General features: G+C 39.7%; 8 protein-coding genes, 1 long non-coding RNA gene and 1 pseudogene across 12 annotated transcripts; 6 read left to right on the forward strand and 4 right to left on the reverse strand.

Annotated features, from left to right (window-relative positions):
• Positions 1-6,246: 6,246 nt before the first annotated feature.
• Positions 6,247-11,746, reverse strand: LOC141594113 (uncharacterized). Its single transcript, XM_074414305.1, has 2 exons — positions 8,678-11,746; positions 6,247-6,856 (listed from the first exon to the last, which is right to left on the reverse strand). Exon 1 carries the CDS (start codon positions 9,703-9,705, stop codon positions 8,734-8,736), a length of 972 nt encoding a protein of 323 aa, XP_074270406.1. The 5' UTR covers positions 9,706-11,746; the 3' UTR covers positions 6,247-6,856; positions 8,678-8,733.
• Positions 11,747-25,699: 13,953 nt separating this feature from the next.
• Positions 25,700-26,525, reverse strand: LOC141596380 (uncharacterized). Of its 2 annotated transcripts, none has more exons than XR_012522459.1 (3): positions 26,427-26,524; positions 25,932-26,116; positions 25,700-25,828 (listed from the first exon to the last, which is right to left on the reverse strand). It is a non-coding gene; the product is annotated as an uncharacterized LOC141596380 (long non-coding RNA). The 2 variants fall into 2 exon arrangements; XR_012522460.1 differs by having other exon boundaries at positions 25,705-25,828; positions 26,459-26,525.
• Positions 26,526-47,738: 21,213 nt separating this feature from the next.
• Positions 47,739-49,399, reverse strand: LOC141596382 (phytolongin Phyl1.1-like). Its single transcript, XM_074416512.1, has one exon. It carries the CDS (start codon positions 48,757-48,759, stop codon positions 47,890-47,892), a length of 870 nt encoding a protein of 289 aa, XP_074272613.1. The 5' UTR covers positions 48,760-49,399; the 3' UTR covers positions 47,739-47,889.
• Positions 49,400-50,158: 759 nt separating this feature from the next.
• On the reverse strand, positions 50,159-55,653 carry LOC141596383 (glycerophosphodiester phosphodiesterase GDPD4). The gene is made up of 9 exons (XM_074416513.1): positions 55,296-55,653; positions 53,994-54,080; positions 53,482-53,579; positions 53,060-53,120; positions 52,896-52,976; positions 52,614-52,706; positions 51,969-52,058; positions 51,324-51,451; positions 50,159-50,881 (listed from the first exon to the last, which is right to left on the reverse strand). Exons 1-9 carry the CDS (start codon positions 55,482-55,484, stop codon positions 50,713-50,715), a joined length of 996 nt encoding a protein of 331 aa, XP_074272614.1. The 5' UTR covers positions 55,485-55,653; the 3' UTR covers positions 50,159-50,712.
• Positions 55,654-55,838: 185 nt separating this feature from the next.
• On the forward strand, positions 55,839-55,990 carry LOC141597684 (U1 spliceosomal RNA; annotated as a pseudogene).
• Positions 55,991-59,953: 3,963 nt separating this feature from the next.
• Positions 59,954-67,061, forward strand: LOC141596385 (uncharacterized). Its single transcript, XM_074416518.1, has 7 exons — positions 59,954-60,139; positions 60,251-60,379; positions 65,136-65,425; positions 65,516-65,602; positions 66,026-66,068; positions 66,467-66,511; positions 66,627-67,061. The coding sequence occupies exons 1-7, from the start codon at positions 59,969-59,971 to the stop codon at positions 66,702-66,704; spliced, it is 843 nt and encodes a 280-aa protein (XP_074272619.1). The 5' UTR covers positions 59,954-59,968; the 3' UTR covers positions 66,705-67,061.
• A 1,401-nt stretch (positions 67,062-68,462) lies between these two features.
• LOC141596384 (uncharacterized) lies at positions 68,463-98,000 on the forward strand. 3 transcript variants are annotated; one of them, XM_074416516.1, is made up of 7 exons: positions 68,463-68,676; positions 68,783-68,911; positions 69,295-69,584; positions 70,009-70,095; positions 97,419-97,461; positions 97,564-97,608; positions 97,740-98,000. In XM_074416516.1, the coding sequence occupies exons 1-7, from the start codon at positions 68,506-68,508 to the stop codon at positions 97,815-97,817; spliced, it is 843 nt and encodes a 280-aa protein (XP_074272617.1). In that variant the 5' UTR covers positions 68,463-68,505; the 3' UTR covers positions 97,818-98,000. The 3 variants fall into 3 exon arrangements, with proteins under 3 accessions (XP_074272617.1, XP_074272618.1, XP_074272615.1); XM_074416517.1 differs by lacking the exons at positions 97,419-97,461; positions 97,564-97,608; positions 97,740-98,000 and adding exons at positions 70,221-70,263; positions 70,363-70,407; positions 71,735-72,052; XM_074416514.1 differs by lacking the exon at positions 70,009-70,095 and adding an exon at positions 97,233-97,319 and having other exon boundaries at positions 68,471-68,676; positions 97,740-97,993.
• On the forward strand, positions 95,751-96,714 carry LOC141597463 (uncharacterized). Its single transcript, XM_074417929.1, has 3 exons — positions 95,751-95,970; positions 96,073-96,201; positions 96,421-96,714. The coding sequence occupies exons 1-3, from the start codon at positions 95,800-95,802 to the stop codon at positions 96,712-96,714; spliced, it is 594 nt and encodes a 197-aa protein (XP_074274030.1). The 5' UTR covers positions 95,751-95,799.
• Positions 98,001-133,887: 35,887 nt separating the features above from the next.
• Positions 133,888-136,784, forward strand: LOC141596392 (uncharacterized). Its single transcript, XM_074416525.1, has 8 exons — positions 133,888-134,004; positions 134,419-134,602; positions 134,684-134,812; positions 135,784-136,079; positions 136,162-136,242; positions 136,336-136,378; positions 136,475-136,519; positions 136,604-136,784. The coding sequence occupies exons 2-8, from the start codon at positions 134,441-134,443 to the stop codon at positions 136,679-136,681; spliced, it is 834 nt and encodes a 277-aa protein (XP_074272626.1). The 5' UTR covers positions 133,888-134,004; positions 134,419-134,440; the 3' UTR covers positions 136,682-136,784.
• A 1,513-nt stretch (positions 136,785-138,297) lies between these two features.
• LOC141596391 (uncharacterized) lies at positions 138,298-141,208 on the forward strand. Its single transcript, XM_074416524.1, has 9 exons — positions 138,298-138,355; positions 138,753-138,936; positions 139,030-139,158; positions 139,618-139,913; positions 140,009-140,089; positions 140,181-140,223; positions 140,315-140,359; positions 140,497-140,594; positions 140,941-141,208. Exons 2-8 carry the CDS (start codon positions 138,775-138,777, stop codon positions 140,572-140,574), a joined length of 834 nt encoding a protein of 277 aa, XP_074272625.1. The 5' UTR covers positions 138,298-138,355; positions 138,753-138,774; the 3' UTR covers positions 140,575-140,594; positions 140,941-141,208.
• Positions 141,209-144,179: the final 2,971 nt, after the last annotated feature.

A 144,179-nucleotide genomic window follows, 5' to 3' on the forward strand; every position in this document is an offset into this window, starting at 1 on the left:
GGTCGTCATCTACGCGCCGTTATGGTCATTTTGACAGTAATTAGAGTTCATTTGGAGTCCGGGTCAAAAACCGTCTTTATTTTCTATAAACCATTTAAAATGCCGAGTCGGAATGTTCTGGAATATTCCGGATATTTCTATTTCATAATTTTAATATTTTCATCTTTTGGCAAAATATATCCCGAAATCTTATTTTAAACAATAAGGAAGTTGAGATCTACCGCAATTCCATAACAGAAACGCGGAAATCTTTCTTCCGCAGGAGGAAACCTCTGGGGAAAGGACGCAAAGCACCTGCTGCTCCTCTTCCAAGAGTCGTAGTGGGCGCGCGCCTCTTTGACTCTTTTCTGCGTATTTTCGGATCTTTTCGAGATTTGTTTCCAAAGTTTCAGTCATACCATAATTCCTCCGTGTGATTAGTATAAATAGGGACCTTCATTCCTCATATTTCTCACGCGAGTGTCCGCCTTTCTCTTCTCCCTTTGCATTCTAAGACCGTGCTCTAAGCTTATTGACGTCTACGTGCTTGATCAATCGACCACGTAAGCTCGGATCCTTCTGAGTACCAGTCTCGTTGCATGGCCGACCAATTTGACCAACTCCACTCATTAATCAAATCAATCTAATTTAAATCCTCTTACGAGAGCGCTTTCATCATACATACGAGTCGAGCAATCACTAATCGTTAACTTAGTTAATCTCGTTTCGTCAAACATGTAAGTCTGAGGGTGTAAATCCCCATATTTCATTATTGTATTTTATTGTTGTATCAATTAATGTGAGGTTTACGTCGAAAATATGCTTAAAACCGATTTATAAAACCCTTTATCAAACCTATTTTCACGGATTAACAAAAGACAGACGTCGAGAAGAAACGCAGCAACTGCTGCGCCCTTTCGAAGAGTCGCAGCATCTGCTGCGCCTCTTCCTGAGGCTGCCGCAGTTTCTGCCTTTCTTCTTCTTCCTTTGTTCTTTGCTGATTCGTCTCTTTTGTTCCGTCTTTTTTTATTTTCTTCATGTATGTTCCATTCATCTAATAATTATAGTACATAGTTCATAATAATCTGCCGTCTTTAAATCCGACTTAAATCCCAAGTAATCAATATTTGCGGGTTTTCATCATTAAAATCAAAACCGGATTTTAGAGATTCGATTTGTTCATATCAAGTCTTTGGAATTCGACTTTTGTATATATTTTCATCTGTTTATCACAATCTTTCTTAATAGTTTAACATAAATAAGCCTAATAAATTTGTACTAGTTTGTTTTAATAACTTGCAATTTATCTCCAATTGGTTTTAGTCCGTTCTAATTCATTCTTTGTCGCTTTTACGACCAATTCGCATGTAAATAACCTGTTAAATCACTTCTACTTGAGTCGAATATCAATAATCGATCATTAAATCACCAACGAACATTAAGCATATGCAGTTCCGGTTTCACAGCCAGAACTCACATCGGGAACAGACGCAGTGACCACTGCGCCTCTTCCAAAGGGCGCAGCATTGCTGCGCCTCTTCCGGGGTGATTTATGTCTCTAAACTTCCGTTCTTGCTTTGACCTAGTTTGTTACTTTACGTATTAATCGACTATTAATCATAATATCACCACTAATCTGTCCGTTTTCTAACCCTAATTATTTTCCTTTTCTTTTCTCAAACTATCTGTCTTAAATGTATTTTCGACGTAAATCATTGAACCATTGTAATTATTGTAATTTTAATTATCGCATTTTATTCATTGTACCTTTATTATCATTTGTTTGCTTTCACATGTAATCAACCTTAAATCCCTACTTCGACCTATTGTATGCTAAATTACATGTTCACCGACTTAGTTAATTCTCACATGTTAGGATTAATCTATTGTTTGTTTGTTTGTTGCATTACATGCATATAATCGACAACATATCGAGTATGAATAATTTCCCTAATCATTAGTAGAGGCCGCTATCTAGGCGGGCGGGATTAGGTGTTCATTAAAAGACCTTCCTAATACGTACCCGCACCCCTTACTCCAAATCTCTGTGAACATCCGTATTCATTGGCATCCACGAGAGTCATTTTAGACATATAATGCTAAGAGTAACGAGTTCTTAGTGTCTATGTCATTACTTTGTGTCTTGACATGACGCGAAGTATTCGAACGGTTTTCAATTTTCCACAATAAATTGGTGGCGACTCCGCAAATGGAAACGCTTATTTCCCAAGCGCCCCCGTGTCCACAGTTTGGCGACTCCACTGGGGAGTAATACACTTACGTGTTGCCAAGGGTGAAACTTGAACAAGGTTAGAGAATAGTTTATATGAGATAGTTCTCGGTTTTCATTACTCGACCTTCTTAGGTCGTTTTACTCGGCCTTCCTAGGCCCAACCTAACCCATTCGACCAATCGTCCCGTCTGGACGATCCAAATTCTTATCTGGGCCTAAGGATGGATAGCGATTGACGTCAACCATACCATGATGCTTACTCATGTTTGTATCAAGGGCTTTCACTACTCGAGGGAATGGACTAGGAACCAACCTTACTCTTGTTTGGCACGGATCTCTCCACAGACCCAGGTTTGATTGCTCGGTCTGGCAACCCACCTTTTTAAGCCAAAACCCTTTAAATGCACTCAGCATACCGTTATAATGCCTGTTTTAATGCTTGTATCATATGTGATCACCATTTTCTAAACAAAACCATGACGAATTTCGTAAAATCAAAAACCTTTTTCAAGATGTAAATATTTTCGAAAAATGGTCCAAAATTAGCGCAAAATGAGTCGAAACCCTGTCCAAATATCGAGTCAAAATTCGGGCCTCAAAACCCATTTCCAAACCTCACTTCAAGTCAACACTCGTACAACTACACTACAGTTGATTAGGACAAACATTTCAAAACTTTGTCATTTCAAACCTCACTTGACACAAGTGGCACACCCCACCTCACAATTCGAGTCTTTTCTTTGAGTAAGTGTGCTAGAGTGGTCAATCGTGTTTTGATTCGTCGTCGATCTCTTATCCAATTTCCAAGATGCCTGAAACTAGTACCACAAGCGCCAGCGGTCAATCCCCAAATGGTAATGATCAAATCCTAGCTGCGCTCGATCGTCTCCAAACAAGCCAAGACCAAGTTTATGATCGCCTCAACACAATCGAGGTCCGAGTTGTTGCTGTAGAAACTAGACTCCCTCCTGCGAAAGATGAAGTTCCTAGTGAATTTGTGCATGATAACCTTCCACGTTATGTTGGACAACCGGAAATCAACCCTCCAGTAGGTCTTACTGAAGCTGAAAAGCGACCCCAATATTTGGAGGATCAACTAATGTACCTCAAAGGAGATGATATCTATTGGGAAAACAATCGCAAGTATGAGGCCGTGAGCGCCAAATTGCCAACCAACTTCAACATGACTGATATCCCAAAGTTCAAGGGACATGAAAACCCTTTGAACCACATTCGTGCTTTCAAAGACTACATGTCTATCAAAGGCATCAAACCTCAGATGTTCTTAAGGATCTTTCCTTCATCTCTCGACATCATTCCTAAGCAATGGTTCTATTCTCTAGAGCACAAGAAGATTGTCACCTGGGATGCCGCAATCGAGTTCGCTAAGCAATACGCGGATAATGCTGAAATCCAAGTCAATATGCGCACTCTATAGGTTCTTACCCAAAATGAGAAATAAGGCTTCACCGACTTCCTAAGTAGGTGGAGGAAGACTAGCACACAACTTGTCGAGCGTCCGGATGAAGCTACCCTTGTGGAAAAATTCGTGGATAACTTAAGACCCATTTATGCAAATCACTTGAGGTACCAAAACATTAAGACCTTCAAGGATTTAACTGTGCTAGGGACAAGAATTGAAGATGACATCCGTAAATGACTCTTGTCCAAAATGGTGGGTCGTGGATATCAAGGCTCAACGAGTCGTTCTTATGGCTCTACTAGCAAGACTGATGAGGTTAACTTTCTCGAATCATCAAAGAAGAATAACCCCTAAAGGAAGTTCACAAACATTAGCGACACGTACTCCAATGCTTTGAAGAGGTTGATGAAACAAGGTAAGCTCCAACCCATAGGGCCTACACCTGATCCATAAAAGAAGTCCAAGTTCTGGGACGAAAATTCATACTGCGAATATCATAGAGGTAAGGGACACGATACAGAGAAGTGTTACAAGCTAAAACATGTCATTCAAGATATGATCGAAGATGGTCGTCTACCCATACCTCCTGGAGGTAAGGCTAACAATCAGAATCCTCTTGGAGTTCTGATGATTACAAATGAAGAATCTACCTTATATTGTTCACACCTCATTTCTCCAATCGAAGATGAGATCTATGCATTAGAAGATGAGGGGAGTTATTCCACCATTTCTCCTACCATCGCCGACTTTGTTGCATGGGCAAAGAGTGTGAGTAGACAAGTCTCAGAACTGGAAGATGTAGTAGCATCCCTCCGCAATCCAAGCACCATACCTAAAGAGAGCATGCCACTAAATCTATCTCAAAATTCTACAATGCAAGAAGTGGTAGCCGTGGTTGATAGCCTAATCGATCAAATAATCCACTTAGAAGCCGAAATCATCAGGTTGAGAGAGCTTGCTACCGTCAACGGAGTATGGCCGATGACGATGAAGATGAATACCTCACTGAGCACTAGCTAGTCAAGATCAGTGAGGACATAGTCATTAATAGTGAATACCAAGATATAGACCACCTTACTCGTTCTGGGCGTCCATATCAACATGTTTCTCAAAATGGTCCCATAGCCAATGGTTCAATTACTAACACCAACGTCGTCACACCAAATGATGGCGAAGATACATCTACTAACCACTTGCTAAAGCAATTACAGAAGACACAGGCTGATCTTTCAGTCTGGCAACTAGTTGCAAGTTCATTCCCTCATCGCCAAGCTTTGCTGCAAGTCTTGGCTATGTTAAACGTGGCACACAACTCTACACCTGATGACGTAGTCAACTTGGTCTTCCAAGATTCAACTAAGCTAAGTAACCCAGTTACTTTCTCGGATGAGGATTTGCCACCTTTCGGTGCTAGTCACAACCTGGCTCTATACATTACTGTCATTTGCCTAAAGAAGAACGTGCCAATGACTTTGGTGGATGACGGCTCTGCAGTCAATGTCATACCATTAAAAACAGAATATAAGTTGAGCATGAAAGAGTCATTGGACTCCTACTAATCAAGGTGTTCGTGCATACGACGGTACACGACATAAAGTGGTAGGACTAGTCAACCTCACCATAGTCACAGGGCCGATTGAGCGAAAGGTTAATTTTCAAATAGTGGATATCGAAGCATCATTCAACATACTTCTGGGAAGGCCTTGGATTCGCGCTTCCAAAGCAGTAACATCCACCCTCCACCAGAAAATCAAGATCCCACTAGATGGCAAAGTAGTGACGATCACTTCGTCACTTATCAAGGCAGTAATATAAAAGATGTCAAGCAACCAAGTAGTTACAGATCCAATATACGAGCTTGGGGGTGACAGGGCAGTCGTATACCTATCAAAAATAACCAACTAAACTAACTATATAGCTAGGGAAGTCGGGTCGATCTCCACAGGGAGGGAAGATATCTGTAAAGAGTCCGTCTATTCGGTCACAATACGGGGGTTTGTAAATTGGTTTCTAAACTAATCAAGCTTTAAAGGAAAGAGAAATAAATGAGAGCAATAAAAGGGCAGAAAACAAAAATAAGATGATCAATAAAGAGGGAACATGTCGGGATTTCGGTTCACTACGGTAGTCTAATGACTCAACTGCGAATAGCCTAGATAACTCATTGTGAGACGGATGTTGAAAGGTCCTTCCGGTCCACTTTCTATCCTAGATTTCCACTAACTTAACTTCCGTCCTCGCCAGGGTAGTCTACTGTTCATAGCAGGTCTATTTAGTCCAATCTTCCGATCCAGAATTAAATTTAACCAGATTAAAGGGTAACTTAGAAGCGTGCACTCAACTAAGTCGGTAAATACAATTAAATTCCCATGGGTACAGGATCTCACGAATAAGTCATATAACCTATTCGCTACATCGTCACAATTCTACCATAGATCCCCTAGTCCCAACATGATTTAAATTAGCTACTCATACTATCAATATTGTCAAGATTAATAATAATGAATGAACTAATAACAAACATATTGGAATAACAATAAAATCGCATAAATAATAATAGGGCAGAAATTAAGAGAATTAAACAAGAGAATTAATGCAAACAAATGAAAGATTAAGATTAAAAGAGAGTAAGAGATTAAAATCACAAGAATTCCGGCGTAAAGAACAACGAGATCCAAGCAAAATAACCCGAAAGAAAAAGTTACAGTGAAAGTTTTGGGAAAAGAGAAAGCAGTGTAATAGAGTGTTTTTCAGTGAAAAGTTGGATAAAAAGATCTAAATGACCTAATTAACTCACGCTTAAATAGAAAATAACTAAGTCCATAAACTAAAAATAAGTAACACGGACTAATTAAGGCCCGTGAAACACTAATCCACTCGATCGAGCAGTTTGAAACAGCTCGATCGAGGACTTCAGCAAGCAATCCACTCGATCGAGTAGAAATATCACTCGATCGAGTAACCTTGAATTCCAGCATTGTCGATCGAGTAGAATAAACAGCTCGATCGACCTCCTCAGCCACTAAAACCACTCGATCGACCAATAAAAGGGTTCGATCGAGTATTCTTCCTTTGAAACAACTCCAACTCGTTGCCGACTGCTTCGTAGACCATTCCTTCACGCATTCCAATGCAATATCTCGCTCTGAAAATCCCGTCTCCTCAAAATGCATGCAAAACATGACGAAAATGGTACGATTCCACTACTTTCTGGTCCATTCCTACAAAACGGACAAAATGAACCAAAGTAGCCAATTCGGGGCATAATGCAATATAAACAGTATAAAAGTACATGGAAATACGTGCTAAAATAGGCTGAAAAGACTATATAAAATGCACGTATCAAATCTCCCCAAACCGAACCTTTACTCGTCCTCGAGTAAACTAAATGCAACTAATGGAATGGAAATGAAAACTCAGAGCTAGCTATAACTTATCTACTTGAACCAATTTAATGCAACAAAAATTAACAATTATAGTTAAGCAGTCAATACGCAAACGAGTTATAAGTTGTTCAGAAATAAAGCCGACCTATCGACTTTGCAAGACCAACAAAATTGGACTCTCACGTGGTCACTCTTCTCTCATGAAGCAAAGGGTGAATAATATATGTAAAAGAGAGAAAGAGAAATAGTCACTCATCTAACTGCGACCTACATAGCATGCATGCAACGAAAATAAAAGACGATTCGAGTACTAATGCACACATTCCAACCAATAATGTCCGTCACAGCCGAGGGCTTACAAATAGTATAGGAAAGTGAGGTTCAGGTGAGAAAAGGCAAAACAAGTTATGGAAATGTGGAGGTAAAAGCGTCAAGCTAGTTCCTAAACAGGACCATATAAGACCGTCCGATTCTCAACTGACTAAGAATATAAACACAAGTGCCCTTCATTTGGCACACAACTCACCATCCATATACACTATCTCCTCAAAAAATATAGAATAAAACGGAGGAGTGAGACCGTCACAAGATAAAGATAAACATATACGGTCTCAATATATAACCAGACAAGATTTTTTTTTTGATTTTGCTTTCTCTGGTTTCTTCCTATATCACGTGAATTCACCATTTTTTCTCATTTTTTTCTTTCTTTTTTCTTTTTCTTTTCTTTCTATCCACGTTTTTCTCATTTTTTTTCTTTCTTTTTCAATTCCTTTTTTTCATTTCATTCACATGCTCCTTTCCTTCATCCTCCACCAACTCCAACAATATACACACGGCCAAACCGCAAACGGAGAAACATACCATAAAAGACAAACTAAACTAGCTTGACTAGGCAGGCTCAGTTTTGGATGTAGCTAATGGGTCAAAAAGGCTAAATTTGGCTTAAGTGGAGCTAAATGGGTGAAAAATGTAAGAAAAGGGAAAAATTTGCAAGCACCTCTCTGCATGTGACACCGACCACAAACCCGAATGTATGCATTTGACAAGAAATCGAATGTCATAAAAGTGCAAAAAAAATGATAAACATGCTATGCAAGGAGTACTACTCTCAATTCCTATATAAACCGGTCATGAATGTCACCAGTTATAAGGCTCTAAAACTCAGAAATTGTAAGTAGGTTGCCAATTTATCAGGTCAAGTCTAAACAGTCAGCCATATTTGAACAAAAACTCGTAGATTATGCGTATGACAAAGCTAATAACCGTCAACAGAAGTGCAAGGCTCAAGTAAAATGACAAGTTAAAGTGCAATATCATCATGGAAATCAACCGTTCCGACTCAACCTATATGCAAAATGAAACGTGAATATTTTTGATTTTTTTGGAATTTTCTAATTTTTTGGATTTTTTGAATTTTTATGAAATAAATAAATACAATGCAAGCTGAAAATAGAAACGTGAATGCAAAACAAATGCAAATGCAGACTCAAAAGGATGCAATACCCTCCCCAAACCAAAACGGACAACGCCCTCGTTGTCCTCCAGCATACACCAGCAGATATATACAGGGGAACGGGAATATACAACCTATAAATGAAAAACAAAAACAAAAATAAAAAGGAGACAAAAATAAAAGAGTAAGATGGGACATACAAAACACGAACTTCCCCAAACCAGCCAGAAAACTGGAGAAGTGAGTAAACCAGTAGCTACTCATCAGCCTCGTCGTCACGCACGTCCTCCACTGTCACCGTGTAGTCCGGATCCTCCTCCTGCTCCCTCCTCCTCCTCTGCTCCTCCTGAGCTCTCGTTGCGGCCGCCGCCGGGTCCTCGTCCTCCTCCTCCTCCTCACTAGCAGACTCCGGATACCCCTCTGCTGGGTACCGGTAGAAGGAAGGGTGTGGCCAACCCTCTGGAATGGGACAGTGTCGCCTCATGTGGTCCTCGTATAGTGGGAACAAAGTGAGAGCTAAGTCCCTTTCCATACGAGCCTGTCTCTCTGCAATCTCAAGCAACAAACCGTCACGGCACCCTAGGTCCATGACCGAGGACGCTTCAAAGGGTGGAGGAGGTACAAAATTAGCCGGTAGGACCGACTGTGTCTGTGTCTGGTCAGGCGCGGGAGTAGAAGTAGGGGTCGGGGTAGGAGTGGCCGTGGAAGGCTGGCCACTCGCAGAAGGTGTGGACCCCTCTTCGGTCTCATGTCTACGCCGCTTCTTAGAAGCGGCTAAGGCAGGAGGTGGTAGGATAGGTAGGTGGTACTCGGGTAAAGGTGGTGGTCGGACGCCCTGTGCAACAGTACGCAAAGGGGTTAGACGAGGGAGGGTGGTGCAAGGAAGGTCCACGGACAAGGAACTATCTATCTTCGAAGTCCGGTAATCTGAAGTCAGCCAGGTCTGAGAGGTCATAGAAGCTAGGCTCAGGTACCTATCTCCATCTATATACTGTAGGTCACGAGGCAAGGCAGGGAAGAGAGAATGGGCAAGAAAGGTGGCTATGCCACCGCAAACGATAGTGCCCGTGGTCTTCTCTCCCTGAGTCTGGAAGTACTGGGCGGTCAAATAGGCAGTGTTGAGGGTAAAGGGACCCTCGCAGTGGATGTTCAGGTAACCGCCCAAAATGGAGAGCTCGATGTTATTGATGTTGTTTGGCTCCCTTCGGCCAAAAATAGTACTTCCCATCAGTCGGAGGAAGTAACGGGCAGGGGGAAGGTGGACCTGAGCGAGCTTTCGCTCAGGAAAGGTATTCTGGGCCAAAGCCCGCCAAAGCAGACGGATGACCTTCTTAGGGGCAGCAATGACACCCCTGAAAGAAAGGCCGAGTCGAGTACCAAAGTCCTCCACTGTTACTTTATTACTTTATAATTACGCTTAATTATCAACGGAGAGAAGTCAGCGAACCAGGAGGAAACGACAACAGACAGAGAACGCAAGAAATTAAAAAGAAATTTATGCAGCTAAATTCTAGGGTTTCGAAATTTGGAGATTCTGGTTGAAGTATTAAACTAATCAACAATTTACTGGTAGTTAAAGGTCAGGAGATTACCTGTCGCGGCGAGGAAACTTCCAGAGACAAGTAAAGAAGGATACAATAAAAGAAGGGTAAATAATCTCTGGTGTTGTACTCCGAATATATATAATATAGGCAAAGTGGGTAACCCGTTCTATTGAACTCGGTTAGTCCAGACCGTAAAATAAACGGATATGAATAACGTAAGTACAACTTTAGAAAATTACAAAGAACCGATTTGTAACCCACAAAACCGCTCACTCACTTTTCGTAGAATCTTAGCCCATAAAATTAGTTTGAGTCCGACTCATATTAGGCCTAACAATCACCTACTCCTACGATTCAGACTAAAGATAACACTTACTATAAACGGACGATCCAAACCAAAAGTTAGCATTTCTTATTTGACCCACAACATTACCAAATTATCCTTATACCCAGTTACACAAAATGTCATCACATACCCCACTACCAACACACGATTAAACTCATAATTACATAGTCCGCCTATTTTTTTCCTCTTTACCCTTACTTTTTCCATATTTTCTAAAATACTCCATTTTTCCTTATGTTACCTTTGGTCTGGATCGTAGAGAGTATAATCTAAATTTTCAAGTTATAGCTTCCGAATTAATATTAATATAATATAATAGTTATTCGTAAAGTTTGTGGTTAATCACACAATCACAACATACGTTTGATTCTTCGTAGTTGCTCTTTCCTGGACAGGTTTTACTCTTTTATGTAATTTTTGTCATAATTTTTCTATACACTGCCCTTCTACTTAAAACGAAAAATAAATTCTCTTTTTCTCTCTTCAAAATTAATAAAATTTTACAAATTAGTCAAGTATAAATCGTTATTCTCACATCGATCGATCAGGTAAGAATTATTACTTTGTTAATCACGCATCAATTTTTTCAATTCAATCAAATAGGTGTAAATTAATCAAGTGTTGAAATAATTAGGGTTTTATGAAATTAGGTGAAAAGTGGTTGGGCGGCGGAGTTAGGTGTAGCCGTGTAGGCAGTGGCAGGGTTTCAGTGGTCGATCATTGATAGGTAAGAATTGTCGTCATATCTTACTATCATCAAAATAACTTATAAACTCCGATAAAAGAGGTAGTAGCTATCGGGTATCGAACACGAGGATGGTGGAGGTTTATATTCAATTTGATCTAGGTCTATTTTAGTCGAACAAAGGAGTAATTTAAACAACTAAAGCAAAGACAAAACTAAGGTGTAGACGATTTATATTAAAGTTAGGGTATTCGGGTTCCCCTAAGTGGGGTAAAGGTAAACAAGGGTAAATAATTGGGTAAGGGTAGAGGCTAACTTAGGTAAAAGGTCCAATAACATGGGCTCCCTAAAGAAAGACACACAACTTTCATCAAGTGTCAATTCTCAGCCTAATCAAGCTATCAAAACACCCTACAACTTTCATTAATAGAACATTTAAGCAAACAATGAAGAAAGATGAGAGTTTTCACTCACACAATTCCACAAACACCTTGTATGCATGAATAAGTAAGCCAACAATTCTACCCTAAAGCCAATTATTAATTACCCAAGTTATACCATTAATTTCCACTTAGGATCCCCCTAAACCTTAGGGGGTCACTACTCACACATCATATTCAAGCAAATGTAAACAATTGGTGAAATACAAGTAAGCATGGTGGAAAACATAATATAAATTATAACTATAACAAAGAGAGAAATAGAAATGTAAATAATTGAAATTAAAACAACAAAAGATGAGAAATTGTACCAACACAATGAAAGGTTGAGTCTTTGATTAAATAAGAGAAGAGATTCTTCAAAATCTTCTATTACAATTCAATACCCAAATGTAAACTATTGAATAACACTAGAACAATACTAATTTACTTAAGGATTAAGATTTAATTAGAGAAAGATTAATGCTTGATTAACAAAGTTTAAATAAATATTAAGTGCTTGAAAATATCTAAAATGACTAACAGAAGAGGGGTATTTATATGATCTCCAAAAACTAGGTTACAATTGAGCACTACAAAGAAAACGCGGCTTAGTGACGGGCATACCGACGGAAAAAAGAGGCTGTCAGAAAACACGGGTTACTGACGGAATTTCCGTCGGTATCATTTCCTGACGGAAATTCGGTCAGTTGTAATTGGCGCGTTGACAAAGTCAATGGCGCTAAAAAACATGTTGTTCATTTGAAGCAATTCTTGAGTCTTCAATAGCTGGGGGAGTGTCCTTGCCGGTTGGCCGGTTGCCGGCCTACCGGTAGGGAACGTCTCCTTCACTCCTTCACTTCATTTTCAAAGCTTTGGGAATGTCCCTGTCGGTTGCCCAGTTGCCGGCCTACCGGCAGGTAACTCCTCTTTCACTTCTCTTCTTCACTTTTTAGCTTCTTCAGGATCTCTCTGCCGGGGGGGCGGCTACTTGTACCTCTACCGGTAGCGAGATATTTGGCATTTTGGGCACAATTCCGTCTTCAAAATTTGGCTAAGGCAAGGGGGTGCTCTCTGCCGGCTGGCCAGTTGCCGGTCTACCGGTAGAGAGCTCTTTCTCAGCATACTCCTCTTCTCTTCCTCCTTGCTTTGACTCAAATATCTTTCTTTCTCGCTTCTTTCATCCAATTCCAACTCATTTCTAAACAAATGAGTAAAATAGTGAAAGTGCGGGGCCAAGGGGCACAAAATAGCGAGATAAGGCTCGTGAACCGCCTCTAAATGAGCCAAAAAGCAAGGAAATAAAGGGGAAAATGGTACGGAATTGGCACGCATCAGTCGTGCATAGAGGTGCTTGAGGGGGTTTGTAGCAGGTTGGAGTGGGTAGTGGGAATTACAGGGAGGCGAGGGAGGTGGGTCTACAAAGTGGTGGCATGGGGCACCGTCGGTCGAGGGAGGGGGTGGTCGGCGGTGAACAAAGGCAAGGTGGGAGAAGGGAAGGGAGGTGACTGATTTTTCTTTGGACGACGAGTGTTCTGGACGGCTTGTCAAGCCGGCGAGTGGGCCAGACTGTGTGTGAGGCCGGTAAGTGGGGCGGTGGAGGGGCGGTAATGAAGGTGGCATAGGTGGTCGTTGAGAGGTGGGGTGATAATTGAAAATTAAAATGAGAACAAAAATGAAAAAAAAAAGGGTTGAAATGTGAGAGGTATAATAGTCATTCTTGTCTATGATAGAGTAAATCATGTCCATGATTGATCATAATCCTTATTCTTTATCACCCATGAAATACAAGGGATCATCTAAAGTATATAACATGTATCTTCAAGCTATACCTATTATTTTCCATTTACGTACCCCTGGCAAAGAAAAGCTTGAATTTAATTCTCTCTATTGCTAAACCTTTATCATGTCAAAATTAAGAAATTTGTTGAATAATTTAAACGTAAAACATCTATGGCTTGATTGTGAATCAAATTGATGGTTTTCTTTCTTTTTTCGGATTTTTGTAGAATTTAGGATTTGTGTTTATGAATTAAACTATTGTTTAATGGCCTCGTTGTTTGACGGCGGCAGGCCGACGACATTGGTGAAGGGCGGCAGAGAAAGGGTGATGCAGGCGGAGGGCGGCGTTGTGGTTAGTGTCGTTTCAATGGTAGCTTGTGGCTCCCGATGGGGGACGATGAGTCGGTGAGATGAGGGGTGAGAGAGTGGACGATGAATGATGGGGTTATTTATAGGGGTTGTGCGCAAGCCTGTTGGATCTGTAACACCACAAGTTTCTGAATTCTGAGTGTGGGGAACTCGGTCGAGGGGGATACTCGACCGAGTGGGTCATCGGGTGATTGGAGTTTGGTTTCTAGAGTGTTAGCACTCGACCGAACTTGTTGGTACTCAGTCGAGTATGGCGTACTCGGTGGAGTATGTCAGGTACTCAACCGAGTGCCCGGTTCAGTTACGTTTTTTTCCGCGGTTTTGGTTAAGGTGATTAGAGAAGTATAAAAATCGTGTAATCAGTTTCTAAAATCATTTTCACAAACCTAAACTACGTTTCATTTTTATCTAATAATCCTCATCATCTCCTAAGCCTAGATTGATCAGTTGTGGGTCTTACATTTCTTTTCCGTGTCGATAGTATGGGTAAGTCTCTAGTATTTCTTATTTCGGTTTATGGTTGTTATTTAGAGATGGTGCAAACCCTAATTTCGGTTGGTTTGGGGGTAGTGATTGATTGTGTTGGTTGTGATTAGTATTGTTTGATTACCATTGTTGTAGGTGACGATGTGGTACTCGTTGTGCATTTGTATGATTGACTGCAGTGCAACAGATTGCGAAAAGGTAGGGTTTCCCTAATCAGTCGATTGTATAATTAATTATAAGATGTGATTGTGGTTGATTGTTTGGTATTGTTATCATTGTGATTGAGATTGTACCGTGATCGGTTGTTGTTGTGGGACCATTTTTGGGAGATTGTACCAACCCTATGTTTGCCCCTTGTGGCTCCTGTCACAAGGGGGGTTGTGCACATTAATGATTTGGGTTCTCTCGTTGGGATGAGCGGGGATTAGGTGGGCAAGGTTGTGGTTCCCCACTAGCGGTGTGGGTTTCCCGTTGCGATGGGAACCTGGTAGAGCTACACACTTAAGTATGTAGCCGGTTACTATTGGAGTTTGGAGGATGGTTACTACAGTTTGGATTGGATTGTGTATCTGTGATTTCTTATATTGGTTATTATACAGTTGACTAACCCCGTTTATTACTTTCAAAACTGTAGTGATCCATTCGGGGATGATGAGCAGTTGGTTTAGCAGGTATTGGATGTGGATGTAGCTCGCAGGATATGAACGAGGCAGATTCATCACATGTTCTTTAGCTAGCTTCTGATGTTGTCTTAAACATTAACTTCTCCTTTGGTTTCTTTTCGGAGTTGTAAATTGTTTTAGTTTGATTTTCAGTTTGAGTTTGGTTAAACAATTTGTTCGTCTCTCTTCATGTGGGTGCCATTAAGGGACCCAACACGTGTATTGCTTTTCTCAGGGTAGGAAGATCTTCCCGCCCCTGCGATGTTCAATCGGGCTTGCTCTCTGGTTTCCTCGGGCAACCGAAATGGTAGTGCTTCCATTTACTAAGATTGGCCTTGGTAAGACACTTTGGTAGATGGGGGTGTTACAAGATCGTCTAACGGAAGAGAGATGAACGGTGGCTGTCGGTCGGACGGTCGAGCGTGGGGTGTATGGTGGTACTGGTGGTGTGGTGGATGATGTTTTATTAGTGTGTATAGTATATTGGTGGTTGGTGGCTTTTTTTCTCTCTTTTTCATAGATGTAGTACATGAGGGAAAATGAGAGGGGTAGAATGGTCACAAGTGTACTTCAATGAGTAAAAAATGTACTACGAAAATACACCTTATGATACTAGGTGATTCTTCGAAACTCTTTTAACTTTAAGATGATTTGAGAGTAAGCATACCTATGGAATTGTTTAACAAGAGCATCATTTTGTTTAAAAATTCATCTAGCATTTACTTAAAGGGGTTAATCTCATATTGAAGCAAACGTAGAGAGTAGTTTACCATTTTTGCGATTTACGAACAGTATCGTTTTAAATGATAATTTGTGTAATTTTAATTACAAAGTTTCCTAAATTATGATGAAAGCAAATCTTTCATTACTTCATTAAAAGATTAAAACATACCCCTTCATTAAAAGACACAAGTGATAGGATAAAAGACAAATATATTTATATTGTATACATAAGTGGTATATGCTCCATTCAAGATGGCAAAGCAAGATACAACTCCATTCAAATTCAAAACCATTTTTATTTTTCGACTCATCGAAGACGAAGTTCTATACTTCATTACTTTGGGCGTAAGAAAAAACAAAATTAATGGGCAATTCACTCATTGATAAGTGATCACACTAAATTTAAAAAGGATAATTACTTTTGAAAAAAAAAAAGAATAAAGAGAACAATAAAAGTGAACACAAATTCTCATTTGTGACGAGCGTATCCGTCGCAAGCTTGCGACGGGTCAAGTATTATCCATGTGAGGTAGATAAGACAAAAGCAAAATGTCTAGGGAGTAACAATTGTTTTTGTCTTATCTATCTACATGGTATTACTTGTCACAAGAGAGACTTGTTGAAAAGTGAAATGGAGATGTTGGGTGACAAGATGCACCCTATTTTTTTCCAAAGGTACGAGACAACGTTGAAATTGAAATAACGCAAAATCTCATCTTAGACGGACACTATTCGTCTAAAATTATAAACGGGTTAAATATGTTACCATTTTTATAATAAGACAAACAACAAGTGAGATGGTAGGAATTGTCCTATTATAAAAGTAGTGACATATTTAACCCATCTACATCTTTAGACAGATATATCCGTACAGAAAACAGCTCTTGTTCCTGATTAAGGTTTTGAAACCGATGGTAGGGTCGTGAAAAAAGAATCTCATTTTGTGACTGATCTTTTCAGTCTCAGCGACCAAAAGAAATGATCTTGATCATCATACAAACAGGTGATGTAATCCAATGCTCTATCAAGTTGAACTTGATAGGTCACATCAGTCATCATGATCAAATGTTGATATTTAACAGCTCTAAATATGAAAAACAGATACTCCGTTCGATGTTGTAACATTTTAACAAACGCAATTAAAATCAGAAATACTCGCACAAATTGAAATAGTAAGACGGTTTAGTAGTAATTTATGATGGCTTCATAGGCGTAGCTATTAAGTAGCAAGGGGTAGCACTTGCTACCCCAAATCCAAAAAAATTGGTTAAAAAAGCTGATTCTTACGACCCCAAAAAAACTGAGTTCTAGACAAAGTCAAATAATATTAAGCGTTCTATTACTCATAAGATGACTGGTTGCTTGGTGGTAAGATTATTGCATTTGATCCATGAGGCCCGAGTTCGAGTCTAGGAATAGCAGAAACTATTTTTTTACCATTTTGTACCATTGGACAGTTTATATTAGCTTTCATTGTTCATTTTTCTACGTTCAAACTCATAAATCATTTGCAATGTCTAGATAATATGGTAAAAGGTACGAAAAATGCTTAGCCATAAAACCACCCATCTGTTAGATTATAACATAAAATCAAGATTATCATTAATATACAAGATTAAAGTCAATTATTCAAAAAATCATTTTAAAAAAGCTATTCAATAACTTAAAGAAGTTTAAGTTTTTAAAACTAGAACATGATGACATTAATTATAATTGCTGATTTTGTGGTTAATTGCAAAACGATTGTGTTTCTATGGATGAACAAAATTGTCGTCGGGATATAAAACCAACAACGTAGAATACTTGTTGAATAAAACAATGTTTGTTGTTTAGATATCAAAATCGTATTAATTTGTTATCTTGTTAAAAACTATCTGAATTGTGTAACATAATCTTTCAACGGATTATTTCAAGGATTTCGATTTTGTTATGGTAACCTCTAATTATAAGGACATAAGGGGAAAAAAATTCGCTACCCCATTTATCTAATCCTGGCTCCGCCCCTGGATGGCTTAGCTTATGTTATGTTTATGTAAGGATGTTAATTTCGGATAATGATAGGACACCACCGGGTAGCGCCGAGATTAGGTGCCACCCGGTGGCGCCAAGTCATTTTCCTTTAAGAAAAGGAACTGACAAAGTTCTATAGAAAGATAATGTGCCACCCGAATGAAACCGACATAAACGACTTCGACAGTCCTTAAACAAAGATTAACACTCATCCATATCTTACACTATCACATGAAGCTGGAAAACCCGTTGCTGCATTACTTGGTATTGGGAAAACCTTCAGGATATCGTCTCTCAAAATTCCTCCTAGCCTCTTTGAAATATGGAGCCTTTTGCTGAAATAATTAAGATACAACATCAATCAGAATACAACGCGTTTCTATGCCGGACCTAGCTATATATAATCTGAGAACCAAATTCGATTGTCATAGACAAATAGACAATATGAGAACAAACAGAGAAATATTAGTAGGGTTTTTCTAATGTGTGTCCCAAAGGCACACGTTAATAATCTATATGTGGAGATAATAACAAGATAATCTTATGAGATATCCAACAACAAACTCATTTTATCTTGTTATTATTTCCATATATAGGTTATTAATATGTGCCCTAGGATACACATTAGAAAAACTCATATTAGTAATATCACGAGCTCGGTACTTACCGGGTATCTGAAATGCTTCCATTGTTTTGAAGCAGTTCTCTTGGCCTGATATAATAAAAATAATACTTGGTATAAGAGAAGATAACAAGCCTACTATTAAAATTTTGGAGAAAGGTTCTTTATAATATATCGAGAAAAACAAAACTAACCTTAGCATGTTTCCATTGAGGGTTTTTGACCTTGAGTTCCTTACTGCATAAAAAATATTGAACATACTTAATTATCATCCTAGATTCCTAGTAGTGTCTAGGAGTGAACATATATATAGTAAGAAGCAAAAAATAAAATTTAAGGAAATATTAGTCTTCAGGGAAGAGTTACATACACCAGAAGATTGTAGCCGTCTCTTTGAAGTTCTCCGTTCGTGATTTCGATAGTCGGGATCTCATACGTTATTTCAATAGGTCTGGAAATGTATGGAAATAATCAAATAAAATAGAATAAGAACTTTGAGCTCTGCAACCATAGAGAACTTAAGACATTACCTGAAGTAAGGACTTAAGTCGAACTTTATATTCTCTTCTGTTAGTCGAAAATTGCAGTAACAATGAGAAAGATTAGATATAACCCGATTAGTAGTGACGTGGTATGGAAGCCACTGCCTTGAAAACTATATTCCGGTACGACCGTGGTGGCGATCAGGTAGTGCCGGTAGTTCCCCAAGGATAACACTACAGTCTCCAACTCAGTTTCGCCCACTCGGAACTGTGAGACTTGGAACGACAGAAAGTATTTCTTTACCCAGAAATTATAGAGGAGAAGAGAAGAGAAGCAGAGAGAAGATGTTGTTATTCTGTTGTTGTTTTGTTGAATGCTGAAGAGTGATCTATTTATAGCAAAAATAGATCAACAGCATTAGTGGAAGGGAGCTGCTGCACTTGATGGAAAGCTCCACTGAAGCAGAAGTGGAGGGAATAAAGGAGCATGTAGAGCAGCACTAGCATCCCACCAGCAGTCAGTGGTAGGGATTAAAGGAGCGCAAAGACTATAGCATCCCATCATACGGTCTTCCACCAACAAAGACTTTGACACTCCACCCAAAAAGAAACAAACGGGTCGGTTCTGGCCCAAAAAGATAGGCAAAGCCCGCCGCAGGCGATTGCCAAATCCCAAATCCCGAATCCCGAATCACGAATCCGGATCCGGGCCGGGCTCGGGCACGGGCACGCGCGCGCGCGCGTGTGCGAGCTGAATTAAGCACCTCGCAAAGCTTCCACAAAAGCCTCCCATGACCCACTAGTGATATGGTAAGGAGTGTGGTCATATATAAACACAACACAAACACTATTCCTCACCAATGTGGGACAAATTGGAAAAAAGACTATGCTCAAAGTAGCCCCTATTTCCAACAATCCCCCACTAGGGGCGCAGAGAGAAAGAAAAAGAATTCTGGGTAAAGGAAGGATTGGATACTTAGGTATCAATATCTTTCGATTTGAATTGACACTTTAGTGAAATGAGGAAACAACTTACTTACAAATGAGAGAATATCTTGCGATTTGAATTCCTAGTGAGCTTCGGTCGATACCCCCACAACACATATCATACCTTCAGATTTAGATCGTTCCGCGAAAGTGCAACGCGCTCTTGTAGAGTTATGCGTTTACCTCGATCGATAGATGTGTTCGAGAAGACTTCTCATAGTCTAATGATCGTTACACCTACGTAGGTGACTCAAGTGCTTCTCAATAGCACTTCTCACATGAGTCATTAAGGACCTAAGTCCAACCTGGTGTATGATTCATCAAATGCGTCTCAAAAGCACCACCATTAAGGCTATGAATCATACAACGTCATATGAATATAAGCTTTAGACCTAGTCAAGTCTTACTCTTGACCTAAGGACTTAAGCCCTATTCCCCTTGACGTATCAACGACTAGTCTCCTAGCCTTGACCCTTTAGTAAAGGGATCAGCAAGATTGTTTTCGGACTTCACATAGTCCAAAGCAATCACTCCATTGATTTGGAGTTGTTTAACTGCAGCGTGTCTTATTCGAATATGTCTCTTTTTCGAATTGTAGACACTGTTCTTTGCAACACCAATTGCTGCCTGCGAGTCACAATGCAGGGAGACCGGTGTTAGCCGTCCGCCCCATACTGGTATATCAGCTAAAAGGTTTTTCAACCATTCAGCCTCTTGCCCTGCCAACTCAAGAGCTATGAACTCAGATTCCATGGTAGAGCGTGCAATACAAGTCTGTTTAGAAGACTTCCACGATATAGCACCTCCACCCATGGTAAAGACATAACCACTAGTAGAACAGATCTCATCGTTACTGAACCTTGATTAGCATCACAGTATCCCTCTAATACAGCAGGAAATTTACTATAATGCAAACATAAGTCAACTGTTCCTTTCAGGTATTTTAGTAAACGACGAAGAGCATTCCAGTGTTCATTGCTAGGGTTATGTGTATAACGACTCAGTCTACTAACTGCATAAGCAATATCTGGTCGAGTACAGTTCATTAAAAACATCACACTACCTAGGATTTTAGCATACTCTTCTTGGGAAACACTCTTGCCCAAGTTTTTACACAATGCTATACTAGGATCATAGGGTGTTCTGGCAGGCACTTCATCAAAGCAGTTAAACTTTCTCAACACTTTTTCAACATAATGAGATTGACTTAGACAGATTCCATTGGAGTTTCGGATGACCTTAACTCCTAGGATAACGTCGACTTCTCCTAAGTCCTTCATCTCAAAGTTGTGATGACAAAAAATCTTTGGTCCTAATTATTACCTCTAAATTATTACCAAGTATTAACATGTCATCAACATAAAGGCATATGAGCACACAATCAGATTCTATTACCTTTGAATAAACACATGAATCAGAATGGTTAACCTCATAGCCATTACTTATTAAAGTGTTGTTAAATTTCTCATACCACTGTTTAGGTGCTTGTTTCAGTCCATAAAGAGACTTGTTCAGTTTACACACTTTACTCTCTTGACCCTCAATCACAAACCCTTCAGGTTGAGACATGTAGATCTCTTCCCTTAGTTCACCATTCAAAAGGCGTTTTAACATCCATCGATGTATAATAAGGTTATGAATAGCAGCTAAGGCGACAAGAGTCCTAATAGTCGAGATTTTGGTCACAGGAGAGTAAGTATCAAAATAATCAATACCCTTCTTTTGTGTAAAGCCTCTAACTACAAGTCTAGCTTTGAACCTCTCTATTGTACCGTCAGGTCTCATTTTCTTTTTAAAGATCCATTTACTTGTAATGGGTTTACTACCTTTAGGTAAGTCAGTCAACTTCCAAGTTTGATTTGACATAATAGAGTCAAGTTCATTTTTAATAGCATCTTTCCAAAAATTAGCATCAATGGATTTCATTGCCTCACTATACGTTTTTGGGTCATCTTCTATTAAAAAGGTTGAAACAAATTCATCACTAGCACAAACAGTGTATCCATGTTCAGACAGCAAAGTTGAAACAAAATCAGCTCCAAAGTTCTTTGGACATCTAGGTCTCTTACTCCTTCTAGGTTCAACATCAAGATCAGTAGAAGTGCTACTACTAGCAAGTGAAGAGACATCAATAGATGTAACAGGTAAACTAGGAGATGAATCAACATTCTTCTGTAATGGAAAAACATGCTCAAAAAACACAGCATCTCTAGCTTCGGATATAGAACGATCACTTAAAGACATGAATCTATAAGCGGAACTATTTTGAGCATAACCTATAAAAACACAATCATAGGTCTTTGATCCAACGGTAGGTCTCCGAAGTCGGGTAAGCCCACTTTAGCCAAACACCCCAGACTCTAAGGTAACTTAGGTTAGGAGGATAGCCCTTCCACATCTCATAGGGTGTCTTGTCAATTTTCTTATGAGGTACACGGTTAAGAATGTGACAAGCAGAAAGTATTGCTTCCCCCACATGTCGTCGGATAGGCCGAACTTAAAAGCATAGCATTCATCATCTCTTTTAAGGTTCTATTTTTCCGTTCAGCTACACCGTTAGACTGAGGTAAGTATGGTGGACTAGTCTCATGTATTAAACCATTAGCGGCACAAAAGTCGGCTAGATAAGTAGATTTATACTCACCACCTCTATCAGACCTTACCCTTTTAATTTTCCTGTCGAGTTGATTTTCGACTTCATTTTTAAAGTTTATAAACGATTGTTCTGCTTCATCTTTAGTCTTAAGCAGATAGACACGGGTGTACCTTGAACAGTCGTCTATAAAGGTGACATAATAATTCTTTCCACCTCTACTTGCAATATTTTTGAAGTCAGCCAGGTCGGAGTGAATTAACTCAAGAAGACTCGTATTCCTAGTTGTGACAGGTTTACTAGGTTTCTTTGTAAACTTAGCCTCAACACAGCTAGCACATTTAGAGATTTCTTGACTCGTCAAACTCGGAATTAAACTCATAGTTCTAAGTTTTTTAATATAGTCAACATTCACATGACCTAATCTACCATGCCAAACATCAATAGACTCAGCGATATAAGCAGAAGTAGATGCAATATTATTAAAAACTGAATCAGAGTTCAACACAAAAAGACCCCCAGACAGATAACCCTTGCCCACAAATTCCCCATTACGCGACATTACCACCTTGTCAGCCTCAAACACAAGCTTCAACCCAGCTTTGTTTAATAAGGCACCAGACACAAGGTTTCGACGTAACGAGGGAACATACAAAACATTATTTAAAGCAAGTGTTTTCCCTGAGGTGAGTTTGAGAAAGATCTTGCCTTTGCCATTGATCGGTGCGGATGAAGAGTTACCCATAAAAACGCAACCCCCATCAGCTACTTCCTCGAACTCAGCAAATAACCCCTTATCAGCACAGAGGTGTCGGGAAGCGCCAGTATCCAAGACCCATTCAGCAAGATTACCCACCATATTAGCTTCCACAACCACAGCAGCAATGATGTCATCAGTTACAGCATTGGCTTCAGTAGTTTTCTTTTCGGAGCATTGGTAGGCTTTGTGCCCAGGTTTTCCGCAAACATAGCAGACAAAAGGACCCTTAGCAGGTTTCTGAATCTTAGGAACCGGTTTGGAGTGCTTCCCTGGACCATTCTTCTTGGCCTGACCCTGGTTCTTACCCTGACCAAATTTAGCCTTACCCTTACCCTTGAACTTCTCAGAATAGGACGGACCACCAGACTCAACCAAATTAGCATCAACATTAGCATTAGAAGATTTAACCGATTGACTAACAGGTTTGTTTTTAAGGCGATTTGCCTCTTCGGTCCTCATGTGTCCTACTAGTTCTTGGAGAGACAAGTCTTTTTTCTTATGCTTAAGATGGTTTCTATAGTCAGACCAGGAAGGGGGGAATTTTTCCAATAACACATTAGCTAGAAAAATCTCATCTAGCTTCATCCCTTCATTCACTACGTCAGCACATAAATTCTCATAAACATGTACTTGTTCCATTATAGGTTTGTCATCTACCATCTGGAACCCCAGCCATTTCCCAACGACATACTTCTTTTTACCAGCATCATCAGCCCCATATTTTTTCTCTAGTAATTCCCACATGGTTTTAGCAGATTTGTAAACCATAAATAAGTCAAATAGGGTATTATGCATAAGACTAAGGAGGTGAAACCTAACTGTTTTATTATCCTTTTCATGCTTTTTAATAGCCTCTGCATTTGACTTTACTACAGAAATTTCAGGAGGTGTAAGCAGCACATCATCAGTAATTTCGTTTACAGGCGCAGGCGGGTCAGAAAAAAGAACGTAATCAATTTCATACTGTTCAAAAAACATAAGTAATTTTTGAGACCAACGTTTGTAATTCTGACCATTTAAGGGTTCAACTTTAGACAAATCAGGAGCATTCTTTGACATAATCGACATTGTTACAGCAACAATAATATAGTTTTCAAATTGTTAGTCGAAAATTGCAGTAACAATGAGAAAGATTAGATATAACCCGATTAGTAGTGACGTGGTATGGAAGCCACTGCCTTGAAAACTATATTCCGGTACGACCGTGGTGGCGATCAGGTAGTGCCGGTAGTTCCCCAAGGATAACACTACAGTCTCCAACTCAGTTTCGCCCACTCGGAACTGTGAGACTTGGAACGACAGAAAGTATTTCTTTACCCAGAAATTATAGAGGAGAAGAGAAGAGAAGCAGAGAGAAGATGTTGTTATTCTGTTGTTTTTTTGTTGAATCTTTGAAGAGTGATCTATTTATAGCAAAAATAGATCAACAAAGCATTAGTGGAAGGGAGCAGCCTGCTTGCACTTGATGGAAAGCTCCTTTGAAGCGAAGTGGAGGGAATAAAGGAGCATGTAGAGAAAGACTAGCATCCCACCAGCAATCGGTGGTAGGGATTAAAGGAGCACAGACTATAGCATCCCATCATACGATCTTCCACCAACAAAGACTTTGGACACTCCGGTCCAAAAAAAGAAACAAACGGGTCGGTTCGGCCCAAAAAGATAGGCAAAGCCCGCCGCAGCGATTGCCAAATCCCAAATCCCGAATCCCGAATCACGAATCCGGATCCGGGCCGGGCTCGGCACGCACGGCACGTGCGCAGCGCGTGTGCGAGCCGAATTAAGCACCTCGCAAAGCTTCCACAAAAGCCTCCCATGACCCACTAGTGATATGGTAAGGAGTGTGGTCATATATAAACACAACACAAACACTATTCCTCACCAATGTGGGACAAATTGGAAAAAAGACTATGCTCAAAGTAGCCCCTATTTCCAACAATCCCCCACTAGGGCGCAGGAGAGAGAAAGAAAAAGAATTCGGGTAAAGGAAGGATTGGATACTTAGGTATCAATATCTTTCGATTTGAATTGACACTTTAGTGAAATGAGGAAACAACTTACTTACAGCGAGAGAATATCTTGCGATTTGAATTCCTAGTGAGCTTGGTCGATACCCCCACAACACATATCATACCTTCAGATTTAGATCGTTCCGCGAAAGTGCAACGCGCTCTTGTAGAGTTATGCGTTTACCTCGGTACTGATAGATGTGTTCAGAAGACTTCTCATAGTCTAATGATCGTTACACCTACGTAGGTGACTCAAGTGCTTCTCAATAGCACTTCTCACATGAGTCATTAAGGACCTAAGTCCAACCTAAATCCAGCACACTAGTGAATTAGTGATTCACCAACTCCACAATCTGAATTACCTAGATATTGAAGAAGTATAAAGTTGACCTCATATTACAAATAGCTAGAACTTGGGAGCCATTTTATAATAATGAACCTAAAAATAATGCTTGATGTTCAATCATACACTATATCATATATTCCCTCTTTCCCGATCATTTGCTGTCCTTTTCCATAATGGGGTATCTCGGCGAGTTGTTATTCTTTCTATTTTAAGAATGAACTTGGTTAACAATTTGATCATTCACATTCAATTTGTTCCACTCAATTAGTCTGGCCAATTACAAAGCATCTAACTAAAACACGTCAAGAAATTCCCAGTAACATCCATAAATGTAAGTCCGTGACAGCCAAACCGCAAAACTCTTCCAATAAAAAAATATTTTAAAGTATGTAGAAATTACCATTGCTTTTCCCTGTGCCAAGGCAGCATGCTTTGCAATAATTTCAGCCACCTCATATTCAAACCCACCTTTACCGAGCGGGCAAATCCGACCAGGCATACGACCAGTGCAACCGTCAACATCAAATCCCTTTAGCATGAACAAATGAGGAAAACAATGTTAGCTTCAAAGTTGCAACATACTGTAGATAGTTAACCAGAGATTATAAAAAAGTGAGGAATAATAAGACAACCTGTGACTCTTCAACTTTGTTCATGTAATTGTCGAATTCATTATAATTCATTCGGCGAAAGGGTTTCTGCTTTTCAGTCAGATACTCTTCGGGTCCGTACACAGTTCCCACAAGGTTACCACATGCATAATCATCAATATCAGCCTGTCGATCCTTTGGCGTATCTTCCATCTTCTAATGATTACCTGGTTATCAGTCCTTCAAAATTAACAGGGATTGTTGTTGCGCAGAATAAAACTGATGCAAGAATTCATCCGTTAATAAAATAGGACCATACGGCGATCGAAAACCGAAACAGAAATGAATACAAAGTGCAGAACACGATTGTTAAACATAAGATAAAGGCTCCAATCACACAAGAAATTCGGTGGATAAAAAGTATTTCTGAAACCCTAATTACTTTAATCATTTTTCCAAACAAAATTATGAAGAAAAATGATTGTATACTAATTACTTAAGGTAATAACGTAAATTAAACATGTAAATTGTAATTACGCTTAATTATCAAGGGAGAGAAGACAGCGAACCGAGAGTTAAAAGGCAAGACACCGAACGCGAGAAGTTAAATGTCAGCGAACCAAGAGGAGGAAAAGGGGTAATAATCTAGTGTTGTACGTGGGTGAAAATATATAGACTGACTTATAGAACGTTAAACATTTAATCACGGGTAGAGGTGTTTATATGCGGGCTTGGGCTAGATATGAACCGGGCTCATGTTTAATTTTTGGCGGGTTCGGGACATGTTAGTGGGCCGGGCCTTTATATTTTTCCTAAAATGCCTTGTTTGTACCGCTTTTTTTGCGGGTGGGATGAGCTGGGTTTAATGGACGAGACGATCCAAGAACAGCTCTAATCACGGGTAAGTGGGCAACCCGCGTTCCATTGAACTCGGCTTCTCCGGTCCGTAGAATTAATGGATATGAATAGAGTTGTGCGATGGGCTGGGCTGAGTGCCAGCAGCCTAGGCACGAGTCACGACACTCAATGAGGATCAGGCTAGGCCGGGTCAGTTTTGTCTAGCCCGAGCTCGGCTCATTGAGCAACGGGCCAGGGTCGGGCCAAGCTGGGACTTTATACTCCGTATATTTTTTATTGGTGTTTGGACCGGACTCGCCCAAGGAGATTGAGGCACTAGCCCGACTCGAGCATGACATTGGCTGGGCTGGCCTGACAGTTGGGCTGCCAGATGTTGGCTAACGAAGCCGTGATGGGTTGGGCTGGCAGTATGTAGAATAAACGGATATGAACAACGCAAGTACGAGTTCAACTTAGAAAATTACAAAGACCTGACTTGTAACCCACACAAAACCTACAAATAAGATTATACATCCAGTTGTACTATAAGCATTGTACAACCAAAGTATAAGAATCCGAGTTTATATGTATTTTTTCTAAGCTAATTTAAAGTTTATTTTTTTAATGTGTAAATGAATTAACTCAATATTTTCTAATAAAGCTCATATTCTTTAACATAAAGCTCAAATACTTTATCACAAAGCTCAGATTCTACACCGTACAACATATACAACTGATTGTATAGTCTATAAATTGAACAAAACGGCTAACTTGCTTATTAGTAGGCCATTCAAATTATTTGAGCTCCACTCTTATTAGGTCCAAGAATCACCTATAATAAGGAGTATTGTTCGGGCTAGCTTATTAAAATTAGATAAAAAATTAATATAATATTCCCTCTATTTTAGTCATTTATTTAACTATTTTATTTTAGTGCGTTTTATTCATTTATATATCTTTTTATTTTGGGAATATTTTTTAAGATTAATTTGACCACCCACCCACAAGCTTCCTTGTCATACAATGACACTATCTACAAATAGTCCCTTCCACTTTCTTTGTTATTTGTGCTAAAACGAAAAGTAAACAAATGACCGGGAGTAGTTATTCGTAAGGTTTATGATTGATCACAGTGAAATTATGTTATAAGTAATATATAATGTGTGTAGAGGCTGCCAAAAAAAAAAATGTGCGTACAGAATAACATGTGTCATTCTAATGTTCTATACGGATTATTATTCTTTGATCATCCTTCTTAAGATCAATGTTGATGGCTAAGTGGCTAACTAATAATTATACATACATGTTTAGTACGCCCTCCGTCACAGTTAATAGTTTACACTTGTTTTATTTTCCTCTCACAAAATAAAGTAAGTGTAAACTGATGGGGCATATTCTGCACCCGCTGATCGAGTCAACATATTGAGCAAGGTCAAAGATATCCACAAGCAAGTCAACGACTTAGATGATTTAACCGACGCAGCCGTCGGCTTTGTCTCTTGGGTCTCTTTGGTACAACTAGCGTAGGGGCACATATCCGCGAACTCATATCCAAGACCCCTCGGCGGCGAGTCAACAGGGCCCGCCGGCCTGCCATGGGTCCCTCGGCCGAGGGTAGATCAGTCTTTCCACCTGCTAGCCACTTGGCCACTACGTGACAAAAGGCGAAAGTCTATAAATACTCCTCAACTCTCATTGAGGAAAGGATCCAAAAAAATAACCTAAATATCTCATAATCTGGTAATATCTTCCTTATCTCTCTAGAATATATATTTCGCCAAGTAACACATAACTTAATCCCTTTAAGTTTACTGACTTGAGCGTCGGAGTGAGTTCGCTCGGTCCAAAACCGAGCCCTCAGTTTGTTCATTGTTTCAGGAGACCGAAATGGAGATTCAACCAAAGACGTCATTCTACAAGCACGGGTGGTAACAAATAACTGCTCTGGAATTACACCCGGAACAATTGGCGCCGTCTGTGGGAATAGATACTAGAAGCTAGACACATTCATTCCCAAACAAAAAAAAACACAAAACAAAAACCCACCCAAAAAGCTAAGAAGATGTCGAAACAACAAGAGGTATTCGTGACTGACGAAACCGAATTCTGCCAAGATGATACCGTCCACAATTCTGGGGTTGCGCAACCCTCCACCGGCCGAGTAATCCAACCGGAGTATGGGATGCCAATAATACCAGATACGCCGCTGCCCGCCGACCAGGTCACCATCATGGGACATGTGGTTGATGCAGCTAAACTGAAGCTACTCCTGGACCTAATTGGTAGCACGCCGGCTCACACTGTCACACCGACAAGAGCGGCGACACCCGTCCAGGAGACCAGGGCCCAAAATGTGACTCCGAGAAACTTGAACGGAGCACTAGGAGAAGTTGACCCTGTCAAGACGCCGGGGGAGCCCAGAGTGCTAGTGGTAGACCCGAGTCCTTCCCGCACTCGCGGGAAGACGGCGTCGCCGCAGCACCGACGAGGCATGCCCCAGAGGAGTGAAAGAAGTCCGACTCGCCAGAGTCAGAGAAGAAGCCCGACTCACCAGAGTCGGAGAAGAAGCCCTTCCCGCCACGGGGAGAGGAGCCGAACTAGGGATGCGAGGAGCCAATCGCCGCGTGTCGTTCGACACGTGGTCAGACAGCCCCTCAGCGCCTACGTCCTAGAGACCCCGGTGCCGACTAAGCTGAAGTTGCCACCCATATCATACAAAGGAGAAGGCGACCCAACCGACCACGCCGAGGCTTTCGAGTCTTACATGTCGGTATGGGAGCAACCCGATGAGGTTTGGTGCCGAGTCTTCCCAACGACACTGCATGGGATGGCACAAAGCTGGTACAAGGGGCTACCCGATGGGTCGGTATACTGTTACGCCGACCTAAGGGACATATTTTTAGCCCAGTATTCTTGCAATAAGAGGAGGGCCGTCGAGACATCGGACCTCCTGACTATCAGACAGGAGGGAGGCGAGTCTCTCCGAAGTTATGTGAAGAGGTTCGACGCCAAGGTTCAGCAGATTCGTGAGCTGAACAGTGAGCTGGCAGCTTTCGCACTGATGAAAGGCCTCCCAAGAGGGGACTTAAAAAATGAGCTCATCAAGTGCGGCGGCCTGAACCTAGACTCCGCCAGGAAGATGGCCGATCAGGCCATAAAGGTGGAAGACTACCACAAAACCTGGGTAGGCCCCAGCGAAGCCGGGCACACAGAGAATAAGAGCCGCCGGGAGGACAACCCAGATGAAAGACGCCGTGACAATAATAGGTCACGGTCTGACAGGTCCGCCAGGAAACAGAACTCGGTGGGTGCCGGGGGGAGTTCGGGAACGTACTACCAAAAGCGGTACAATGATCACACCCCCCTGGTCGTATCTGCCGCCGAGGTCTTCGCCCTGAGCAAGAACGAGGGTCAGAAGTGGGAAAGGCCCCTGTGCCAAGGGGGGACGGTGACACGAGCCGATCTTGTGAGTACCACGGCCACACCGGTCACTTAATCGACAACCGCCGCATCTCGAAGAATGCCATTGAAGAGCGATCCGGAAGGGGAGCCTCGGCAAATATGTTGCCAAAGGCCAAAAGACTGATGCCGGCGGTTCAAACAAGAAATCCGTCTTTGAACGGATAGGAGTGATCCATGTTGTCATCGGGGGCAATGAGAACGGTGGGTCCGCTCATGGGCACAAACGGCACTCGAACGAGCCGTATCGGGCCATCAACTTTGTGCCCAAAACAGCGATCCCCGCTTCCAACATCCCCGATATGACTATTGGGAAGAAGGACTACGAGGGAGTCATCGCCCCTCACAGCGACCCACTCGTAGTCCACTTGGACATAGTCAACCACCTAGTCAAGAGGTGCCTGATTGACACAGGCGCCTACACGAAAATCATGTTCAGAGAGTGCTTTCTCGGCCTCGGTTTGAAGGTCGAGGACCTGAGCCCCTGCACCAATCCGCTGTACAGCTTTTCCGGGGCCGGACTGGTACCCCTGGGGTCAATCAGACTGCCGGTGATGTTCGGCGAGGGGAATGCGGCTAAGAATGTCCTAGCTGAGTTCGTGGTCATTGACGGCTCGTCCGCCTACAACGTTCTCATAGGCCGAGTCACTCTGAGCGAGACCGATGCAGTAATGTCCATCCGGGCCTTGACACTGATGTATGTCTCGGACCGGGGGGAAGCGCATAAGCTCGTCTCTAAGGACGAGAAGGACGAGGTGGTCAACGTCCAGATATCTGCCAGAGGATGCAACATGCAATCCCTCAAAGTGGCAAAGAAATCCGAGAAGAGGAAGAGCCCATCCTTACAACAGGAGGGCGACCACATGGATGCAACTGTCGGCATGGTCGAGGGAGCCGAGACTGAAGAAGTGGAAATTGACCCAGGGCGCACCGTAACTATCGGTGTCAACCTGGAACCAAAATTCAGGGCCGCTCTCCTAGACCTGCTGAGGAAGAACAAAGACGTCTTCGCCTACTCAGCGGCCGAGATGCCAGGCGTGAGCCGGGAGGTAATTGTTCACAAGCTGAACGTGCTCTCCACCGCTCGCCCCGTCAAGCAAAGGATGAGGAACTTCTCAGCCGAGAAGGATGAGGCCATCAAAGCCGAGGTAGATAAATTACTAGCGGCGGGCTTTATCATGCCTTGTACTTATCCTGAGTGGTTAGCTAATGTTGTAATGGTGAGGAAGTCATCGGGGGCGTGGAGGATGTGTGTAGATTTTACCAATCTTAATAAAGCGTGCCCCAAAGATTGCTATCCCTTGCCTCGAATAGATAGTTTAATCGACGCGACGGCAGGCTACACTATCGAGCCTGCCGGACGCCTTCTCGTGGTATCATCGGTATTCATGGCCGAGGAAGACATGCCTAAATGCGCATTCATCACTGCCAACGGCACATACATGTATAAAATGATGCCGTTTGGTTTGAAGAACGCCGGCGCAACTTACACAAGACTGGTGGACAAAGTGTTCCAAAATCAAAAAGGGCGAAACATTGAGGCTTACGTCGACGATGCTATTGTAAAAAGCAAGTCTGACAGCGAGCACTTAGCCGATTTACACGAGACATTTTGTTCACTAAGGAAATACAAGATGAAGCTCAACCCAATGAAATGCAACTTCGGGGTCAAGGCGGGTAAGTTCCTCGGCGTACTTGTCGGCGCCTGGGGAATTGATGCCAACCCGGACAAAGTCCAAGCAATCCCTGGACTGCCGGAACCGAGGAATCGAAAAGAGGTTATGATGCTGACCGGGAGGATGGCGGCCCTAGCCCGTTTCATCTCTCGGTCAGCCGACAAGAGCACCCCATTCTTCAAAGCGTTGAAGAGGAATAAAGATTTCAGCTGGGGGAGGAACAGAGCACGGCTTTCAAGCAACTGAAAGCTCATCTTCAGACTCTCCTAACCCCGTCCGTGTCGATCTTTGGGGAGACGCTATATCGTCAGACACATAGCGATTACCTCGGCCACGGTCGGTCCGTGATCATCGGGGAAGAAGACAAACAGCAACACCCAATCTACTTTGTCAGCCATACGTTGTTGCCCGCCGAGAGAAATTACCCGCTGATTGAAAAAGCAGCCTTTGCTGTCGTCGTTGCCACAAGGAAGCTGAAACCCTACTTCGACGCACATCCCGTGACGGTCTTAACCGACCAACCATTGGAGAAAGCATTGGAAAAATTTGAGCAATCCGGCAGGCTCATCAAATGGGCAGTAGAGCTATCCGGCTTCGGCATCCAGTACAAGCCGAGGCCCTCGATAAAGGGGCAGGCACTTGCAGACTTCCTTGCCGAGTGCACTTACCAAGAAGAATCACACTCCGGGGTATGGGAAGTATACACCGACGGGTCCTCCACGACGAACAGCTCAGGAGCCGGCATCCTTATCATCAGCCTAAACGGGGACGAGTTTGAGTATGCCTTGAAATTTACCTTCTCGGCCTCAAACAACGAATCCGAATACGAGGCGGTGATAACCGGAGTCGAGCTAGCTAGGGCTGCCGGGGCGGAGCACATCATTTTGAAAACAGATTCACTTTTAGTGGCTAATCAAATCAGAGGAGAGTACGAGACTCGAGACGACGGGATGGTAAGATACCTGGAAAGGGTAAAAGCTGACACTTCTAAGTTGAAATCTTTTCAGATACAATGCATTCCCTGTGTCCGAGAACAACCGAGCCGACGCTCTCTCAAAGCTTGCCACTCAACCATCGGGAATGTCACCGAACCGTCTTTGGTGGACATCGGGAATGCCAAGAGCATTTACCGAGACCGTCGGCATGGTGGGTAACATAGAGACCGAGACGACGTGGATGACTCCGATAATGAAATACAAATTGACAAATGAATTACCGGAGGACCGCAGTCTCTCGCAGAAGATAAAGAGGATCGCAGCAAGGTACTTGGTATTTGAAGGGGAATTGTACAGGAGGTCCGTGATAAGGCCACTCTTGAAATGTGTCGGCCCGGCCGACGACGGAGAGCTAATCTTGTGAGAAATTCACGAAGGCATCTGCGGCCATCACATGGGGGTAAGAACACTAACCCACAAAGCTCTCCGAGCCGGCTACTTCTGGCCCACCATGCTTGCGGATTCTAGAGCCAAAACCAAAAAGTGCAACAACTGTCAAATGCATGCTCCGGTGATACATGCACCTTCCCGAGACCTGCAGCCGGTACTTAATCCCCTTCCTTTTGCACAGTGGGGGATGGATCTACTAGGGCCATTTCCAACGGCATCCGGAGGAAGAAAGTACTTGATTGTCGCCGTTGATTACTTCACCAAATGGGTTGAAGCCGTAGCAGTACCAGCGAAGACGACAGCAGCTGTAAGAAAGGTAATCTGGGAAAATGTCATAACTCGTTTTGGGTTACCCCAAGTTATGGTATTTGACCACGGCCGAGAGTTTTGGAGTGACACAATAATGAACTGGTTGGAAGAACTTGGTATCAAATTTGCATACTCCTCCGTCTGCCACCCACAGAGCAACGGACAGGCGGAGACAGCCAATAAAACAATCCTCAACGGTTTGAAGAAGACAGTCGAAGACCTAAAGGGAAGATGGGCCGATAAACTACCCGGCGTCCTGTGGTCCCTACGAACCACGGAGAAAGAAGCAACGGGATACAGTCCATTCCACTTAGTCTACGGGTCCGAAGCAGTCCTGCCAATTGAAGCAACGGTGCCGACATTCAGAACAGCCATCTTTAACCCGGTTGAAAATGAGGAAGGTCTGAGAACCTCCCTAGACCTGGTCGAGGAAAGCCGAGATACGGCACGCCTCAACTTAGCAGTATATCAAAACCGAATGAGAAGAGCTTACAACCGAAGAGTCCACAAAAGGGACTTAAAAGTAGGAGACCTCGTCCTAAGAAAGTCGGCCGCCACCAACAAAGGAAACATTCATGGCAAATTGACGGCTAACTGGGAGGGTCCCTACAAAGTGGTTGAAGAAATGAGGCCGGGTACATACCGGCTGACGGACATGGAGGGTGTGCCTTTGATGAGCCATTGGAACACTGACAATCTCAGGAAATACTTTGTATAGCGGCGGAGGTGTCCAAAACAATTGTTGGCACCCCGGCGCGTGTTCATATCTAATAAAAAATCATCCAAGTTTTCCATCAAAGTGTTTATCCCCTCCGTGGTCATATCGAGATAGACGCCACGGCCCAAGCCGGACAGTCACCCCAAGAAGTAGACGCTACGGCAGTCACTACCAGCGCAGTTGATACTCGCGAAAGCGACCAACATGCCATAGGAACGTATAAGTACAGTTGAGACGCAATTCTAGCCGCCTCGGCCAACCGAAGGCCTGGCAGAGGAAGCGATCAATATGTCTACAGATACGAACGCTGTCGCGCCGTAACCCCTAGTCGCCTCGGCCAACCGAAGGCCTGGCAGGGGACACAACGGTCGATACGCTAACATGTTCACAGCGGCGGTTGGGAATCGCAAATTTGACGCCTCGGCCAGACCGGGAGTGAAAGAGGAAGCGACCAACATGCCAACATGTTTAAAAAACGTTAAACATAGTTGAGATACGCATTCTAAACTGCCTCGGCCAGGTCGAGGTAGAAACAAAAGAAGCGCTCAATTAATAACGTAAGAAGACAACTCAGACGAAGACAAGAAAAGACCTCGGCCAAGCCAGAGGCAAAATAAGCAAACTCTTATTAAAAATGATAACAGGTTACAAGTGAGAAGAATACAGACGACGGCCGTCCCCATAGGGATAAGCCAAAACGCAACCTACCAAAGTTTTACAAAAACAAGGAAAAGAAAAGCAAAAGGTTACAGACATATCATTTGAAGCGCCAAAAGATGGCAGGGAGGAAAGGCTCAATAGTTGGCCCCCGAACAGCTAAAGCTATCCGAGATACCGGGTGAGTCTGGTGACGACCGCCCGTCTCCCTATGCTTGTTGCTGCCCTCCATCGGCAGCAGCAGCGTCATCTTCGGTGGCCGGCCCAGAGGAAAGCTCATCATTTTCACGTGCCTTTAGCCTCTCAGCCTCCTCTTTGGCCTCCTTCACCTTTGCATCGTAGGCCGCCTTGGCCTCAGCTATCTGAGCCGCCTTCGCCGCCTCCGCCTTCTCCGCAGCCGCTTTTTCCGCAGCATCGGCCATCTCATCCAGAAGCTGGTCAAATTGGTCCCACGGGAAGGAGCCTTCAGGAATGAGCTTCTTGATTGCCTCCCTGGTCGCTTCCTCGGCCTGGTCCCGGAATTGGGCGCACATGTTAGGGATGATCTCAGTTTGAAGCATCTCAATATCTTTCTCCCTTTGGGCAAGGATAGCCCTTGTGCCCCTATGTGCCTCCGACTGAGACAAATACAGATCCTTCCATTCTTCCCTCTTGGCAACAACGGCGTCGTAACCGCCCTTATACCTGTCCCGCTCCTCCAGCAGCTTGGCAGTGGTGGCATCAGCAGCCTCAACCTTGGCCCTCTCGGCCAATAGCAGCCTCTCAGTTTCCTCCACACGCTTTTGTGCAGCAAGGAGGTCCAGCTTAGCCTTCCCGGCTTCCCCCTTTGCAGCGGAAAGATCAAGCTTAAGCCGTTCGATCAATGGCCCAGCTTGGGCCATGGCCTTTTCTTGCTCCATAATGTGGGAGCCGGCTAGCTGAGTCCACTTCGCCAGCCTCTTGTATATTCTCGTACCCTCTGCCACAAGCTCGGCGGGGGGAACCTTCTAGAGTAAGGAGTCAACGGTGACGTTTCTATCACCCGCCTTCTCAGGTTGCTTCTCTAATTGCCGCTCAGTGAGAACGGCGGCTGCCGACGGCGGATCTACAAAAAATTCACACAGCGCATCCATGTCAACATTCATTGACACATCAGAGAGTCTGTCATCGGGAATGCATAATGAACCAGCTAAGTCTGAACCACAGGTTAGGTCCGTACCAGTCTGGACCTTCTTAGATAAAGGACCGGGTGAATCATTCTTTTCCCCGGCAACGGTAGAAGCCGGCAGTGGCTCTTTTCTCTTCTTTGGAGGAGGAGGGCCCTTCGCAACGGTCACCACCTCCTCGGTGATATCGACGACCTCCACATGCTCCTTCTGGACCGTGGGGGTTGAAGAGGGAGTTGGGACTGACGTCGTCGCCGACCTGGACGCTGCCTTTGGTTTTCTCTTCGGCACGCCTCCGAGAACCCGTGCTTGAGCCACCGCCGGATCCAGTGCCTTCAGCTGCTTGTCCATGAGTTCGTTGGGAGCCAATCTACGATCACGCGCGTCAGCCTGAGGATGCCGCTGAACGACCTTCCCGTCCTTATCAAGCCCTAACCTCTTCAAGGTCCTCTCAGACAGATCCTGGCCAAACCGGTCTGCAAGAAACCAGACAAGAGTTACATGAAAGAAGTAAAACAAAGCTCTAAAAACAGGAGCATAACAGGCAAAGATGGGCCTCACACCGACCCTACTCACCCTGGTTGAGGGCCGGTATGAGGCCGACGCGGCAAAGCAGCTCATCCTGAAGAATAATCTGAGTCGGGGACACCCATCCCTTCTCAAAGATCAAACATTTTGATCGCCGCTTCTCATCCGCATTAAGATAGACCTTGAGCGTCCATCTTGACTTACTCCGGGTGACCCATTTGTCATGCTCGCCTTACTCTCGCACCGCAAATTAACTTGGTCTTTGGAAGGACGGGGCAGCGGATAGTCATCCAAGACTTCGACATACACCCACCGCCCCTTCCGGTCCTTGCGGGAAGAAAGCTTATCAACGGAGACGTAGCCCGGCTCCATCTGCACGCTGTACCACCCCACTTTACCGGGGGTCGATGGTCGAAGATGATGAAGCCGGCGGAATAAGTTAACTGTAGGGACCTCCCCCTTAAAGAGACAGAGCCACACGAAGCCAACTATCGTCCTAATGGCCAACGGATGTAGTTGAGCCACAGCGACGTTCATAGCTTTGATGATGGTCGTGACGTATTCATTCAAAGGAAACCGGAGCCCATACTCCAGGTGCCTGATATATACGCCGATATGACCCGGGGGAGGGCAACAGACCGCCTGACCCTCCTCAGGGATAACAATTTTGTACCCCTCACCGAAGGAGAAATGACCCTCGAAAAGAGTTCCACCGGAACAACTGGCGAATTTATTGGTCCAGGCACGATCAAGACCAGTCGTGCAGGCCTCGCCGTGATCCAGGAGATGCGGCCTCTCATCACCAGAAGGAATCCTTTCCTCACCGTCATCATCAAAGTCTTCATCAGCTTCGTCATCATCCTCCCAATCCTCCAAAACTTTTGGGTCAACTTCGGGAGAAGGAGACCTAGGACCCCCGGACCTTAGCGGGACGGCGGCCAGTGCCTCCCCTTCATCAAGACGCGACAGGGAACCCCCCGGCGCACGGTTACTAGGTCCAGCATCAGCAGAAGACATGGTAGCAACAATTACTTAACAAAATAAGAGATTGAGAAAAATTTGTTTGTTTACCTTGAAGAAAAGCACTAGCCGAAGTAACGACTCTGAAGATTAGAAGAGAAAGAAGCCCTTGAAAGATTAGAGAGAAGAAAATTTTAGAGAAAATGAAATTGGTGGCCAATTTCAGGGACTAACTGCCCTATTTATAGGGAAAAGCTCGTGAAGAAGGACCAATCAGGGCGCAGCCCATGAAACGTCACCAATCGGCGAACGACACGTGTCAGACATGCAACCACGGAATGTCAATCGTTGCAACAGTTGAACGTCAATCAACGCAACAGTGACCAAGCGTCTTCAACACGCCCCTTCATATCTCTTTGCCTATTCATCTTCCTTAACAAATTCCTAAGTATCTGTTCTCCGCCGGCCACATGATCAACCAAGCTTGGCAGCACCGGCTGGGGGCAATCAAAAAACACACGGCACTCACAACCTCGGTCTCGGCCAGCACCACTTTCTTTTCCACATCTGATGTCCATTACACATCCATGTGGCGGGGGGATATGATACGGTACGGCCTAGGCAGAACCAAGCCGAGGTAGAAGAAGCCGAGAAAGAAAATTTTTACTTGCGCAGAATATACGCTCAACATACATCGGAGCCCATACCACGGCATAGACTACGCTGGGGGCAAATTGATGGGGCATATTCTCGCACCACGACCGAGTCAACATATTGAGCAAGGTCAAAGATATCCACAAGCAAGTCAACGACTTAGACAGCCTAACCGACGCAGCCCGTCTACTGTCTCTTGGGTCTCTGGTATACAACTAGCCCGGTAGGGGCACATATCCGCGAACTCATATCCAAGACCCCTCGGCGGCGAGTCAACAGGGCCCGCCGGCCTGCCATGGGTCCCTCGGCCGAGGGTAGATCAGTCTTTCCACCTGCTAGCCACTTGGCCACTTGGCCACTACGTGACAAAAGGCGAAAGTCTATAAATACTCCTCAACTCTCATTGAGGAAAGGATCCAAAAAAATAACCTAAACATCTCATAATCTGGTAATATCTTCCTTATCTCTCTAGAATATATATTTCGCCAAGTAACACATAACTTAATCCCTTTAAGTTTACTGACTTGAGCGTCGGAGTGAGTTCGCTCGGTCCAAAACCGAGCCCTCAGTTTGTTCATTGTTTCAGGAGACCGAAAGGGAGATTCAACCAAAGACGTCATTCTACAAGCACGGGTGGTAACAAATAACTGCTCTGGAATTACACCCGGAACATAAACTATTCACTGGAATAGAGAAACTAGTGATGATTGTGTGCCAGATTATGTTAGATTTGGGCCGAGCTGGGATAATGAAAGGGTCCTGCTATACGTCGTCGACATTTTACTAAATATCGTCGACAATTAACGTAAAATTCCAAGTTTGCCCTCCATATCATGACTCCATATTGGTCTCACCAAAATGCAATTTCCGTCTCAAAACAGAAATGAAATTACCGTCTCACTAAAACACAAGTCACCGTCTCACTAAAATATTTCAAAGCAAAAAAAAAAAAGTCGGGTTTTGTAATTAACAACATGAACGGGAACGATTTTAACAACGATTTCAACAATGAAGATAGTAACGAGGTTAGTTTACGATTTAGTTTTGTTAAAAATTTATGTTTTATTATCGTTTGAATCCCGAATTAGGATAGATGCCATGAATGTAGACGGAATTATGATAGAATTTGTGACGGATTTATATGAAAAAGCAATTGAAAAAAAAATAAAAATAAAAAAAATAACACGGAACTGGGCTGGGACGTGGGGGTTCTTCGTCCCAGGCCCAGTCCAGACGAAGAACAAGCTCGTCTAATGTTGGGCTTGGACGAAGGAATCCTTCGTCTGGGCTTGGTGTTGGACGAAGGATTCCTTCGTCTGGGCTTGGTGTTGGACGAAGGTTTCCTTCGTCTGGCCCATTCATTGTTTTTTTTTTTTTTTTTTTTTTTTTTTTTTTCTTTTTGTTTTAGAGTTTCTCGTTAGTTTTTTTTTTTTCTTTGTTTTTTTTTTTTTTGTTTCCGACTCGTTTTGTATAAAATAATTAATTTCCGTATTTGTATTAAAATTTTTTATTTTTTATAGTTTCCGACAATTCAAATAATTATAATTAATTTCCGTTATTTCCGACTCGTTGTGTACAAAATAATTAAATGCCGTTTTTGTATTATAAAACAATTGAATTAATTAATTACCGTCTTTATATGAAATTTATATCTTTAACATTTCCGACTCGTTTTGTAAAAAATAACTTATTACCGTGTTTGTATTAATTTTATATTATTTTATATTTACTTCGACTAGTCCCGTAGCAAATAATTGAATTAATAACTAACTTGTTGAAATGCGTGCGCAGGTGATTAACGATGGAGACGGTGTTGATTACTCAGATCATTTTACGACAACGAGATTTTTGCATCTAGTCTTTGAAGCGTTTAATTGGGCATATGAGATCGGGCTCCGACTCGGGTTTGGTATAAAAAAGCAAGCAACAAGAAAGTTGGTCGTAACACGAATTTGAGACAACGTTATTTTGTTTGTCGGATGGGTGGAAAAGGTCCCGTAAATAAGGATGCCGATTCTTTAACGAGGGTAACACGCTACCGCGTGGTGCAATTGCAAATTTTCAATGAAAGTTGTTGAATTAGAAGAGAATAAGTGGCAGCTTGTGATGAGATCCGGGTTTCATAATCATGGTTTAACGTTGTATTGTGACGGCGACAGATACTTTGCAAAGTTTGATGACGAGGAGTTGGCTTATATCGATGCCCAAGTTAGAGCTCACGTTAGACCGGCAATTATTAGTGCGGGTTTACATCGGCGGAACGGAAAAGTCAAGACCTAATCGGCGACAAATCTACAACCGTTCTCAGAAAGTAAGGGTCGAGGAAAGAGATGGGAGAAACCCGGCTGACAATGAGATGTTAGCACTTGCGGTTCAAAGATAAGTACGTTCATTATTGGGTCATCGATCGGGAGACCGATGAGCTAACCCACGTGTTCATGGCTCATCCGAAGCGGTTAAGATGTTTCGATCATACTATTATGTGGTACAGATCGATTCCACGTACAAGACAAATGAATACCGTCTTCCGCTTGTTGAGATGGTTGGAGTCACACCCGTCGGGAAGAGCTTTGTCATCGCGTATGCTCTTGTGACGCATGAGTCGGAGGAGAAATATCTGTGGGTCCTACGGAAATTGAAGGCCTTGCTCAATGATGCCGTTCAACCTAATGCTATTGTTACTGATTGCGAGAGAGGTTTGTTGAACGCGATTCACATTGTTTTTCCGGATTCGTCTCACTTGCTATGTCTTTGGCATATATATTCTAACGTGGAGACGAAAGCACTTGATATCACGAGTCAGGATAAGTGGGCTAAGCACGTCACCTTTACTTTGTTTACTGCGGTTGTCGAGGCGGAAACCGAAGAAAAGTTTAATGTTGCGTGGGGCAAATTGGCAAGGGAATGGGCGGGAGTGGCGGCTTATATTGAGGGGCAATGGTTCCCGCACTTGGAAAAATGGGCCAAGTATAGAACGAACAACATAACTCATATCTATGGCCCAGGGAGATTTGATACGGAGGTAGCTAGAATTACATTTATGGATCAGATACCGTGTGGCTCGGGTAATTGGATGGACGGTTTCGATCTATATGGTTATGCTACGATGTACAATTGGGTGATATGTTGTATTTCTGCATTTGACGATCAAGAAGGTCAGCGAAATTGGAATGGTAGTTTTACTTATTTGCCTCTACGAGCCCCTCCCGGAGTACGTACCCCATATGGTGTCTTATGGGTTTTACATGCGGGAAACCACTATTTGCGGCTCCGGGTACGCCCCTTGTCACCTATGCCTCCAGTAGCCCATTGTTGGGTACATGATGCAAGCGTAGATCATTATAATGGCCTGTATCGACATCAGATCCGATTATGGCGGGATTTCGCGAGGTGTTCTTAGCTTTTATTTGTTATATCTGAATATTGTACCTTATATTTTTTTTTATTTAATTATCCGATTATTGTAGTTTATTATCCTCTGCATCCGATTAATTGACTTAAAATGTAATTTAATTAAAACAATCCTTAAAACATAATTTCACATATTTTAATAAAAACATTCCTTAAAACGCGTTTTGACATACTTAAAACATAAACCCAAACCCCAAACCCCAAACCCCAAACCCTAAACCCTAAACCCCAAACATAATTAAATAACATAATTAAATAACTACCGAACTTAATTATCTTCCGATGATGAAGATGACGATTCCTCATCTTCTTCATGATCTTGAATCTCAATTTCTTCAGGTTGGGTAGACATATATTGAGTCAATAAATCATTCAAGTAGAGATAAAGAATTCCTTGCCCAAGACTCTACCAAAGACATAAGTCTGATAGTCTTGGGTAATCAATCACGGTGAGAATGCGCTCAAAATATGTAAAGATATCACTTTTTAACCTACGAAACTCCCACATCTTCTCGTTTAGTACTTCATCAGAAACAACCTCATCTCTAATCTGCCGGAGTTAGAACATGATCCGGTTTCCTTGTAAAATTATACAAAGGGTACCAATTGGAGGCTCTTCAAGCAGGTGCCATACAGTGTCACTAGGAACCACTGATTCAAGACGCTCAATTAGAATTGGTAAATTTTGAACAATTAAATCGATTCTTATTTGATAAACTCTGGTTTTTTGAGCATTTGTGAGAACCATTTTAAGGTTTGGATGTTGTGAGTGAATAATTAGTATTGTAGTGAGTGAAGATGATTTGGGTGTTTGAAATTGACATAAAATGACCTATTTATAACCTATTAATTGTAACGGTTATTTTTGAATTATAACGGCTATTTTGAATTATAACGGTAAAATTTGAATTATAACGGTAAAATTTGAATTATAACGGTAAAATTTGAATTATAACGGTAACATTTGAATTATAACGGCTATTTTTGAATTATAACGGTAAAATTTGAATTATAACGGTAACATTTGAATTATAACGGCTATTTTTGAATTATAACGGTAAAATTTGAATTATAACGGCTACATTTGAATTATAACGGCTATTTTTGAATTATAACGGTAAAATTTGAATTATAACGGCTATTTTTGAATTGTAACGTTTATTTTGAATTATAACGGTAATATTTGATTTATAACGGTAAAATTTGAATTATAACGGCTATTTTTGAATTATAACGGTAAAATTTGAATTATAACGGTCACATTTTTCCCTATATAAACATCTACATAATGTTGTAATTTTGCACTCATCTTCAACCTTTTCTATTTTCCAATCATCTTCATCATCTTCCATTTTTTTCTTCAAATATTTACTTATGTCAACATCATCATCAAGGTGGGGAACCCGACCAATTGAAGGCCTTGATTTTAAGAATCAAATTTGCAATCGTTGTGAAAGAAACGCTATCATCATGATTTCCGGGACAGCTACTAATCCGAAGAAAGCTTTTTTTAAGTGCGTAACTTGCGATCGTTTTGTGTCGTGGTTGACTGAAGATCATTTAACAATAACAAAAAAGTTGAATATAGCATGTCAAGATGAAGGTGATGATGCATCAAGTGGAAATGTCATGAAAGAGCGAGTGATAGGTATAAAAAAGGAGATTTCGGAAATGACAAGGATGATGAAGTTTTATTTCAAGTGTATCTTGTATTTGTTTGTTTTCATTATGTTGGCCATTGTCATGAAGTAGTTACTATTTCCAGAAATGTATGAATTTGCATCAGTTGCTATGTATTCAAGAAATTTAAGAAATTTTTAATTTAAAACCGTCAATTTTTTTGAAATAAACAACGTTCAAATAGTCAACTACCATAATCATCCAACATAAATAATGTCTTCAAAAACGTACAAAATAAATGAAAACAAACACAAATTAGTCTCCCCTCATCGATTATCCTCTTCCTCGCTATCAGTATAAACACCATCCGATCTACGCCTGAACAACATCACCGGGTGTTTGACGAGGTCCTCGCCGACGTATGATATCCCCGACCCTCTCAATCAATGGGTCGACGTTCTTCATCATCTTGCGGAGGAAGGCAAGTTGTTTCTTGTCATCCTTAATTTTTTTGGCCTCGAAATCGAAACATTACAAAGACGTGCGGTCGCAAATTGACAAGAACAACTAAAACATTATAAACATTATCGAGGAACAAAAGAAAGTTAAACAATAATTACAAGAACGTAAGTAATATTATTACCTCGGCAGGGATATCAAAATCCTCATGTGGCGCGGGGCGTCATGGTGGTCGGGATCAATGATCAACGGGTGAGAATTCCCATTATACCAAGTCACATAATCGCCCGTCTCACCCGGATAGTAATCGGTCTCGATTTACGAGAAAGCCGAACCACGTGATCCTCCCAAAGAATCCCAAAGATGATCGGTCTCCGCAATCCCAGCCCCTAACCTCGTACCCTATCCCCGGCGGGGACGATGCGTTGTCAATCTCATAATGGGATTGGGTATGATCTGCACATACCCAAACCGTCGTAAACACCGATCAGGCTGGTACGGTTCCGCTATGTCCATGAAACGAATACAACCGGTATACAAAGTACGAGGATGATACTCCTCCTGACGCGGCCCGTACGGATCCCACCTAATGGAAGCACAAGTAAGCCCATCTAACAACCTCCGATACTCCAACAATTTCTCCGCATTTTGAGCGAAAGGACCAACGGATCTCCAAGAACACGACCGAGGCTGAGTAGGGTCAATTGCCGAAGGTGGACCGGGTCCGAACATAGGAAAATACTCATAGATCCACGATTGCAACAAGGTCAAGCAACCACCAATAGTCTTCACACCAAAGACGTGAAGCCACCCCAATCGTCGGTACATGAAGGCAAGTACACGGCTCCCCAAGCGTAGTCGTGTACACCATCGTATCATACACTAAAGGAAACAAGCGAGGACGTAACCTATCACCCGATTTGTCGACAAAAAGTGTCGACCCCAACACCACGCCAAAAACCCCGAGCAAAAACAACATCACAATTACCTCTCGCCGTTTCACAAACTGCATCTACCAATATACCCCCACTCTTGTAAATAGGGACCTTCTTAGTAGAGTTTAACGGCAACCTCAACTTCTCTGATGAAATCGCAAAGAAGCCACATACATACATAAGGGGATCCGCCAACGTCCCGTCATTACTCTCCACCTTACGATTTACCATCAACCCGAACGCCTAAGATCTGCGCAACATCGTGAAGGAGTATGGACATCTCCCAAAAGGCATGTGAAAAGCGTTGGTGTCGGGTTGCCATCTCTCAACAAAAGCGAGAAATAAGGGGCATGTTATAATTCTCGGCCATGGAATCTAATAGGTGAGAAAGACCCGTCACCGTCATAAATAGTCTTAACGGGAGGGAGTGGCCAACAACTCAACAACCTCGTCTTACCAAACCGGTGGTAACCGTCAAACCGGTCGACCAACCTCATTAGGAGTCGCCCATATGGTGTTGGCAATGTGGCCCCGGCTAGGAATCACGTGGGGAAAGTCGGGACCACCAGGAACACGATGATCGATCAACCAAGAGACATCCTTACCCGACTTCTTCTTTGGAGCCACCACACTACTAGAACTACCATCCGACCTCCGCTCGAAACGCCCCTCCTCATTCCGTCTACGTGGCACCCTACGCACTCGCTCAATACCCGCCTCCTCCTCACCTATCACATCACCTGACCGAACCAGCTCCTCCTCCAACCGCTCATCAGTCCACGAATCGGTACTACCATCTCCAACATCAGACTCGAACTGGAGCCCCTTTCGAGCTCGAACTTGACGGTCATTTCCTCCACCGGCCATCTATTCAAAAAATAAAACAAACAATTTATAAATATAAGTTTAAGTAAATTAAAAATTAAAAAAAAATAACAAAGTAACCGGAACGGGTTTATTAATAATAATTAATTAATATTTTACGTAAACTAAACGAGACGCAACAAAAACATATTTACAACAACTTGATTACTTAAATTAATAAAACAAACAATTTATAAATATAAGTTTATGTAAATTAAAAAATAAATAAAAAAACAAAATATCCCCAAAAGAAGTTTATTAGTAATAATTAATTTATATTTTACATCGACAAAACGAGACGGAAAAAATATATATTTACAACGACTTCGCCACGAACAACAATTATTACTTTATAACGATAATAAAACAAGACGGAATAAAATTTATTTATAAAAAAAAAAAAAAAAAAAGTATAACGACAAATTCCAAAAAAACAAAAAAAAAAAAAAAAAACAACAACTTGGGCCAGACGAAGAATTCCTTCGTCCAACACTTGGGCCAGACGAAGAAATCCTTCGTCCAACACCAAGCCCAGACGAATGATTTCTTCGTCCAAAGCCCACATGAGACGAGAAATCCCTTCGTCTGGCCTGGGTCTGGGACGAAGAAACCCAACGGCTCAGCCCAGTTTTCCGTGCTCTTTTTTTTTTTTTTTTTTTTTTCGATTAATTGTTTCGATTATTCCGTTTGATTTTCGCGTAACACGACTCAATCCGATTGAATTCAAAGCATCTATCCTAATTCCGTCACTAATTTGGCAACTATCCTAATTCCGTCACACATTTACAAACTAAGCAAAATACTACAAAAAAATTTTAATCTCGAATCACATACCTTGTTGAATGTTTGAATTCGTGACGGAAATGATGCGGTCGATACGTTTGTGTCGGGTTTTTTTCTTCAAAATCTGAGTCGGGTTTTTTTTTTTCAAAATTTGGAATGTGATAGGTAGTTTTTGAATAAAAAGGAAAATATTAGGGGGAGTGTGAGAGAGGGGCAAATTAGGAAGTTAATTAAAATTGTCGACGATATTTAGTAATTTGTCGACGACCTTTAGCAGCCAGGTAATGAAAACTGCCCAATTTTGCAAGTTAAGCAAGACTGCTGCCAAATGTATGCTCCTATCTGATGAGACCAATGCAACCCAAACATAGTCTATAAGGACATTATGATGGGCTTTTGGATTCAAATGGGCTTTTCGGTCCATTGATTACGTCAACCCATTACTTAATGACTAACAAGTTACCTCCGTCTCAATCATTTGTTTAACTTTTATATTCTTTGTGAAATGTGTTTTAATCAAAGGTAAACAGATAACTGAGACGGAAGAAATACATTGTTAGTTGTTACAATCATAATACTACGGGGTTCGATCCTTGCCAATGGGAATGGAGCAAACTCTTTGGCCAGTCGTTTACCTCTTCGTGAGAGCACGCGCGGCGATGTGATTATACACTGTTGTCGACCGTAGACACCCCGGTTTACACCAAAAAAACAGTCATAATACTAGGACTAGAAATTAAGGATGTCACTGGGACGAGGCAATGGGGGATACCCGTACCCACCAATAAAAGCCTGTAGTTGTACCCGCCCCACCACCTATGGCGGGTACAAGTTTCCAAAACCATACCCGCCCAACGGATGAAAATATAAAATCGTACGAGCCCCACTTACCCCTTAACCCGCTACACCATAATTTTTATGCGACGAATTTTACCGTAATATATGTTTAAGCACTATTAATTCCATATAATTTGAATCTTCACCAAAGAAATGAGTAAAATAACTATCAACTGAACAGGGACTCGAAAGTTGGGGCAAACCAAGATCAGGCAAGCAGGTTGATTGATAGATGAAAAATGAAAGGGCGCCATCGGGTGACATCCAATTTGGGCGCCACCCTCTCACATGGGCTCACATGGGGTGAGTGGAGACCCCTTCAATTAAAAATGCATGTGAGAGGGTGACACCCAATTTGGGCGTCACCCGGTGGCGCCCTATCATTGATAGATAGGTTCAGCTTCCACAGAATCATCTTTGATTCGGAGACCCAAGATAATCCTGTTTCCACATGACCTGTAGGCTGTAACAACAGTTGCATAAACTACTAAAAAAGCTGTGTGGAGCTTCACAGTACAAGAACAGCAAACATTTAACTGAAGTGTTCGATCAGACGAGCATAACAGAGTTCGAGAATGATCGAACTTCAAGCTATAGGGACTGCACACATACTTTTATCACCAGGTTGCATAACTAAGTCAGATTAACAGCAATACTGTACATTCTCTCACACTCAGTTCCTAAAAAACTCTGATAAAACATTAACAATAAGTCAATAACAATTAACAACTGTATGTTGTACTCCAGTAGCAAAGAGCAGCGATTAACGAATGCACTGGAAACCTTTACATATCACCAACCAAATTCCAAGTAATATAATACAAACACCAGCATCAATAGCAAGAACCAACCGTACCAAGCGACACCACTTTTTTTTAACAGTTTGAGAAGACGATCTCCTCCTAGACGCATTCATCTCCTTTTGCATTGAACCAGGAGAAACTGTTGAACCTGTATCATCAGAACCCGAATCAACCCTTAACCCTCTCTCTGCAGACCTACATTGCTCTTCTAGTTCAAGACCTCTCATAGCAATGACATGATCTTTACTCCGTTTCTCATGTTTACCCGACTTCATACCCAATAAAGGCGCCTTAGTAGAACTCGAACCCTCCCCCACATCCCTATAACCACCACCACACGGAGATGAAGACGCGTTGAACCCATTCCCATTACTACCATTGCTGGATTGACCCACATTCTGTAAAGAGGTAATCAGCTGACGAATTATCGGAACCAACTGTTCCTGCAAGTTAGCTGAGTTAAGATTTGAACTTGCCATACCTCCCTTCCCCTTTCCCTTCCAACTTAACCTCGAATTAGAACCTCGCTTCGTAATCTTCTTAAATTCATCCCTATAATGTTCTAGGAACCTAATTAATGCTTGATTTCCAAGACCAACTTCAGCAATTGCAAAATAAACAAACCCATCTTCCATTAAACAACAATAAGTTCTCTTATTCATAGTTTGAGAATACCATCTATGATATTGAGGAACATTCTCCAAACATAAAGCAGCCAACTTTTCAATTTCTAGGTCTCCCCCACCATTATCATTATTGTATGATTGTAAAATTCTACCCCCTTTTGAAACACAACAGTAATGCACAAAACCCTTTTCCATTGCACCCATATTAGAAGTTATACTATCGAATCGAAGATGTCTTAACCTAGTGGTTAAAGCGGAGATATTGTAATGCCCTTGTCGCTCATTCGACACCAAAGATGCAAACTTTGATGCAATTTAAGCAAGAATATGTACTTTGATGTAGTAAAAACACACTAAATGTTGAACAAATGATGAAAAAGCTAAAGAAAAAGCAATAGATTCATCAGCAATAAATTCAAAAGCATCCAATAAATACCAAAATAAATCCAAAGCTAGATCTTCAAAGTCAAGGAAGAATTCAAGCATTGCCTACCATAAAAGGGTGAAATTTGATGAACTATTTATCTTGAAAAAACCCATCAAAACCCAGAAATTTGCAATCTTGTTTGATTGCAGTGGAATCAAAATGTTGTTATTATGAGATGAGATGGTTTTAATGGTCTTTGGAAAAAGATGAAGAGAGAAGGAAAAGATAATAAATTGTGAGATTATGGAAGACAAGTAAAAAGGTGTTAAGCATATAATGATGAAGTAGTGATTGATTACTTGATTAGAATCATCACAACTCATCATTAGTCATAGCCTCATAGGCTTTCTAGTTTCACATGACCCTTTCTCCTTTCTTTAGTTTATCCAACTATGGCCTAAGGAATAATGTTGCAATGACAAATGTAGGGGTGGGCAACATTAGTTCCGGCCCGGAAAAATTGAGGGGATCGGATTATTTGGTCTGGACCAAAATCTAAATTGGTCTAAAATAGGGCTGTGCGCCTGTGCGGTGGGTCGGGTGGTGTGGGCTGGGCCGGGTCGGGCTGATGAAGTGGAGGTCGGGCACTGCACAAATGAGGACTGGGCTATAGGCTGGGCCGGTATTGGGCCAGTTTTTCTGGCACTAACCCGATCCACTGAGTAGCAGGCCAGTGTTGGGCTGGGCTGGGCCTTACATATATATTTCTTTGTATTTGGACCAGGCAGAGGAAATCGTGGCACTAGCCCGGCACTAGGGGCTGACCGGGCTGGGCTGTGTATTGACCAAGTTGGCATTTTTCGACCCGTTTCACAACTCTAGTCTAGAATATGTAAAGGACTCAAATTGACTCAACCTAAACTTAACTCAACTGCTCCATTTACAATTGGAATCTTCTCCATTTATTCCTCTCAGTGGTTCATACGATTACATATTGTTCTATTAGAGGATCCATACTCGATACGATTAGTAGAATTACTACTCCGTAATTGATATATTCATTTAATAAGTTATTAAATGAGTAGAATAAGTAATTGATACATTCATTTATGAAGATCTAATAGTGATTTCAGCAATAGCATTTTGGTAATTGTACAATAACCACGAGTCCACGAGGATAACTTTGTCAATACTCGACATTATCTGAGTGAAAAGAAATGGGAATAACAGAAAATGGAACAAGAGAAAGTGAGAATTATGATCACAATGACACAATGGAAAATTGGAAAGGAGTATATTACAACACACACATGGTAACCTAATCGGGCGTAGCCCAGCGATAGCTTACAGCATGTTCATCGCTCAATCTTCGCTTATTTACTCCATACAGTTACAAATGCATGAGAAGTGTCACTCTTCAAAGACCTCAGCAAGAAAAACAGTGCAGTTACAAAATCTTTACATTGGAGCAATTCCATAGGAAAGTAATCTTAATCTATTTTCGAGTTCTATTAGTTGATCTCTGCAGTTTCTTTCAGTCATTGCAAAAATGGTGTCAATAAAAACCCGACAGAAAAAAATAGAATTGATGTGAATCCGGTAGCACTGTCAACCGACTTCAGAACTTCTCTTTCAATTTGGAAGCAATATAAGGCGTGGTGCCGTGGTCTATACCAAAAACAACCAGGCATTTTGTGGATAACTCGTCAGATTATATCGGCTCTTTTTCAGCTAGGGAGGATGGGAGCTACTAATAAGATTCACCTACCAAATTCTGAATAAGATTCGACTCATCTGGGTACAGAAAAACCATCCTCAAGACACCGAACTCTTGTGTCGTCCATGAGTTGCTGAAAAAGAGCTGGATTACTGGTGACAACACCGTCAACATTATTCGACAACATATCCAGCATTGAAACCGTGTCATCAACTGTCCATGCAAATATCTTTTTGCTTCTCCTGACAGGCCATAAAAAATGTGTAATGCAATTAAAGTGTGAAACAAAATCATTACACTTAAGCTATACTAAACTCTATCTTTATACAGTACTCTTTCACCAACGGTGATTAACCTGGGCCAGATTAATAATTTTTGCAATATATGTAGAGAAAGATAGAGTTCAGAGCCAGATTAATAATATACGTAGAGAACTGGAGCCAGTGTAAAATTTATTATGCTACATCACGCCAGTTACATTATTAAATTTAATATCGTCATTTTTAATGTTTTATAGCTATTGCATCTGCTGAGGAAATATCAGTCCAAGTTGACATTGCTTGACTAATAGGTCGGGATTACATGAGGCGTGAAATATCAGGCAACCAAGTATAAGCTCTAGCATAAAGATGACAAGGAATTAATTATACAGGTTTTTTTGCAGTTGGAGGAGAAAAAACATACCCATGGAGAATTTGGACAAGCTTTTCATCAATTAGTGGATGATAGACACCAACCACCTTTGCCCTTTTCATCCTCAGCACGTTGGATCTATAACCTGTTACAGGATCCTTCATTATAATATATCCAACCTACAAAAAGATCCAAGCTCTGTAAACCAGTAAGAAAACACCGATGAATATTATCTACCGGTAGGAAAAAGACCAAAGAAGGAGCTATGTATTTACTTTATTTAGTTCGATGAAAACATAAACAGGATGTTTGATTCTTTAAAAGAAGCACGTCATCACCAGGTTAGATTAGATGTAGTATTCCAGATTGTGGAAGTAATGAAATATCGTCCGGATCGTGAAGGGGACATATTGACCGGTAGTACTGGTCACTAACGAGCACTTGACAATCTGGACTATTAAGAGTTCCAGAAGAACTCCAAACAAGAATCAGGGAATGAGAGCCGGAATTTAACTCAGTATGTGACAAGAAGCAACACACTACTGCCTACCCATGTTACCTTTTGTCAACAACATAAAGACAAAACATGCCAATGATTTTCTTTGGCAAGCGTACAAGTGCATATGGCAAAACAGTGGTTAAAAACCAGAATAAAACAGAGAAATAATTGTAAAGGGAACAGCAGAAATGGTTTACCGTGGTTTCTGGTGATAGTCTGGTGATCTCTCTCACCAAATGGTCACTTTTGGCCCAAATAACGCAATTAAAGCAATTTATTTTTTTTACCTGTGAGAAAACAGAAGAGCTAAACATAGATAGCCAAGACTGCAAGTAAGCAGTATTTCCTACTCAAATGAAGACTCGACTTCTATATTAACTGAAAGCTAGGAAAAATACCAATATGTTTTGAGCCACAAAAATTATAACCCAAATAATTCTCTGTAAGGTATAATGATACCACATGCAACAAATTACAGAGTAGCATTTTCAAGATTCAGTTTGGAGTAAGTATAGTCAATGATAACAAGCTCTTTGTAAGATAGTCCTACAAAATATAGTTACATAACTAGTGCTTTCTAACAAATGCTTCAAGATAGAGTGGGAAAAATATTATTTGCACAGGCATTTCTAATACATCACTTAAAAAATGGGTGGCTGTAAGAACAATACAAGAAAACGCATACCTAAAAATAAATGTTGGTCACATGAAACTACCGTAAGAACTTTTAGCTAAGAATGTAATAAATTGGCAGAGAAGAACAATATACATAGCGGAGCAAGATGTAGCAGCAAAGCAACTTCGCAAAACTTGGAAAAGAACAGTAGAAAGTACACACTTACAACGGCTAAAATATCCTCAGCAAGGCCTTTTTCATAAAATGGCGGTCCAACTTTTGCATCCAAAATGACCACACGCACTGTATTTGACACCAACTGATAAGATCACCCATCTTACCAACATCAGCCAACATAATTGGACAATAATCAGGGAGCAATTCAGAAACGATTTCCTTTCTGTAACTCATAGTTCGCTAGATGGACAAGGAGACCAAAGAAAATAATCCTTAAAACCAGAAGTAATACTGGTAAAACTCAAAAGAAAAAAAAGGCAAACATGTTTACTGTTAATGCATCTTCAACTGTAGGAACTTTTTGTTCATCAGAAACTCCGGGAAAGTGAAGTGATGCATCAAGCTCTTTTATCTACGCAAGAAAAAGTGAATCTCTGAAAAAACATCTGATGTGAGCAACATTTTAGCTTGTGAGGTAAAGCATGAGACACTCACAGCTTTCTTGCTCCAAAAACCAACTCTAGCTGTGTGATTCCCAGATATGCGCTGCAAATCCCTGCACGTGTCAGACGTGAATCAATCTCCTAAGAGCTAGAAAATTATGCATTTATCTAAACCATTAACAATCAGCACATTTACTATGATGACATTGCCGAAGGGTTTGTATCAAGCGATTAAGGCTGATGGGTTGAAATGCTTGGGCTGAACGAAAGGCTACAGTCTCGTATGTCAAAAATAGTGTAGCCACTACGCTTTAGTGGAATTTTTATTTGAACATAGTACTATGATACAAATGCTACAAACAAACAATTGATACTTAAAGAGCTAACTGTCAAAAATTTAAAAGATACGGAGTAACTTATTAACAATGAACTAAAGCGAAGGGGTAAAATAAAATCTTGACTAAGGCAAGGTACCTATCATGCAGTGCAAAAAGGAACCCGTCAGCGGAACGCGAGACATCAATTTCAATGCAGTCTACCCGCGCACGAAGGGCACTGCGGTAGGCAGCCACCTGTAGTCACCGTCAAGCAAGAGGTCTATAAGAGAGTGAATAGTAAGGAGTACAAGCAGATTAATTTTGACAGTTTGTCTTGTATGAGAAGGTTTTACGTGTGAGATTAACCAAAATACTCAAATAATCATCTTTATTTATATAAAAAAAAAAAAATTGGTTGGTGTAACATGTAACACTATCTCCAAAATGAATTTGTGTATTTTTAAGAAAACCTTTAATGCCTCAAGCTGTTTCATATGTCTAACAGACGCTTTTGACTAAACAGGCTATAGAATTTCCAAAACAAAGTAATTCCCCTTTCTTATTCCTGTTGCAGCCTTCAAAATTGGTGAGGAGTTGGTGGCTGGATTTCTAAGAGTCAAGTACATGGTATAATACTATAATGAGCTATAGACAGAGATGTGAAAATACTGTGTTAGGAAAGGCATTGATAGAGTCACCACCATGAGCACACACAAGAGGTGGGCTTGCAAGCCACCCGCAATTCTTCATTTGTATCTGCACAAACATTGAAAATAAAAACTCCCTTGGTCACATGGATTAATTATTACTCAACATTAAAGTGAACTTCATTCTATATGCAGTATTGTCATCCATTGAAAATTTCCACAAAAGAAAGCTTCTAAGCATGATATCAACTCGTGGTACTGATCACAATCATGGTAATGGTAGCGACTAACAGTAGCCTAGTACGACCCGGGCACGGATTAATGTCACTGTTTGTCACGTCATTTTTGTGTCCAGTCATATAAGTTGTCTTGATCTAGTTTTGGCTCTATTAGTCTTTGTTCACCTCCAAACCTTTGTTTCTCGGTTTCTCATTTTGAGATTCAATTGCAATCACACAGAGTATGATCCAAATGCACAACTAAGTAGATGGAATACCCAAAATGTACTCTGTATTAATTAACACTCTCAAGAAAGTCCAGTAGATGAACCTTCATTGTGAATTTTCACTAAAACCTCGCCACTAACTTAACCAAGCATCATTCTTTTCTTTTGGTCCTGACAAATTATCAGTCTAAGCCACTTGAAAATGCCAATGTTTGAGGATGATCCCTAACTAAATCAAGACCAACAGTCCATTGCTAATATCACACTGCATCTCTTTGAAAAATCAACAATACCCAACAAGCAATTGTGAAGCTGGGAGGGGTGAGTGAAGGCTAGCAGGGGAACTCCTCGCTCGAAAATGAAAAGGTTGAAAATTTTAGTTACAATTTCCCCCGAAATTTTTCACCCCCCAATTACAAATCCTGATTCCGTCACTGCCAACAACATTCGCATCCCAACCTCGCAATTAATGAAACTAAATCAATCACATAAATTGCATTGATTCTCAAAACTATTAATCAGAACAACCAAACAAGCCTCAACCATGTTCTATAAATTCCAATATAGCATGATCCCTACACAAATCAATGCAAATGCAATAAAGATTAACAACAAGAACCCTAAATTACATAAATCTATTAATATCCAATTAATTCAAATAAACAACTAAACTACACAAACCCATTAATATTCAACCAAATAAGCATCAAAAGATTCAACACATGTCCTATAAATTCCCAAATATCATGATTGACAAAAAATTAACAACAAGAACCCTAATTTACACAACCCGATTAATATTCAATCAATTCAAATAAAAACCAATGATCAAAACAAGGATAATTAGTAAAATTAATCAAATTAAAAAAAATTGGGTACCTGCTGAAAATGTGTGAGACGAAAATGGAAGAAAAAAGGAGGAGCAAGACCAATGATAATCAGCAAAATTACTAAATTTAATCGATTTCTTGAAATTTTACGCCATAATCGTCTCCAATTGAAAGTGTTCAACACTCGACTACGTAACCCAAATCGTAGTGAGTATTGTTGATGTTGTCTCCTCCTCATTTATCCTAATTAATAAGCTATATTAGAGATTTTAGTCGATTTTAAGGGTGATTAAATGTGCATTAAAATCATGATGAAGTCGTAGGAGAGTGGAGAAATTGTGAGGTGTGATCGTTTCTAAAATCATGTTCAAAAGCAAAATGTTTTCAGCAATCGAAGAGGTGATTGATTACTAACGGGTTTGGACTGGACATAGACGGATTTTCATGTCCAGCCATCAAACTAGACGGGCTTATTCATTGGCTCGTGGGCTTAAAGTTATAACAAAAAACTCGTTATTTACTTGAACAAAAATGTATCAAAAGTTAAATACTAACCCATCTACTATATATGGGTAATAACTATCAAAATTAATTACTTACTTTGGACGGGTTAATGATCAAGACTCATGGCCTAGATTGGTGACCTCCACTGCACAAAGGAGGTGCACCAGCCTAACGTCACCCAAGTGGGAGAACGTACGTCATAATTTTTAGTGTGGGGGATTGTGTTTGCGCGACCCCCGCCCATTTCAAAAAATATACTAAAGTTGGCTGGTCTGAGTAGTAAAGGCTTTCATCTCTTAAACAAGTGGTCAGATGTTCGATTCCCGACTCTTGCGAATGAAAAGGCCAAACTTGGGAGGGGTCAACCCATTAAATTGCATTCAGTACCTCGAAGAAGATTGTTCCAACTTTCAGTATGCGATATTTCTGGTCACCACCAAAAAAACTTAAACAAAAATATCATGCAATTGTACGCTACACACTTGAAAATATCATGGTATTCACAATACATGTCTTCTGTCATTTTCTCACTAATACCCTCAACTTTTAGTTTTTCTAATGTGTATTTCTCCTTTTTTCACAAGAGACTTTGACCAAGTGTATAACTCCCGCCTACGAGTTCAGACTGGGAATTTTTTTCTTCAAATGCAAGGCTTTTACGAGATAAATGGTTTAAAAATACCGTTTTTTGAACTCGTAGCCAAGAGCTATTGGCAGTCAATTTTCTTCTTTTCTTTTTGCAAAAAAAAAAAAAAAAAAAAAGAGATATACCTTATAAAACGAAAAAGTTAAGGCATACAAGTGAGAAAATCTCAATGAAAAAGTTAAGGCATATAAGTGAGAAAATCTAAAAAAAAAAAGAATACATATCTCCTGGATAGTTATAATTTATAAACATTGTAACGAAAAACCTCATTCTAACAAGATGATCCTTTAGTCTTTCTCAACTTCTCTCTCTAAAATTCTCTCCTCAAAAAAACCCCTAAAAACTAATCCTCCATCTCCCTTTGCACCGCCGCTGCCACCATTCTCCCATCCTCTACCCCTTTTTCTCACAATCTTTCGCCGGAGATGAGGCCTTGATTGTGCTCATCTCCGGCAAACCATCACTTCCCTACTGATTAATCCAATTTATACTAATTTCTCTTTCACTCTCTATGGGGATGTGACTGTTTATCATCTTTCCTTCTATAATCTTGATCCATCATTTTGCATGTCATTTGTTTTTTTGTGTGTCACTGACTTCTGTTGTGGCTGGTTGTTGTCATCCGTCTCCGCCTACTCCGTCGCCTTTCTTTCCGTCTGACTCTACCGAGGAGGTGTTTCCCCTCCCCCTCGCCCCTCCCCCCACCTCCCCTGGTATGTCATTGTTTGTCTTGAGTTGTCAATCGTCAAGTCGGTTGGTCTGTGGTGGTGTTGGGTTTTTTTATGGTAGTTTTTTTTTTGGTTCGGTTGGATTGTGCATGTACTTGATTTGGTGTCCCCCTCCCCTCGCCCCTTCCCCCATCAGTCGGGTTTTGCATGTTCCCCCTGTGTCGTTTGTGGTTCTGTTTGGTTGTGCATGTACTTGATTTGGTGTTCCCCTCTCCCTCGCCCCTTCCCCCACCAGTCGAGTTTTGCATTTCTCTTATGTGTTGGTGTTCCTCTGCTGTTACCATTTCCTTCTTGGTCCTGATTGACTACTTTAGGCTTTGTTGGTTTGTTTTGGGTCCGGTTTTGCTTTGACGGATGGTCCTTGCTTCCGTTTGTATTTGATTTTGGGTATGCTTTATGCAGCTAGATGATTGGCTTTGGGTTATAGTTGGTTGGATGGTAATGTCTGTCCCTTGTTGATGTTGGATTTTAATTGGTATTGTTGCATTAAACAATATGGAAGTGGTGTGTTTGATTGTGTGAATTTGGGGTGGTCTGTGATGTGGTGTTGGGTGAGTTGGAAGCGGTGGTTCACCTCAAGAGTTAATGTTGTTTTCTTTTAATTTCCGTTGTTTTCAGTTTCTTCTAATAATCCCGTCTTATGGGAAACTTTCTTTGTGGCTATGTAATAATAATCGTAACTTTGGTGTGCCGGTGATGGTGGATATCTATCCGGGTTGTGTTGTTCTCTCCCGAGAATGTCATTCTTGGGTGTTCATGGCCAGGGGATTGGTTAAGGATCCTTTTCTACTCATTCTCGTCAGTTTGCTCGTTGTCTTTGGTTGTTGGTTCGTTGAATGTTGTGACCAATCACTGTGGTGTAGGAGAGCGATCTCCATCGAAGACATGCCTTTGTGGTCTGTGTTCACCTTAAAATTTCTACGCTCTTGTGGCGTAAGTGCACCTCGGGATTGTCTCATGATATTTCGATTGGTTCAATGTCCTATGGGTGATGTTAGCTTTGCTGATGATTTGGGTGATGAAGCTCTAGTCCATTCCACCGTACTCCATCAACATGTTCTTGATACCCGATGCAGATATTTCGTTGCCGGTAGCTGTTTATTAGTAGTAATCTATAGTCCTATGTTTTATTTTGCTTTGTTTTATATTGTAGTATATCAACATGGTTCTCACCATGATGCTGGAATGTAAAACAATATTTCACCCTTGTCAAAAAAAAAAAAAAAACAAGATGATCCTTTAGACACGAGTACACGACAAAATTGATCCGATTAAAATAAACTGATCCGAATGACCCGAACTATACTAGAACTGAGGATCCAAGCATTACTTATAACCCGAATTATCCCCGACCAGAATGTTTAGTGTTGTAAACTGAACACTATCTCGAAAGAACTTAATAACAAATACGACCCACCCAAATTCTCACTAACCTGTTGTTCCGGGTGTAATTCCAGATCAAGTATAGTTACCACCCTTGGCTTGTTGAATGATGTCTTGAGTTTGCTTCTCCTTTGGTCTCAATCGTTCCTCGCGGCCTCTCCTGCAACAACGAACGAACTGAGGGCTTGGCTTTGTGCCAAGCGTACTCACTCCGACGCTCAAGTCAGTAAACTTAAGAGATAAGTTGTTACTTGGCTGAATGTGTATTGTAGAGAGATAAGGAAGATATTACCAGATGAATAGTGTATTTAGGTTTAGTTGTGGATTCGTTGGGATCCTTTCCTCAATGAAGGTTGAGGAGTATTTATAGGCTTTCACCTTTTGTCGCGTAGTGGCCAAGTGGCCAAGTGGCTAGCAGGTGGAAAGAGGCGTTACCCTCGGCCGAGGGGCCTATGGCTGGCCGGCGGATCCGTTGACTCGCCGCCGAGGGGTCTTGGATATGAGTACGCGGATATGTGTCCCTACCTGGCGGTTACCATGCCGAGACCAGGCTGACGGGCCGATGGGCTGCATCGGCTAGATTGTCCAAGTCGTTGACTTGCTGTGGATATCTTTGACCTTGCTCAATCATGTTGACTTGGTCAGCGGTGCAGAATATGCCCCATCACCTGTAAATAACCCAACCTAATCCGATCCCATCGAACCGTTTGCCAAAACTAATCTCCTTCAGTCAGTCCTTCATCTGTTTCGGCTCACTATATAAACCGTTTTAATGATCGAACCTGACTCTCAAACTCTATTGTTTTTCTGCCTTGCTCTGAAATAATTCACGTTGACCAGCGGCAGGTAATCTCCTCGACTCTTGTTGACCTCTTAACTACCTCTACGTTTAACAAAAATCCCCAATTTTGAACCCTAGAATTTAATCATTTGTTGTCGTCTCTCTTGGTTCGCTGACTTTTATCCATTGACAATTCAGGTTAATTAATCTTATTGATAAATTTGATTGAATCAATTAGGGTTTTAGAAATACTTTCTCCGTCTCCATCATTAATCTTTAGTTTAATTAAATGTAAACAAACACGATTGTGACGGATGGAGTAATTATTAGTCCTCGAACTTGTTTTCATGACACAGAATGTGACAACAGCAATTAAGGCTTATTACATAATGCTTTAATATCCTATGGTATTTTGCGTATATGATCTTAGACAGTAATATCTCTCTCGACATTAGAGGTTTAATCCCAAAACGATTTGGGGCCGGCTAACATGGCTCAATTTATAAAACCGTCGTAAAACGTTGCATGAATAAAAAGATGCTATATATGAGCCTATGACAGTCGTAAAACATTGAGTATTTTCTTGTAGAGGCTACCTGTAAATTCTTGAAGCGGTTTATTTGGCGCTACGATTATCCTTACTGATTTTGAAGGACTGATAACATAGGTGTCATTAGAAGATGGATGATATGCCGACGGATCGACTGGCTAATATTGATGATTATGCATGTGGTAAGCTTGTGGGAACTGTGTATGGACCTGAAGAGTATCTGAGTGAAAAGCAGAAACCCATTCGCCGGATGAATTATGAAGAATATGACAATTATATGAAGAAATGTGACGAGTCCGAGGTTGTCTTATTATTATTATTATTATTTACTCGGTACTTTTTTATATTCTCTTGTTAACTGTCTATGTTGCAACTTTGGAGCTTACATTGTTTTCCTCATTTTTCATGCTAGGGGTTTGATGTTGACGGTTGCACTGGTCGTATGCCTGGTCGGATTTGCCCGCTCGGTAAAGGTGGGTTTGAATACGAGGTGGCTGAAGAGGTTGCAAAGCATGCTGCCTTGACACAGGGAGAAGCAATGGTAATTACTATGTACTCCGTATATACTTTAAACTAGTTTAGAACCCGTGCAAAGTTGCACGGGTATGCATAAAAAATTATTTAGACATATTGATTGTAATACATCTATACCATCGTTTAATGTACTCACTCAAAAACACCGTAATAAAATTGTGACAAACAAATGCATAAGAGTGTATACAGTATACTCCTATAATATTAGATTTTTTTTAGAGTGAATAACACTCATTAATTGGTAATTTAAACGACTCTTAACCCGATGGCGCTACTCATTTTCCTAGTTTTAAATGTGAGCTAAGTATATTCTTCCGCTAAATTCTGAAAATTACTAATTACAAAAATCAATAAATTCTTATATAATGACAAATATAATCACCTAAGTACAACTATTTCTTGTGGCCTATTTGGTGTTCAAAATATTTCGTAAACTAAAACTTTCAAGCTTTAAGAGAATGAGGCCCTGTTCTTTTGGACTTCAAGTCACTTAATTTAAGTTTCTTGGATCTTTTAAGTTCGATTGATTCGATTCGAGATCCTATAAGTTGATTCGAGATCCTATAAGTTGATTCGATTCGATTCGAGATCCTATAAGTTCGATTCGAGATCTTATACCTCACTTAATTTAAGTTCACTTGAGATCTTAGAAGTTGATTCGAGATCCTATAAGTTCGATTGATTCGAGATCCAATAAGTTCGATTCGAGATCCTATAAATTGATTCGATTTAGTTCGAGATCCTATAAATTCAGTTCAGTTCAGATTAGATAAGTTTCAGTCCAAAAGAACAGGGCCTGAGTGAGAATCCATTAAAATGGTCAGAGAAAGTATGAGCAGAACTCTGCAAAAGAATAAAAATTTAAATGTACACTTGCCGGATGACTTCAACAAAAATTAGCAGCAACCCCTGGCTATTTTAAGCCTTTCGTCATTTTTAATACACATTGACTAAAATGTTGGCTTAATAACCAAGTCCCCAATTTCTACTCTCGACCACACCATTTCAGCCAATCAATAAACCACCACGGCCACTGCCAAGCATCTTCGTCAGGTTTACGTTCACTGATCTCGCACTAGCTTGTCTCGGCATCGTAACAGAGCCCAACTGCGGTGCAGCCCCGGCCCTTTATCGAGCAGCTACCATCTCCGGCACGAAGAACCACTGATCATTTAATCATCTAGCCACCTTCATCCATCATTGCTCAACTCGGCCACCTTGGATGCTGCTTACATTAGTAAGGATACAAATATAGTGTAGGTAGTATACTAACTCTTAATTCCAAACTTATATTTGACTATATTTGATACTATGTATGCTAAACAATGTAAACATGATGGATTTAAAAGGGTAAAATATATTAGCAAGAATTAATTGAAGTGATGGTATTAGCGGCCAAGCATTAAGAGTATGTAAAAATGTGTGAACTTATGTGCCAAATGCAATAAAGTCAATAATGTGTGAACTAAGGAGTTTGGGAGATTAATTGGGATGGGAGGTGGTGTCATACCGTCTATTGAAGAGCTCCTGAATTAATTTAGGTGTAGTCTCGATGGGGGTATTGAGGTGTGTTGCATGGAATGGTAGGGGAATTGGAAGTTGGGGTAAATTCGCGGCAATTAAGAAAATAATTGAGGAGAAACACTTACATGTGTGTGGAGTAGTGGAAACTAAACACAAATTGTCTCTTGATAGAATTGTTAGGGCTTGGTGGTGCAATAGAATTGTTGAGCTCTTAGATATTAAATCATTAGATAGGGGTAGTGGTTTTGTGCTGATGTGGGCTGCTGTGTCCTTCAAGATTGCCAATGGGGTTTATGGGGATAGATGGATCATGGTATCGGGTAAATTTGGTGATAAGGAGATACCTTGTACAATTGTCTTATTTATGCTCCTTATTGTATAGACGGGAGGATAAAGTTTTTTTGGAGGAACTTTGTAATGCAAGATGGATGTTCAGTAACACAACATTAGTGTTTGGGGACTTCAATGCGGTTCTAATTCCGGGGGAAAGGTGAGGTAATATGGGTAGGAGTTCAGTATGGAGGAGTTTGAGGATTGGGTTGAGAGTTTAGAGTTGATTGTATTGCTCGTTCTATAGGCGCGTATGAGATGATTTATGCCTTTTGTGGGGGGTGATTTGGGTTTGGCCGCAGGAAATTGCTAAAGCATTCATGGCTTGGAACGGATCATATTTTGTGGGATTGGAGAAGAGGCTTTGGGAGGCGGTTTCATAGCCACTGTGAGTATTTTATGGGAGATAAGGACCAGAGTTATCTTTGAAAACAAACCCCTTGTTTGGATAGGAATTGGGATGCAGTTAGATCGTGGAAGACGAATAGGATATTGACGGGGAGGCCAATGTGTTTTACCATGTAATATCTTTATTATCTTGTTTGGGTTTTTCTGTTTTCTGTAGGTGCGTGTTTTGTTTTGGGACTCTACTCTCTGTAGGTCTCGGGTTTGTAACCCTTTTTCTAATAAAAAAAAAAAATGTTTGAGCTTATTTACCAAATGCCATAAAGTCAATAATCCACAACTCTATATATGTTAATTATGGCATCAGGCTCAACTCGCTCTTGTAGGATTTACTCAATTACCTCAATAAGTGTTTGGCTTTCCTTTGAAAACTCTCAAGTTTAGCTTTAAGTTGAAGATTTTAAGTATTACAGTCATGCTGAGTTGCCAGTATTCAGTATTGTATAGGTCTGCAAGGTAATATTAATAAGAATCAGAATCAGAGACGTGCATTACATACATCCAAATTTAACATACAGAGTATCAAATACTCCGTATCTAACTGTTTAGCTCACCCATCAAACTACAAATTCAATATTCTCTAGAAAAAATAATTGAATTAAACATATAGAAGTCTTATAATCATCAGAAGAACATCCAAACTTAAAAAAACAATGATATTAAGAAACCTAGAATTCCCATAAAACAAACCCATAAACTTTAGAAGGAGGATATTTTTGAACGGGCTAGAGAATGATTAAATTACCTTACTCATGTGATACAAAACGGCCCTCATACCGGTAAAATGTCATTCTGCAGTACTCTGAAACATATAAAAACATGAAAACTTACATTTGACGTAAAATTATGAATCAATAGATCATAAGGATCATGTTTCCTTTAAGGTGCAAACCAAAACAAAAAGATTAACTACCTCCTAAAATCATAAAGATAAAGATAAAGTACTATTAATTGCTCACCTCACCAACCAAACTACAGACACATATTGGTTATTAATGCCATTTTCAAGCAGATTAAAAATAATGAGATAATAATTCAATAGCAACAAATATATAGAATCAAATCATATTATATAGGTACATAACAAATTACACCATAGATTACAATAATTGATGCACTTACCCGTTCGCAAAATCTCCAAATGCATTTTGGATTCAATCAAATAGAAAGAGGCATATGTCAATCAAACAGATGTCGAAGAAGATTAAACATGTAAAGACTGTGAGAGTATTTGTTTGATACAAAGTACAAAGCTACAACCGACAAAGGAGTTAAAAGTTAGGGTTTTGCACTTTTGCTTAGGCGGGAATTTGAAGCACTGTGTTGTGACACGTGTAATAGGTGACGTAAGGTGGTTTTTGTTTTATAAGTTTATATAGATGATTTTATTTCCAATTTTAAATGTGTGTTGTTAATCTTATTATTATTACCCAAAGGAAGTAAAGACTGAACTAAGCATGAGCAGTAGCTTAGAACCGAATCCTAGGACATCGAGCAATTAAGTGAAAATATTAATTCTCGACAAAATTTATTACTAGTATGTTTTTGATGTTCGGATTAGAGGTGATCAAAAGCGGGCTTGGGCTGGACACGGGCCGGGCCTAACTGATAAAAAAGTGTCCGATGGGCCTTATTTCATAGCCCGAGCCCGCTAAGCGGGCCAATTTCCACTATCCGTACCCGCCCACTTCAAGAAAGCGGGCCGGCCCGCGGGCCTGACTAAAATTAAATAAAAAAAAGTGTTTCTATTAAAACACGAGTTTGTTATCGCTAAATCCCACAATTGTCTAAAAATGCTTATCCTTCATAAAATATACTAATCTTCAAAAGATACGTTTACTAGATTTTGAAAAAAACACGAGTTTGGCAATGTTCTCCTACAAACATCAAAGGTTCATTTTTACCTTGGTCTTTATGTGGTATTATTGGCGGTTACGTACCCTCCCGTCTAAATACTTATAAGGTACTATCTTTATACGACAATCTCGTTAGCATGTTCCTTATTCTCGGCGAATCTTTATACGACAAGGGTAAATACCGACAATCTCCCACTTATACGTAAGACATTAGTATTCATTTGTGCTACCTAATTGGTTTAGAATGTACAAGTTATTAATTAAATGAGCAGAGAACGGCGGAGGGCGGAGGACTGAGAGTTTGAGGGCTTTTGTGAGGTTACTTTTAGTAGCGGGCCTAGCGGGCTGTCCATGGGCAATTTTGTTTAGTCCAAGCCCGTCCATTTATCCTAGCGGGCCTAGTTTTCTTATCCCTTACCCGTTTATTTTTTTATTTTTCTTGTCCAAGCCCGCTATTTTAGCGGGCCAAACGGGCCGGCCCGCACTTGATCAGCTCTAGTTCGGATGCTAATCATGCTATACAAAGTTTAAACCAGGGCGCGTTTGAGTATGTTATGGACTTAAATCGTAACAATGTTTTATTGGATCAACAAGACGACTTTGAATCCCATTTATCAACCCAATAATGTGTATGTTGATTTGTTAAAGGGCATACCCATGGAATTGGTACGTCTCGTGAAAGTCAACAAGCAGCCAGTTGAAGGGAGTCTATATTATCTAACTTTCGTCGCCGTGACTACAAATCAAATGGAGAAAACTTACAAAGCCAAAGTTTGGTTAAAACCTATGACATGGGTGTCTGAAATTACTCTCTTTTTAGAAGAAACAAGTGATGGTAACAAAGACATTACCATTAAAAAGAAGATTGATAAACCATGGGGCCGAGGCAAGACTACGGTGGAAGAGAATTTAAAGTTCGACTTAAGCCACCGTTTCCGGTAATCCGTTACATCTAATTCTGATCTATGATTTCAGAGATCAAACTCCTTAAATTTTATTTTATTTTATTTTTTTTCACGCATTTCCAGAGATCCTATTGACCAACCCTTATACCGGAACCCGACTATCGATATCACGAATGGACCACTTCAAAGAGACGGCTACTATCTTCTAGTGTATGTAACTCTTCTTGGATGGACTAATAGTCCCTCCATTTTTTTTACTTTCTTACTTTCTTCCTATTTACTTTATTGCAGCCTGGAGACTGAACTTTGACTGCATATCTCGACATCTATACTTTATTTTTTTTTCGTGAAATTTGTCTAGATAATAATTGTAAATGTTTTTGTTTTTTTCGTGAAATAACTCTTCTTGGATGGACTAATTAGTCCTTCCATTTTTTTACTTTCTTAGTTTCTTCCCATTTGCTTTATTGTAGTCTAGAGACTGAACTTTGACTGCATAATTTTTCGACCATCTATACGTTATTTTTTTTTTTTTCGTAAAAGATGTCTAGATAATAATCGTAAATCTTTTAGTTTTTCCGTAGACACTAGGATGATCGATCAGTATATATGTTGAATATATCTCTTATGCAGGAAGGAACTCAAGATGAAAAACCCTCAATGGAAACATGCTAAGGTTAGTTTCGTTTTCCTCGGTATAGAGAACCTTCCGACAAATCTTTTAGAGTAGGCTTGGTAGCTTCTCTTATACGGAGTATTGTTTTTAATTGAGAAAAAGGATTGTACATTAGATGTACTACCTTACACATAATGAGTTTTTGTGTATTTTTTATGAGTTATGTAGAGTTTATAAATTACATTTTAGTTTTATGACGTCAAAAATCAAATTTTTCTGAGCTTATTTGCAATTTTTTTGAGTTATAATATAACTTTTTGAGATTAATGTATAAGTAAATGGACTCAAAAACTTTATAATAAAATTCAAAATTTTTAAATTAAAACTCAAAAACTTTATCTTGCTCAAAAACTATATCATCTGATGTATAATCCACTTATTGTTTTTAATTATATCAGGCCAAGAAAACTGCGTCAAGAAAATGGAAGCTATTTAGATACCCGGTAGGTATCGAGTTAGTCTATTTGTCTATCAAATCGAATTGGTTCTCAGATAATAGCTAGGGCCGCCATGGTAACGCCTTGTATTATGATTGATGTTGTATCTTAATGATTTCAGCAAAAGGCTCCATATCTGGATGAAGCTAGGAAGAATTTTGAGAGAAAATATCCCGAATATTATCCTGATACCAAGTAATTAGGCAAAGGTTTGCGGATTTTCGAGGTTCATGTGATAGTACCAAGAAATTGATAAAACTAATCTTTAGTTAAGGACCATCGGAGTTGTTTGTGTCCGGTTTCATTCGGGTGTCACATAAGTTACAAAGGAATTATGGAGGTTAAAAGGGAAAATGTTATTAAACAAATTTGAGAGATGAAATGGACTCTTCATTTCCTAAAAGAACTAGAGAGGATACTAATGCTCCATACATAGCTTATAATTGTGGAATGAATTTGCTTATTAATGTTGTTGCTCTTTACTTTGCCTCCATCAAATAGAGTTCGCAATTGTAAAAGCTACTAACAAGTACGAGTATTATTAACATGCTCTATGGCGACGAGTTTTATACCCAGGCTAAGCTAGTTGATATCTACAAGAAAGGATGTGTTATTCCTAATATTGGACCGGTTATATTATAAGCCTTCATTATGGAGTATTTGTAGTTAACTACTCATTCCATTCAGGTCGTTTGTTGTCTTATTTTATCTTAAGAATGCATTTGATGAGCATTTGATCCTCACACTCAATTTGATCCACCTGTCATTTAATAATTGATTCCCTTTTCTTTTTTTGGTCTTTGTGCAAAAACTAAAAAACAACAATTGAGTGAGATGGAGAGAGTACATATTAACTGTTCTAAGCGATATTTATTATGAGTAAGTTGTTTTTGTGGGTTTGGATAATATTAAGAAAGCTACTTATTTTTCAGCTTTTTCGCCAAGTAACCGCTTATAAACCTTCACATTTGATCCATGTTAGCCGACCCTAATTTAGGCGAGAAAAAGACCACGACATAACTAAAAAAGGCGGCCTCTGACGTTCATGAGCGTTATTTATTTTTCAGCTTTTCCCACAATTTATAAATTAGTCATGCAAGTGTACGCTACAGACTCGATATATCATCATGTTATATTCACGTCTTCCTATTTAAGCATTAGTACCGGAAACCCCATTTAACAAACTGACCTTTATCACTAAATAAGTTGATACTTCCTCCATTCCACTCTACTCTACCACTTTCTTTTTTCACGTTTGCCAACACGCGTATTTTACGCGCTAAATATCGTTAGCTACGTATTTGCAAAAATTATAAAAGTTAGATATTTTTAATGTACTCCTAAAAACGAATCAAAGAAGATCTCACATGAATATATTTTCACTTACGTATCGAGAGAAAATCGAAATTAAATACACAATTGTGAATAGTGCACAAAAGATCGAAATTAAATACACAATTGTAAATAGTGTACAAAAGTGAATAGGTAGAGTGAAGTTGAATGGAGGAAATTATCCCTAAATAACATAATAATAATAACAGACCCAAAAGTAACTAAGTCCAACCCGAATTCTCACAAACTCATTAATGAACCAAGCCAACCAACCCAAACCCAACCAATTTACCCATTTACTACGTCTACATTCACTTTAACCTATTTCGGCTCACTATATAAACCGTTTCAATAATCGAACCTGATCCAAACTCGAACACAAACTCTGTTTTTAACATCTATGTCCTTTATTTTTCTATTGCTCTGAAATAATTCGTGCTGACCAACGGCAGGTAACCTCGTCGACTCTTGCTGACGTCTTAACTAACTCGTAAGTTTAACAAAAATCCCCAATTTTGAAACCCTAGATTTTGATTGCATAATTTCGTTCTACTCCATTTGTTGTCATCTCTCTTGGTTCGCTGACTTTTTTTCCCAGTGAAAATTCAGGATAATTAAACTTATTTCTAACTTTGAAGGACTGATATCTTAGGCGGTGCTATTAGAAGATGGATGATATGGCGACGGATCGACTGGCTAATATTTATAATTATGCATGTGGTAAGCTTGTGGGAACTGTGTATGGACCTGAAAAGTATCTGGATGAAAAGCGGAGACCCTTTTGCCGGATGAATTATGAGGAATATGACAATTATATGAAGAAATGCGACGAGTCAGGGGTACGTTGTCTTATTATTATTGTTATTTACTTTTTTTTTTTAATAATCTCTTGTCAACTGTCTATGTTGAAGCTAACATTGTTTTCCTCATTTGTTCACGCTAAAGGGATTTGATGTTGATGGTTGCACTGGTCGTATGCCTGGTCGGATTTCTCCGCTCAGTAAATGTGGGTATGAATACGAGGTGGCTGAAGTTGTTGCAAAACATGCTGCCTTGACACAGGGAGAAGCAATGGTAATTACTTCTGAGTCCTGTGTACTCCGTATATACTTTAATGATTTTATATCCAATTTTAAATGTGTGTTGTTATTATTTCCCAAAGGAAGTAAAGAATGAACTAAGCATGAGAAGTAGCTTAGGATCGAATCATGGGACATCAAGGAATTAAGTGAAAATATTAATTCTCGACAAAATATTAATCATGCGAAGTATGCTTTTGATTTTCAGATGCTAATCATGCTATACAAAGTTTAAACAAGGGAGCGTTTGAGTATGTTATGGACTTGAATCGTAACAGTGTTTTATTTGATCCATGAGACGACTTTGAATTCCATTTATCCATGCCATGCTACGTAATATTTTCAACCTAATGAGGTATATATGTCGATTTGTTAAAGGGCATACCCATGGAATTGGTACGTCTCGTTAAAGCCAACAAGCAGCCAGTTGAAGGGAGTTTGTACTATCTAACTTTCGTCGCGGTGACTACAAACCAAATGGAGAAAACTTACAAAGCCAAAGTTTGGTTAAAACCTGTGACATGGGTCAGTGAAATTACTCTCTTTTTAGAAGAAACAAGTGATGGTGACATAGACATTACAGTTAAGAAGAAGGTCGATAAGCCGCGCGGCAGAGGCAAGATTACGGTGGAAGAGAATGTAAAGTTCGACTTAAGTGACTATTTCAGGTAATGTCTTAAATTTTGTATAGGTTAATATCAACTCATGAAAGAGAATGCAACCAGTTGTATATGTTTTACGGTGTAGAATCTGAGCTTTGTGATAAAGTATCCGAGCTTTATGTTAAATAATATGAACTTTATTAGAAAGTATTGAACTCATCCATTTACACATTAAAAACATGAACTTTAAATTAGCTCAAAAAAAAAAAAACATATAAGCTCGGATTCTTATACAATGTTTATGGTACAAACTGGATGTATAATCTTATTTGTGGGTTAATATAGGCCATTCATGAAACTTAAGCAACACGGTAAGTGTGGTTGAGGTCTTTTCTCTTTTTTCTTTTCCCCAGCTACGTTTAATTCTCTATGGTTTCAGAGAACAAAGTTGTTATTCTATTTTTTTTTATTTTTTTTCATACATTTCCAGAGATACTATTGACCAACCCGAAATAGAGAACCCGACTATCGATATCACGATTGCAGAACTTAAAAGAGACGGCTACAATCTTCTTGTGTATGTAACTTTTCTTGGAACACTAATATTTCCTTCAATTTTATTTTTTGCTTCTTACTATATATATGTTCACTCCTAGACACTACTAGGACGATAATTAAGTATGTTCAATATTTTTTATGCAGTAAGGAACTCAAGGTCAAAAACCCTCAATGGAAACATGCTAAGGTTAGTTTTGTTTTTCTCGATATAGAGAACCTTTCTCCAAAATTTTATTAGTAGGCTTGTTATCTTCTCTTATACCAAGTATTATTTTTATTATATCAGGCCAAGAGAACTGCTTCAAAACAATGGAAGCATTTCAGATACCCGGTAAGTACTGAGCTCGTGATATTATTAATATGAGTTTTTCTAACGTGTGTCTTAGGGCACACATTAATAACCTATATATGCAAATAATAACAAGATAATTTTATTAATTATGGTAAAAATGAGTTTGTTGTTGGATATCTCATAAGATTATCTTGTTATTATCTCCACATATATAGGTTATAACATGTGCCACGTGTGCCCTTGGGACCAGGGGCGGATCCAAGGGTAGGCTACTCGGGCTATAGCCCGAGTAGTTTCTGAGGAAAACAAAAATATATAGATTGTGAAGTACCATAGAATCACATGGTTGCTTGTAGACTGTTTGGTTTGTTGTCTGGTTTCCATTAGAAGGTACCTGGGTTCGACTCTCACTAATGAATTTTTTTTCCTCATCATGTATTATGCGCTGAACTATAGGCTTAAGATTCACTTTATTTTACAATTTTACATTGTCCGGCTTACACCATTAGCCTATATTTATATAGATACAATATTTGGTGATTATTTTTTCTCATTATATATGAACTACTAGTTATTTTCTCTAGTTATTTATTTACAAACTTATACTCTTTTTTCTATTTGTTGTCGACTTATAGCTATTTCTTTTTATCTTTCTTTCCAATCATTCAATCAATTATCAATCATTTTACTATTAACGACTAAAATATGATACTCCGGGAGAAAAAAAATTATATAATATTACCTCCATTATAATTATAATAAATTGTACTTCGTTTATTCTCTATGTCTTAAACATTTGTCTACTGCTTAAAACACCCCCTGACAAATATTAAAAATTGAGAAAATATTGGAAAGGAGAGAGTATCATTTTTTAAAATTACCTTGTTTACCTTGTAATTTAAAAAAAATTCTACATTCTTATCGAATGTAGTATGAGTACAAGTCAATTGAAATAAATTTTGCTAAGCTTGTTGAAAAAAAAAAATTGAAATAATTATAAATTAGCTTCATTCATTATCCAACATGAAAAGTATCTTACCGATAAAAAGTAATAAATAATACTTAGTAATTTTTATATTTGGTTCAAATACTACATAAATAAATGACACATAAATTTTATGTCCTTACAAATTTTTAAAAGGTATTGACTTACAAGGCTTATATTGAGAAAAAAATCACTTTGTATAGTTTTAAAATTTAGCCCCAGATAGACGGAATTCCTGGATCCGCCCCTGCTTGGGACACACATCAGAAAAACCCTACTAATATTCCTCTGTTTATTCTCATATTGTCTATTTGTCTGTCACAATCGAATTGGTTCTCAGGGCGTTGTATTCTGTTTGATGATGTATTTTAATGCTTGCAGCAAAAGGCACCATATCTGAAAGAGGCTAGGAGGATGTTTCAGAGACGATATCCTGAATATTATCCTTTTACCAAGTAATAATTGGGCAGAGGTTTTCGGGGTTTCCAGGTTCATTTTATAGTATACGTCATGGATCGGTTAAAATAAGTCTTTAGTTAAGGAACGTCGGGGTCATTTGTGTCGGTATCATTCGGGTGTCACAGAAGTTAGAGATGTGAAGACAGAAGAGTCAAGTTAGCCGGTATTTGCTTGGTTTGTGGAAAGACGTAACGTTGTCTATACAACTTTGTTTTCACTTGTTTCGTACACTTGTTCCATAGTATTACGTATGTATAGCATTGTGCTACAGCCTACAGTTCATAATTTTTTACTAAATGGACGGTTATTATTCCGGATAGAGTATTTTTGATAAATTATACGGAGTATCCATCATTTAGAAATCTTCTTTACCATGTTTTTTTTTGAGGGGAAAAGTAGATTTATTCATTTAAAGCCGACATAAAATCGGTAGAGACAATGTCACTAATACATTCCGAACCAAATCAACCCAAATCTGCGTAGAGTAAGCTATAGGATGGTAATGAGCAATACAGTGAGCAGCGCGATTTCCGGTTCTCCTTACAAACTCATAGGAGACCCTCTCAAAACTACTAGCAAGATGTCGGATATCCTTCACTGTGTTCCCCAAATAGGTAGCGGGTGGTACCCCTGCTTTCAACATCTTTACTAGTGTTTGAGAATCAGATTCCAGAACCACATCCCTTAGGCCCATTTGCGTTGCAACTTGAAGGCCGAACAGAGCAGCTTTTGCTTCGGCAATTGTCGGGTCCCAACAAAGACGAACTTCATGCACAGCCGTTCGTTTTACCTGGCCATTCTCATCTCTAATGATGACCCCTAAACCACTACCCTTTCATCCAAGAATAGCTGCATCCACATTTATTTTACTCACACCCAAAGGCGGAGGACACCATTTCTCCTCAGCTCCCTCTACATTGTGTGGTTCCACCAGTCTTCTCTCCTCATTGACCTCTCCAAAAAATTCCAGATATTTGTACGTCCTCTCAATCAACACCTTCGGATGTGGTAGCTCACCCCCGTGAAACAGGTTGTTTCTCTCGTTCCATATAGCCCAAATCATCATCAGCGTCCGACTCCTCTTAGCCTCATCCCTCTCTTCCACAATGTGAGCTAGCCATTCTTTCACATTAATGAAACAATCCCATTCGTCCTCTACGTCCACTCCCACTGTACTCCAAATATGTCTCACCCACGGACAATGTAAAAGCGCATGACCATCCGTCTCAACAGCCGCTCCACACCTACAGCATGTTGGGTCAATCTCAGTGACCCTACATATGTTGCAAGTTTGCCCCACTTGGAAGTGCTCCATTACCAACACGCCAAAGAAAAGAGCAGGCCTTTGGTGGAAGCTTTTGTTTCCAGATTTTGCACCAGAGCTCCTGTTTCACACCATAACTAGTTGACGCCTCGTCCTTTGTCATCATCCATCGTATAAAGTGATATGCCGTTTTCGTCGTATACTCGCCATTTTTTGAGTAGTGCCATACCTTCTGGTCCTCGCCCTTTTCCAAACTGATGGGAATTTTTAGCACTTCCTCAGCTTCCACCTCAAGCAAACTCTCCCTTATCTTTATCTCGTTCCACCCCCTATCATTGAGCCACTCTGCCACCCAAGAATCTGGACGACTTTCCCTCGGGGACCAAACACGAAAAGGCGGGCCAGAGGATTTCCATGGGCCAGTCCAGAACTTGATCCTTTCACCGTTGCCAATAAGCCATCTCGATCCCTTTCTCACTACCCATTGTGCCTCCACTAGGCTTCGCCAAACAAAAGAGGGGTGATACCCCACGGGCGCCTCGAGTGGGTTGGTTTGAGGGTAATACCGTGCCTTCATAAGACGAGCAACTAAAGAATTCGGGAGCTGTTGGAGACGCCATAGTTGCTTCCCTAGCATAGCCAGGTTAAATGCTTCTAAATGTCGAAACCCCATCCCCCCGTCATTCTTACTCTTGCAAAGTTTCTTCCAGGCAACCCAGAAAATATGCCGTTTCTCATCCTTGAAACCCCACCAAAACCGAGCCATCACTCTATCCAAATCCGCACAAAAGGAAGTTGGTATCTTGAACAGACCCATTTGGTAAGTGGGGATCGACTGAGCCACCGCTTTGATTATAATTTCCCTTCCAGCAAAAGATAAAAGTTTCTCCTTCCACCCTTTGAGTTTCTTCCATATCCTCTCCTTCAAAGCTGCAAATGCTTCATTTTTCCTTCGGCCCACAATAGCAGGTAACCCCAAGTATTTCCCTGGCTGACTCACGACATTAGCGCCCAACACATTTCCAACCTCGACCTTCACATCACTCCGAGTATTCGGGCTGAAAAAAACCTCTGATTTGTCAACATTAATGCGCTGTCCTGAAGCTTCTTCATACGTTCTGATGACATTCATCACCGCTTCGGCATTCCTCCTATTTGCTTTACAGAAAATAATTGAGTCGTCAGCGAAGAATAAGTGGGTTAGAACAGGAGCGTTACGACATATCCGGACCCCGTCAATCGCCTTTTGATGAACAGCCCTAGTGATTAAATTAGAAAACGCCTCAGCACATATGATAAATAAATACGGGGATATGGGATCCCCCTGACGCAAGCCCCGTCCTGGATAAATAGCCTGTGAAGGCTGCCCATTAATAATAACCGCGGAAGTGACCGTGGAGACGCACCGCATCACCTTGCTGACCCAGGCTACATCAAAACCCATCCTCGTCACGACCCCTTTTAAAAAACCCCATTCAATGCGATCGTAAGCTTTGCTCATGTCGAGTTTGAAAGCCATCTGCCCATTCGCCCCTTTATTATAAGACTTGAGATGGTGAAAAACTTCAAAAGCAATAATGGCGTTATCCGAGATAAGCCGACCTGGAATAAAGGCACTTTGTTCTTCAGAGATGATGTCACCCAGCAAACTCTTCATTCGATTCACAAGAACCTTCGAAACGAGCTTATACACAACATTACAAAGCGAGATTGGCCGAAAATATTGCATAGCTTGGGCATTTGCTTTTTTCGGAATCAACACAATGTGGGTTTTGTTTATTTTTGTCATGTCCACCCTACCCTCCAAGCACCCAATGACAAGCCTTGCCACATCCGTCCCAACAAGTTTTGAAAAAAATCGCATTCATACCATCCGGGCCCGGTGCCTGTGTGGACTCATCTGATCAAGCGCTAATCGGACTTCACCCATCGTAAAAGGCTGGCGCAGGTTCTCATTCATGTCCTCGCTGATCCTTGCCGGCATGAACTCCAGCACCTCATCAATATTACTTGGCTCCGACGTAGCAAAGAGCTCACGAAAATATCCATGGGCAGTACTTACAATGTCATTCTCTTCTATAGCCCACTCCCCATTATCCTTTTGCAGCTTCAAGATCTTGTTTCTTCTCCTCCGTGAAGTCGCCTTAATATGAAAAAAGCTTGTGTTTCGATCACCCTCCTTCATGTAATTAATTCTTGACCTTTGTCGCCAGTATACTTCCTCTTGAGCGGCAAGTTTCTCCAGCTCATTGCGAAGCTCCTTCTTCTCCCCCACCATTTCCACCGTAGGGCTTCCACTATCAAGGATACACAAGCGCTTTCGAATTTCCCCCATACGACGAGATAAACTTCCAAATTCCTTTTTACTCCATTCCATTACGGCATCCGCACACCTTTCTATGTTATTCACCACCTGCAACCCATTCCCCTCTCCCCCGCTCATCTCCCAGGCATCACGCACAATCCCCTCACAACTGTCAGAAGTCGTCCACATATCCTCAAAACGAAATTGCCGCTTCTTCTTCCTGTTTCCTGCAACCTGCCTGGCTAACTTCAAGGGGTTATGATCCGATCGTTCCCTGCTTAGGTGGTGTACCACAATGGTTGAATATGATTCGACCCAATCAGGTGTAGCAACCGCTCTATCCAGACGTTCGAAAATGTCATCAGGCTCACTCCGCTTATTCCACCATATGAAAGGCTCCTCCTTAAACCCAATATCCATCAAGCCACAGTCGTCTAGGGCACTCCTGAATTCATTCATATCCTCTTGTGCACGCACAGCTCCCCCCCTGCTTCTCATCTTAAAACAAGATTTGGTTAAAATCCCCTACCACCAACCATGGTAAGGTTGAAAAATGTTTTATATCTTGCAGGAGCTTCCAAGACAGTTCCTTACTAGGTCCATCAGCCCAACCATAGAAACCCGTAAGATGCCACGGCTCATCAGAAAACAAGCCTTTTATTTTAATATCAACGTGGTGAGCTGAAGAAGATAAGACCGCCACTTCTATCCCCTTTCTCCAAATAACTGCAACCCCAGCCCTTCGACCATTCGAATCCCCGTACGCTCCTTCATACTTGTTAAAACTATCTACCCTCTTGAACATTTTAATAGCGCTAAGCTTTGTTTCAACAAGAACTGCTACATCAATATCCTCCCTCCTCAGCAACTTCTTAAGATCTACAACTGAATCTTCTTTACCATGTTTGTTAACATTGTAGGGAGTATCTGGTTTTTATCTTGAATTCTTGGTACTGTTTAATACGGAGTATCATTGTTCTTTGAAAATGTTGATGATCAGTGCATAAATAAAATAAATTGAGAAAACAAAAAAGCTACGACAATCGTAAAGACTAGGCAGTTGAGGACTTGAGGTAATTCAAATTACCACCGCTTTTCTCCTAACCAAAACAAAGTACATTTATAATATTCTTTTCCAAGGGCATGTATTAGCTAGAGAATGTTCTACTAGAGAAAATTTTTTATTTTTCTCATGGTGAAGCTAAGGTTAATAAATACTCTGAAATTAAGATTAGTAAAGTATCTCATGAAATGGTAACAATGTACACTAGTATTCCGCGCGGAGCTACTGGCTCGGGTTAACCACCCTTTGAGGCGATACAACCTTTTTTCATAACAATATACTCGTATGTTATTGTGTGTTATTTTTGTGGGAAATAAGTCTGTATACTTCCCTTAAACTAGAAGGATTATAACGATTTAATGCAGATGATCAATGGTCATAAAATAAAATACATAAACAAAAGTAAAGGATTCAGAAATAACCTTTGGTCCTAGCAAATATGGCCTAAGAACAATATCAAAATTGATATTCGCCTATTAGTTGCACCCAAGACGATCTGAGATATACCCTTTGATTATGCTAGAAATCAATCTAAAATTTTCTGTAAAATTGTATTGTCTTTGTGTTTTGTGATGAGAAAGAGGAGGCAAGGTCAGAAAAAGCATTAGGTTAGAAATAATTCTCTACCTTTCTTTTATATAGACCGAAACTTGAAGTCAATTAGGAAAGAAAATTACTTCCCTAATTTTCGGCCATCAGACCGAATTATGGAGCAAAATTCTCCTTATTTTAAAGTGTGTTAAATTGTCATCTAGTGAGGAACGAACCCATGACCTCTTGGCTTGTGTACCCTCACTATTACCACTATGACACATTCAACTTGTTGATATTAAATACAACTGATTATATTTAACTACGAATTAACAGATTAATTCGTCCAAACTAACCTTATATATATTTAATTAAATATAACTTATTATATTTAATTTACGAATTGACAGTTAATTCGTCTCAACTTAATATTATTTAATTTTCATTAAATAATTATCTCATCAACACATCGACTAACTTTTTAGTCATTTTGGGCATCAATGTAATTATATTTCTATAACCACATTTCTCAAATACGTCCTATAGGCGTGACCTTTAGGGACCAGTTGATCACCGCTATCTGTATGATAATAACGTCAAACTTTCTAGCAAGCCAACCGTTATTAGGTAAACGTTAATCAACTGATTAAATATACGAAGTATACCCTTGTGAACCTGTAAGAGATTTACAAATGTTATCGCACTAATTTGTGGAGGACAAAAGCTCCAACAAACTCCCACTTGTCCTCACAAGTGTATGTGCGATAACCGATTCTCATATCCTTTAAACTTTCTCCCACTCAATGTAAAACAATTTGCAAATCCGAATTCACAAAGGTCGTATTTTACAAGCGATCAATATCAAGAGTGGTTTCCCCGACTAGAGAGTAACTTAACTGATAAACGAATCAACATTCGAGCATGACCATGCATTTCAGTTACAACTCCTCGAGTGGCCCTGAGAAATAACTATACCTGATAAGGGTTGGATATTTTCCTCAACTCGAATCCTGCAGATGTAAGCACAGTATGAAATGACCCAGAAAAAATCTACTTAGCCCCAGTTACGGTAGACCGTGAGAAAGAAACCAAAGTCACCCAAAAACTGCCTTAATCTCAAGAGACAGTCGATAGTCAAAAGAATCGACTCTAGGAACACAATGGATGTCCTATCCACAACCAGGCACCGAATGTTTATTAAACATTTAGGACTCCATTACGTTGTCACAAAAAGTTGTCCTACGAGGTATCGTCATAATCTCGTATCTGTGATCGATCAGTCAACCGTTTGACTTATGGCTCGTTGAACCCACCATCAATCGACTGCACAATATAATAGCCGGAGTTATCAGCTCACATTGGCGATTACGGACCAAAACAAATATAATGTAATTCAGTTCACTTTGTGGCGTTCAATGTTGTCAGTACAATCCACATGAAAAACAAAATATTATATATAAAACGATGAAGTTATAAATAGTATATGAAAAAGATAATGTATCAAATCCATAATCAAGTACTACAACTCTGGAACACGTTTAATTCCCATGGAAATGACGTGCCCCACATGCTTATCATAATTCAACGATTCAGTAGTAGAATCTGCTACAACACACTAAGAGTGATGACGAACCGGACTGAGATCCGTTTGGAAGCTAGCATCTGCGTAACCGGTTGCGCATAGCTTAGTATCTCCTCCATAAGTCAATACCCAATCATTAGTCCTCCGTAGGTACCTGGATTCTTTTGGTACCGACTCGTCATACTCAATGCATATGCCACGTCTGGACGTGTGCATATCATGGCATACATGATTAATCCTATAGCTGATGCATAAGGAACACGATTCATGCGTTCAACCCCTTCAGGCGTCGTGGGTGACTGAGACTTGCTCAACTGTATCCCACACGTCATTGGAAGGTTCCCCTTCTTGGAGTTGGTCATGCTGAACCTCTCAAGAACCTTATCCAAATAAGACTCCTGACTAAGTGATAACGTCCGTCGTGATCTATCTCGGTAGATACGGATTCCCAAAATACGTTGTGCCTCACCGGATCTTTCATCTGGAAATGGTTCTTCAACCATTCTTTAACCGAAGAAAGGAGAGGAATGTCATTCCCAATCAAGAGTATGTCATCGACATACAATATCAAGAATACAATATTGCTCCCACTCGACTTGATATATAAGCATGGTTCTTCGACCGATCGAGTGAAACCATACTCTTTTATCACTTGGTCGAAACGATGATTCCAACTCCGAGAAGCTTGCTTAAGTCCATAAATGGAACGCTTAAACTTGCATACTTTCTTAGGATGTTTAGGATCTATGAAACCTTCGGGTTGCACCATGTACAACTCTTCCTCCAAATAACCGGTTAAGAAGGCGGTTTTCAATCCATTTGCCAAATCTCATAATCATGAAATGTGGCAATCGCTAAGATTATCCGAAAGGAACGTAGCATGACTACAGGTGCAAAAATCTCATCATAATGCAATCCTTGCACTTGAGTGAAACCTTTTGCCACAAGTCGTGCCTTATAGATATCTAGTTGCGCGTCTACAGAACGCTTTATTTTGTAAAGTCATTTGCACTGTAGAGGTTTTACCTTATTAGGTAAATCAACTAGATCCCATACGTTATTCTCATACATGGAGTCCATCTCGGATGGCATGGCTTCGAGCCATAACTTTGAGTCGGAACAGGCCATAGCACCTTTATAGGTTGCGGGTTCATTACTTTCTAGAAGTAAAACATCATTCTCCTCGACCATACCAATGTATCTGTCCGGAGGATGAGAGTCTCTACCCGACCTCCTAGGTTCCTGAGGAATATTAACCGTATCATCAGTTGGAGGTATAGCTTCCTCCATCTGTTCCTCGGTTGTTGGTTCTGGAATCTCCGACAGCTCGAAGGTTCTATTACTCGACTTGTTCTCGAGAAATTCTTTCTCTAAGAACGTCGCACTAGCCGCAACAAAAACTCGATGTTCGGTAGGCGAATAGAAGTAATGACCAAATGTTCCTTTTGGATAACCTATAAAGTATGTCTTGAGCGATCGCGGGTCGAGTTTATCCTCGTTTCTCCACTTGACATAAGCCTCGCAGCCCCAAACCCGAATAAAGGACAAGTTAGGTACCGTTCCCTTCCACATTTCATATGGAGTCTTGTCGACAGCTTTAGACGGACTTCGGTTAAGTATAAGAGCAGCTGACAAAAGAGCATAACCCCATAATGAATCAGGCACTACGATGTGACTCATCATGGATCGAACCATATCAAGTAAGGTTCGATTTCTCCGTTCGGACACACCATTTAATTGAGGTGTTCCAGGTGGAGTTAATCGTAGAGCGATTCCACGATCTTTGGTGTTGATCAAACTCATTTGAAAGATACTCGCCACCCCGATCTGAACGGAGTGTTTTAATCTTTCTACCCAGTTGGTTCTGTACCCTATTCTGGTATTCCTTGAATTTCTCAAAGGACTCACTTTTATGCTTCATTAAGTAGACATATCCGTATCTACTCAAATCGTCCGTGAAAGTGATAAAATATCTATAGCCATCTCTAGCGGTAATTGACATAGGCCCACATACGTCCGTATGTATGAGTCCTAATAGGTCACTAGCGCATTCCAACACCTTTGAAGGAAATTCGAGTCATCTTGCCAATAAGACATAATTCACACGTGCCATATGCAGAAAATCCGAATGAGGGAATAGTCCCATTATCGACGAGTTTCTTTACGCGTTTCTCATTTATGTGTCCCATTCGACAATGCCATAGATAGGTTTGATCTTTGTCACCAACCTTTAATTTCTTATTATTCATGTGTAATACTTCCGTGGTTTGATCTAAGATATAAATTCCATTCATGGAAACTGCGTTGCCATAAATCATTTCATTAAAAGAGAAAATACAACTATTATCCTTTATTGAAAATGTAAAACCGTCTTTAGCAAGTACGGAAACAGAAATAATGTTCTTAGATAAACTGGGTACATAGTAACAGTTATTTAAAGATAACTCAAAACCACTAGGGAGTTGGATTACATATGTTCCCTTCGAGGCTGCAGCTACTCGTGCTCCTTTCCCGACTCGCAGGTCCACATCACCTTTTTCGAGAGGTATGATGTTCTTTAGGCCCTGAAAATGATTACACAGATGAGAACCACAACCAATATCTAGTACCCAAGTTCCGAAACTTGCATGGTTAATCTCAATCATATGAATATAAGATGACATACCAACAGGAACGACGCGGCCTGCCTTAATGTCCTCACGGTAGACGGGACAGTTCCTCCTCCAATATCCAGTCTTGTGACAATGGTGGCACTCTATGTCACCGCCCTTGCTCTTTGTCTTGCCCTGTGAGCCACTAGTCTCACCAGGTGCACTCTTACCGTTTCCTGGCTTCTTAAACTTTGGCTTACCTACAGCTAGGTCGCCATGAGCCTTGCCCTTACCTTTACTCTTGTTGTGAATCGTGAGAACATCCTGCTTCATGCTCCCACTCAATTTCATATCCTTCTCGGTCTGTACGAGAAGGGAGTGTAGCTCATGAGGACTCTTTTTTCAAGTCATTCATGTAGTAGTTCGCCCTGAAAAGGGCAAAACCATCATGAAGAGAATGAAGCATTCGGTCAATGACAATGCTCTCACTGATTCTACAATTCAGTGACTCCAGTTTCTCGACATTCTCAATCATGTGAAGAATGTGTGGGCTAACCGGTTGGCCCTTCTGGAGTTTCGCATCAAAGAAGTGACAGGTATGCTCATATGTAAAGATCCTCGGTGCCTTTGAGAACTCGTTAGTGAGCGTGGTGAAAATCTTGTTTGCACCTTGGGCAATGAAGCGTCTCTGCAAATTGGTTTCCATTGCAAAGATGAGTACGTTCTTTATCGCACCCGCTTCCATAACGAAGTCACTATAAGCGAATGACTCGTCGGCTCCTGCATTTGGGCCTGGGTTGACCGGTATTGGCTCAGTTAAATACCTGAGCTTACCGTCAGCAGTGGCAGCATTCCGTAGTGCCGCCTCCCAATCCGCAAAATTGGACCCATCATTCTTCAGTCGAGTGGACTGATTCATTTGGTCCATAAACATTTTTAGCCAGGACGAACGATCTAGTGTGGCACTAGGCATTGGGATTGCGTTATTTCCAGCCATTTGTTGTAATAGTATTATTGATAATAAACGTGTTCTACACTGCGAAAGAAGAATAAAATAATAAGCATGTGCATCGTTTTTTATTTTAAGTCTAATGAACTAATGTCATAATGCGAAGACTCAAAAACATTTATACAATTGACCTCCCTCAAGAATTATATAAATGACCCCAAGACTCAATTCTCTGTAAATTGATAAGCTAACCTTTTAGCTAATTCTACCGTTAGAATTCTTGGTCGATAAATTTCTGTAAATTCTATCTATAGTCCATCATAATCACGAGAAACTCTTCGGACTATGATGTTGAGGTAAACTAAGTCAACACAACTACTTACCCAAACGTAGAAGGGGTCATATTAGGCCTACCGACGAAGAAGGGACTCATAGATGTTTGCCCTTATAAAGACTAATCTCAATTTCCATTTTTAGAGGAAGATCCCATCACTATTTTTAATTCATTTTAAGTGAATTATAATCTAGCATGCGAGAATGATTTAAACTAAAGTGATGACTTATAGACTGTGACATCTGCATGTCCATGAAAACTAACAAACAACTATATGAGTCAATTTTCATGCATTTTAGTAGTAGGTGGTTTGGTTTTAGGCGGAAAATGATGCAATTACTAGCATGCGAATGAAAAGCAATAAAATGTAAAACGTAAAAAAAACAGTAAAAGTCCTAGTGTGGCCTATCCTATCAAAATGAACAATAAATACAAGTTTGGAATCCATCCTTGGACCCGAGAAGCTTGTCTTGATGTTCCATCTTGATCCATGTAGCGGGAGTGAGCTTGAATCTTCATCTTTAGTCTTATTTGAAATTACAATAATTAAAATTACATAATTGACCTATTAATTACATTCTAATTTCAAAACTCAAAACTAAAATAAAATAAAGGAGATTCGAGATCTCATAATTACATAAAAATTATGTTTCCTTCATTACGAAAACATAATTGACTAAGGCCACACTAAGTATTACAAATTACAACCGATTGCAAAATTAAATACGTAAATAAAATTCATTCATTCGATTCATTCAACATAATTAAAAGCATCAACTAAAATAAATTAAACATACGTAAAACAATAAATTAATTATGTTGATTAATTTATCCAAACCACCTATTTAAATTAAATTAAGTGACAATTCCGCAATTTAATCACATTAATTTCATTTCAATCCATATTAAACTTGTAATATGAATTCTATCCGTCAAAATTTTAAACTGCTTTAAAATAACTTGGTATCATTAAATTGTGAACCGATTCACAATAACTAATTGGCCAAAAAAAACAAAAAACAATTTTTAATTGTACTCGGCTGAAAAATAAACAATTTTTTTTTTTATTTATTAAAATCCAGTTGAAAACGGCTGAAAAACAACCCCCTTTTTTTTTATTTTTTATTTTATTATAAAGCAATTAGGAAAACAAAAGGGAAAACTTTCCAAATTTAGTTTTTCTTTCGGCAATTAGGAAAACTTTCCAAATTTAGTTTTTCTTTCGGCAATTAGGAAAACTTTCCAAATTATTATTATTATTTTTTTTTTTTTGCTGTACGTGAACAGTAGAACAAAAAAATCACGGTTTAAAAAAAAGGAACCCTAATGCCTAATTTTTTTCTTTTTGCGGCAAACATGCCCTAAAACTAGATTTGATGACTAAATTGTTTACCTTTGCTATTAGAACATGATTAGCATATGAAATAATGAACATGATCAATTTATATGCCAAAAACTATATAGCAAAAACAATCTTTTTATCATAAACGTGATGATTCCATTCAATTTTAACTTAATCTGCATTAAATTAAAACAACTAATTCTTCATATGATAATTTTAACTGATTATAAACTATAATATGAAAAATAGAATGAAAAAAATATCATCAAACTAGATAAAAAAAAAAAACGGCACACAAAAAAAAATCCGAATCATAAAATTCGAAACCCTAATTTTTTTCGAAAAACAGGTTAAAGTTTACATACATTTTTTTATGAAAATCATCAAGATTAAAATCGAAGCCTAGTGCTCTGATACCACTTGTGGGAAATAAGTCTGTATACTTCCCTTAAACTAGAAGGATTATAACGATTTAATGCAGATGATCAATGGTCATAAAATAAAATACATAAACAAAAGTAAAGGATTCAGAAATAACCTTTGGTCCTAGCAAATATGGCCTAAGAACAATATCAAAATTGATATTCGCCTATTAGTTGCACCCAAGACGATCTGAGATATACCCTTTGATTATGCTAGAAATCAATCTAAAATTTTCTGTAAAATTTTATTGTCTTTGTGTTTTGTGATGAGAAAGAGGAGGCAAGGTCAGAAAAAGCATTAGGTTAGAAATAATTCTCTATCTTTCTTTTATATAGACCGAAACTTGAAGTTAATTAGGAAAGAAAATTACTTCCCTAATTTTCGGCCATCAGACCGAATTATGGAGCAAAATTCTCCTTATTTTGGTCTTTCCAAAAATATATAAAGTGTGTTAAATTGTCATCTAGTGAGGATCAAACTCATGACCTCTTGGCTTGTGTACCCTCACTATTACCACTATGACACATTCAACTTGTTGATATTAAATACAACTGATTATATTTAACTACGAATTAACAGATTAATTCGTCCAAACTAACCTTATATATATTTAATTAAATATAACTTATTATATTTAATTTACGAATTGACAGTTAATTCGTCTCAACTTAATATTATTTAATTTTCATTAAATAATTATCTCATCAACACATCGACTAACTTTTTAGTCATTTTGGGCATCAATGTAATTATATTTCTATAACCACATTTCTCAAATACGTCCTATAGGCGTGACCTTTAGGGACCAGTTGATCACCGCCATCTGTATGATAATAACGTCAAACTTTCTAGCAAGCCAACCGTTATTAGGTAAACGTTAATCAACTGATTAAATATACGAAGTATACCCTTGTGAACCTGTAAGAGATTTACAAATGTTATCACACTAATTTGTGGAGGACACAAGCTCCAACAATTTTAATTTTTTTCTGTTAGAACACATTAAGTTGATGATGCCAAGTCCCCTTTGTTATTTGATTATTGCTTTTAGTTGAATGATTAGTGATTGAAGCAATCAAATGGACTTTCAACAATGATCCAAGATGATCAAGATAATCAAGAAAGTCAAGACAATGATTGATGGGGGATATTCTGCACCCGCTGACCGAGTCAACATATTGAGCAAGGTCAAAGATCAGAGACAGCAAGTCAACATGTTAGACCGCCTAACCGACGCAGTCTGTCGGCCTACCACCTGTCTGACGGCCTGGCAACTAGCAAGCCGGGAGACACATCCGCGTACCCATATCCAAGACCCCTCGGTGAGGAGTCCAACAGCCTGCCATGGGTCCCTCGGCCGAGGGTAAGACAGTCTTTCAACCTGCTAGCCACTTGGCCACTACGTGACAAAAGGTGAAAGTCTATAAATACTCCTCAATCCTCATTGAGAAAAGGATCCACAACTTAACCTAAAATACACTATTCATCTGGTATAAAACTCCCTTATCTCTCTACATTATAGAGCTTCAAGTAACATACGACTTAATCCCTTTAAGTTTACTGACTTGAGCGTCGGAGTGAGTACGCTCGGCAGAAAGCCGAGCCCTCAGTTCGTTCATTGTTACAGGAGAGGCCGAGAGGAATAATCAAGGCAAGAAGAGGCATCATTCAACAAAGCTTGCGTGGTAAACAAACTTGCTCTGGAAATCACGCCCGGAACAATTGGCGCCGTCTGTGGGGAATCCGATACTAGAAGCTAGTCACATTCATTCCCAAACAAAAAAAAAATAACACAAAAACCCACCCAACAAGCTAAGAAAATGTCAAAGCAACAAGAGGTAGTTGTGCCTTTGATGAGCCATTGGAACACTGACAATCTCAGGAAATACTTTGTATAGCGGCGGAGGTTTCCAAAACTATTGTTGGCACCCCAACGCGTGTTTATATCTAATGAAGAATCATCCAAGTTTTCCATCAAAGTGTTTATCCCCTCCGTAGTCATACCAAGAAGTAGACGCCACGGCAGTCACCCCAAGAGATAGACGCCACGACAGTCACTACCAAGAAGTAGACGCCACGGCAGTCACCCCAAAAGGTAGACGCCACGGCAGTCACTACCAAGAAGTAGACGCCACGGCAGTCACCCCAAGAGGTAGACGCCACGACAGTCATTACCAAGAAGTAGACGCCACGGCAGTCACTACCAGCGCAGTTAATACTCGCGAAAGTGACCAACATGCCAACATGTTTAAAAGAAGAAAAACGTTAAACACAGTTGAGATACGCATTCTAACTGCCTCGGCCAAGCCGAAGGTAAAAACGAAAAAGCGCACAATTAATAACGTAAGAAGACAAAGTGAAGGATTGTGATCCAAGCCCCGGCCAAGCCGAGGGCCAATAAAACAAACTTTATTGAAAATGATTGCAAATGAGGAGAATACAGACGACGGCCGTCCCCATAGGGATAAGCCAAAACTCTACCTACCAAAGTTTTACAAAAAACAAGGAAAGAAGAACAAAATGTTACAGACATATGATTTGAAGCGCCAAAAGATGGCAGGGAGGAAAGGCCTAATAATTGGCCCCCGAACAGCTGAAGCTATCCGAGATGCCGGGTGAGCCTGGTGACGACCGCCCGTCTCCCTATGCCTTTTGCTGCTCACTACTGGCAGCCGCAGCAGCTTCATCGTTGATGGGCGACCCAGGAGGAGATCCCTCAGCTTCGCGTGCCCTTGCCCTCGCGGCCTCTTCATGGGCCTCCTTCGCCTTCTCAGCAAGGGCCGCCTTTGCCGCGGCCTCCTCTCCCTCCTTCTTCGCCTTCGCCTCCTCAGCGGCCTTCTCCGCCGCAGCCTTCTCCTTAGCCTCGAGCTTGTCATCAAGCAGCTCGTCAAATTTTGGCCACGGAAAGGAGCCATCGGGATAGAGCTCCCCAATCACTTCCCTGGCGGCTTCTTCGGCCAGGTCCCTGTATTGGGCGCACATGTTAGGGAGAATCTTGGTTTGAAGCATCTCAATGTCCGACTCCCTCTGGGCAATGATAGCCATCTTATCCAGAAGCGCCTGCCCCTGGGACTTGAACATGGACTTCCAGTGGTCCCTCTTCCCAGCAGTGAAGTCGGCGACTTTCTGAAAGTGGTCACGCTCCTCCAGCAGCTTAGCGGCATTGGCCTCCGCAGCCTCAACCTTGGCCCTCTCAGCGACTATTGCCTTTTCGGCGTCCTCCCGAAGTTTTCGCTCAGCGAGGACCGCCTTTTTAGCCTCGGCCTTGGCCCTCTCAGCTTCCTCCTTCGCAGCAGCGAGCTCAAGCTGGAGCCGATCAAGCTGAGGCGCAGCTTCAGCCACGACCTGAGCTTGCTCCACAATGAGAGCACCGGCCACGTCAGCCCACTTCGTCAGCATCCTGGCCAAACTTAGGCCCTCTGACCTGAGCTGGACCGGGGTAGGTTTCGGAAAGGAAGAAACGACGGAGGCATCTTTACCACCCGGCTGCGCAGGTCGCTTCTCAGGACGCTTATCAGGACACCGTTCAGCACTGTGTCCGGTAGACGACGGCGGTTGATCTACAAAAAATTCAATCAAAGAATCCATGTCAACGTTCATGGACATACCAGAGAGCCTGTCATGAGGAATGCCTAATGAGCCGGCTAAGTCTGAGCCACAGGTTAGATCCGTACCAGGCTTGGCCTTCTTGGCCGGATGACCCATTTCCTGGACGGCCTCGGAAGCAGGAGCAGTGGCAGCAGCAACAGCAGCGACATCGGCAGACGCTGTCTCATTTCTCTTACGAACGAGAGGAGATTGCTCTGCAACGGTGACCTCCTCCTCGGCGGTAATATCGACGATCTCAACAATTGAGGGGTTTGGAGGTTGAACCAAGGTTGACACCGTCGCCGCCGAAGGCTTTGTTTTTCTCGTTCTGCGCGGCATGGCAGCAGCCACCTTCGCCTGGGCCGCCGTCGCATCCAAGCCCTTTAACTGTTGATCCATGAGATCATTGGGCGGCGGTCTACGATCACGTGTATCGGCCTTCGGGTGCTTCTCAACAACGTTCCTGTCTTTGTCGAGTCCCATCTTCTTGAGGATTTCCTCAGACAGAACCGGGCCAAAATGATCTGTAAAAGAAACGAAACAAGAGTTAGATAAAAGAAGTAAATCAAGGTTCAAAAATGAAAACATTAAAGGCAGAGATGGGCCTCACACCGACCCCACTCACCCTGTGCTAGGGCCGGTATGAGGCCGACGTGGCAGAGTGGCTCATCCATCAGAATGATCTGCGTCGGGGGCATCCATCCCTTCGGCGTCCCGTCGTTCCCAACCTCAAACAGCTGCATTGCCCGCCGCTCGTCCTCATTAAGAGGGACCCTCGCGGCGTCCATATTAATCTTACTCCGGGAGACCCATTTCTCGCGCTCGCCCCGACTCTCGCATCGTAGATTGACGCGGTGCTGGAAGGACCTAGGCAGTGGGAAATCCTCCGGAACCTCAACATACACCCACCGTTCTTTCCAGTCCTTGCAGGAGGTGAGCTTAGGGACGGTGAGATAGCCTGGCTCTGTCTGTATGCTATACCACTCCCTGCCGCCTTGAATATTCTTCCGAAGGTGATGCAGCCGACGGAATAGGTTCACCGTTGGGACCTCCCCCTTGAAGAGACACAGCCACACAAAGCCGATTATAGTCCTAACGGCCAACGGGTGCAACTGCGCCGCAGCGACGTTCATTGCTTGAATAATGGAAGCAACGTATACATTGAGAGGAAACCGGAGCCCATACTCCAGGTGTCTCATGTATACGCCGATATAACCCGGGGGAGGGCAACAGACGGCCTGACCCTCTCTAGGGATAACGATGTTATACCCCCTGCCGAAGAAGAAATGATTTTCGAAAAGCTCAGAGCCAGAACAACTGACGAACTTCCCGGTCCAAGCACGATCAGGGTCGATCTTACAGGCATCGCCGTGATGCAGGACCGTCGACCTCTCCTCACCGGGACGAGGCCTTTCCTCATCATCGCCAAAATCATCACCGTCATCATCAACGACATCATCATCCGAGAAATCCCTCAAATACTGATCATCAACCTCAGGAGAAGGAGACCTAGGGCCCCCAGACCTTAACGGGACGGCGGCTAGTGCCTCCTCTTCATCGAGGCGCGACGGGGAACCCCCCGGCGCAGGATTACTGGGACCGGCATCAGCAGAAGACATGGTTCACAACAATTACTTAAACAATTAAAAAGTTGGAAAGTTTGTTTGTTTACCTTGAAGAAAAAGTGCTACGCCGAGGTAACGATTCTGAAGATTAGAAGAGAAAGAAACCCTTGAAAATCTAAGAAGGAAAATTTTTTGAGAAAATGAACTTTGTGCGAAAAATTAAGGGGCATACTGCTCTATTTATAGAGCAAAGCCCACAAAGATGGACCAATCAGGGCAAAACCCATGAAGCGTCAGCCAATCACCAACGAGACACGCGTCAGACATGCAGCCACGGAATGTCAATCGACAAACAGTTACAAAACTTCTTCAACACGCTCCTTGGCGGAATGCCAATCGACGCATTTTATTCAAACACGCTCCTTAATAATCTACTTGCCAAACGGCCAGCTGATCAACCAAGCTTGGCAGCACCGGCCGGGGGCAATCAAAGCATCCGACACTCTCAATCTTGGGTCCGCCGGCCAGCAGCATCTTCTCTTCCACATTTGATGTCCATTACACATCCATGTGGAGGGGGGATATGGTACGGCCTGTACAGAAGCAAGCCGAGGGAGAAGAAGCCGGGGAAGAAATTTTTCCAATGCACAGAATACGCTCAACACTCATCGAAGGTCCATACCACGGCATAGACTACGCTGGGGGCAAATTGATGGGGGATATTCTGCACCCGCTGACCGAGTCAACATATTGAGCAAGGTCAAAGATCAGAGACAGCAAGTCAACATGTTAGACCGCCTAACCGACGTAGCCTGTCGGCCTACCACCTGTCTGACGGCCTGGCAACTAGCCAGCCGGGAGACACATCCGCGTACCCATATCCAAGACCCCTCGGTGAGGAGTCCAACGGCCTGCCATGGGTCCCTCGGCCGAGGGTAAGACAGTCTTTCCATCTGCTAGCCACTTGGCCACTTGGCCACTACGTGACAAAAGGTGAAAGTCTATAAATACTCCTCAATCCTCATTGAGAAAAGGATCCACAACTTAACCTAAAAATACACTATTCATCTGGTATAAAACTCCCTTATCTCTCTACATTATAGAGCTTCAAGTAACATACGACTTAATCCCTTTAAGTTTACTGACTTGAGCGACGGAGTGAGTGCGCTCGGCACAAAGCCGAGCCCTCAGTTCGTTCATTGTTGCAGGAGAGGCCGAGAGGAATAATCAAGGCAAGAAGAGGCATCATTCAACAAAGCTTGCGTGGTAAACAAACTTGCTCTGGAAATCACGCCCGGAACAATGATATTTTCTAAGCTTTAGTCGAAAAATGTAAGAGTAAGTGTATTCTCATTTAAGTCAAGTTATAGCAAAACCATCCAACAGTACGTTGTACTGTGGTTTCTGGTACTACCGTATGGAGGAGGTATTTCGACAAAATGTTTTAAGTGTTAAAACTTTGCAAATTTCAAACCTTAAATATTTGAATTTTCAAAAGCTTGAAAACAATCTGAAATTTTGGAGTTACAAATCCACTTGACTAAGTCTCTAGATTTGTGTAAACACCTTTTACTAAAATGGTAAGGAAGACTTGTCAAACTTCTAAAGTAAGAAAAGTTTTTTGCCATTTTGGTAAAAGATCACATGTTGAGTGTAGTAGCTTAATTTTTCTGATTTCTTAAGCCCCAAGCCTATAGTCTAACACTTACCATCACTCAAGGCTACTATTTTTATATTGGATTTAATTTCCCAAGTTGTATTTACCTAAGACTAAATCCACTATAAATAGAGTGTCTTAGTCACATTTATTTCTCAAGACTTCGAAAGCATTTATCGTAAAACTTTGCAAATCATTTGTGCATTTAAAGCTTTGTTCTTCAAGTGTTTGCAAAACGTTTTTCATATTTTCAAAGTCTTCAAATTGTTTTCGAAAAAAGCTGTAAAACCTCCTAGTATCAGGTCGCTGTACTGTGACATAATGAGTTTGTTCCATGATTCTCGTGTTAGATCTTAATTGTGATCTCCATGTTCATTTAGTGAACTCTTGAGATTCAAGATTCTGTAACACCTTGAGATAGAACCCATAAACTCTTGAAGTGGAGTAGCTTTAAGTTTGAGTGCAACCGGAGTAGGTTGACGAGTTATTTTCATTGCAAGGGGTTTAGTAAGTTGGAGTAAATTTCTAAACAAGCAATAAAATAACGGTTGGACGTAGGCCTCGGAGTAGAGGCTGAACCAATTTTTAAAATGTCGTTTGTTTGTTTATTTACTTTTACGTTCTTCCACTTTGCTATTTCTCGCATGTACCTCGTTAAGTTCTGTGTCACAGTCACCTATACTGTGACATAGATCTGTTGTACCCTCTTGTGAACTTACATTCAATTAAGTTTCTCAAGTCTTGTATTTCAATATTCTTCACTCAAGTTAATTAATTAACCAAGTTAAGGATAAATTTTTTAAAAGGTACACATAATTCACCCCTCCCTCTATTAGGTGTTTATCGTTCTTAACTCTTCATTTTCCCTTAACTTTATAAGACTTTCAGTTGATAGTTGTACAAATAATTTTATTGGTGTATATATATAGGTCACACTCACACACGATGAAGGTAATGCTTTATGCCTGGTGTTATTAATTGACCATTTGGTCTTAATGTTTTTTTTTTCTTGACAACAATTAGGCCTTAAAGTTAAAGCACATTATTAGCGTTATATTTACAAAATGAAGAAATATGAGTATATTATTTAGGTTTAAGAATGACAAATTAAGCATTTAATCATCATTAACAAAGAATTTTATATAAACTAATATGAAACAGAAAAATTGTTAATTATAATCTTTCCAGTTCAGTTTGATCGAAAAAAACATCCTACGGACCGAAATCTTTAAAAAACTTGGACCTGAAACCTAACCACGCCTATACTGGCTAGTTGTGGCTCATTTAAAAAATAATCCCCCTAAAACTAAAAGATTAAGAAAACACCAACTTTTTCCTGCTCAAATGCTCATACCTATAAGTGGGCCTTTTTTACATATTACTATGCTGGACTTAATGTACGCTGTCAAATAATTTATAATATATACAAGTCCACTAAAATCTATAACATTAGTATACTATTACCCTAAATTGAGTAATATATCATAGAGGAATGTATATGCAGCAAATAAGTACAACAATATCAATTAAAATATGCACCAAAAATATCAAAATTTTACATATCTTTGTAATAAAAATATACAGCAAAATTATTCCTAATTATACAGCAAAATGATTCATAATTATACTACTCAATAAAATTTTACATATCTTTGTAAAAATACATTCCTAATTATACTACTCAATAAAATCTTTCAATATACCCCTAACAACCTCTCCATAGTTAAGATCTTTTGATGAATCAGAGATGGTAGCATAAACATGTCGTACAAAATATATTGAGATAGTAGCATATACTTATTTATGAATTTTTTTTTGCTGAAATTTTATTCTCTCCCAAGTAGTTTTAATTGTTTATGAATCGTCCGTTTAGATCTGTCGTATTATTTTTATATTTGTTTCTGTTTATAAAGTTAATATGTGATTTACTTACATTTTGTTTTTAACTCAATGATCATATCTCCCTATTAGTAGTGACCCTATATTAGAATATATTTTTGAATAATAATCGGTTTTAATTATATGTAATAAAAAAAAAAGCTTGCACAAAAATAATTTAATCTAAAAGTCTTTTAAATAGTACACTTTTTTTAAAATATATTACTAACATTAATAACCCATTTATGGTAAAATTAACAACAAATTCACATGAGATATTCAAGTATATTCTCATTTTTACCATATTTAATGAGGATATGTTGTTAATCTTATCATATATGGGTTATTAATGTGTGCCCTTAGGGCACACTTTAGAAAACCCTTATAACGTAGATTAGAACTTATAATAAGTACAGCTCATTTATACAAATATCTTAAATGGCCACTATATAAGCAAAACTCACAAATATCGTTCTTTAGCTCTCAAATACCGTGCTTTAGCACGGGATCTCAACTAGTACTGTAATAAAAAAAAATCAACGTTTTTTTTTTTTTGGAAAAGAAGAACGATCATATTAAATAAACCGAAAGAGTTTTAGTACAAGTTAGGGAGGAGGATCCGGAGATAAAAGAGTACAAACATAAGCAAGATCCGAGTTATTCAAAGTTGAAATAAATGGGGATACAATATCCCAACAAAAGGAACCATCATTAAAGCAACTGCAATGAGAGAACTATATATATAAGTTTTTCACAAAAACTTCAGAGAGATGGTCTCTCAATAGCGTTATTGAGAGACCTCTCACATTATAGGGTGAGGGACCCACGTAATTTCTTTTTTCCATTGCCAAGTCATTATTCATCAACTTCTAAGTTTAAGAACTTTATATTTATACTCCAATGAAAAATCTTTTTTCCTTATTTTTAATTAGGATTTATAATTAACTTTAGGGTTAATTGATATGAATAATCCAAACTATTGGTCATCTTCTCCCAATAATCGGAACTTCAATTTAACTCAAAATAAACCGTACTATTACTATCATTTTCTCATACTACACTCAAGTTGTTTTTAACCTGTGAAATCCGATAAACTAACAAGTGAACCCCATTTTTTGTTTAAGCCTCCCCCTCCTCCATTAATAAGCTTTATCAGTTGTCACCAATCACCATTACCGACCGGTAACCACCCATCCAGCACCTTAGCCCAGCCAATAACCACGACACAAATACGACGCCGGCGCACCACGCACCTTCACCGGTGCAACATGTTGACCAATTTTTGAGCCGCCCGGACATCGTATATCTTCATATATCTCCTTTCTCCAAACCCCTAACCTGAATGAATATCATTAATTTAATCTCATAATAAACCCCTAACCTGAATTAATATTTGCGAAGTTCATACAACACCAGCAGACATTTAATCTCATATGCCATACTAACCCTTAACCTGAATGAATAATTGGACAATTCTTAAATCTGTCTCCTGTTGTCCTTCTCGACCCCTAACCATACACAAAACCCTATAAAATCATGAATAAATGACGGAGTCGGTTTTCACACCAACACAAATGGCTGTGAGGGCGGCTAACATAGTCGACTTGGTGGGAGAATGACGGCTACGACGACTTGCACACTACCATGATCGACGGCATATGGCTTCCAATCACAAAAAAAGTCGTATTTTATTCTTAAATCTACTTTTACTTTGATTTCTGATCCAAAAAGTTTGGAGCCATGTGCAGTCGCACGGCCCGCACGAATCCAAAGACGCCTCTGGTATTTCCTAATATTGGACCGGTTATATTATAAGCCTTCATTATGGAGTATTAGTTAACTACTCCCTCCATCTGTCTTATTTTATTTGAGGCGTATCAGTCAATTGTACTCCTTTCATCCTTAAGAATGCATTTGACGAGCATTTCATCCTCACACTCAATTTGATCTACTTGTCATTTAATAATTGATTCTCTCTTCTTTGTGCAAAAACTGAAAAACAACAATTGAGCGGGACAGAAAGAGTACATATTCTAAGAGATATTTATTATGAGTAAGTTGTTTTTGTGGGTTTGGATAATATTAAGAAAGCTACTTATTTTTCAGCTTTTTCGCCAAATAACCGCTTATAAGCCTTCAGACTTGATCCATGTTAACCAACTCTAATTTAGGGTAAGATTATTGGTAGTCTTGAGACAAGATTTTGCTGATTCTTAAAACAAGACTCACTCAAGACTACCAATAATCTATCATAGTCTTAATTAAGTCTTGACAAAGTCTTAAGTTGAGTTTTGGAAATCCAAGATTCAACTTAAGACTCTACATGAGTCTTGACCTCACTATTAAAAGAAGACATCTAATGAAAGAATGACAAGTATTATATTATTTTTGTTCTTTTTTTTTTTTGTCGGAAGCAAAGCTAATTAACCACCGCCTTGAGACGTTTGATATCATTTACCATAACTTAATAATAATAACAGACACGAAAGTAACTAAGTCCAACCGGAGTTCTTACAAACTCATTAATGAACCAACCCAAACCCAACCAATTTACCCATTTACTTTAACCTATTTCGGCTCAATATATATAGAGTATATATATACTGTTTCAATAATCGAACCTGACAGAAACTCTATTTCTAACATCTATGTCCTTTATTTTTCTTTTGCTCTAAAATAATTCGTGCTGACCAACGGCAGGTAATATCGTCGACTCTTGTTGACCTCTTAACTAACTCGTAAGTTTAACAATAATCCCCAATTTTGAAACCCTAGAATTTGATTGCATAATTTCGTTCTACTCCATTTGTTGTCGTCTCTCTTGGTTCGCTGACTTATTTTCCATTGAAAATTCAGGGTAACTAATCTTATTTATAACCTTGAAGGACTGATATCTTAGGCGGTGTTATTAGAAGATGGATGATATGGCGACGGATCGACTGGCTAATATTTATAATTATGCATGTGGTAAGCTTGTGGGAACTGTGTATGGACCTGAAAAGTATCTGGATGAAAAGCGGAGACCCTTTTGCCGGATGAATTATGAGGAATATGACAATTATATGAAGAAATGCGACGAGTCAGGGGTACGTTGTCTTATTATTGTTATTTACTTTAATATTTTCTTGTCAACGGTCTATGTTGCAACTATGAAGCTAAATTGTTTTCCTCATTTGTTCACGCTAAAGGGATTTGATGTTGATGGTTGCACTGGTCGTATGCCTGGTCGGATTTCTCCGCTCGGTAAAGGTGGGTATGAATACGAGGTGGCTGAAGTTGTTGCAAAGCATGCTGCCTTGACACAGGGAGAAGCAATGGTATATACTTTTAACTATGTATTGTTACAGACTTACAGTTATGTATATGTTGCTGGAATATATTACCTTAGAATCGAATCTGAGCAAAATTTATTACTAGTATGCTATGAGCCACGGAGCGTTTGAGTATGTTATGGACTTGAATCGTAACAGTGTTTTATGAGACTGTTGCGAATCCCATTTATCAACCCAATGATGTGTATGTTGATTTGTTAAAAGGGCATACCCATGGAATTGGTACGTCTCATTAAAGCCAACAAGCAGCCAGTTGAAGGGAGTCTATATTATCTAACTTTCGTCGCTGTGACTACAAATCAAATGGAGAAAACTTATAAAGCCAAAGTTTGGTTAAAACCTGTGACATGGGTGAGTGAAATAACTCTCTTTTTAGAAGAAACAAGTGATGGTGACAAAGACATTACAGTTAAGAAGAAGGTTGATAAGCCACGGGGCCGAGGCAAGACTACGGTGGAAGAGAATTTAAAGTTCGACTTAAGTGACTGTTTCAGGTAATGTCTTAAATTTTGTATAGGTTAATATAGGAATTTTTGGCAAATTGGAGTTAATTAGCAAAATAATTAGAGAGTTGGGGTTCCTTTAAAACTATTTTGCATCAATGGTGCCCACGTCATCACTTTGTCTCCTTGTCAGATGATAGATGCCATAAGTTTATATATGAAAAATAGAGAAATAGAGAGCGGTTTCAGTGGTTGTTCATTTCTAGAATAAGCTGCCATCTGTGTTTGGAGGTGAAAGTTTTAGCAGCTTACTATAAAAACTGGAAAATAAAATAAAAACTGATGACGTGGACACCGCTGGGCAAAATAGTTTCAAAGAACCCCAACTACTTAATTATTTTGCTAATCAACACCTATTTACCAAAAAAAATTCTTAATATAGGCCATTCATGAAACTTAAGCAACACGGTTTTTAAGTGTGGTTGAGGTCTTTTCTCTTTTTTCTTTTCCCCAGCTACGTTTAATTCTCTATGGTTTCAGAGAACAAAGTTTATTTTTTTCATGCATTTCCAGAGATACTATTACCCAACCCGAAATACGGAACGAGATTATCAATATCACGAATGCAGAACTTCAAAGAGACGACTACAATCTTCTTGTGTATGTAACTTTTCTTGGAAGACTAATATTTCCTTAATTTTATATTTTGTTTCTTACTATATTTTACAATCTTCAGTATGTTGAATATTTCTAATGCAGTAAGGAACTCAAGGTGAAAAACCCTCAATGGAAACATGCTAAGGTTAGTTTCGTTTCTCTCGATATAGAGAACCTTCCGCCAAATCTTTTTTAGAGTAGGCTTGGTAGCTTTTCTTATACGGAGTATTGTTTATAATTATATCAGGCCAAGAAAACTGCGTCAAGAAAATGGAAGCTTTTTAGATACCCGGTATGTATCGAGTATTCAAGTTAGTCTATTTATTTGTCTATCACAATCGAATTGGTTCTCAGATAATTAGCTAGGTCCGCCATGGTAACGCGTTGTATATTCTGTTTGATGTTGTATTTTAATGATTGCAGCAAAAGGCTCCATATCTGAAAGAGGCTAGGAGGATGTTTCAGAGACGATATCCTGAATATTTTCCTTTTACCAAGTAATAATTGGGCAAAGGTTTTCGGGGTTTTCAGGTTCATTTTATAGTATATACGTCATGGATCGGATAAAATTAGTCTTTAGTTAAGGACCGTCGGAGTCATTTGCGTCGGTTTCATTCGGGTGTCACAGAAGCTAGAGATGTGAAGACAGAAGAGTCAAGTTAGCCGGTATTTGCTTGGTTTGTGAAAAGACGTAAAGTTCTCTATAGAACTTCGTTTGCACTTGTTTCGTACACTTGGTTTGTGGAAAGACGTAACGTTGTCTATTGAACAAAACTCTCTCATACCATGGTATTCGTAGCTCAACAATCATTGGGCGTGACCCCTGTTTACAACTTGGCGCAAATTGACATTCTTACGTACACATAGCATTGTGCTCCAGATCATAAATTTTTACTAAATGGACCGTTACTAATTGTTCTGATATATCATACGGAGTGTCCATCATTTATAAATCTTCTTTTCGATGTTTGTTAATGTTAGACCACACTTGGTTGATGATGCCAAGTTTCACTGTCATTTAATGGTTTGCTTCTTAGTTATTGTTAATAGCATTTAAAGTTTACAATTACTCATCAAGATGGTGCAAGAATGATCAAGACGAAGAATATACCTAGCCTAAGTCAAATGTTGTAAATGAGGTCGTGTAACATACTTAACTTGTCAAAGTGACAGCAAAACCATGCAACAGTACAATGCACTGTTGCATCTGATACAACGGTGGAGACAATTTTTCAAAGAAAAATTTCAAGCTTACAAATGTTTATAATTTCGATTTCAGAGATCTTTTAAGCAAAATTATAAGAGTAACAAGCTTTATCATATGAAAAATATCTAAGCTTTTGGATTCAAAGAAGTACAATTGTTTTTCCTTAAAAAGGGGAACTTTGTCCTCCCTAACTTAAGGAACCATGTCCTTTACTTTATTATCAAATCTTTTGAGAGTTGCTGAAATCTTTTCATTGAACCTTGTGTAGATATCAATCAGTTACACTACTCTAAAATCATTTTAAAATAATGAAAAGTTTTCATCATTTCCAAAGCTTAGATTTTTATAATAATTTTTCTACTCTTAAGGTACTTGTTCCTTGCCTATATAAGGAGCTCTATACCTCATTCAAAACCAAGACTTTTAAGAGCATTTTATTGAGTAATCTTTGCAAAGCATTTCAGAGTCAAAAAATTCTGTTTTTCTTTAAGTATTTGCAAAAAACGTTTTAAGTCTTAAAGTCTTCAAAAGTGCTGAAATGTCTCCATGTATCAGTCTGCTGCATTGTTGCTTAAAGAGTATGTTCCATGATTCTCGTGTTTATATCTTAATTGTAATCTCCATGTTTTTAAGTGAACCACTGAGATTCTGACTCTGTAAACCGTTGAGATAGAACTTAAGTCTTGAAGCGGAGTAGCTTTGAGCAAGGGAAAGTCTTGAAGCGGAGTAGTTTCAAGCAATTGCAACCGGGGTAGGTTGGCGAGTTATTTTCATTGTAATGGTTTAGTTAAGTTTGAGTAAATTTCTAAACAAGCAATAAAATAACGGTTGGACGTAGGCTCCGGAGTAGGAGCTGAACCAATTTTTTAAACATCGTCTTGTTTGTTTATTTACTTTTACGTTTTCTTATCATTCTACTTTTATTCATCATTCTCGTTGCCAGTACTGTGCAACAGTTACTCATACTGTTGCATAGACCTGTTGTACCTTTTGTGAACTTACAATCCATTAAATTTCTCAAGTTTGTACTTAATAGCTTTTACTTGTGTTAGTCTCTAACCAAGTAAAGGAGCAAATTTTAAAAGGTACACCTAATTCACCCCCTCCCCCTCTTAGGTGTTAATCGTTCTTAACTCTTCAGTTAACATTGTACGGAGTATCTATTTTTCATCTTTGTACTGTTTAATATCATTGTTCTTTGAAATTGTTGATGATCGGTTGCATAAATAAATAAATAAATAAATAAATGAGAAAAAACAGCTATAACGATCGTAAAGGTTAGGCAGTTGAGGTCATTCAAATTACAACCGATCTTCTCCTAACCAAAACAAAGTACATTTATAATTTTCTTTTCCCAAGGCATGTATTAGAGAATGTTATATTATAGAAAATTGTTTATTTTTCTCATAATGGTTGTTTTAGGGGAAAAAAAGGGGTTATTTGTTGCCATAAGGGAAGATAAATTCCAGTTTCAAGACTATACAACTGGATGTACAATGAGCATTGTACATCCAAGGTTATTTTAGTCTTTTTTCAAATATTTTTGCAAAAAAAAAAAGTAACGTAATTCAATTTTCAATCTAATCCTCATTTCTCCCTGAGACCCTGACTGTTTCCATATTTTTCTAACTTCTCTTCATCTTCCTCCATTCTCTAGTTAATGAATCATCTTCTCCCTTAAATTATTATAATTAATTGACTATGCGGAACTGAGCATCATCTTGAAGGAAATTTTTTATCCAAAATTTCTAATGCATGGAAATAGTTGAAACTCGTATTATTTTTACATTAGCTCGTATTCTTATCTAAATATCTCGTATTCTTATGTACTCGTATTTTAAAGCTCATGATCATTTTAAGCTCGTATTCTTTTTACATTAGCTCGTATTCTTATCTTAATAGCTCGTATTCTTATGTGCTCGTATTTTTAAGCTCGTGTTGTTTTTACATTAACTCGTATTCTTATCTTAATAGCTTGTATTCTTATGTGCTCGTTTTTTTAAGTTCGTGATCCTCTTAAGCCCGTATTCTTTTTGTCAAAGATATTGCTCAACCAATTCCTTAATTGGTGGATATTCCTACGTAAATATTTGCATAGTATTAGCTGTTATATCTTCTTGTTAGTTGTTATCATACTAGTCTTAGTTGTTCCTATTTTCTAGTATCCTATTGACCAACAACACCTCTTGTATAGTTATATATATACTCTTGTACGCATACCTTTTATTCATCAATAATATTAACATCAAAACAATTATCTTATATGGTATCAGGTTTTTATCGATCCTTATACCGACCTTGCTTTGCTACTGCCATCACCCTCCACTCGACACACCCATGGCTTCCAACAACAACCTCATTCCAAACCTTGATGAACCCACCAAACCCCTTCTCTCCATCTCGTTCCCACACTGTACCAAACTCACGGCAAACACGTACCACTCATGGAGCTATCAAATTACCCGTCTCCTTCAAGGCTACGGTCTCTTTTCGTACCTTGATGGGACCAAGACACCACCACCCAAAACCGTGACTCCCACCGCCACTGAAGCCAAGCCAGACCCCGAACCCTTACCCAACCCAGCCTACAATACCTGGTTTAGACAAGATCAACTCATCCTCGGTGCCATCGCTGGCACTCTTGATGAGTCGGTCTCCTCTATTCTCCTTGATGCTAACACGTCCCATGAAGCTTGGACTACCCTAGTCACGACTTACGCCAACCCCTCCCGTGGACATATCCTACAAGTCAAGGCTCGTCTACGTGGTATCACTTTAGGCGACAAACCCGTCTCTGAATACATGCTTGCTATTAAAGCATGTACAACCCAATTAGCCCAACTTGGTAAACCAATGGACAACGAAGATATTACCTCACAAATTATTAGCGGCCTCGACCCCGTCCTATACAAACCCGTCATTGATTCAGTCAGGGCTCGTGATTCACCAATTTCTTTCGAACAATTTCACGAGAAATTGATCCAACATGAATTGACTGTCAAGGATCTGTAGACACCTCGTTTCTGCACCCCTCGCAAACCACCCGGTGATGATTGGGCCGCATGTTTGATACGCGGAACGATTTGTGACAGTTCGTAAGATTATCGTCAAGTGATTGCTCAAATAGTAATGTCTACCTCTTAGTTGTCATCTACGCGCCGATACGGTCGTTTTGACAGTAATTAGAGTACATTTGGAGTCCGGGCCTAAAACCGTCTTCATTTCATAAAACCGTCAAATCCCGAGTCAAAGCAATGGGCTTGTCTACCTAAGGTTAGGATGTCATAAATGTTGAGATTATATCTCATTTTGAGTCTCATATCACTTCATTAGGCTAAACTAAAAGTTTACATTACAAAATGTGCATTTCATTTAGCTAAAATGATAACCCAACCTTTAGGCCCGTTTTACGAGGTCATAACGACTTTTGTGGGTCAGGCCTATTTCACAGAAAGTTCTAGATCTCTTTCTTAGCTTTCCAACGCCACTGAAATCACCTAAATACGAGTCTTGTAGAGAAAGTTATGCCTAAAATACGACAGGCTGTCAAACGCGTTTTCTACGCGCAGAGGAACTTACCCGGGAAAGGACGCAGCAAGTGCTGCGCCTCTTCCAAGGGACGCAGCACCTGCTGCGCCTTTTCCCAGGGTTTTCTTTTTGTCCAAGTTTCCGCGTTAAACCTAAGTCGGTTGTTTCCGGATCTTTCCTTCCGTATCCAACTCTTACCATAATTCCGCCGCGTGATTAGTATAAATAGGAGCCTTCGTTCCTCATATTTCTCACGCGAGTGTCCGCCCTTCTCTTCTCCCTTTGCATTCTAGACTTCGTTCTTACTAATTGGCGCCTACGTGCTTGAACATTCGACCACGTAAGCTCGGATCCTTCCGGGTACCATCCTTTCCGTTGCATGACCGACCAATTTGACCACTACACTCAATCAATCTAATTAATCAACTTGTTAAATCGTTTTCCTCTTTCGAGGGCACTCTTTCCTTGCGTTCGCGTCGAGCATCACTAATCGATCTTCTTAGTTCTTCTCGTTCCGTCAACATGTAAGTCTGAGGGTGTATTAATCTCTCTTTTATTTATTGTATCTTAATTATTGTATAACAATTGTAAGATTTATGTCGGAAACACCATTAAAATCGATTTCTAAAAACCATCTTTAAAACCTGTTTTTGCGGATTTCCAGTAGACAGACGTCGAGAAAAGACGCAGCAACTGCTGCGCCTCTTCAAAGGAGCGCAGCACCTGCTGCGCCTCTTCGTGACGCTGCCGCAGTTCCTGCTTCTTTTCTTCTTCCTCCGTCCTCTGCAATTCGTATTAAAATTGTTCCTTTCGTCTTGTTCTTTAATTCTTCATCATGGTAATTTATAAATCATATGTATGTTGTACATAATTCATCATTCATGCTTAATTAGTCATCAAGTCCGACTTAAATCCCTTATAATTCATATTTGCGGGTTTTCGTCATTAAATTCAAGTTTCGGGTTTTAGAGGTTCAATTCGTTCATATTGAGTTTCTGGAATTCGTTGTTGATAAATTTGCGTCTGTTTATTTATTGTTCATCACTAATTCGTCATCAATCCATCATGTTTAATCTAATTAATTCGGTTTGTTAGTTTAATTAATTGTTCATTAACATCGACCCTTCACATAATTAATCCGTTTAATTCCGTCTCATCCATGCCTTACTGTTTTATGACATGTTCATATGTAAATAATCCATTAATCACTTTCACCCGAGTCAAAAATCACAATCAATCCATTAATTTACCAATCAACGTTAACAATCTGCAGTTCCGGCTTCATAGCCAGAACTCACCCTTGGAACAGACGCAGCAACTGCTGCGCCTCTTCCAAAGGGCGCAGTGTCTGCTGCGCCTGTTCCAGGGTGATTTCTGTCCCTGAACTCCTTTTCTGCCTTGACTTAGTTATTTAGCTTACGTATTAATCAACTAATATCGTATTATCACCTTCTGACTTATTCGTATTTCTTTCTAATTTATTCTTTTATTCGTTTTTCTCAAGTTATCCGTTTTAAAGGTATTTTCGACATAAATCGACTATTCCAATGTAATTATTGTAATTTATCATTGTATTTTGTATCATTTGTATGCTTTCACATGTAAATGAACCTTAAATTCCAACTTCGACCCAATTGTTTGCTAATTATTTGTCTCACCGACTTAGTTAAATCTTCACATGCTAGGATTAATCAATGGATGTTGCATTGCATGCATACAATCGACAATATATCAAGTACGAATAACTTCCCTAATCATTAGTAGAGGCCGCTATCGAGGCGGGCGGGATTAGGTGTTCGATCAAAAGAGCTTCCTAATACGTACCCTCACCCCTTACTCCAGATCTCCGTGAGCACCCGTGTTCATTGGCATCCACGAGAGTCATTCTAGACATAGAATGCTAAGAGTAACGATTGCTTAGTGTTCATGTCTTTACTTTATGTCTTGACATGACATGAGGTATTCGAACGGTTCCAATTTTCCATAAAAATTGGTGGCGACTCCATACAAAATGCAAACGCTTGTTTTCGCTCCTCACCAAGCGCCCCCGTGGGCGGCCCGCTGTCCACAGGATCAACCCTCTGCCACCACCTTCACGCCCTCCGCACATGCTGCAACAACTCGTCCCTACACCCAAAACCAACCACGCTACTACCAACCCACCTACTACCACCAAAACCGTGCCCCACACCACAACCAGTCCTATAATCATGCCTCCAACACCTCTGATTCCCAACCGAAACCGTTTAAAGGGAAATGTCAATATTGTAGGTCCGTGGGTCATGTCATTCGTGACTGCCCTGACTTTAAACGAGACTATCCCGATGTCGTTTTTCCACCACCACTGCAAAAACAGTCTCGCCCTCATGCCCACACAGCTACAACTTCGACCAACCCAACCTCCTCCTAGCTTATTGATAGCGGAGCCTCTCATCATATCACTAACGATCTCGACACACTCGCTCTTCATTCCGCGTATGATGGCCCCGATGACCTAGTCATTGGCGATGGCTCCACCCTTCCTATCACCCACCACGGTTCATTCTCTATCTCCACTTCCTCTCACACTCTTAATTTTAATAATGTTCTTGTTGTTCCAACTATTTCTCGTCCCTTAATTTCCGTCTCTCAGTTTTGCAAAGATAACAATGCTATTGCTTGCTTCTCACACTCTTCCTTTTGTTTTAAGGACCTTAAAACCGGAGCCGTTCTCCTTCATGGCCAATTTGTAGACGGCTCATACCACTGGAGCCCTACCTCTTCAACGCCTCAAGCTCACGCAGCCATCACCACCTCTAGCAACCTGTGGCACCATCGTCTAGGACACCCCTCAATTGCTACTTTAAAATTATTGAGTTCAAATTTTAATTTCCGCATTTCTCAATTTTCGCACTGTAACGCTTGCTTAATTAATAAAAGCCACAAACTTCCATTTTCCGTTTCAACCCTAACTTCATGCGCTCCACTTGACCTAATTTTTTCAGATGTTTGGACCGCACCCATTCTATCTCACGATTCATATAAATACTACGTCATATTTGTTGATCATTTTACACATTATTTTTGGTTATATCCACTAAAGAAAAAATCCGACACATTAACCACATTTCATCGTTTTAAATCCATAATCGAAAAATACTTCAACAAACCCATTCGCCAATTCTACTCGGACAATGGAAGCGAATATAAAAAATTAAACCCTTCACTCCTTGACGATGGTGTCACGCACCTTACCTCTCCACCACACACACCCGAACATAATGGGTTCGCTGAACGTCGCCACCGTCACATTGTCGAAACGGGCCTTGCTCTTCTTACCCATGCTCGGCTTCCAACCACATTTTGGCCCTATGCCTTCTCCACCGCAACCTATCTCATCAACAGACTACCCTCCGTCACTATCAAAAATGAAACACCCTACAAACTCCTATTCAACCAGCCGCCTAATTATCAAAAACTCCACTCCTTTGGATGCCTTTCTTACCCATGGCTACGGCCTTACAGTAATCACAAACTCGACCCAAAATCCACTCCATGTATCTTCGTTGGATACTCCAATACTCAAAGCGCATATTTATGTTTTGACCCGTCCAACCAAAGGCTCTACACTTCACGACATGTTCGGTTTGTCGAAACCGAATTTCCTTATCCGGACCTCGTGAACCAACCAGTCCCTTCCTCCCTTTCTTCTAACCAATGGTGTGACCTTACCATTCCTCTGCTTGACACACCACCTCCCGTCACCACCTCTCCTGCCCAGTCCACACCTCCTGATCCTACCTCCCCACGTTCCCCATCCTCCACTGCCACAACTTCACCACTCTCTCCTTCCACTGCCACAACTTCACCACTCCCTTCTTCCACTGACGCCTCCTCCCCTGCCCACCAAGTCAGCTCTCCTGCCACCTCCCAAACGTCCACCACCACTTCCAGCCCTATTCCCGACCCCCCTCCACCTCCACCAATTCCTACCCGAGTCACCACCCGCTTGTCCAATAATATCATTAAACCCAATCCTAAATATGCTAAAACCGCAACCCTTCCCAGTCCCCATGTCACCCCCACCACGACCAAGCAAGCTCTCATTGACCCTCGTTGGAGAGCCGCTATGGTCGATGAACATGACGCCCTTCTCCGCAATCAAACATGGACACTCGTACCTCGCCATAATGCCCCTAATGTTGTTGGATGTAAATAGGTGTTTCGAATTAAATATAATCCCGATGGCAGTCTCAAACAACACAAGGCTCGTTTAGTTGCCAAAGGGTTCCATCAACGCCCCGTCATCGATTACTCTGAAACATTTAGTCCAGTTATAAAACCCACGACAATTCGTCTTATCCTTACCCTCGCCGTCACTAACAGTTGGCATTTGCATCAAATCGATATTAAAAACGCATTCCTTCAAGGGAACCTCACTAACACGGTTTTTATGATCCAACCCCCTGGTTTTGTCAATCCCGACAAGCCCGATTACGTTTGCAAGCTTAATAAGGCTATTTACGGCCTAAAACAAGCCCCGAGAGCGTGGTATACGGAACTTAAAAATTATCTCCTCACCTCAGGTTTCAAAAACTCCCTCTCAGACCCTTCGTTATTTATTTTTAACACCCCCACCACACGCCTTTTTGTACTTGTTTACGTTGACGATATTATCGTCACCGGACCAAATGTTCATCACATTCACTCGTTCATTACAAAAATTTCTACAAAATTCTCACTTAAAGACCTAGGCCCTCTATCTTATTTTCTAGGTATTGAGGTAACACCCACAAAACATGGTTTGCATCTAAACCAAACAAAATATTTGTCTGATGTCTTACACAAATACAAAATGCAAGATTGCAAGCCTGCCTCGACACCCATGCTATCCCACCCACCACTTATTAAAGAACCCTCTCAACCCATCGAAAATGAGGCCGACTATCGTGCTCTAGTCGGTAGCTTACAATACCTCTCACTCACTAGACCCGACATTGCCTTTCCTGTCAACAAACTCGCCCAGTTCCTCACACACCCCACCTCGTCTCACTGGTCAGCTCTAAAAAGGCTACTCCGGTATCTTCAGGGAACTCTACACCTCGGCATACACTTAACGAAATCCTCTCCTCTCGGTCTCCATGCGTTTTGTGACGCTGATTGGGGTGGTGATCCCACCGACTATGTGTCCACCTCTGGTTACTTGATTTATTTAGGTCGTAATCCCATTTCATGGTCTTCCAAGAAGCAGAAAGCCCTATCTTTATCCTCGACGGAGGCTGAATTTCGCGCCATAGCCAATACTACCTCCGAGCTACTTTGGTTGCATTCTCTTCTTCAAGAACTCGGGTTACATCAAGCTCAAGCTCCCACTATCTATTGTGATAATCTAAGTGCCACGCATTACTCGGCCAATCCCGTCTTTCACTCCCGAATGAAACATCTTGCCCTATCCTTCCACTTTGTGAAAGAACATGTTCGACAAGGCACTATTCGAGTTCAACACATAAATGGCAACGACCAACTAGCTGATGCATTAACGAAACCGCTCCACAAACCGCGCTTCCTTGAGTTATCTTCCAAGATTGGACTCCGTCGAAGACCGTCCATCTTGAGCGGGAATGTCAAAGATATTGCACAACCAATTCCTTAATTGGTGGATATTCCTACGTAAATATTTGCATAGTATTAGCTGCTATATCTTCTTGTTAGTTGTTATCATACTTGTTGGGGTTGGTGTCCTTAACAGTTAGTGCAAGGACTTATAAACCTCTAAAAGGATCAAAGGGCATACTTTTGGTATTATTATCAGTTGATCCACGTTTATCAATAACGGTTGGCTTGCTAGATAAGTTTGACGTTATTGTCATACAGATGGCGGTGATCAACTGGTCCCTAAAAGTCACACCTATAGGATACGTTCGAGAGATATGACGGTATGAAAATACAGTCATGTAGATGCCAAATCTGACTAACCAGTTAGTCCGAGTTATTTGACTAGTAATTAGTCAAATATGTGATGTTGAGATATTATATTTAATACGGATTAAATATCATGGGCTAAGGCGAATTAACTTGATTAATTCGTAAAATTAAATATAAGCGTTTTATATTTAATTAAATGTATATTGAATATAATTATACAATACTGTTTTGTCGGACACGTATTAATAATTCAGCTAACCCGTATTATTAGCTGATGCCTTAATTTCCGATAACCGATAACAGTTTATAATAAACCGCGTCATATACATTTAGCAATTTATGAGCCGGACCACGAGGTAAAATTAAGAGGAAGTGGAAGCCCACTTCCCCATGCAAACCCACGGCTGGCCGAGGTTAACAAAAGGAGAGACTCCCTCTCCTTTTGACCTAGACATTTCATTTTACAGAAAACTAGGGTTTTGGAGACACTTTCTCTCTGAAACTCAGATCTCACATCTCGAAAACCTCACAACAAGTTCTCCCAATATTGCAAGGCAATCGGAGAACACGTTCTAGCACAAGGGCATATCTCGGACAAGTCTTGGGTGCAACAATTAGGAGGGAATCTCGTTTGATTTCTGTTCTTTACGCCGTACATCAAAGGACCCGAGGTTATTTCTTGTTCCTTATCGTTTCTATTGTATTTATGTTTTATGACCATAATCACATGTTTAAATTTACGTTATAGTCCTAAATTTAAAGGGTATTATACGGATGTATACCCACAAGTGGTATCAGAGCGAGGCCACGTAAATTTTTCTATGTGTTTTTCATAAAACGATTTTGAAACGGTTGTGTTTGTCTCGAAATCCGTGCCTTGTATACACGGATGTTGCGTTTTTGTTAAAACCGTGCGGCTGTTTTACACGGCTGTCTAGGGTTGTTTTTCGATTTGTTCTTTTACATGTTGTTATTTTATACGGAGATTATAGCAACATGTCAAGTTTTGTCAATTGTTAAATTTGTTTTGATGCGTTTTGATCAAAATTGCAATTGATTTTGTCTCGACAAACTGTTTTCACGAGGGTTTAGGTTTTCCAGAAATTTTGTACTCGATCGAGCAAGTTTTTACTCGATCGAGTGGTTTTTCTGTCTTGTTTTTGCTCGATCGAGTCCCTGTTGTACTCGATCGACCCCTTTCAAAACCCCACTGCTCGATCGAGTTGTCCTCGTACTCGATCGAGCAGATTTGCTGATTAAAGTACTCGATCGACCACCAGTTCAGTCGATCGAGCACTTTCTGATTGGCCATCCACTCGATCGACTTGCAGTTCAGTCGATCGAGTCCCTTTCGTTCCTCGATCGAGCACCTGTGTCCCTGGATCGAGGGATTTCTGTTTTGACAGCTTTGAAAATTTATTCCTTTTGCTTTAAATTTTCTTTTGGCTACAAAATGTACATTATACGGATATTGTACACTCGCTATGATTGTGAAACGGTTCACACACGTACCATTAAGTTATTTTAAAGCGTATTTAAAGTAACGGACTGTATTAGATTAAAATTAAATTGATAGAAGCAGTTTTATCACATGAATTTTAATCATTAAAAGGTGGTTTGGATAAATTTAACATAATTACGGAATTATGTCACGAATGAATTTGTTTTTAGTTGATGCATTTATTTATCGTTTTGTTGAATGCCTTGAATGCCTTTTATTACGTATTTATTTATTTTGCAAACGGTTGTAACTTAGTGTGGCCTTAGTAGAACGTGTTACCGTAATGATGGAACACGGTCTTGGTTGTATTTTGAGATCTCGTATCTCCGTTTTGGATTTTTCACTTGTAATTACAGTTTTTATTAGAATGTAATTAGGTTTATATTTTGTAATTTTAATTGTAATTTTTGAGAAGACCAAAGACGGAGACCAGATACTCACTCCCGCTAACTGGATCAAGATGGAACAACAAGACAAGCTTCTTGGGTCCAACGGTGGATTCCAAAGTTGTATTTTGTTCTTTTTATTAGGATAGACCACACTAGGAAATTTTATTTACGTATTGCATTCAATTTTTTATTTTTCGTAACGATAATATGCATCATTTTCCGCCTAAAAACCAAACCACCTAATAATTGCATGAAAACTGACACATATAGAGGTCACGAGTTAGTCTTCATTGACATTCTCATGTCACACGTTTTAAAGCCATCATCCAAATAAATTCATTCACGACAAACGCTAGTTATTCGTTCACTTAAAATGAATTATAATTTTGTTGATGGGATCTTCCTCGTATAAACAAAAATTGAGAACGGTCTTTATAGGTCAAACTCCAATGAGTCCCTTCTTCGTCGGTAGGCATAATATGACCCCTTCTACGTCGGGTAAGTTGGAACCGATTGACCTATTTTATCTCAACACTATGGTCACTCGTACGATCCTGTGATCATAGTGGACTATAGATAGGATTTACGGAAATCTATCGACCAAGAGTTCTTCCGGAAGAATTAGCTAAACAGTTGGCTTATCAATTTACAGAAATTGAGTCTTGGGATCACTTGTATCATTCTTGAGGGAGATCAATTATGCAAGTGCAAGAGTCTACATGTTTAAAATGAATTTTAAAATAGACTTAAATCACCTCGATGAGTTGCTTATTTCGTTTTGTTTTTCTTTCTTTTTCGGTGTAGATCACGTTTTTAAAATCGCTAAACAACAAATGGCTGGTTCTCCGAAAACCCAATGCCAAGTGCCACATTGGACCGTGAGTCCTGGCTTAGGATCTTCATGAATCGGATGAATCGTCTACTCGATCGAAGAATGATGGATCCAACTTCGCGGTCCGGGAGGCGGCATTACGGAATCTTGCTGCTGCCGACGGGAAGCTCAAATATCTATTAGAGCCCATCCCGGCAAACCCAGGTCCCACGGCTAGAGCTTTGAAGTCACCAAGTTTAATGATTTCGTATGGAAGCGGGTGCGATTAAAAACGTACTCATTTTTGCAATGGAACCCAATTTGCGGAAACGCTTCATAGCCCATGGTGCAAACAAGATTTTCACCACGCTCACTAAGGAATTCTCGAAAGCACCGAGAATCGTGACCTATGAGCATACCACTCGCTTCTTTGATGCGAGACTCAGAAAGGGCCAACCGGTTAGCCCACACATTCTCGGCATGATTGAGAATGTCGAGAAACCGGAGACCTTTAATCGTAACATCAGCGAGAACATTGTTATCGACCGCATACTTCACTCACTCCACGATGGTTATTCGCAATTTAGAGCGAATTACTATATGAATGATTTGAAGAAAACTCCCCATGAATTGCACTCCCTTCTCGTACAGACCGAGAAGGACATGAAGTCCAGTGGGAGCATGAAACAGGATGTTCTCGTTGTGTCAAATAAAGGAAAGGGTAAGGGCAAAGCTCGGGCAAACCTAGCGAGAGGTAAGGCGAAGTTCAAGAAGTCGGGCTCGGGTAAGAGTGGTCCTGGTGAGTCGAGTAACTCATCAGGCGCGACAAAGAGCAAGAAAGATAACATGGAATGCCATCACGCCACATGATGGGCATTGGAGACGCACATGTCCTGTTTATCATGAGGACTTAAAAGCGGTCGTGTTAAACCTGTTGGTATGTCTTCTTCTTCTACTTTTATTCATATGATTGAGATTAACCACGCAAGTTACGGAACTTGGGTACTTGATACTGGTTGTGGTTCTCATCTGTGTAATCATGTGCGGTGGCTCGAAACATCGAACCCCTCGTAAAGGGTGAGGTGGACTGCGTGTTGGGAATGGAGCAAGAGTGGTTTGCCATCTCAAAGGGGACATATGTGATCCACTTCAAAGCGGATTTGAGTTGTCATTATATGATGCTATTATGTACCTAGTCTTTCTAAGAACATTATTTCGGTTTCGCACTTGATAAACTTGGTTTTTCATTTGTAATAGAAAATAATACTTGCATTTTCTCATTACACGATATGATTTACTGGCAAGGCGGTCTCCATGAACGGAATTTATGTTTTAGATCGATCGGACCACGGAAATATTACACGTAATGAATAAAAAGTTAAAGGTTGGTGACAAAGATCAAACGTATCTATGGCACTGCCGTATGGGACACATCAATGAGAAACGCGTAAAACAGCTCATCAAACATGGAGCTATCTCGGCCTTTGATTTTCAATCATTTGGCACGTGTGAATCATGTCTCATCGGTAAGATGACTCGTATTTCCTTCAAAGGTGTTGGAATGCGCGCTGCTGACCTATTAGGGCTCATACACACGGATGTATGTGGTCCTATGTCAATCACCGCACGAGAAGGCTATAGGTATTTCATCACTTTCACGGACGATTTAAGTAGATATGGCTATGTCTACTTAATGAAGCACAAGAGTGAATCCTTTGAGAAATTCAAGGAATACCAAAATAGGGTACAGAACCTATTGGGTAGAAAGATAAAAACACTGCGTTCGGATCGTGGTGGCGAGTATCTTTCTCACGAGTTTGATCAACACCTAAAGGATTGTGGGATTGCCCTACGATTAACTCCACTGGAACACCTCGGTTGAATGGTGTGTCCGAACGGAGAAATCGAACACTACTTGATATGGTTCGATCCATGATGAGTCACACGGTTTTACCGGATTCATTATGGGGTTATGCTCTTATGTCAGCCGCTCTAATACTTAACCGAAGTCCGTCTAAAGCTGTTGACAAGACTCCATATGAACTATGGAAGGGAACGGTCCCTAACTTGTCCTTTATACGGGTTTGGGGCTGCGAGGCTTATGTCAAGTGGAGACACGAGGATAAGCTCGGCCCGCGATCGGTCAAGACATACTTTATAGGTTATCCTAAAGGAACACTGGGTCATTACTTCTATTCGCCAACCGAACAACGTGTTTTTGTTGCGGCTAGTGCGACATTCTTAGAGAAGGAATTTCTCGAGAATGCAAAGAGTGATAGAACCTTCGACCTGTCAGAGATTCCAGAACCAAACACCGAGCAACCATTGGAGGAACCTGTTCCTTCAATCCCGGCTGCGGTGAATATTCCTGAGGAACCTAGGAGGTCGGGAAGAGTCTCTATTCCTCCGGACAGATACATTGGTATAGTCGAGGAACATGACATAGATTGTAACACCCCGGTTTATAAAAGAAGTCCTCGTCAAGACATTCTCTAATAAAACGGACTGTTACCATCTCGGTTTCCCGAGGTAGTGAATAACAAATTAAACTCCAAGGCAATTTATATAATACTTTAACTTATTATTACAAAACCTCTTTTCAAATTAAATTACAAGAACTGACGTAATTAAAAGTGAAGTCTTCTAGATGATGGTCTAGCTACTAGGTCGTCTGATCTAGTGTCTCACGCCCATCAAGCTCCCGTCCTATCTCTTAAACCTGTCAAGTCTGCTCCCCATAAAACGGATCATCACAGGTGTTCACGAATACACAGGGTCAACCACGAGGTTGAGTAGGGAAAACAAAACAAGTACGACAACAAAATACATAACTCCATTTCCAATTAGTCACATCCTCCACCTCACCATATCACAGACAGACTCTGAATAATCTCCGCACCGTATCACAGTCCCTGAATAACTTCCACACCATATCACAGTTTCACAGACCCTGAATAACTTCCACACCATATCACAGATTCACAGACCCTGAATAACTTCCACACCATATCACATATTCACAGACCCTGAATATCTTCCACACCATATCACATATTCACAGACCCTGAATAACTTCCACGCCGTATCACATACCCTGAATAACTTCCACACCATATCACAGACCCTGATTAATCTCCACACCATCCTCCAATGCATATGAATGATCAAAAGAAATTGATGCAACACAATATATATAAATCAATGAACTGATGAATCATAAAATCATGCCAGTTACCCGATGTTGTGATATCATACTCAATACGATCAAATCAGTCAATCACCCTTCCCAATATAAATGATAATATAACTCGACAACCAGAAATCCAGTCAACACAATTCGATCAATAACGATAATAAGACAAGTGTAGTTCCCCTACCTCAAGTGCCAGCAAATCCAATTAAGCAGTCCAGAAATAAAGTAATGAATTTGATTATCGATCCTTCACGAATCCGCCACCTAAAACAATTATAATATTTATAATTACTAACTACTAAATACAGAGATCTCTCAAATATAAGTCCTCCCGAAATACCATCCCGACACCAACTTATGCCCGACTGATAATTAAAATAACCCGCTTAGTACTTGACCTAACTTCCCCAAAATAGCAAGTTATTAAAGTATAATCTCTTAAATTGGAAACTTTCCCGATATAGTAACTTTCCTCTTTTAACAAACCCGACTCCAAAAACCCGTCTTTAAATTAATTAATCATTATTAATTATTATTTTATTTTGAATAACTCGGAATATTAATTAATTAAGCATATGACCGTTTAACAAAATATAACAATTAATCTACGACGAAACCCGTTTCAAAACTAAGAATAACCCGTCAACAACATCACCCCCTTCGCACTCACTCACACACCCCCACGCACCACCACACCACCGTATCAACCACCGGTCGGGTCACCGGTTCGACACAGGCACCCACCAACACCCTCAATGGGTTCGACCCCGCCGGTGAGGCGAATCGCCAAGCAAGAACCCACCTGGTTCGTTGTCAAGGCGGTGTTAACCACCCCACAGACTCCCTTATCTCAACCCCACAACCACCCCCGACGTTATCAATAGCATCTCCTACCACCACCCTCCCCTCGCCGTCACACATCGCATCCACCCAACGTGGCGCCGCCGTTTCGACCTCCCCCGAGTCCACGGTGGCGCCACCCCAACCTAGTCGTCTCAAACTCTCGAAAACCACGGCTTAAACCCGTTTCAACTCCCACGACGCCGCCGCCTTTAATGATCACTACTACCACCAACAACCACCCTAAACACCACCATAACCCTCGTCCCTTACCACCCTACTCCCTTACTCTTCCCACAACCACCAGAAATGCCCCAATCAAGACACGAAAACCCCCAAAAAAAACCCGACCGCAATTCGAAAACAGAGGAGGAGGGAGTTGTGCTTACCTTTCCCTGCCACCACCACGGCCACCAGGGCCACCAAAGAACGTCGACACTCGTCTCTATCTCTTCCCTGCTGCACGGTCCCCACCCAGGCTCTCTCTCTCTCTCCCTCGAAATGCGTGAAGATCGAAGTTGGAGATGATGAAAGGAGTATGGACGGTTGCTTTTGTAAGAAGAATAAAGAAGAAAATAAAGAAAGGAAAAGAAGTATGGTAGGCGTGAAGTATGGTAGGCGTGAAGATGGAGTAGTGACAAGCAAGCACATGTAGGTATGGAGTAGTGACAAGAAAGCATGCGTGAAAGCTTTTGTAAGAAAAGTAAAGGAAACAAACAAAAGGAAAGGTAGGTATGGTAGTAGTAATATAATAACAATATTAGAATAATAATAATATATAATAATAAAGATATATTTTAATAAAAGTAGGTAGGTGCGATGTGTCGTCAAAATATGATAGTTCGAGAAAGATTAGACTCACAATTAGAATTCCATATAAACCCGTCACAATTAATTTATATCGATACAACGCGGTTTAATTAAAATAATTTACGTAATTATCGGCTCAGCAATTATCCCGCCTTAATTAGTAATATAAAATGTATAATAGTTAATATATAATAATATCCGTTTAATTCAATAATCTCCGATTAATTTATTATATAAAAATACGGGGTATTACAGTCTTTCCCCCTTAAAATGAACTTCGTCCCGAAGTTCGCTCCCGTACTCAAACCTAAAAAGGGGTATTGTATATCGTACTTACGGACGTCACGCATTTCTAACGCGGTTAACACATACTTTTGACACATCAATTAAACATAACAAAAACGAAATGTTACATTCTGCCCTCCTAAAAATAAACTTCGTCCCGAAGTTTTAGTTCTTCTTTACTTAACCCAATTAACTACGACTAATAACTACCGCGAACACAATCAGTATAACAATTAAATCCTCATCTGAGAACACCATCATCTTTTCATCTCAATTCCGATCTCAAACTCAACATAAACTCATTAACCATGGTCGCACTGGACCGCAAACATATCTCCCGTAATCATCACTCGGCTCATAGGCCACTCATAACTCATTACTAGCAGTTTAATCACACTCTCCTTTTACACATCAACCAACTAACAGAAGTAGGAACAACACATATGGAACTCATTTGTATAGGTACCCCACAACTAAACATCGACTTGGTCAACTATAACCTACAAACAAGTGCAATTAAGCATCAAGATTTTACAATCCTACCCAACTAAAAGCATGGTTACGTCCCCGTAAACTTCATTATAACAACGTTCTCAAATTACTGCTAACAACATAAAAATGATAAAAAGGTTCTCTACTTTCGCTTAAATTAACTAGTCCTTACCAAAGACAGTCTATATGCATGCTCTCTCAAGGAAGCTACCGTTACCCGTAAAAATCATTAGTAATCATTCATCTCACCAATCCTTGTAATCTCCTACTTTAGAACACAGGGAATCAATCAACTTGCAAAAGGAATTATGGTCAACACTTTGATAATTCGATTCATGAGAATTTATAACCTAATAGGTCTAATCTGACTTCCTTTGCTTAATTGTACGGATTTAGGTCAAGACACAGAATCACTAATAGAAATGAAGACAACCAGTTTCGCAGTACTTATCATCCCAGAAATATTTTCAATCCTCATAACAATTGGGTTTGGGATTTATTCACGATTGACGCAGGCACATTAATTGACAAATTTTACAACTTATTGGTCGAGTCAACAAGCGAGTAAACAACGATATTGTAAAGTTAACCTACCAGACTATCATACAGAAAATTTCGTTATTGGTATTGAATATATTTAACTGCACCCAACACAATGACATAACAGATTAAATGTATTTAACTATACCAACTCTACAATATTCGTTATATGTTATGCTAATATCAACCTACCATGTTAACACCTAACTCCTTTAAATCACCACATTCATTTCCGGTTCGGACATTCGTACTAACCACAACCCACCAATTCACTTCATGAACGAGTAACATGACTAATTTATCCCGCTACTTATGACTCCGTTCAAGTTTCATTCCTCCAACTAGCAATTATCATGGACACATACAACCAGACACTGGCTGGAAATCTCCTTCCGAATTTATACTCATACGACACAAATTTAACTTCATTTTCAAAACTTTTACTTTCTTACGGGACGGTGAACAATTTTCCTAACATAATTCTTATAACATGGCCGTCATAGAATCCATTTACAGCTTACTACGAAACTCAAAAAAATCGGATAAACTTAATTCAATTCCTTCAAACAAAACAAGTCTAGGTGTTGACTCATATATCGTAATTTACAGGTTCATCTTATTCATTTCAGTCCTATCTTTACTAATGAACGACTATTACCTCAATCATCAGGATTTTAGTTGCACTTCTTTACTCAGTTATATTCACGACTCAATTAAACGTAACTATAACAACTATCATTTAAACCAATGTGTGTCATGTGAATCATAAAAGGGCTATCCCATTATAATATTGCCAACATAATTATCATAAACAATCCTTACTAGAATATAATTGATAGTGATGACTCGAGAATCTAGATATACCAATCGTCGTATTATATCAAACAATTTCCTTTATATCATGCTCCTACAATTGCAAGAATCCCTTTAATATTTTATGACGATATAGTGATGAACATATCCACTAAGAATTAACAACACTGTTTATTTTCATGTTATAGGTTTTAGGTTTAACTGAAATAATTTAATGCGATGAAGGTAATAATTATAACTTATGGGCACACGACTCATATGAAAGGACCTTAGAACTCAAATGACATCCTACACGTGTGAACATTTAGACACAATCACTACTATCATCCATGTGTAAACTTTTAAACACAACTATTATAATTTTCATGCGAGTGTATTAGAATAATCAAATTACTTTCAATACTATCAACTTTACTAAGATGTGACAATATAGTTTTATTATTCATATATGTCCGACCACTATGCAAATATGATATAAAATATTACTAACATGCCAAACATATATAAAACATGTAACAACTGGGCTCGTTTAAAATATTTCACCCCCGATTACGAATCAAATTAATTTATTCAATTTTTACTCATACCATCACGCCAACAATGTTATCAACTAAACTTCAAGTTTTATCACCGGTTGAGATACGTAACTACTGAACATGCCTGCTACTATCATCATATAAGGACATTACAAATTCACATTACTAAGACTCATGAATTAATCAAACAATCGTATGCAATTTCGACATAGACGCACATTTTAAATGTTTTGATTCACGTTGTAACTTCCAAAATTACGAATAACTAATTATCCGATTAAAACTTGTTTCAGATTACTTTTATAAAACACGGTGAGTCCAAAACACAGGGAAATAGAATTAGGTTTAAAGCACACGAATTCCATTTTTAAAGAATTTTACGACTCAGTTGGTCCAACCAAACATGTGACAGCTATTGGTCCAAACTTGGGTCAGTTTGCAAACTTATTATTTAATATTGAGACATCAAGATTTTTCGTGGCTTATCAATTTGAACGCATATGTGAATTTTACGATCGATGGAGTTGGAATTATGCGAAAATTATTAATACCATTTAAATGAGGATTTTCACAAAATTGTTGGTCAAAATATCACTGCACAGGACTTCCTAACCACAGCTCACTAAAATAATTATTACTCATAGTCCGTATATCTCATAGGCACGAAACCAACGCTAAATGAACACTAACTGACGAGACTACCTCTCATAAAATTTTCATCAATAGGCAATAAACAGAAAAGAAATGGTAGTAAGGTCAATTAAAGAGTAACATCAACCAAAACAAGTTTCATCACTAAGTTTTTCATTTACTATGTTCCAACTCTTACAACCGTACTATCGATACTACCCCATCCTAACTTGAATCTCACATTGTGCTTTCGTAAACATCTATCTCGTAGAATCCCTTCGCATCTCGATCTACTCTTTACATCTACATTACGATTGCTATGACTAAAAACAGGCAATTCAATAGCGTTTCTTATTACTATCACATTATTATACTAGCATGGCTTCGGGATCACACAACCGCACATTACTTAGTCACATTAGTACTATCAGCACATCATTCAACACCCACCTAGGTAATTATCATCGACTCGTAATTATTTTCATGCTCACGACTAGCACCACACTTCATTGATTCTTAACCTGAACTCGAAAATTTATTTCTCATTTCCCAACATTATATGATCGCGTCATCATTCATACAAAATACTTACCGTAGCGTTGTCCTGCGGAATGGTTAGAATATATGGGTTTCAAAGTTTATATCAACTCGTTTATGCAATAATCAATGCATCAATCAATTAACACTTAGGCAACGATATAGGCATTTCAGGTTCAACCTTAGGCAATTCTTCTACCCTTTCTCTCATATACCCTCAGGGTTTTCCGAGTCAAACTGAGAGGGCCACTGGTTCGGTGTGAGGGGGCCCCTAACTCAAACCTTACCTCAGTGTGCTCCTAACAGTTCTATCCCGGTGTTCATTTTATTTAGACACATCCTAGGTTCATTGGGCTCATTGGTTTAGGCCTGATGATCGTTCGCTCTGATACCACTTTGTAACACCCCGGTTTATAAAAGAAGTCCTCGTCAAGACATTCTCTAATAAAACGGACTGTTACCATCTCGGTTTCCCGAGGTAGTGAATAACAAATTAAACTCCAAGGCAATTTATATAATACTTTAACTTATTATTACAAAACCTCTTTTCAAATTAAATTACAATAACTGACGTAATTAAAAGTGAAGTCTTCTAGATGATGGTCTAGCTACTAGGTCGTCTGATCTAGTGTCTCACGCCCATCAAGCTCCCGTCCTATCTCTTAACCCGTCAAGTCCGCTCCCATAAAACGGATCATCACGGTGTTCACGAATACACAGTGGTCAACCACGAGGTTGAGTAGGGAAAACAAAACAAGTACGACAACAAAATACATAACTCCATTTCCAATTAGTCACATCCTCCACCTCACCATATCATGCATGACGGACTCGAATAATCTCCGCACCGTATCACGGTCCCTGAATAACTTCCACACCATATCACAGTTTCGAGCACTCGAATAACTTCCACACCATATCACAGATTCACAGACCCTGAATAACTTCCACACCATATCACATATTCACAGACCCTGAATATCTTCCACACCATATCACATATTCACAGACCCTGAATAACTTCCACGCCGTATCACATACCCTGAATAACTTCCACACCATATCACAGACCCTGATTAATCTCCACACCATCCTCCAATGCATATGAATGATCAAAAGAAATTGATGCAACACAATATATATAAATCAATGAACTGATGAATCATAAAATCATGCCAGTTACCCGATGTTGTGATATCATACTCAATACGATCAAATCAGTCAATCACCCTTCCCAATATAAATGATAATATAACTCGACAACCAGAAATCCAGTCAACACAATTCGATCAATAACGATAATAAGACAAGTGTAGTTCCCCTACCTCAAGTGCCAGCAAATCCAATTAAGCAGTCCAGAAATAAAGTAATGAATTTGATTATCGATCCTTCACGAATCCGCCACCTAAAACAATTATAATATTTATAATTACTAACTACTAAATACAGAGATCTCTCAAATATAAGTCCTCCCGAAATACCATCCCGACACCAACTTATGCCCGACTGATAATTAAAATAACCCGCTTAGTACTTGACCTAACTTCCCCAAAATAGCAAGTTATTAAAGTATAATCTCTTAAATTGGAAACTTTCCCGATATAGTAACTTTCCTCTTTTAACAAACCCGACTCCAAAAACCCGTCTTTAAATTAATTAATCATTATTAATTATTATTTTATTTTGAATAACTCGGAATATTAATTAATTAAGCATATGACCGTTTAACAAAATATAACAATTAATCTACGACGAAACCCGTTTCAAAACTAAGAATAACCCGTCAACAACATCACCCCCTTCGCACTCACTCACACACCCCCACGCACCACCACACCACCGTATCAACCACCAGGTCAGTCACCGGTTCTGACCTGGGCACCCACCAACACCCTCAATGGGTTCGACCCCCGCCGGTGAGGCGAACTGCCGGCAAGAACCCACCTGGTTCGTTGTCAAGGCGGTGTTAACCACCCCAGCAGCTCCCTTATCTCAACCCCACAACCACCCCTGACGTTATCAATAGCATCTCCTACCACCACCCTCCTGCTCGCCGTCACACATCGCATCCACCCAACGTGGCGCCGCCGTTTCGACCTCCCCCGAGTCCACGGTGGCGCCACCCCAACCTAGTCGTCTCAAACTCCTCTGAAAACCACAGCTTAAACCCGTTTCAACTCCCACGACGCTGCTGCCTTTAACAGTCACTACTACCACCAACAACCACCCTAAACACCACCATAACCCTCGTCCCTTACCACCCTACTCCCTTACTCTTCCCACAACCACCAGAAATGCCCCAATCAAGACACGAAAACCCCCAAAAAAACCCGACTGCAATTCGAAAACAGAGGAGGAGGGAGTTGTGCTTACCTTTCCCTGCCACCACCACGGCCACCAGGGCCACCAAAGAACGTCGACACTCGTCTCTATCTCTTCCCTGCTGCACGGTCCCCACCCAGGCTCTCTCTCTCTCTCCCTCGAAATGCGTGAAGATCGAAGTTGGAGATGATGAAAGGAGTATGGACGGTTGCTTTTGTAAGAAGAATAAAGAAGAAAATAAAGAAAGGAAAAGAAGTATGGTAGGCGTGAAGTATGGTAGGCGTGAAGATGGAGTAGTGACAAGCAAGCACATGTAGGTATGGAGTAGTGACAAGAAAGCATGCGTGAAAGCTTTTGTAAGAAAAGTAAAGGAAACAAACAAAAGGAAAGGTAGGTATGGTAGTAGTAATATAATAACAATATTAGAATAATAATAATATATAATAATAAAGATATATTTTAATAAAAGTAGGTAGGTGCGATGTGTCGTCAAAATATGATAGTTCGAGAAAGATTAGACTCACAATTAGAATTCCATATAAACCCGTCACAATTAATTTATATCGATACAACGCGGTTTAATTAAAATAATTTACGTAATTATCGGCTCAGCAATTATCCCGCCTTAATTAGTAATATAAAATGTATAATAGTTAATATATAATAATATCCGTTTAATTCAATAATCTCCGATTAATTTATTATATAAAAATACGGGGTATTACAGTCTTTCCCCCTTAAAATGAACTTCGTCCCGAAGTTCGCTCCCGTACTCAAACCTAAAAAGGGGTATTGTATATCGTACTTACGGACGTCACGCATTTCTAACGCGGTTAACACATACTTTTGACACATCAATTAAACATAACAAAAACGAAATGTTACATTCTGCCCTCCTAAAAATAAACTTCGTCCCGAAGTTTTAGTTCTTCTTTACTTAACCCAATTAACTACGACTAATAACTACCGGCGAACACAACTGTATAACAATTAAATCCTCATCTGAGAACACCATCATCTTTTCATCTCAATTCCGATCTCAAACTCAACATAAACTCATTAACCATGGTCGCACTGGACCGCAAACATATCTCCCGTAATCATCACTCGGCTCATAGGCCACTCATAACTCATTACTAGCAGTTTAATCACACTCTCCTTTTACACATCAACCAACTAACAGAAGTAGGAACAACACATATGGAACTCATTTGTATAGGTACCCCACAACTAAACATCGACTTGGTCAACTATAACCTACAAACAAGTGCAATTAAGCATCAAGATTTTACAATCCTACCCAACTAAAAGCATGGTTACGTCCCCGTAAACTTCATTATAACAACGTTCTCAAATTACTGCTAACAACATAAAAATGATAAAAAGGTTCTCTACTTTCGCTTAAATTAACTAGTCCTTACCAAAGACAGTCTATATGCATGCTCTCTCAAGGAAGCTACCGTTACCCGTAAAAATCATTAGTAATCATTCATCTCACCAATCCTTGTAATCTCCTACTTTAGAACACAGGGAATCAATCAACTTGCAAAAGGAATTATGGTCAACACTTTGATAATTCGATTCATGAGAATTTATAACCTAATAGGTCTAATCTGACTTCCTTTGCTTAATTGTACGGATTTAGGTCAAGACACAGAATCACTAATAGAAATGAAGACAACCAGTTTCGCAGTACTTATCATCCCAGAAATATTTTCAATCCTCATAACAATTGGGTTTGGGATTTATTCACGATTGACGCAGGCACATTAATTGACAAATTTTACAACTTATTGGTCGAGTCAACAAGCGAGTAAACAACGATATTGTAAAGTTAACCTACCGGACTATCATACGAGAAAATTTCGTTATTGGTATTGAATATATTTAACTGCACCCAACACAATGACATAACAGATTAAATGTATTTAACTATACCAACTCTACAATATTCGTTATATGTTATGCTAATATCAACCTACCATGTTAACACCTAACTCCTTTAAATCACCACATTCATTTCCGGTTCGGACATTCGTACTAACCACAACCCACCAATTCACTTCATGAACGAGTAACATGACTAATTTATCCCGCTACTTATGACTCCGTTCAAGTTTCATTCCTCCAACTAGCAATTATCATGGACACATACAACCAGACACTGGCTGGAAATCTCCTTCCGAATTTATACTCATACGACACAAATTTAACTTCATTTTCAAAACTTTTACTTTCTTACGGGACGGTGAACAATTTTCCTAACATAATTCTTATAACATGGCCGTCATAGAATCCATTTACAGCTTACTACGAAACTCAAAAAAATCGGATAAACTTAATTCAATTCCTTCAAACAAAACAAGTCTAGGTGTTGACTCATATATCGTAATTTACAGGTTCATCTTATTCATTTCAGTCCTATCTTTACTAATGAACGACTATTACCTCAATCATCAGGATTTTAGTTGCACTTCTTTACTCAGTTATATTCACGACTCAATTAAACGTAACTATAACAACTATCATTTAAACCAATGTGTGTCATGTGAATCATAAAAGGGCTATCCCATTATAATATTGCCAACATAATTATCATAAACAATCCTTACTAGAATATAATTGATAGTGATGACTCGAGAATCTAGATATACCAATCGTCGTATTATATCAAACAATTTCCTTTATATCATGCTCCTACAATTGCAAGAATCCCTTTAATATTTTATGACGATATAGTGATGAACATATCCACTAAGAATTAACAACACTGTTTATTTTCATGTTATAGGTTTTAGGTTTAATCGAAATAATTTAATGCGATGAAGGTAATAATTATAACTTATGGGCACACGACTCATATGAAAGGACCTTAGAACTCAAATGACATCCTACACGTGTGAACATTTAGACACAATCACTACTATCATCCATGTGTAAACTTTTAAACACAACTATTATAATTTTCATGCGAGTGTATTAGAATAATCAAATTACTTTCAATACTATCAACTTTACTAAGATGTGACAATATAGTTTTATTATTCATATATGTCCGACCACTATGCAAATATGATATAAAATATTACTAACATGCCAAACATATATAAAACATGTAACAACTGGGCTCGTTTAAAATATTTCACCCCCGATTACGAATCAAATTAATTTATTCAATTTTTACTCATACCATCACGCCAACAATGTTATCAACTAAACTTCAAGTTTTATCACCGGTTGAGATACGTAACTACTGAACATGCCTGCTACTATCATCATATAAGGACATTACAAATTCACATTACTAAGACTCATGAATTAATCAAACAATCGTATGCAATTTCGACATAGACGCACATTTTAAATGTTTTGATTCACGTTGTAACTTCCAAAATTACGAATAACTAATTATCCGATTAAAACTTGTTTCAGATTACTTTTATAAAACACGGTGAGTCCAAAACACAGGGAAATAGAATTAGGTTTAAAGCACACGAATTCCATTTTTAAAGAATTTTACGACTCAGTTGGTCCAACCAAACATGTGACAGCTATTGGTCCAAACTTGGGTCAGTTTGCAAACTTATTATTTAATATTGAGACATCAAGATTTTTCGTGGCTTATCAATTTGAACGCATATGTGAATTTTACGATCGATGGAGTTGGAATTATGCGAAAATTATTAATACCATTTAAATGAGGATTTTCACAAAATTGTTGGTCAAAATATCACTGCACAGGACTTCCTAACCACAGCTCACTAAAATAATTATTACTCATAGTCCGTATATCTCATAGGCACGAAACCAACGCTAAATGAACACTAACTGACGAGACTACCTCTCATAAAATTTTCATCAATAGGCAATAAACAGAAAAGAAATGGTAGTAAGGTCAATTAAAGAGTAACATCAACCAAAACAAGTTTCATCACTAAGTTTTTCATTTACTATGTTCCAACTCTTACAACCGTACTATCGATACTACCCCATCCTAACTTGAATCTCACATTGTGCTTTCGTAAACATCTATCTCGTAGAATCCCTTCGCATCTCGATCTACTCTTTACATCTACATTACGATTGCTATGACTAAAAACAGGCAATTCAATAGCGTTTCTTATTACTATCACATTATTATACTAGCATGGCTTCGGGATCACACAACCGCACATTACTTAGTCACATTAGTACTATCAGCACATCATTCAACACCCACCTAGGTAATTATCATCGACTCGTAATTATTTTCATGCTCACGACTAGCACCACACTTCATTGATTCTTAACCTGAACTCGAAAATTTATTTCTCATTTCCCAACATTATATGATCGCGTCATCATTCATACAAAATACTTACCGTAGCGTTGTCCTGCGGAATGGTTAGAATATATGGGTTTCAAAGTTTATATCAACTCGTTTATGCAATAATCAATGCATCAATCAATTAACACTTAGGCAACGATATAGGCATTTCAGGTTCAACCTTAGGCAATTCTTCTACCCTTTCTCTCATATACCCTCAGGGTTTTCCGAGTCAAACCGAGAGGGCCCTTTGGTTCGGTGTGAGGGGGCCCCTAACTCAAACCTTACCTCAGTGTGCTCCTAACAGTTCTATCCTGGTGTTCATTTTATTTAGACACATCCTAGGTTCATTGGGCTCATTGGTTTAGGCCTGATGATCGTTCGCTCTGATACCACTTTGTAACACCCCGGTTTATAAAAGAAGTCCTCGTCAAGACATTCTCTAATAAAACGGACTGTTACCATCTCGGTTTCCCGAGGTAGTGAATAACAAATTAAACTCCAAGGCAATTTATATAATACTTTAACTTATTATTACAAAACCTCTTTTCAAATTAAATTACAATAATCGCGTAATTAAAAGTGAAGTCTTCTAGATGATGGTCTAGCTACTAGGTAAATCGATCTAGTGTCTCACGCCCATCAAGCTCCCGTCCTATCTCTTAAACCTGTCAAGTCTGCTCCCCATAAAACGGATCATCACAGGTGTTCACGAATACACAGGGTCAACCACGAGGTTGAGTAGGAAAACAAAATAAGTACGACAGCAAAATACATAACTCCATTTCCAATTAGTCACATCCTCCACCTCACCATATCACAGACAGACTCTGAATAATCTCCGCACCGTATCACAGTCCCTGAATAACTTCCACACCATATCACAGTTTCACAGACCCTGAATAACTTCCACACCATATCACAGATTCACAGACCCTGAATAACTTCCACACCATATCACATATTCACAGACCCTGAATATCTTCCACACCATATCACATATTCACAGACCCTGAATAACTTCCACGCCGTATCACATACTGAATAACTTCCACACCATATCGGACACCGATTAATCTCCACACCATCCTCCAATGCATATGAATGATCAAAAGAAATTGATGCAACACAATATATATAAATCAATGAACTGATGAATCATAAAATCATGCCAGTTACCCGATGTTGTGATATCATACTCAATACGATCAAATCGGTCAATCACCTTTCCGAATATAAATGATAATATAACTCGACAACCAGAAATCCAGTCAACACAATTCGATCAATAACGATAATAAGACAAGTGTAGTTCCCCTACCTCAAGTGCCGCCAAATCCAATTAAGCAGTCCAGAAATAAAGTAATGAATTTGATTATCGATCCTTCACGAATCCGCCACCTAAAACAATTATAATATTTATAATTACTAACTACTAAATACAGAGATCTCTCAAATATAAGTCCTCCCGAAATACCATCCCGACACCAACTTATGCCCGACTGATAATTAAAATAACCCGCTTAGTACTTGACCTAACTTCCCCAAAATAGCAAGTTATTAAAGTATAATCTCTTAAATTGGAAACTTTCCCGATATAGTAACTTTCCTCTTTTAACAAACCCGACTCCAAAAACCCGTCTTTAAATTAATTAATCATTATTAATTATTATTTTATTTTGAATAACTCGGAATATTAATTAATTAAGCATATGACCGTTTAACAAAATATAACAATTAATCTACGACGAAACCCGTTTCAAAACTAAGAATAACCCGTCAACAACATCACCCCCTTCGCACTCACTCACACACCCCCACGCACCACCACACCACCGTATCAACCACCAGGTCAGTCACCGGTTCTGACCTGGGCACCCACCAACACCCTCAATGGGTTCGACCCCCGCCGGTGAGGCGAACTGCCGGCAAGAACCCACCTGGTTCGTTGTCAAGGCGGTGTTAACCACCCCAGCAGCTCCCTTATCTCAACCCCACAACCACCCCTGACGTTATCAATAGCATCTCCTACCACCACCCTCCTGCTCGCCGTCACACATCGCATCCACCCAACGTGGCGCCGCCGTTTCGACCTCCCCCGAGTCCACGGTGGCGCCACCCCAACCTAGTCGTCTCAAACTCCTCTGAAAACCACAGCTTAAACCCGTTTCAACTCCCACGACGCTGCTGCCTTTAACAGTCACTACTACCACCAACAACCACCCTAAACACCACCATAACCCTCGTCCCTTACCACCCTACTCCCTTACTCTTCCCACAACCACCAGAAATGCCCCAATCAAGACACGAAAACCCCCAAAAAAACCCGACTGCAATTCGAAAACAGAGGAGGAGGGAGTTGTGCTTACCTTTCCCTGCCGCCACCACGGCCACCAGGGCCACCAAAGAACGTCGACACTCGTCTCTATCTCTTCCCTGCTGCACGGTCCCCACCCAGGCTCTCTCTCTCTCTCCCTCGAAATGCGTGAAGATCGAAGTTGGAGATGATGAAAGGAGTATGGACGGTTGCTTTTGTAAGAAGAATAAAGAAGAAAATAAAGAAAGGAAAAGAAGTATGGTAGGCGTGAAGTATGGTAGGCGTGAAGATGGAGTAGTGACAAGCAAGCACATGTAGGTATGGAGTAGTGACAAGAAAGCATGCGTGAAAGCTTTTGTAAGAAAAGTAAAGGAAACAAACAAAAGGAAAGGTAGGTATGGTAGTAGTAATATAATAACAATATTAGAATAATAATAATATATAATAATAAAGATATATTTTAATAAAAGTAGGTAGGTGCGATGTGTCGTCAAAATATGATAGTTCGAGAAAGATTAGACTCACAATTAGAATTCCATATAAACCCGTCACAATTAATTTATATCGATACAACGCGGTTTAATTAAAATAATTTACGTAATTATCGGCTCAGCAATTATCCCGCCTTAATTAGTAATATAAAATGTATAATAGTTAATATATAATAATATCCGTTTAATTCAATAATCTCCGATTAATTTATTATATAAAAATACGGGGTATTACATAGATGACGTTCTACTCTTAACGAGTAGTGAACCCGCAACCTATAAAGGTGCCATGACTAGTTCTGACTCAAAGCTATGGCTTGAGGCCATGCAATCCGAGATGGACTCCATGTATGAGAACAACGTGTGGGATCTTGTTGACTTACCTGCTAAGGTTCGTCCCCTTCAATGCAAATGGCTTTACAAGATAAAGCATTCAGTGGAAGGTCAACAAGATATCTACAAAGCACGACTAGTTGCTAAAGGTTTCACCCAAGTGCCAGGTTTGCACTACGATGAGATTTTTGCACCCGTAGTTATGCTGCGTTCCATTCGGATTATCTTAGCGATTGCCGCTTTTCATGACTATGAAATTTGGCAAATGGACGTGAAGACCGCCTTCTTAAACGGCTTTTTGGAGGAAGTGTTGTACATGGTACAACCCGAAGGTTTCATCGATCCAGTACATCCTAAGAAAGTGTGCAAGCTTAAGCGTTCCATTTATGGACTTAAGCAAGCATCAAGGAGTTGGAATCATCGCTTCGACCAAGTGATAAAAGAAAATGGATTTACTCGATCGGTCGAGGAACCATGTTTATATATCAAGTCGAGTGGGAGCAAGATTGTCTTCCTAATATTGTATGTTGACGACATACTCCTGATTGGGAATGACATATCTCTCTTAACTTCGGTGAAAGTATGGTTGAAAAACCATTTCCAGATGAAAGATCTGGGAGAGGCACAGAGAATTCTAGGCATCCGTATCTATCGAGATAGATCACGACGGATGTTATCTCTCGATCGGGGAGTCTTACATAGACAAAGTCCTAGAGAAATTCAGCATGACTAACTCCAAGAAGGGGTTCCTTCCTATGGCTCCAGGGGTGCATTTGAGCAAGTCTCAGGCACCAGAGACACCGGAAGAGAAAGAGCGCATGACACGGATCCCTTATGCTTCGGCAATAGGATCAATCATGTATGCCATGATATGCACACGTCCGGACGTGGCATATGCATTGAGTATGACAAGTCGATTCCAACAGCAACCAGGTGAACCACATTGGTTAGCTGTCAAGAACATTCTTAAGTACCTACGGAGGACTAAAGATTGGGCATTGACTTATGGAGGCTCTCAAAAGCTATGCGCAACCGGTTACGCAGATGCTAGCTTCCAAACGGATCGAGATGACTCGAAATCTCGGTCTGGATTCGTTTTTACTCTTAATGGCGCTATGATCGGTGGAAGAGTTCGAAACAAAGTTACAGCAGATTCTACGATCGAGTCCGAGTACTATGCCGCGTACGAAGCTACAAAGGAAGCGATATGGATGCGTCAATTCTTACATGGGCTCTCTGTAGTGCCTAGTTCGAATGACCCGATCACCATCTATTGCGACAATAGTGGTGCCATCTTCCAAGCTAAAGAGCCAAAGTCTAGCAACAAGTCTAGACATGTACAACGGAAAGCTCATCTAATCCGGGATTACGTGGAGCAAAAGGAAGTAGTGATAGAAAAGATTGCTACAGATGATAACATAGCAGATCCTCTCACTAAAGCATTACGACAAGATAAGCATGAAGGGCATGTTAATTCCATGGGAATTAAACGTGTTCCTAAGTTGTAGTACTCTTTTATGGATCAGATTCATTCTCTCTTGTACTCTATACGACATCATCGTTTTGATACTTTATATATATATTTTGTTTGTCATGTGGATTTGTACGACAAATTTTGAACACCACAAAGTGAACTGAACGAACATTATATCTTTTCAGTCCTTAATTGCCCACATGAGCTGATAACTCTGGCAATTATTTTGTGACGTTGGTTGATGGTGGGTTCAACGAGCCATAAGTCAACCGGTTGACTGACCAATCACAGAGGCGATTTATACGGATATTTCGTAGGACACTTTTGTGACATCGACGTGGAGTCCTAAATGTTTTATAACATTCGGTGCCCGGTCGTGGATAGGACCTCCATGGTGATCCTAAGAGTCGATTCTTTTTGACTATCGTTGTCTCTTGAGACTAAGGCAGATTTTGGGTGACTTTGGTTTCTTTCTCACGGTCATCCGTAACGGGGGGCCAAGTAGATTTTTTTCGGGTCATTTCATCTTTGTGCTTAGATCGGATGGAGTCGAGTTGAAGGAAATATTCAGCCTTTATCAGGTAATCGATATTTCTCAGGGCCACTCGAGGAGTCAGAATCGAAATGCATGGCCATGCTCGGATACGGATTCGTTTTATCGGTTAAGTTACTCTCTAGTCGGGGAAACCACTCTTGATACGAGATCGATTGTAAAATACGACCTTTGTGGATCCGGATCGCAAATTGTTTTACATTGTGTGGGAGAAATTTTAAATGAATATGAGAATCGGTTATCGCACATACACTTGTACGGACAAGTGGGAGTTTGTTGGAGCTTGTGTCCTCCGGTTAGTGCGGATAACGTCATTGCACATACACTTGTACGGACAAGTGGGAGCTTGTTGGGGTTGGTGTCCTAACGATTAGTGCAAGGACTTATAAACCTCTAAAAGGATCAAAGGGCATACTTTTGGTATTATTATCGGTTGATCCACGTTTATCAATAACGGTTGGCTTGCTAGATAAGTTTGACGTTATTGTCATACGGATGGCGGTGATCAACTGGTCCCTAAAAGTCACACCTATAGGATACGTTTGAGAGATATGACGGTATGAAAATACGGTCATGTAGATGCCAAATCGACTAACCGGTTAGTCCGAGTTATTTGACTAGTAATTAGTCAAATATGTGATGTTGAGATATTATATTTAATACGGATTAAATATCATGGGCTAAGGCGAATTAACGAGTTAATTCGTAAAATTAAATATAAGCGATTTATATTTAATTAATGTATATTGAATATAATTATACAATATTGTCTTTGTCGGACACGTATTAATAATTGACTAACCCGTATTATTAGCCGATGCCTTAATTTCCGATAACCGATAATGAGTTTATAATAAACCGCGTCATATACATTTAGCAATTTATGAGTAGGACCACGAGGTAAAATTAAGAGGAAGTGGAAGCCCACTTCCCCATGCAAACCCACGGCTGGCCGAGGTTAACAAAAGGAGAGACTCCCTCTCCTTTTGACCTAGACATTTCATTTTACAGAAAACTAGGGTTTTGGAGACACTTTCTCTCTGAAACTCAGATCTCACATCTCGAAAACCTCAGAACAAGTTCTCCCAATATTGCAAGGCAATCGGAGAACACGTTCTAGCACAAGGGCATATCTCGGACAAGTCTTGGGTGCAACAATTAGGAGGGAATCTCGTTTGATTTCTGTTCTTTACGCCGTACATCAAAGGACCCGAGGTTATTTCTTGTTCCTTATCGTTTCTATTGTATTTATGTTTTATGACCATAATCACATGTTTAAATTTACGTTATAGTCCTAAATTTAAAGGGTATTATACGGATGTATACCCACAATACTAGTCTTAGTTGTTCCTATTTTCTAGTATCCTATTGACCAACAACACCTCTTGTATAGTTATATATATACTCTTGTACGCATACCTTTTATTCATCAATAATATTAACATCAAAACAATTATCTTATACTTTTTACATTAATTAGCTCGTATTCTTATTTTAATAGCTCGTATTCTTAGGTGCTCATATTTTTTTAGTTCGTATTCTTTTAATAATAATTCGTATGATTGGTGTAGAAATTTACCTCAAAGTATTGTTAGATGCATTTTTCCTTCCCGATGATGATATAAATTGTTTCTCGTTCACGAAATATTGGGTTAGATGCGTTTTTCCTCCTTGATGTGATGATGTAAATTGCTTCCCTTTTACCATTTTAGAATCAAAATTATGGAGAAGAGAGATTTGTCGACTGTGTTTAACAGAAATTTAGAGAAGGGAAAGAAGAGGGTTTGTCGACTGAAGAGAAATCAGAATTAGGGAAAAAGAAGATGCGTAGAATTTATTTTTATTTTTATTGGGCTTAGATAGATATATATAATATATGGGTCTGTTGTACAATGCTACTGTACAACAGGACGTAGGATCCTATTTGTGGATAAATTCACATGAACTGAATTGCCCAAAAAGTGTTTGGTTGACATATGGACATTAAATTCATGTGGCCGACGTGGGAATTGCCACTTACCTAGGGGGACTAGGTAAGTGACTTCCTCAATAATAGAGGAACTTAAGTTCCATATTTTGGCAACCAAACAAGTCCAAAGAAATTTAATAAATATTCTGTAATTAAGACTAATATGTAAAGACTAGTAAAATATCTCATTTAATGGTAACAATGTACAATACAACCCTTTTTCATTACATCCAGTTTGACATTAGAAGAATTGTATAAATCAAGAATATCCTCTCAATCTCCCAATTAATATTTGTTATTGTGTGTTATTTTAATTTTTTTTCCCTTTAGTTTACAAGACTTTCAATTGATACTTATACAAATAATTTTATTGGAGTTAGGTCACACAAGATGGAGGTGATGTTTTATACCCGGTGCAAGATGCATCGTGCATCTTTATTAATTGACCATTTGGCTTTTATGTTACAGCATATCATTAACGTTATAGTTACAAAAATGAAGAAATATATCATGATAAATTCTCAACAATATTTCCCTAATTAGCTTATTATCATATTCCCTAAACGCACATTTTAGAAAATCCCATATATTATTTAGGTTTAAGAATGACAAATTAAGCATTTTTTTTAAGGAGACAAATTAAGTATTTTTAATTATCATTAACAAAGAATTTTATATGAAACAAAAATTGTTAATTATAGTCTTTTCAATCCAGTCCGGTTGAACCGGAAAAAACCAAATCCATACCGAAAGCTTTACAAAACTTGGACCCGACATCGAACCGAAATTATGCACGCCCATACTGGCGAGTTGTGGCTCATTTGAAAAAAAAAAAAAATTAACTTTGAACATGCTATATATATCACAGACATTCAAACTCTCCCTCGAATCAAACAACTGACGACAGGTAATCTTCTCGTCTACTCTTGAAGTTATTTTGTTTCAATACCCAGTTCTGAAACCCTAGAACCTAATTGCATTAGTTTTAATCAAGTTATTTTGTTTCAATTTAATCCCCCAATTCTGAAACCCTAGAATCTAGTTGTATTTTTCTGTTCAAATTCTTTTGTTTGACGTAAAACCCCCAATTTCGAACCCTAAAATCTAATTGCTATAATTACTTTCAAGTTATTCTGTTTAAATCCCCAAATTTTGAACCCTAGAATCTAATTGCAGTTCAAGTTATTTTGTTTTCTAATCGTCTCGGTCATTTCCCCCTTCAGTCAATTTACAGAAGTAACTGGTACGGAGCTAGGTTAGCTGTAGATTCTTATTTTGCTCAATAATTATCCTTAATTAATTTAACGGACTGATAACTTAGGTATTGTTAGCCGGTGGATGATATGACGAAGGTCCGACAGACTGATATTGATGATTTTGCGTGTGGTAATCTTGTGGGAACTTTGTATGGACCTGAAAAGTATCTGAGTGAAAAGCAGAAACCCTTTCGCCGGATGAATTATGAGGAATACTTGAATTACGAGAAGAAAGTTGACGAGTCTGAGGTTGCCTTATTTTTACTACTTTAACTATTTATGTTGCAACTTCGAACCTAACTTTTTATTTCTCGTGTATTCATGCTAAAGGGGTTTGATGTTGATGGGTGCACTGGTGTTATGACTGGACGGATTACCCCGCTTCCTGAACGTGGTCGTGAGTGGAAGATAGCTGAGGTAGTTGCACAGTATGCTGGACGGAAACAGGGAGAAGCAATGGTAATTACCATGTATGCTTTAAAATGTTTATTTTGCTTGAGGAGTTTTAAGTTTCGTCTGTTTCAGACATACAGCTATGGTACTGTAACTGGAAACATCTTGATGTGAATTAGTTTGATAATACGATATTGGCTAAACATCAGTAGCGAGACGTGGTTTGATTTTTGTAAAGAGTACAATGATTGGACAACAATCATTATTTATGGGGCCGTTGATCATAAATTTGGGTCTGGTTGTGGGCTGTCAAAGTAGTACAGACTACAGAGGTATGAAGTAGAAACAGTAGTAGTCAAGTTGGTGTAGCCGTATAGGTCATTCTATTAAGCGTTGGCATGTTGTTGACACTCTTATTTAACAATGGATTGCTATTTGAACGATGTGAAACTGAGAAGTTTAGTATCAAGGAGTTGTAAACATATTATGGAGGAACATCAGATGTAGATCACGATTGCTCGCGTTTAGTACATTGCACGGTGAAAACTAGAGGTAGGAGATGAAATTATCAGATTAGTCATTAGTGTTCTAAAGGGACCTCATCCGATTTTATGTATCCTTTACAAACATAGATGATGAAGTTGAGACGTCCTGGCAAGTTATATGAGTAAAAGTCAAGAAGAAGAGTTTTTGTATAGAGGCTAAAGAAGTCGAGCAACTGCTTGGGTTTGAACGGATTAGGTGCTACCTAGACTTGTTTTGTTCGTCTTTGTTTTATTCTATCTTACTTTTGTTTACCTATCTTTGACTGTATTGCTCGATGCAAGCCTAAACGGATTCGAATGACGATTCATGTTAGCTGACCCCAAATTTGTATGCTGGGATTTAGGATTTTTTGTTGTTGTTTTGGTTATTTATTTTTTCACCTTTATTTCTTTCGTTGTTTCTCCCATGACCTGACTTAGAAGCTCATTTATTCGTGTGCCATGCTACATAGTATTTCATCTAATAATATATATATGCTGACTTGTTAATAGGGCATCACCATTGAGTTTGTACGTCTCGTGAAAGCCAACATCCAGACTGTTGCAGGATCTCTATATTATCTCACTTTTGCGGCCACCACTACAGATAAAACAGAGAAAACTTACAGAGCCAAGGTTTGGAGTAGACCTATTACATGGGAGTGTAAAATACTTCTCTTTTTTGACGGAAGTGATGGGAAAAAAGACATAACGGTGAGAACCAAGGCAGATAAAATGGCACGTGGCAAACGCAAGAGAGGTACTGCGGAGGAAGAGTATATAACATTCAGTTTACTAAGCTATTTCGGGTAGGTATCTCAGAAGTTTTGTACCTTTCCCTATGATTTCAGAGATCAAAAGTTTTAGTTTTTTAATCATATTTATTTTCAGCGAGCCTGTTAGATTGCCTCAGGAGCCGACTATTGCACCCGACCCTGAACAACTTCAGAAAGATGGCTGCGGTCTATTGGCGTATGCAACTCTTTTTCAAAAATTAGTATTTTTCTCTTCTTTATGATTCTCCGTAGATGTTATCTCGTAACGTGTATGATTTTTCTAATGCAGGAAGGAGCTTAAGAGGCAAAACCCTCAGTGGGCAGATGCCCAGGTTACATCTGTTTTCAATTCCTTGATCTTGTTATAGAGAATCTTCCTCGAAATATTTTATTATAGCCCGTCTTATATTGTTATCATATTCCATCAGGCTACGAGGAGCGCGTCAAGCAAATGGAAGCTGTTTAGGTACCCTGTAAGTATCTGGTTGCTGATGCCTGATAGTACTAATATTGGGTATGGGGGTTTGCTGTTTGATTTTGATCTTAATTGTTTTCAGGAAAAGGCTCACTTTTTGGACGAAGCTTGGAAGATGTTTGAGAGACAATATCCTCAATATTATCCTAATACTAAGTAATCAAGCGAAGGTTTTCAAGTGATAATGTATTATATTAATATCATCTTTAATTAAAGTAATTGTTACTCATCGGAATAAAATTTGTGACCATACGTTGAAAAGCTAGGACAATAAGCTTTCACCCCCAATTCGAATCACCTCCATCGGAGCTCTACAACTCTAGATATTACAGTTTGAAGTTGACCCTACTACAAACGATTATTTTTCCAGAGTTTTATGACACATCTGTTCAAGCTCCTCTAATAATCTTTCATAGCCCAATACCACAATAGGTGCACACAAAGGATCTTATACATTATGAGGGGTGTTACAGTTTGACCTTAAAAGAATTGTACGTCAAGAATATCATTTCCATCTACCAATTAATATATGTTATTTTAATTTTTTTCTCGAACGGTTACTTGAGTTTCTAAGACTTTTAAGTTCATACTTGTATAAATAATTTTATCAATGTATATATAGGTCACCCAGGATGACTAGATGGAGTAATGCTTCACTAGTTTAGATCTCGCGCAATAAATGCACGGTAATTGTAGTTTTTTTATTTTTAGAAAAAAAAAATACTATAAAACTATTCAAAAAATTGAGTAATGTCATGAAATGTATATATTTATAAACAAAATTAATGAAATTGTTTATAATTTTTTATTAGCATATCATTTAGTTATGATTTAGCATATAAAGAACGAAATTTTTATCACAAAAATCTTAGAGACAAATTTTAAATAAGAGATTATATCAACATTAGGAAACTAAATAAGAGATTTTATCAAAATAGAAAATGTAGTTTAGGCGGGGAAAACTGGAAATTTTTTCTATTCTTTTAGTAAATAGGGGATGTTCGGTGTATGATGCATTATGCATCTTCATTAATTGGGCCCTTAAAGCACATTATAATAATGTTATATTTATAAAAATAAAGAATATTTATATTATTAAGTCTAATAATGACAAATTAAGCATTTTTAATTAAAAACAAAAAATCGTTAAATTAAAAAACCGAATCCTGACAAAAATCTTTAAAAAACTTGGACCTGACACCGAACCAAAACTATGCACGCCCATACTGGTGAGTTGTGGCTAGAGTAGGCAATGGGCCGTGTTGGACTGGCCCGCGTGCCAGTCCGTCTTGCCTTCCCCCAAAATTGGCCCAGTCCAGGCACAGATATTGGGCTTTTCGGGTCGTGTCGACGTGTCGTACCAGACCCATTGATCCAAACCCACGCCGTGGCCCGGGGCACGACCATTTTCGTGCTCGAGCCGTGCCTAGCCCATTAATAGCTACAATAGTACTATGACGTCTATGAGTGCTTAAGACTCGACGGACAGAAGCATCAACCGTTCAACATCAACGGCTATTTCAACGGGCCATTCTTCGAGTCGGGTCTGCCTGGTGCGTGACGGGCTCCACCGTGCCTCGGCACGAATATTGGAATAAAATTTCGTCGGAGCCCGTCTCAGGCGCAGTCATGCCGTGCCCGTGCTTCCTCGATTTTCTCGACGGGCCGTATCGTGCCGTGCAGTGGGTCGTGCCGCCCACCAGCCCGCGGCCTCTATGCCAACTTTAGTTGTGGCTCATTTGAAAAATAATAATTTTAAAAAAAAAAAAATATTCTATATATATATATATCACACAAATTCAAACTCTCTATCGAATCAAACAACTGACGACAGGTAATCTTCTCGTCGACTCTTGAAGTTGTTTTGTTTCAATACCCAGTTCTAATTGCATTAATTTCTATTCGAGTTATTTTGATTCAATTTAATTCCCCAATTCTGAAACCCTAGAATCTAGTTGTTTTTTTCTATTCAAATTCTTTTGTTTGACGCAAAACCCCCAATTTCGAACCCTAAAATCTAATTGCGTTAATTACTTGCAAATTATTATTTTTAAATCGCCAAATTGTGAACCCTAGAACCTAATTGCAATTCAAGTTATTGTTTTTTCTAATCGGCTCAGACATTTACCCCTTTCGGTCAATTTACGGAAATAATTAGTACAGAGGTTAGCTGTAGTTTCTTATTTTGCTCAATAATTATCCTTAATTAATTTAATGGACTGATAACTTAGGTATCGTTAGAAGTTGGATGATATGCCGAAGAATCGACAGACTGAGATTGATGATTTTGCCTGTGGTAACCTTGTGGGAACTTTGTATGGACCTGAAGAGTATCTTACTGAAAGGCAGAAACGCTTTCGCCGGATGAATTATGAAGAATATGACAATTACGAGAAGAAAGTTGACGAGTCAGAGGTTGCCTTGTTATTATTTACTTCTGTTAACTGGAGTTAATATATGTTGCACCTTTGAACCTAATTTTTTATTTCTCGTGTATTCATGTTAAAGGGGTTTGATGTTGATGGGTGCACTGGTGTTATGACTGGACGGATTACCCCGCTTGGTCAAGGTGGTCGTGAGTGGAAGGTGGCTGAGGTCGTTGCACAGTTTGCTGGACGGAAACAGGGAGAAGCAATGGTAATTACCATGTATGCTTTAAAATGTTAATTTTACTTGTCTGTTTCAGACATACAGCTACGGTGGTTCTGTAACTGGAAACTATTTGATAGATATTAGTTTGATGCTGCAATACTGGCGAAACATGGTAGCCAGACGCGGTTTGATTTTTGTGAATAGTAAATACTCCCTCTATCCCGGTCAATTGTTGAGGAATGAGCCAATTACTAAATGACAAGTGGAACAAATTGAGTGTGAATGATTAAATCTCTCATCAATTTCATTCTTAAAATAGAAAGGACAACAATTGATTGAGACACCCAAAAATGGAAAAGGACAACAAATGACCGGGACAGAAAGATTATATGACAGACAACAAACTATTTGTTTCTCCATGACATGACTTAGAAGCTCATTTATTCGTGTGCCATGCTACATAGTATTTCATCTAATAATGTATATATGTTGACTTGTTAATAGGGCATACCCATCGAGTTTGTACGTCTCACGAAAGCCAACATCCAGACTGTTGCGGGACTTCTATATTATCTTACTTTCGTGGCCACCACTACAGATAAAACAGAGAAAACTTACAGAGCCAAGGTTTGGAGTAGACCTATTACATGGGAGTGTAAAATACTTCTCTTTCTTGACGGAAGTCATGGGAAAAAAGACTTAACAGAGAGGACCAAGGCAGATAAAATGGCACGTGGCAAACGCAAGAGAGGTACTGCAGAGGAAGAGTATATAACGTTCAGTTTACGTGGATATTTCGGGTAAGGTTCTGACAAGTTTTGTATCTTTCAACTTTGGCCTATGATTTCAGAGGTCAAAGTTTTTATTTTGTTTTTTTCATTATATTTCTTTTCAGCGAGCCTGTTGAAGTGCCTGATAACCCGACTATTGCTCCCGACCCTGACCAACTTCAGAAAGATGGCTGTGATCTTTTTGCGTATGCAACTCTTTTTAAAATTAGTATTTTTCTCTTCTCTATGATTCTCCATAGAGATTATCTCGTAACGTGTATAATTTTTCTAATGCAGAAAGGAGCTTAAGAAGCAAAACCCTCACTTGACAGATGACCAGGTTACATCTGTTTTCCTTGATCTTGTTATAGAGAATCTTCCTCGAAGTATTTTATTGTAGCTCGTCTTATATTGTTATCATATTCCATCAGGCTGCGATGAGTGCGTCAAGCAAATGGGAGCTGCTTGGGTACTGTGTAAGTTTCTCTTTGCTGATAGTACTAATATTTCTCTAGTTCTTACTGTATATTGTATGTCTGACATGTGGTTTTTGTGTATGAGTGGGCATTGTGTACGAGGGTATTCTGTCTGAGTTTGATTTTAATGATTTCAGGATAAAGCTCCCTTTCTGAAGGAAGCTAGGAAGATGTTTGAGAGACAATATCCCCAATATTATCGTGATACTAAGTAATGAAGCGAGAAGATTTTCAGGTTGTACTGGTTTATGTGATAATATATTATATCGATAATTATAACCTTTAGTTAAGTACAGTTGGAGCCATACATGCCCTTTTCAGGTGTAACATATTTGTGCTTGGAATTTTCTGAATTCGATGTCACACGAAATGGCAAACTTTTTGCTTTCTTGAATACTGGATGTGAAGCAATGTCATTCTGATTTCCATGTGGTCTTACTTCATCTTCCCTTACCGTCACCAGCACATTTGTTGATCATCACCGGCACATTTGTTGATCACCACCGGGTGGTTCCTAGTTACTAAATATAGAATGGAATTTATTACTAATTTAATCTGTTTTTCTATGTTTGTTCTGCCAGGATTTTGGATTGATTTAATGCAAAGCTTCTGAAGGAGGTGAAATATGGTGGTATTGTCAGGTATTTTGGAGGTGTGCGACAAAACAAGTTTGGTCGCAAAAATGGGATAGATTATGACATTGTTTCATTAGGCTTGTAAAGGTTTGTGTAAATATTTCGATTATTGTCAGATTGATCTTAAAGTATCTGTTGGTCTTGTGCCATCCACTGAATTTGTTTTTCATATATGAATAGTGAAATAAATAGTTTTAGGTCCATTTTGGTCAAATATCAACCGGACCGAATATTTCGAGTTCAGTCCGGTCCAAGATCGAAAGTTTTAGGTCTCGTCTTCAGTCCATAAAAATATAATTTTGATCTTCGGACCGGTTCGATCTGGTATTGAACTGATGCTCAACCCTAATTTGAACACAAAATGCAGCAGTTAAGGGTAAGATTATTGGCCTGGACTAGGGGCAGTCAAAAGGTTCGGCCCAGCTCGACTCGCCCTCTATCTAGGTCGAATCCGGGTCTCCAATGTTAAGTCTGACCCGTACTAGGCCCGCCCAAAACCCACCCACTGCTAACCTTTTGCCCAGCCCGATCCACCCCTATCTCGGGCTGGTTCCAGGTCCCCATGCCAAGTCCGACCCGACCCGACCTGACCGTTTGACCATCCATAGTATGGACTATGTCAAGTTTAGGTTCAGTCAAGAAAAAATTGATCGAACTGGACTATTTAGATTGGATCAAACTCGAACCGGCATGCAGTTAGGTTCGATCTTCGGTCCACATTTCTTTTAGATTGGGTTTTCGGACTGGTCCGTCCAAGAGCGGTTAATTTCGATCCGGGCCGATAGGACAAATTTAGGTGTTTTACGAGTAATTTTAGTAAATCAATCAATCAATATTTATCTATATTATTAAAGGAAGCTTTTTTCGAGCGATTATAGAGAGTCCAACTCATTTGAACAACATGAAGCAAAAGATAATATATACAATTTCGCATACAAAAGATAAAATAAAATAATATAATAATAAACATATTCAAATAAAACTAAAAGATAGAGTTTATGTTCCTAAAAACGAAAAGATAGAGTTTATGAGTAATAATAAAAATAATAATAGCCATCTATTTCTTTATAGAAGTCTAATATAACTGAAATATCTCTCATAAACAATTTTAGGGGTCGTTTGGTTACCCACTAAACAACACAGGAATTTAAATTCACGTGAATTGCAAAATTGGCCTATTGTTTGGTTACCCCAATTCACATGAATTGGGAGTTCCCATGAATTCCAATTCCTCCATCAGTCCGTCTTGCTTAAGACCGTCACTATCCGTCTTAAGCTTAAGACGGATAGTGGCCTCTCACACAAATGCAAGTGGGAGGCAAGTGGGTATATCCATTTCCCACCCACTTGCCTCCCACTTGCATTTGTGTGAGAGGCCACTATCCGTCTTAAGCTTAAGACGGATAGTGACGGTCTGAAACAAGAATTTGTGTTCCTCCATAATGGAGGAAGTGGCTTACCTAGGTCCCCCTAAGTAAGTGGAATGCCTACATGAATTACACTTCCTACATGACAACCAAACAATATTTTCTAATTCACATGAATTCTAAAATCACGTGTTTTATAACTTCCTAGGCAATACGAATTCCTACATGCAACCAAACGACTCCTTATTATACGTGTACCTTGATACTATATATACATTTTAATTCCTTGCTTGACCATTCATTCAACCACCTATTGTTTTTACGTATGTTTTTTTTTGCAGCATAGTTTACATACTTTTTTTTTACCTCATTGTTGTATCTCCCTTTCCGTCTCATCTCTTATACCCTTACTTATGTAGGAGGATATTGTAAGCGTTGTCAAGATATTTACCAAATTTTTACTTAATGTTTTTTTTTTCCTTATTACAGGTCTTTGAGATCGACAATTATTCTCGCTCAACAATCAAAGTATCTGCACTCAATACAAGGAAATTGTAGTTTATGACGCTCAAGAACCACAAATTTTTATTAAGCGTATAATGTTGTAGTCTAATATGTTGGTTTTATTATTACAGTAATTCTATTGTGGCTTTCGTATGTCCATATAATCACACTCACGCCTCATAAGTCATATGTATATAGTTTATATATTGGCCAGTTGGTCTAATGGTATGTATTTTAGATCGTGTTTCAACATCTAATACAGTAAAGAGATCAAATTGCAAGGGCAACGGCATCAGCGTTTTTTATTCGAAGGCCCCTAGGACAATAACTTACTTTGGCACATTGATACTTTGGCACTCAAGAAACGCGCAGAAAATATCTTATTTTTGTATATTATGCTCTACTTAATTATGAAAAGCAACTAATATAGTGTAAATCCGTAATAATGGTAGAAATACTTGAGCAAGAATGAGACACCTTAGTATTAGTTAAGTTGAGGTTGGGTGCAAAACGAATTGTACCAGATATAAACAAATTCTGATGGACTTATTAAGTGTTGGGGTTTTAATCGAGATTAAAGTGTCCTGATTTTTTAAACACTCATAGTAATTAGTAATAACACTCATAGTAAAAGCAACTACCCCCCAAGATCTGTAAGCTTATTACCATAGGAAATACCTAAACTCCCTGAAATCCCTTATTTAGGAGTAAGTGCAATCCAAACCCCATTTATTTCTTGAGCAAAATCATAACAGTATAAATTATTCCTGTAAATTCTCAATTTCACCATTCCTATTTTATCCCTCAGTTTTACCTTTAAAATTAGTATTACTAACTTCTTTTGGGGGTTGTTTGGGAGCACCCTAATCCCAAAGACACTTATACTCGGATCACTATCAACCAGTGCATCTGAGACCTCATCAATCTCTACATTGACAAAGAATAAAATGAGTTAGATATAAAAACTGGGCTTAACATATTATGTTATTCTTGAATGTTGGGCTTAAACTTTTTGTGTATATAAAAATTGGGCCCAACATAATTCTCAATTCTTATTTGGTATTACTATCTATAGAGGAATAGTGAGTATATTTTACGCGAAAGTGGTAATTAGGCCCCCTAACTCTGATCAGTTGTGAAATTAGGCCTCATAACTTTTATTTGGAGCAATCAAGTCCCTTAAGTTTCATCAAAAGTGAAATTCAACCCCATTTTTTAAATTTACACAAGAATTTTAATTAAAAACAATTTATATTGGTATTAAATAATTTATTAAATAACTAAAAATTACTAATTGCAACTTTACGAATTTTT

Source organism: Silene latifolia, chromosome 8, assembly GCF_048544455.1.
Source record: "Silene latifolia isolate original U9 population chromosome 8, ASM4854445v1, whole genome shotgun sequence".
Lineage (NCBI taxonomy): Eukaryota > Viridiplantae > Streptophyta > Magnoliopsida > Caryophyllales > Caryophyllaceae > Silene > Silene latifolia.

Excerpts from the sequence above, each read along its gene's own strand:
- LOC141594113 (XM_074414305.1), bottom strand. The coding sequence starts at position 9,705 with ATGGGAAGTACTATTTTTGGCCGAAGGGAGCCAAACAACATCAATAAC.
- LOC141596382 (XM_074416512.1), bottom strand. The coding sequence starts at position 48,759 with ATGGGTGCAATGGAAAAGGGTTTTGTGCATTACTGTTGTGTTTCAAAA.
- LOC141596383 (XM_074416513.1), bottom strand. The coding sequence starts at position 55,484 with ATGAGGAGGAGACAACATCAACAATACTCACTACGATTTGGGTTACGT. Across the intron at positions 52,977-53,059 it reads GTTTTTGGAGCAAGAAAGCT|ATAAAAGAGCTTGATGCATC; the intron begins GTGAGTGTCTCA and ends TTTCTTGCGTAG. Across the intron at positions 50,882-51,323 it reads CTTGTCCAAATTCTCCATGG|GAGAAGCAAAAAGATATTTG; the intron begins GTATGTTTTTTC and ends ATGGCCTGTCAG.
- LOC141596385 (XM_074416518.1), top strand. The coding sequence starts at position 59,969 with ATGGATGATATGCCGACGGATCGACTGGCTAATATTGATGATTATGCA. Across the intron at positions 60,380-65,135 it reads TGACACAGGGAGAAGCAATG|GGCATACCCATGGAATTGGT; the intron begins GTAATTACTATG and ends GATTTGTTAAAG. Across the intron at positions 65,603-66,025 it reads GACGGCTACTATCTTCTAGT|GAAGGAACTCAAGATGAAAA; the intron begins GTATGTAACTCT and ends TCTCTTATGCAG.
- LOC141596384 (XM_074416516.1), top strand. The coding sequence starts at position 68,506 with ATGGATGATATGGCGACGGATCGACTGGCTAATATTTATAATTATGCA. Across the intron at positions 68,677-68,782 it reads AGAAATGCGACGAGTCAGGG|GGATTTGATGTTGATGGTTG; the intron begins GTACGTTGTCTT and ends TTCACGCTAAAG. Across the intron at positions 68,912-69,294 it reads TGACACAGGGAGAAGCAATG|GGCATACCCATGGAATTGGT; the intron begins GTAATTACTTCT and ends GATTTGTTAAAG.
- LOC141597463 (XM_074417929.1), top strand. The coding sequence starts at position 95,800 with ATGGATGATATGGCGACGGATCGACTGGCTAATATTTATAATTATGCA. Across the intron at positions 95,971-96,072 it reads AGAAATGCGACGAGTCAGGG|GGATTTGATGTTGATGGTTG; the intron begins GTACGTTGTCTT and ends TTCACGCTAAAG. Across the intron at positions 96,202-96,420 it reads TGACACAGGGAGAAGCAATG|GGCATACCCATGGAATTGGT; the intron begins GTATATACTTTT and ends ATTTGTTAAAAG.
- LOC141596392 (XM_074416525.1), top strand. The coding sequence starts at position 134,441 with ATGACGAAGGTCCGACAGACTGATATTGATGATTTTGCGTGTGGTAAT. Across the intron at positions 136,243-136,335 it reads GATGGCTGCGGTCTATTGGC|GAAGGAGCTTAAGAGGCAAA; the intron begins GTATGCAACTCT and ends TTTCTAATGCAG. Across the intron at positions 136,520-136,603 it reads GGAAGCTGTTTAGGTACCCT|GAAAAGGCTCACTTTTTGGA; the intron begins GTAAGTATCTGG and ends AATTGTTTTCAG.
- LOC141596391 (XM_074416524.1), top strand. The coding sequence starts at position 138,775 with ATGCCGAAGAATCGACAGACTGAGATTGATGATTTTGCCTGTGGTAAC. Across the intron at positions 138,937-139,029 it reads AGAAAGTTGACGAGTCAGAG|GGGTTTGATGTTGATGGGTG; the intron begins GTTGCCTTGTTA and ends TTCATGTTAAAG. Across the intron at positions 140,360-140,496 it reads GGGAGCTGCTTGGGTACTGT|GATAAAGCTCCCTTTCTGAA; the intron begins GTAAGTTTCTCT and ends TAATGATTTCAG.